The sequence below is a fragment of the Alosa alosa genome, chromosome 4, assembly GCF_017589495.1.
Source record: "Alosa alosa isolate M-15738 ecotype Scorff River chromosome 4, AALO_Geno_1.1, whole genome shotgun sequence".
NCBI lineage: Eukaryota > Metazoa > Chordata > Actinopteri > Clupeiformes > Clupeidae > Alosa > Alosa alosa.
In genome coordinates, this window is record NC_063192.1 from 8,095,062 (window position 1) to 8,239,240 (window position 144,179).

The 144,179-nt window shown below is 42.3% G+C and overlaps 3 protein-coding genes across 5 annotated transcripts in view; 2 read left to right on the forward strand and 1 right to left on the reverse strand.

Moving 5' to 3' along the window:
- Positions 1-4,475: 4,475 nt before the first annotated feature.
- dnmt3bb.1 (DNA (cytosine-5-)-methyltransferase 3 beta, duplicate b.1) lies at positions 4,476-74,777 on the reverse strand. Of its 3 annotated transcripts, none has more exons than XM_048241551.1 (22): positions 74,604-74,777; positions 70,126-70,230; positions 43,282-43,477; positions 41,025-41,107; positions 39,708-39,866; positions 36,300-36,467; positions 34,334-34,492; positions 33,971-34,078; positions 29,606-29,747; positions 26,403-26,525; positions 26,251-26,295; positions 26,068-26,147; positions 23,823-23,935; positions 23,294-23,477; positions 22,797-22,881; positions 22,102-22,247; positions 19,907-19,997; positions 19,522-19,670; positions 19,216-19,301; positions 18,930-18,999; positions 18,458-18,576; positions 4,476-7,049 (listed from the first exon to the last, which is right to left on the reverse strand). In XM_048241551.1, exons 2-22 carry the CDS (start codon positions 70,183-70,185, stop codon positions 6,908-6,910), a joined length of 2,508 nt encoding a protein of 835 aa, XP_048097508.1. In that variant the 5' UTR covers positions 70,186-70,230; positions 74,604-74,777; the 3' UTR covers positions 4,476-6,907. The 3 variants fall into 3 exon arrangements, with proteins under 3 accessions (XP_048097508.1, XP_048097507.1, XP_048097509.1); XM_048241550.1 differs by having other exon boundaries at positions 18,930-19,014; XM_048241552.1 differs by lacking the exons at positions 70,126-70,230; positions 74,604-74,777 and adding exons at positions 67,461-67,510; positions 68,366-68,404 and having other exon boundaries at positions 18,930-19,014.
- Positions 74,778-76,417: 1,640 nt separating this feature from the next.
- commd7 (COMM domain containing 7) lies at positions 76,418-83,131 on the forward strand. The gene is made up of 9 exons (XM_048242407.1): positions 76,418-76,582; positions 78,664-78,717; positions 79,911-80,013; positions 80,162-80,218; positions 80,315-80,352; positions 80,481-80,571; positions 80,963-81,012; positions 81,635-81,683; positions 82,803-83,131. Exons 1-9 carry the CDS (start codon positions 76,499-76,501, stop codon positions 82,877-82,879), a joined length of 603 nt encoding a protein of 200 aa, XP_048098364.1. The 5' UTR covers positions 76,418-76,498; the 3' UTR covers positions 82,880-83,131.
- Positions 83,132-102,517: 19,386 nt separating this feature from the next.
- The window catches only part of nol4lb (nucleolar protein 4-like b), a 93,962-nt gene continuing 52,300 nt past the window's right edge, over positions 102,518-144,179 (forward strand). The window contains 4 exon segments of the mRNA XM_048240624.1: positions 102,518-103,266; positions 123,270-123,425; positions 126,756-126,867; positions 129,340-129,449. Of these exon segments, the coding sequence (XP_048096581.1) occupies positions 102,931-103,266; positions 123,270-123,425; positions 126,756-126,867; positions 129,340-129,449 (714 nt within the window). The 5' untranslated portion in view covers positions 102,518-102,930.

A 144,179-nucleotide genomic window follows, 5' to 3' on the forward strand; every position in this document is an offset into this window, starting at 1 on the left:
TCCTGGATGAACAACGATTTTATGTTAGTGATATCAATTTTATATTGATACCACTAACCTAATAGGATATTTGAGTTAGCGACGCTATCTACAATTGGCAAATGTAGCCTCTTGATATACCATGAATCAAAGGTTACAGGACGACCTCTCATTAAAAGTATTCTAAGCTAAAACATTTTTTTTTCACATAGGCTACAGCAAATATCTCCTCGCGATATAGCTGCCTGTCCACTGTAAAAACTCTGTAGACATCCCAGGCTCCAAAAACAGCAATAGGACTACAACCGCCTGGGCTGTCTACAGGAGACATGCAGCTATCAGATTGCGAGATGTTTACTGTATGTGACTGTTTTAGCTTAGAAACCGCGTAGCCCAACATCGCTTGTAGCACCTTAAAATAGAAGAAAGTTCGAGTTTATGATAGCCTGCGTAAACGTCTTTCTAGCAATGTAATGGTTTACACTAATTTCTTCCCAATCTAAACACTCTCAGTGCAAAACCACTGTAATGGACAGCCTCAGTGCATTAACCTCGACTAGCCTACTGCATTAAATAATTTAAAACCGGTTTAAGTGTAACGAATTAATTCAACACGAACGTATCATTCGCCCGGCCTAATCGTCAAATAATCAGTTGGCTTTCTGGTAGACTACGCAGTTTGTGTACGGGTAGGCTAAATTGTAGCTCGGCCCTGTAGACCTAAAAAAAATTTCACCAAACCTTATAGAATGCAAAAGGTTTGCAAAATGGCCTTCTCCAAAAATTTCGCTAGGCTACATGCAAAAATCGAGTTGCATAGTCGTCACCAGCATGCTCGTTTATTGACTGTCTTCAACATCACACATTAGGCCTAACCCTAGCTTTTGTTAGGTAGCAGGCTACACACATTAAGTTGATAAGATTAGGCTATCACAAGTGAAAAGTGAAACAATTATTTTGATAGGTAAAGCAAACATGTGCATTTCAAATATATGAAATATTTTTGAATGCATTGCAACTCTGATACTTCACAAAACTTCAATTTCTGTATACCCTTAGCTATTGCAGAATGAAGACCAATATTTTACAGATATGAAGTTAAAATGACACAAACTCTCCACTTTGAGACCTGCACCTCACTTTTTGAAAGTTTAGTAAGCTATTTGTCTCAACAGAGAAACAGGGGTAGGTAACACTGTAGCAAAGAGAAAGAGCAGTCAGGCCTCAAACATGGGCCTAAAGGCTAGCACACCTGCAGCTTGACCAGAACACCAAAGAGCCAGGGCCATTGGTATGGTAGTCAGAGCACATAGTGATGGCATTCCATAAAACTTCAAGAAGTACACTCTAGTGCCTCACTAATCACTCCTCTCTGGGGACCGCTGTGTGAAACCCCCTATAGCACTAACATCTCTATATATTTTAAATTGTTATGGCCATAGGTAAGTGTTATGGTAAAATGTTGCCATAGGGCAACATGCAGTCTTTTATAATTTCATGACACCTTCCTTGATGTGTTATGAGAAGTTATTAAAAAATATACTTATCAATAAATGTTGCTCATATTTTATTCATGATGATTTACTAGAAGAAAACTGAAAAATGGATTTTTCGCAAAAAGAAAAATATGGCGTCGCCTTGCATTGGATAGCATTGGGGTTTCCACCCCTGATGAAGAGTTATCCAATCAAATAAGTATAAGTATATAAATGTAGAGACTACATTTCCCTCACAGGATCAAAAGAATATTTTTGGTCTGCATTTATCCCAATCCGTGAATTAGTGAAACACACTCAGCACACAGTGAACACACAGTTAAGTGAAGCACACACTAATCCTGACGCAGTGAGCTGCCTGCTACAGTGGCGCTCGGGGAGCAGTGAGGGGTTAGGTGCCTTGCTCAAGGGCACTTCAGCTGCTCCTTCTTCTGGTCGGGGTTGCAAGTCCGAAGCGCTAACCATTAGGCCACAGCTGCCCCACATGGATGCCATAAAAGGATCCATTCTGTTCAAACAAGCCAAATTAGGTTATTGCCTGGAAGCAACACCATACCACTGCCCAATAATGTTCTTGACATTTTAGCATCTCTTCATAAATAAAAAATATTTTTTCTTCTGGGACTTTTAAGCCAATCAGAAGGCTCAGTTCCTAAGATATTCACTCTAATGTTCGGTTGTGCCCTTGAAGAGTGCCAAATTTAAACATGGGCACTTGATAGAATCCCAGTGATACATGGAGAAATTAAATAAGTTAAATCGATAAGCATAAGAAAGATTAGACAGAGTGTGTAAAATGCACAGGGTGAAGATCACTGACAAAAAGGCTAAATAAGGAAAAAAGGTTCATCGTATACAAAAACGATGCTATATTCATGTTTCATCAGGTCCCTTGCTACAGGTGTATAAAATCAAGCATCATGCAGTCTACATTCATAAACTAGTTGCTTGATTGTATACACCTATGGTAAGGGACCTGCTCTTTCTCTTTGCTACAGTGTAACCTACCATGAACACTATACTAACCAGAATTGCATTACTAATATGCCTATTTGAACCAATATTTTGTGAGAGGAAGAATATGACGGCCTGCTGGTCTGGTCTGCTTCTATGTCTGTCTTGCAGTCACAAATTAAAGTGAAGAATATTTATGACTAATTTATGACTAGTGTAACCTACTCTATGTAGGTTATAGGTCTATATTCATGTTTATCTGATTACCTTTTCCGGGTTTTTCTTGCAGGATAAGTAAGCCTAAATGCTAAAGTGTGTCAGCATTAACAGCATTATTAACAGCAATAGTTAGGTCAATATGTGACTCCTTTCAACAGTATAATGGTAGTCGGATTGAACCAGTGGCTGGAGTATAGAATAAAGCAAGGACAACGTTGCAAATCCAACGATGGTAAGAGGAAAGTGTTTGACTTATATATTTCCAGACTGGCCAAAGTAAATATGACTGCAGGACTGTGAGTAAGTTTTTAAGCATATTCTTTACTCCTAAATGATTAATCGGTTATTTTAGCATCGTTCCAACTGGCTGGCTCAAAAACAAGACGTTGGACCCTTTGAATTTGTAGACTATTAAACAGATTTATGTTCAAATCGGTCACTCTTGCAGGCCAAACCAATCAGTATTCTTGCAGTGAGAAGATTAATCATTGGGACCATAACAGAAGCTCTGGAGTCATAACATGGAGTACCACTTCCATGTAACATAAAAAATCTTATTCATTGTTTTAATGCTAAACTCGGCATCACAATGAGCCAAAAGCTACCATAAAGTTCATGTGCTAGGCTACCTTTAGGCAAATGTCTGGTCATTTCCTACTTATGTTTGCATTATTTATTGGTATGATAACCTTAGAAGTGGAGTAGCTTAACAGTGGTTATCAACCATTCTCAATTTTTACCATACAAATCATACACAAAGAGGTCATTCTCCAAAGTTGCAAATGTCATTACTGTAAGTGTGTCAGATGATTTTGCAGTTGCAGAAGTGCCCTTTTTATAGTCTATGGGAGAGCCTGGCAGATAGAGAACCATTAATTTACTGGTGTTGGAGTTTAGAAGGGGCAATATAGAGAAAGATGGACGGATATGATATGTTGTCCATTAAAATATGTGAATAGAATGAAGATCCCATGGATAGAATAGTGTTGCAGAGATTGAGAGAACATTTATGAAAGACAAAATAAAGTGCTTGCAAAGCAAAACAAAAAATGAAATATACAAATACATTTTCAAATACATATTCAAAAGATATGTAATGTACGCTCAGACAGTGCTTTACATACAATTGAAGTGAGTTAACATAAATGTTGAGGACTGATTGACTGAGTTGATTTATTGAAAGCCTCAGATTACAAAAATTAGTTAGAATTAAAAAGTTTATCATAGACACAGGTCTGAGCAACTCTAAATCAGAGAACTGAAATGGAGAACTAATATTGAAGAGAGGCTCCTGTTGCATGCACAAATATAATGACTTGATAATAAACCACAAAAGTAATTCAAAGCTGCATGTTATAAACATAATAATGTGATAATTTCCCACAAACATTTCATTGTTGCCTACCACAAATGCAATACTGTAACCCATTTCCCACAAATCCATACACTATCTATTTTCAATTCAAGATGAAATGTAGGAAATTCTGTGGTTGGTTTTTCTTTGTATTATTTTAGCCATGAAATATGGTTTGTTTACCATCCTTGATGACCTTTTAGCCTGTCCCTTACTTGGTGGCCTGAAAAACAAAAGGACTTTCTAAAAGTGTGTTTCAGTGGACAGGGCTCTCTACATACTGTACATCCCTTTATCAAGAATCAGTTATATAATTACTGTCTTCTCTTGTCACTTATGTCTTCCAAGATAAAGATGTTGATCATTCGTTCTGGATCGTTGCAATGCTTGTGGTCCATTGTTGTATTAGCTTGTAATGCATGACCTTACAGCTGGATGTCAAAATACAATAAGATTCATAAACGAGCAAGGTGTAACATAACGTATTATCAGTTTTATTGACAGTGTTCAAGAATATCAAGTAAAACAGTATAAAAATAGAGTTGTGGGTGCTTTTATGTTAAAAGGAAAGTCTAGTTCTTGAATGTTTTATTCGCAGAATAAAACCATAGCTATGGTTAAAATAAAACAACTGGGTACTAATACAGGGCTGAGTATACCACAAACTATTCTTTCACAGAAGTTAAAAAACACAAATGTTTTTATATAACATAATATAAAATCAAAGACTACTCAAACCTATTTCAAAAGCTGTCCTTTCTTCTACTTTGTATCTTTAAACATAAAGGCTTTATGTATACATCAAGGTTTAAAGTATTAAAAACATGAGTAAAAAATAGTGGGTTAGGAATATGGTCATGGCAGAGAAGAATACCCATTAGCCAAGAGAAAGCGGTTGTCTTTTCAAGCATGTCAACGCGTAATTAGACCGGATTACACTTGAGAAAGTTCCATGTTTCAGTAACAGCAACTTAACAGAATCTTTCATTACATGCTGTGATCTATGAGGAAGTATTCACTTTATCCGTGCACCAACAGACTCCAGGAAATAACAAAAACATTTAAAAGTGAATCTTTTTGAAAGAATGAAAATAGTAATTGCAATAATGTGAATTCTTGTAGTGAGCACAAGATTTATAAATGTTTGTTTTTAGCTCTCTGTCCTGACAATTATCAAAATTCTGTAATATCCAGTTGGTATGTAGGCCATGAGAATACACCTTACATATAGAGAATATACTAGCAGTTGCTCAAAAGACATTGTATACATAAAGGTATGAGACAAAGATGCTAATTACAAAATGATTAACAGACAGTAAAAAGTTCTTCAATATAAAAAGCTACAGCAGAGTGCTCTCTTGTTAAGGCAAACCTAGCACCTTTCCATCTCTCCCACCTCTCATATGTGTCACAACCGAAACAAACAACAGGCTTATAGAACATTAAAAGTGTTCTTTGTATTCACCGAGGAACACCAACATTCTGTTGATTTGGACTTTGGACTTTCCATTTCTTAAGATCTTTACATTTTAAACGCAATGGTGAGTTGTAAACATTGGGTTTGTCAAAAGACCAGACACAGTACAGTACAAAATCTCAATAAAAGTGTTCAATGACTTGATTTGCCAAGACAATGTAGACATGTTTCCAAAAATCTTACAAACATGAAGATAATGCCCTCTTGTGGAGATGACATAAATGTCTTTTATACTTTATACTAGTTCTGTTTCAGTTTTTATTGGATAAAAACACACAAATTCTAAATCTGGCAAACACAAAATTTAACTTTTCCAGCCAGTTCTGGATATACAGTATATGTACTTTGAAAGGGGAAACTTTCTGATGTCATTTATATGATATTTATGCTAGTGATTTATATTTAGTTATATATAGCATTAAATCTTACATTTTAAAATATTGTACTTTTATGCATCATTCTCATGTATTCTTCAACCCTTCAAAGTGACATCAACACTATTCTATTTTTTCTTGGATAATATTCTATTTTTTTTTTTCAATTTTAAGACATTGCACAAATGTACAATTGCATTATTTTTGCAAAGAAAACACATTGTTCTCACAAAGGGGTATTCCACGCAATCTACATAAACTATAGTGCCGAAATACAGCCAAAAGTCAATTGGTGTGGTGCATCAAAAAACACCTTTTTGCATTGATTAGGATTTCAAGTATCTCTTTATAACTGGATATAAAAAAATCTTTCTAAAAATGTTCCCATTTATGATGAAAACCGTTCTTTATCATTCTGTTAAGTGTTTCTTACTGACATACATAAATGACATTTACTGATGGCAAATGACATCTATCAACAGCACAATGTCTCCAAACAAATACAAACGATGTCTTCTCTCTGATAATTCCAGCGTCTAAAAGGACATTTACGTATCTCACCCTGAGTTTGGGAGTGACACCGAGGCTGAACTTGAAGCCTGTCATGTAGTCACTTTACAGTAATGTGGCACCGGTTGTTCCAGGCTATTGAACTGAGCACCTTTGCCTTTCCCTGGCATTTAGGGGGAGCCCCTTGGACATGTCTGACAACAAATAGTTATCATGAATCAAACACTCTTCCTTTCTCTCTCTACTCCTCTCTCGCTCTCTCTCAAACACACACACAGACACACAATTTCATCCAGGGCCACCTTGCTTCATCTTTGCCAGGTATTTTCACACTGAGGATCCTGGTTGGTCTGTCCACCAATGAGGGAGTTATGTGGGCCTAGTTGTTATGAGATGACACTGTAAGCTCAGTGCTCATTGGAGCTCCCTATCGCCATCAGAGATAGACTCTGGTGACAGACCCCCGTTGTGTGTGTGTGTCTGTGTGTGTGTATGTGTGTGTGTGGTCGTGGAGGAAAAGCAGGGCTTGGTACCAAGAGGCTCATTATTCACAGGCAAAGTAGTCCTTCAGGGGGGCGAAGAGGTGACGGATCACTGGCACGCTCCAAGATCTACCCAGCAATTTCTGCCGAGCACCTCGGCCCATGTTGGACACGTCTGTGTAGTGAACAGGAAACCCAAAAATCCTGCGGAGGTGCACAAAGAAAGACTGAGTCAAGGAGACAAAAGCATAGACATGTTTTTGAACTCCAACATGTGCTGCAGTGCAAACCACAAATGAAAAGCTAATCATCACAATTATTTCTGTTTAAGGCGAGACACGGCAGGTGAAAACATTGTTCTTTTATGCACTGGTCAATTTCGAGATTTTGAGCTAGTCTGTTACCTTAGCACAGTGGTTCTCAAACTTTTTCTTTCATTCCCCACTTTGATCAAGGGGGCATTCTCGAGCCCCACCTGTCCCTCATCGCGTGGTAGGTCAAGCTTAAAATTGTCAAATTTATTGAAATAATGACAAGTTCTAAATATATCCTCTTCAACAGAGTTACAATCAGCTGGTGCTGCAGATATAATAATAAATAAATACATAACACACATATTTCTGTTTTCCAGCAACATATTAGGAAGCATAGGCCATTTTACAGCATTGTACAATATATTCAATGAAATACCAACATGCTGCATTAAATGGATCCATAATCCAGTCATACTGAGCACTGCTGGTTGGGAAATATTTTTGAAATAAACTTTGCAGGGATGTGATGTAGGCCTACTGTTTAATACATGGGATCACAAGAGTGCCTCCCAATCAGACGTTTCAGCGATTTGGCTCCAGAAATCTCAAAGGCATAATACTGTTGCGATCGAGGCCTGTCCCATACTCAAGTTTTTTGGTGAATGCAGTAATCTTATTTGCTAGGTGAGGTAGGTGCTTGTCTTTGCCTTGTAACTGGACATTTAACTAAGATATATCAAATATATCGCTAAGATAGGCCAGCCGTCAAGAAATGTTCATTAGTGAACGCTTGCAGATTTAAACATGCGCTCTTCCTCCAAGAAGAGGCTGACTCAGAGCTCAAACACGCCGACAGCACTTTACCTCGAAAGCCACCTTGCCTCGCTGTGAAACAGTACAGCCTCTTCGCAAAGTCGCGGAGAATAGACGATGCTTTTAAGGGCGGGGTTTGATGAAATTCACCACTCTCACAACAACGCTTCAAAATCTCATGTAGGTCGGGACTAACTAAGCTGCCTTGACACGCCTTAAACAGAATAACACAGTCGTCCATTAGCATCGGGTGCTACCTGGGCCCAGGCTACAGATAAAAAATTAATTAAAAAAAAATCCTGTTTTTCATGTCAGTTCGCGCCCCACCTGGTATGTCTCCGCAACCCACAGTTTGAGAAACGCTGCCTTAGCCTGTATTCTATCACACTACTACAACAAAAAAGTCAGATTTACACATTTAGGTGTTTATTTCATTATATTGTGTCTACTCGCGCCTGTATATTTATCCTAAATTCAGCGAAAGTTAGCATTCTAACCTTGCATGCACTCCCGCGACTGTGACCCAAAACTCTCTTTTTCCTGTATCACGCTATGTGATCCATATATGGACACTTCCTTTGTATTAGTAACCAATCGCGAAAGTTCAAAGACGAGTCTAGGCTGAGAACGGAATCTCATTGGCTGTCTTTCAAGGCTGTTTTCTCAAAACGAGTTTCCTCTCCCACTCTGAGCAAGGAAACTCCACTTCAGAAGCACTTACATACACCAATCTTTCTAGACTTATGCCTAAGATTTTTACAGAGGAGTTTGTTGATCTATTATTCCTAGCCTGACTTACATGACATTTTATGCCTAAAAACATGGCAAAAATCGATTTTTTAGGGCTATTGACATCATATTCTGATTTACAGGATAACTAAAGTAGATATTCATAAATCCCTCTGTAATTTTTTAACATTTATTATCTCAACACAATGAAAACTTAATTTTGAACCTGGCTGTATCCAATGCTCAGGTTTCTTGCTTTAAAATGTATGCAAATTAAGCATATTTAATTAGATAATGACTAATTTGCATATGTAAACATGATAAATTACAGAAATATGTAATACATTTTTTTTTCTCATATTAATGTAAGTAATCATAGTGATATCTGCTTGTTACAAATTTTACCCTATTCACCTGTAGTGTCTCGCCTTAATTGTGTAATCCTGTTGGCTGAGTTGAACAAAATGGCCAATGGACTTAACACAAGCACAGACATGTTTTTGAACTCCATATCATGTGCAAGTACATTAAAAGCTAATCATTATGATTATCTCTGTTTATAAAACGGATAGTTCCGGTCCTTGATTATGATTGGTTGAATCGCGTTCGATGCCGTTGTACATTTTCCGATATAGCGGCTGGAGACCATATTTCGTTCTATATTAATGCGTTTAAAATGCATGACGGTTAAAATTCAAAGTTGCTGAGCAACAATTCCGATAAGAACCTACTAGCGGTGGAACTATTCTATGGGGACTCCGCGGAAGAATGGACATTTGTAGATAAAATAGCTTTTAAATTTCATGATTATTTGTTTATTATCATATTTTTAATGTCTATATGTGGTAACCCGTTTATAAGCATAATGAGCGCAGAGGCCATTCTATATCGTGAATATAGCACAGCTGAGGGTTGTTTTAATGGCACCCAGCTTTTAGCCCGGCTGCTTTGTGCCTAACAACCCCCAGCTGTGCTATATTCGCGATATAGAGCGGCCTCGGGAGCTTATTGATTAATTAATTTCATAATCCTGTTGTCTGAGTTTAACAAAATGGCCCCGTCATTTCCCCAACTTAAAGATGACTGATGGGATATTTCTCAACGTCTTTCTCAACTTCCAACTTCTTAACTTCCTGTCATTTATGGTCCCAAAACCATACCAACGGAGTTTGAGGAAGTGGGTTTGAGCATTACATGCGAATTGGCAAATTAGAGTTTATTTTAATTCAGGAACAGAGACCCAAAATCCTCTTGGAGGTGGTGCGCAAAGAAAGACTGAGTCAAGGAGACAAAAAAGCATAGACATGTTTTTGAACTCCAACATGTGCTACCAGTGCAAACCACAAATGAAAAGCTAATCATCACAATTATTTCTGTTTAAAGGCCCGAGACCACGGCAGGTGAAAACATTGTTCTTTTATGCACTGGTCAATTTCAGAGATTTGCCCCGGGGCTAGTCACCGTACTACCTTAGCACAGTGGTTCTCAAACTTTTTTCTTTTCATTCCCCACGCTTTGATCAAGGGGCATTTCGAGCCCACCTGTCCCTCATCAGCGTGGTAGGTCAAGCTTAAAATTGTCAAATTTATTGAAATAATGACAAGTTCTAAATATATCCTCTTCAACAGAGTTACGAAATCAGCTGGTGCTGCAGATATAATAATAAATAAATACATAACACACATATTTCTGTTTCCAGCAACATATTAGGAAGCATAGGCCATTTTACAGCTTTTGTACAATATATTCAATGAAATACCAACATGCTGCATTAAATGGATCCATAATCAGTCATACTGAGCACTGCTGGTTAGGAAATATTTTGAAATAAACTTTGCGGATGTGATGTAGGCCTACTGTTTTAATACATGGGATCACAAAGAGTGCCTCCCAATCAGGCGTTTCAGCGATTTACCGGCTCGAAATCTCAAAAGGCATAATACTGTTCGTTGGTCCGGCCTGTCCCATACTCAAAGTTTTTTTTGGTGAAGATGCAGTAATCTTATTTGCTAGGTAGAGGTAGGTGCTTGTCTTTTGCCTTGTAACTGGACATTTAGCAGCAAGATATATCAAATATATAAGCTAAGATGAACCAACCGTCAAAGAAATGTTCATTAATTGTGAGCGGCTTGCAGATTTAAACATGCGCTCTTCCTCCAAGAAGAAGTAACTCAGGCTCAAAAACCGCAGCATAGCAGCACTTTACCTGGAAATACCTTACTCGCTTTGTGAAACGGTACAGCCTTTTGGTCAGCTACCATCTCTTAGCAAAGTCGCGAGGAGAATGAGCGATGCTTTTAAGGGCGGGTTTGATGAAATTCACCACTCTCACGTAGCGTTCAAAATCTCATGTAGGTCGGGACTAACTAAGCTGCCTTGACATGCGCCCTTCCGGCTGTGAATAACACCGAGATGCGTCCATTCGCGCTCCCGGGTGCTACCTGGGCCCAGGCTACAGATAAAAAATTAATTAAAAAATCCTGTTTTCATGTCGGATTCAGCGCCCACCCTGAGTATGTCTCCGCCAATACAGTTTGAAAGCGGCTGCCTTAGCCTGTATTCTATCACACTACTACAACAAAAAGTCAGATTTACACATTTAGGTGTTTATTTCATTATATTGTGTCTATAAAGCCTGTATATTTATCCTAAATTCAATGAGAAAGTTAGCATTCTAACCTTGCATGCACTCGACTGTGATAAAACTCTCTTTTTCCTGTATCACGCTATGTGATCCATATATGGACACTTCCTTTGTATTAGTAACCAATCGCGAGAAAGTTCAAAGTGAGTCTAGGCTGAATCTCATTGGCTGTCTTTCAAGGCTGTTTTCTCAAAGCGAGTTTCCTCTCCACTCTGAAGACGAAGGAAACTCCACTTCAGAAGCACTTACATACACCAATCTTTCTAGACTTATGCCTAAGATTTTTTACGAGGAGTTTGTTGATCTATTATTCCTAGCCTGACTTACATGACATTTTATGCCTAAAAACATGGCAAAATCGATTTTTTAGGGCTATTGACATCATATTCTGATTTACAGGATAACTAAAGTAGATATTCATAAATCCCTCTGTAATTTTTTTAACATTTATTATCTCAACACAATGAAAACTTAATTTTGAACCACCGAAACAGCATCCAATGCTCAGGTTTCTTGCTTTAAAATGTATGCAAATTAGTAGCATATTTAATTAGATAATGACTAATTTGCATATGTAAACTGATAAATTACAGAAAACCTGTAATACATTTTTTTTTCTCATATTAATGTAAGTAATCATAGTGATATCTGCTTGTTACAAATTTTACCCTATTCACCTGTAGTGTCTTGTAATTATTGTAAAATCCTGTTGGCTGAGTTGAACAAAATGGCCAATGGACTTAACACAAGCACAGACATGTTTTTGAACTCCATATCATGTGCAAATTGCATTAAAAGCTAATCATTATGATTATCTCTGTTTATAAAGCGGATAGTTCGGTCCTTGATTATGATTGGTTGAGTCGCGTTGATGCCCGTTGTACATTTTCGATATAGCGGCTGGGGCCGCTATTCGTTCTATATTAATGCGTTTAAAATGCATGGCCGGTTAAAATTCAAAGTTGCTGAGCAACAATTCCGATAAGAACCTACTGCTTGGTGGAACTATTCTATGGGGACTCCATGTGAGGAAGAATGGACATTGTAGATAAAATAGCTTTTTGAACAGGAAACCCAAAAATCCTCTTGGAGGTGCACAAAGAAAGACTGAGTCAAAGGAGACAAAAAGCATAGACATGTTTTTGAACTCCAACATGTGCTGCAGTGCAAACCACAAATGAAAAAAGCTAATCATCACAATTATTTCTGTTTAAAGCGAGAACCTGACAGGTGAAAACATTGTTCTTTATGCACTGGTCAATTTCGAGATTTTGAGCTAGTCTGTTACCTTAGCACAGTGGTTCTCAAACTTTTTCTTTCATTCCCCACTTTGATCAAGGGGGCATTCCTGAGCCCCACCTGTCCCTCATCGTCAGTGGTAGGTCAAGCTTAAAATTGTCAAATTTATTGAAATAATGACAAGTTCTAAATATATCCTCTTCAACAGAGTTAAAATCAGCTGGTGCTGCAGATATAATAATAAATAAATACATAACACACACATATTTCTGTTTTTCCAGCAACATATTAGGAAGCATAGGCCATTTACAGCATTGTACAATATATTCAATGAAATACCAACATGCTGCATTAAATGGATCCATAATCCAGTCATACTGAGCACTGCTGGTTCCGGGAAATATTTTTTGAAATAAACTTTGCAGGGATGTGATGTAGGCCTACTATTGTTTAATACATGGGATCACAAGAGTGCCTCCCAATCCAGGCGTTTCAGCGATTTGGCTCAGAAATCTCAAAGGCATAATACTGTTGCGATGGCCCTGTCCCATACTCAAAGTTTTTTTGGTGAATGCAGTAATCTTATTTGCTGGGTGAGGTAGGTGCTTGTCTTTTGCCTTGTAACTGGACATTTAAGCATTAAGATATATCAAATATATAAGCTAAGATAAGGCCAACCGTCAAAGAAAATGTTCATTAATTGAGCAGCTTGCAGATTTAAACATCGCTCTTCCTCCAAGAAGAGGCTGACTCAGAGCTCAAACAGCGACAGCACTTTACCTGGAAAGCCACCTTGCCTCGCTGTGAAACAGTACAGCCTCTTAGCAGAAGTCTTGGGAGAATAGGCGATGCTGGGGCAGGGTTTTGATGGGGAATTCACCACTCTCACAACAACGTTCAAAATCTCATGTAGGTGGGACTAACTAAGCTGCCTTGACAGCCTTAAGCTGTGAATAACACAGTCGTCCATTCTTGTCGGGTGCTACCTGGGCCCAGACTACAGATAAAAAATTAATTAAAAAAAATCCTGTTTTCATGTCAGTTCAGCCCACCTGGTATGTCTCCGCAACCCACAGTTTGAGCAGCTGCCTTAGCCTGTATTCTATCACACTACTACAACAAAAAAAAGTCAGATTTACACATTTTAGGTGTTTATTTCATTATATTGTGTCTACTTTCGCCTGTATATTTATCCCTAAATTCAGCCGAAGTTAGCATTCTAACCTTGCATGCACTCCATGACTGTGACCCAAAACTCTCTTTTTTCCTGTAATCCGCTATGTGATCCCATATATGGACACTTCCTTTGTATTAGTAACCAATCGCTTGAGAAGTTCAAAGGCAGGTCTAGGCTGAGAGCGGAATCTCATTGGCTGTCTTTCAAGGCTGTTTTCTCAAAAGCGAGTTTCCTCTCCCCACTCTGAGCAAAGGAAACTCCACTTCAAAAAACACTTACATACACCAATCTTTCTAGACTCCCATGCCTAAGATTTTTTACAGAGGAGTTTGTTGATCTATTATTCCTAGCCTGACTTACATGACATTTTATGCCTAAAAACATGGCAAAATCGATTTTTAGGGCTATTGACATCATATTCTGATTTACAGGATAACTAAAGTAGATATTCATAAAATCCTCTGTAATTTTTTTGCAACATTTATTATCTCAACACAATGAAAACTTAATTTTGAACCTGGCTGTATCCAATGCTCCGGGTTTCTTGCTTTAAAATGTATGCAAATTAGCCATATTTAATTAGATAATGACTAATTTGCATATGTAAAACGATAAATTACAAGAAAACCTGTAATATTACATTTTTTCTCCCATATTAATGTAAGTAATCATAGTGATATCTGCTTGTTACAAATTTTACCTATTCACCTGTAGTGTCTCGCCTTAATTGTGTAATCCTGTTGGCTGAGTTGAACAAAATGGCCAATGGACTTAACACAAGCACAGACATGTTTTGAACTCCATATCATGTGCAAGTACATTAAAAGCTAATCATTATGATTATCTCTGTTTATAAAAGCGGATAGTTCCGGTCCTTGATTATGATTGGTTGAATCGCGTTCGATGCCGTTGTACATTTTCCCGATATAGCACGGCTGAGACCATATTTAGTTCTATATTAATGCGTTTAAAATGCATGGCGGTTAAAATTCAAAGTTGCTGAGCAACAATTCCGATAAGAACCTACTAGCCCGATTGGAACTATTCTATGGGGACTCCAGCGGAAGAATGGACATTTGTAGATAAAATAGCTTTTAAATTTCATGATTATTTGTTTATTATCATATTTTTAATGTCCTATATGTGGTAGCCGTTTTATAAGCGCAATGAGCCCCTTGAGGCCATTCTATATAAAGTGAATATAGCACAGCTGAGGGGTTGTTTAATGGCACCCAGCTTTTGCTTCGCTTGCTTTGTGCCTAACAACACCCCCCAGCTGTGCTATATTCATGATATAGAACGGCCTCTCTCGGGTATTGATTGATTAATTTCATAATCCTGTTGTCTGAGTTTAACAAAATGGCCAATCATTTCCCCAACTTAAAGATGACTGATGGGATATTTCTCAACGTCTTTCTCAACTTCAACTTCTTAACTTCCTGTCATTTTATGGTCCCAAAACCATACCAGCAGGTTTGAGGAAGTGGGTTTGAGCATTACATCACCATTGGCAAATTTAGAGTTTATTTTAATTCAGGAACAGGAAAAAAAAAAATCCCTGGGAGGTGCACAAAAGAAAGACTGAGTCAAGGAGACAAAAGCATAGACATGTTTTTGAACTCCAACATGTGCTGCAGTGCAAACCACAAATGAAAAGCTAATCATCACAATTATTTCTGTTTAAGGCGAGACCACGACGGGTGAAAACATTGTTCTTTTTATGCACTGGTCAATTTCCGAGATTTTGAGCTAGTCTGTTACCTTAGCACAGTGGTTCTCAAACTTTTTTTTTCATTCCCCACTTTGATCAGGGGGCATTCTCGAGCCCACCTGTCCCTCATCGCGTGGTAGGTCAAACTTAAAATTGTCAAATTTATTGAAATAATGACAAGTTCTAAATATATCCTCTTCAACAGAGTTACAATCAGCTGGTGCTGCAGATATAATAATAAATAAATACATAACACACATATTTCTGTTTTTCCAAATACATATTAGGAAGCATAGGCCATTTTACAGCTTTGTACAATATATTCAATGAAATACCAACATGCTGCATTAAATGGATCCATAATCAGTCATACTGAGCACTGCTGGTTGGGAAATATTTTTGAAATAAACTTTGCAGGGGATGTGATGTAGGCCTACTGTTTAGCCACATGGGATCACAAGAGTGCCTCCCAATCAGAGCCGTTTCAGCGATTTGCTCAGAAATCTCAAAGGCATAATACTGTTGCGATCGAGCGCCCTGTCCCATACTCAAGTTTTTTAGTGAATGCAGTAATCTTATTTGCTAGGTGAGGTAGGTGCTTGTCTTTGCCTTGTAACTGGACATTTAAGCTAAGATATATCAAATATATAAGCTAAGATAGGCCAACTTAGTCAAGAAATGTTCATTAGTGAGCAGCGGCTTGCAGATTTAAACATGGGCTCTTCCTCCAAGAAGAGGCGACTCAAGAGGCTCAAACCGCAGCGCCAACAGCACTTTACCTCGGGGAAGCCACCTTGCCTCGCTGTGAAACAGTGCAGCCTTTTGGTCAGCTACCATCTCTTCGCAAAGTCTTTTGAATAGGCGATCTTTTTTTAGGGCGGGTTTTGATGAAATTCACCACTCTCACAACAGCGTTCAAAAAAATCTCATGTAGGTCGGGACTAACTAAGCTGCCTTGACAGCCTTAAGCTGTGAATAACACAGTCGTCCATTAGCATCGGGTGCTACCTGGGCCCAGGCTACAGATAAAAATTAATTAAAAAAAAAATCCTGTTTTTTTCATGTCAGTTCGCGCCCCTGGTATGTCTCCATAACCCACAGTTTGAGAAAGCATTGCCTTAGCCTGTGTTCTATCACACTACTACAACAAAAGTCAGATTTACACATTTAGGTGTTTATTTCATTATATTGTGTCTACTGTTCGGCCTGTATATTTTATCCTAAATTCAGCGAAATTAGCATTCTAACCTTGCATGCACTCGCCGACTGTGACCCAAAACTCTCTTTTTCCTGTATCAGCTATGTGATCCATATATGGACACTTCCTTTGTATTAGTAACCAATCGAGAGAAAGTTCAAGTCCTAGGCTGAGAGCGGAATCTCATTGGCTGTCTTTCAAGGCTGTTTTCTCAAAAGCGAGTTTCCTCTCCCACTCTGAGCAAGGAACTCCACTTCAGAGCTTACTTACATACACCAATCTTTCTAGACTTATGCCTAAGATTTTTACAGAGGTTTGTTGATCTATTATTCCTAGCCTGACTTTACATGACATTTTATGCCTAAAAACATGGCAAAAAAATCGATTTTAGGGCTGTTGACATCATATTCTGATTTACAGGATAACTAAAGTAGATATTCATAAATCCCTCTGTAAATTTTTTAACATTTATTATCTCAACACAATGAAAACATAATTTTGAACCTGGCTGTATCCAATGCTCAGGTTTCTTGCTTTAAAATGTATGCAAATTAGCGCATATTTAATTAGATAATGACTAATTTGCATATGTAAACATTAAATTACAGAAAACCTGTAATACATTTTTTTCTCATATTAATGTAAGTAATCATAGTGATATCTGCTTTTTACAAATTTTACCCTATTCACCTGTAGTGTCTCGCCTTAATTGTGTAATCCTGTTGGCTGAGTTGAACAAAATGGCCAATGGACTTAACACAAGCACAGACATGTTTTTGAACTCCATATCATGTGCAAGTACATTAAAAGCTAATCATTATGATTATCTCTGTTTATAAAACGGATAGTTCCGGTCCTTGATTATGATTGGTTGAATCGCGTTCGATGCCGTTGTACATTTTCCCGATATAGCACGGCTGAGACCATATTTCGTTCTATATTAATGCGTTTAAAATGCATGACGGTTAAAATTCAAAGTTGCTGAGCAACAATTCCGATAAGAACCTACTAGCGGTGGAACTATTCTATGGGGACTCCGCGGAAGAATGGACATTTGTAGATAAAATAGCTTTTAAATTTCATGATTATTTGTTTATTATCATATTTTTAATGTCCTATATGTGGTAGCCGTTTTATAAACGCAATGAGCCCCTTGAGGCCATTCTATATCGTGAATATAGCACAGCTGAGGGTTGTTTAATGGCACCCAGCTTTGCTTCGCTTGCTTTGTGCCTAACAACACCCCCCAGCTGTGCTATATTCATGATATAGAACGGCCTCTCGGGGCTTATTGATTAATTAATTTCATAATCCTGTTGTCTGAGTTTAACAAAATGGCCAATCATTTCCCAACTTAAAGATGACTGATGGGATATTTCTCAACGTCTTTCTCAACTTCAACTTCTTAACTTCCTGTCATTTATGGTCCCAAAACCATACCAGCAGGTTTGAGGAAGTGGGTTTGAGCATTACATGCGAATTGGCAAATTTACAGTTTATTTTAATTCTTGGTCCTGTATATTTGTCCAGAATAGCTACATTAAAGTGATTAAAAGCGAATCATGGGCTTGTTTAGTGAACAAGATTGAACAAACCAATAAAATAGAGGTAGAGTTGGTTCTTGCAGAATTTGTGTGTTAATTCACAACAGCACTTGTACCCGTAAGTTGTTACGAGCAGGAAGTTGCAAATGGAACGTCCCTTGAAGTCGTCTTCCTTCTTGTCAGCTTGTTAGAACCGTGAACCCGAGTTTGCATTTCCAAGATGGCTGCACTCATTACGTGTGTGTGCATGTGTGATGGCATGTGTGCTGGGCTGGTGTGTGTGTGCTGGCATGTGTGCCTCACCTTTCCAGCTCGGTACACCACAAGATGTCCTCCTTCCCGTTCATCAGGACAGGGAAATGCTGGTCCTTGCCTTGCTTGATGGAGTTAGAGCGGGTGGTGATGGTGCGCACCTTCCCAAACTACACAGAGGAGGGCAGAGAGAAGTGGTCAGATCCATAAGTCAACAACAAACAGAAACAAACAATGTACTCGCACAACTTCGCTTCCTGTAATTTTGTAGGTGGGATTTAAAAAAAAAAAAAAACCAGCTTCCTTAGTAAACGATTCAACGATTCCTTAGTAAATTTCTGACCTATAGCTGGCATTAATAGGCTGCTATTTTTGACGTATCTTTCAACATATCTTTTGACACATCTGCTGATACTGTTGTCTTTGCCCCTATCATTCCCCCATCTTGCATGTATATGCATGACAGCAGCCCAGCATTCGGGGGTTCTTGGCAGGGGCTGTTTTTTCTTTACCGGTCTTTTACCTTTGCAACTCTCCCGTGCTCCAGACAGTCTTGCAGCTCCAGTTTGTCCATGCCGGAGGCACAGCGGGGCCTGAACAATGGAAAACTTCATTGGGTTAATCTCTACGGTATGAATCTGCAGGGCACTCACTTGGGAGTTATTAGTTTGGGAGTTATTAGTTTTGGAATTATTATTATGTTTGGCATGATGAGTAGTCTAATCAGTCAAGGGGAGGGAGGATGGCTCTGGTGAAAAGCAGTCAGATGTCAGTGTCAAATGCAGTATGTATGACTGGGATCCACATACCTGTTCATGCCAGGTAGATTTCCCCAGAAGTAACGTGCCCTGTGAGCAGCAGACACCTCAATGGCATCAATCATCACTGGATTACACTGTAGACACAAACACAGACACACACACAGACACACACACAGACACACACACAGACAGACACACACAGACAGACACACACACATACACGGGAGAGGACATACAATGTATTGCAATTGCCTTGGTTAATTTTCCCACTTTGACCATAAAAAAAACAAGTAAATTTGGTTGGACAGAACACATCCAGTATACTCTGTTTATAAGTTAATGAGAGTGACAAACCTCTAAGAAGCGGGAGATGTCCCTCTTGTCGTTAACCCCCATGGCAACCACGTTCTCAAACATCCAGAAAAAGGGCCGGTCCTCGCCGTCTTTGGGCTTTGCTTCACTCAGGAGGCGGTAGAACTCAAAGAATAGCCGGCCAGTGCCCTCTGCAGAAGAACACCACACAATAGGAGAATTCTGTTTAAAACCAAAACCTCAGAGAATAACAGTGATTAATAAAAGAGTTTTTAAAAAGTCAAACATTTAAGGAATCTTTTTTTTCATGGATGCTAGAGGCAATTGAATAAGGTGCATTAATGGTAATTGCTAATAGAAAAATTTTCTCAGCAAATGAAGCCTTATTTGACACACTTTGACACAATAGTAGAGTCACAGCAATTACCGTAGAGGCCTTTTCTTGCTGGGTTGACAATGGAGAGGTCATTGCATGGACTTCCACCAATGACCAGGTCAAATGGGCCCCACTCGGCAATCTAGGGAACACAACAGTGCCATCTAGTGTCAGTTACAGTATACTGCGTGTTCTTGAATGTAGTTTGTTTAATGATTGAGCATAGTAGGAGTCCAGCTTTGAACAATGCTTAATGTCTTTTGACATTAATCACACCCCGCAGATATAGATGTTGTGCTTCACTGAGAATTCATGATGCATACAATAAGCACATAGCTACAGGTTAAACATACATACATACAGCATGCAGAATTATTGCACAATTACATGCCAATACACAAACTGTACACAAACATTCATACCGTCACTATGTCAGAGCCCAGTACGCGCGCGCGCACACACACACACACACACACACACACACACACAACCATCATCATTTCCACCTGTGCCCCTTCAGCCCCCCCATCCCATCCGCCCACAACAAAAGCTCCTTTTCCGCCTGAGGGGGAAGAAAGGAGAGGCACTGAGCTCCAGGCACCCCTGTGCTAGAACATCACATCACACCCCCCCCCCCACCCCACACACACACATCCAGCCCATCTCCCTCCCTTCCTCACTCTTCACAGCCCAGAAGGGGGTGGGGGGAGCAAATGGAGGACAGGGGTGTGTGTGTGTGTGTGTGTGTGTGTGTGTGTGTGTGTGTGTGTGTGTGTGTGTGTGTGTGTGCGCAGGGGCCTCTGATTTGAAGAGGTAGCTAGCATCCAAGCCCCCCTACCTCCAGCCCCTCTTTCTCAGTCCCCTTTCAGGCCCCACACAAAGGCTGAATGGCTGAGTGAGTCCTGGGGATTTACCCTACCCTAGCCTCCACCCCGTGCTCTAGCTCCTCAATATCGTCACTCGCCGACACTAAAGCAAACCTACAGCTGGAGATGGAGCACTGGGGTTGGGGCAGAGACTAATGTTGCCTGCCATTTGTACTTGTAAGTCGTTTTACCCAGATGTTTTTTCCCCAGTTAAGAGCAGGAAGTTGCAAATGGAATGTCCCCAGAAATCAGATTTCTTTTGTCAGCTCGTTTGAACCCCAAGTACCCTGAGTTTGAATATCTAAGATGGCTGCGTCCATTAACAGTAAATTAAATAACCATAAACTGTTTATGGTTATGGTTATGGAATTTAGCAGACGCTTTTGTCCAAAGTTTATTCGCAGCTCTGTCCTATTTGTGTCTCATTAAATCTGTGGCATAAACAATAATGTTCAACCTCTACCTGTTGCTATGATATATGTTTGTGTAAAACACAATGCTAATGCTCCTTTACAAACTGGTAGTCAGATTTTACTCAGATGTGACATTCTCAGTCCACAGTTACCATTTAATAGAATAGCAGCTGGAGCTGGAGCACTGGGAGTTGGGGTGGGGAGCTGGAGCACTGGGGGTTGGGGTGGGGAGCTGGAGCACTGGGGGTTGGGGTGGGGAGCTGGAGCACTGGGGGTTGGGGATGGTCTGGTGCTGGTGCATTAGGACGGTGAGTATATCTGCCAGTGGTGTGCACGCATGTAGATTCCAGGGCATATTGCGAGTGTGTCGAGGTGTGAGTTCCAGCACAAGTGTGTGTGTATGTGTGTGTGTGCGTGTCTGTGTGCATGAGCACTGGGGCACAGTTGCAAAAGGCTGGAGACCGTGAGGGCGACCTGAAGTATTCACTCTTATCATCGTCTGTATGAACAGCCTAAAGCACCGCTGAGTAAATACACTAGTCTGGCGCTCTCTCCCTGTCTGTGTGTCTGTTTCAATGTGTGTGTGTGTGTGTGTGTGTGTGTGTGTGTGTGTGTGTTTAAACAATGAGACGCCTGGGCAGACATATAGGCACCAGTCGTCACTGGATCCTCCACACCTGACATAATGATGGAGTGGTTCTGCACATGTTCTAATCAGACATTTGGAGAGTGATAATGATTTACCTGAGCTATGCTAAACACAAGCCCCATAACAGACGTACGGACAGCAGTGTGAGTATTTTGCTAATTGTGTATTAGATCCTTTTGTGTATTCCCTTTCTTGGCCTTTTCCCATTCAGCCCGTGCTCTGTCGTTGATGATCACACATAGAATCACAGATTCTATGCATTCTGCATTCTGCATAAGGATTCCATTATGCAGCTCAGTATTGTGGGGCCTCACTTACGTCCTTCCTGGAGATGTTGCGCACATCGTGGACATATTGGATCTTTCCTTCATGGCGCACGGCGCCCACGGATATAGAGTCTTCACAGACCTCAGAGGCTATGTACATGTCCACCTTGAAGCCCAGGTCTCTCAGCACCAAATAGCCTGTTATGACAATGCAAAGACAGGGAAAGGCTTACATGGTGATGAGTCAGAGGTTATGTTCACACATGCACTTCCCAGGCACTTTCTTTTATTTCCTCCTCTACCTCCTTCTTTCACCATTTTCTTCTTTGACTACACTTCGACTAGTACTTCTGCTCTCTCATCCTCTGGTAATAGTATTAACATATTAACCTACTTAAGGTCTCCTCTGCATTTTTCTTGTTATTCCTCATTTTTTTAGTCACTTTGGATGAAAGATAAAAGAACTTTGAAATTATGCTTTGATAGGAATGTTTTTCTTTGGGGGTTGGTGGTGGTGGTGGGGGGGGGCATGCGGGTGAAAGGGAGAGCCTGAGATTCACAATGGCAGATAAAGGAACAGGTGAAGCAGGATTAGAAAAAACAACTTTTGAAAATGGTAGGAAAATATGCAGTAGGTGCCGCGAATTCACTGAACATACGCACGCACGCACACAAACACATGCACACACACACACACACACACGCATACCCACACACTGTAAATACAAGCTCAGAAACCTCTCTTACCTGTGGCAATTCCGTCAAAAAGAGACAGCACACGGATGGGGCGCCTCTGTTCTGCTGGGACTGCTGGGTAGATTTTGGGACTTTCCTAGAGCACACACGCACACAAACACACACAACAAGACATCAGTCGGGTATTCCAGAAAGCGGGTTTACTGGCTTAACTGGGTATGTTAACCCAGAATAAGCAGTAAACCTGGGTTTTCAGTTCCAAAATGGTCAGGCTATTTAAGTCACTATGGTAATATAGGCTCTGAACTTAATCTGGTAAGGGGTAGGTTTTGTTCAGGTTATCAGGTTATGTTTGGGTATTTAAGTGCACGTTCTGCAAGGCCGCTGCTTTGACACTTGTCACACAATGGCATTTCTTTTTGAGGAAGGTCTGATTGATATAGAAGCACAAATGGTTATGGTTATGGCATTCAAGACAACTCGAAGCCTACATAAGCCCACATAGCCTCTTTTAACATGAAAAAACCTCAGTAAGGGTCAGTACTCACAAACTCCTGTCCGTTGTCATTGACGAAGAACTCCTGCAGCTTGAGGCTCCAGTCGTGGCGCCGCTTGAGAACGCCATACTGCTGCAGTGGCTGGCACATGTAGCAGCGCCATGGGTCCAGGTCCCGCGCACTGTTAGCTGCGCCCGCACCCACCAGCATGTCCAGGCAATCCACACAGAAACACCTGCGGCGGAACAGACACAATCAGTCTTACACAGGGTTATTACTATTTATTTATTTGGCTGACACTTTCATCCAGGGCCAGTCTCTCTGGAGCAATTTAGGGTTAAGTGCCTTGCTCAAACCCACAACATTTTTGTTTATCTACACTACTGATGCAAGGACTTTTTCCTGCACTAAATTCATGATGGGACTGCAGAGAAGTTGCTGGATCAGACTCCTGTTATTATATATGGTTACAATATTCAGTTCATCACATTTTTAGTACAGCACTCTCCCTAGACAAGAATGTTATTGTGGCGATAGAGCCGGGAAAACAGGTCCATGATTGGAGGGGAAGTGGCATCACCTGCAGCAGTTGGCGTTTCCACAGAGCAGAACCTCCCTGCCTCCGCAACACACTGTACAATAAGACTGATAGCCGTCGTCATCGTACATGTAGGACATCTCCAGGTACACATCCTGATAGCACACAAAACACAGCATGACAGAGATGAGGATGGACATTATAACCTAAATACTGTTTTATATATATACATATATATATATACGTATACTGTACATACGGTATACATACATACATAGTGGTCTAAATCAACAACAAAGAATTTAGACACAAAGAACAGAAATCTTTGAAAACAATCTACTGTAGAAATGGAAATAACCTATAGTTGTCAACTTGAGTCTAACAAATCCAGTACATCCAGCAGAAAGTCACACATTCCAGTAGAGATAAGTCATTGTGCATGCTGGCTGGAAGCTAAAGTTTCAAGCAACGTCCTCTGAGCTTTTTCACACAAAACCAAACACGGTGTCTCATTTTGCACACAGTAATAACTCAACTCAATGACAACCTGTGAAAAAAATGATGAAATTTTTGATCTGCCTGAATGTTGACATCATACAAATAGATCTCCAGAGAGGATGTGGTAATGTGCTAATGACTCCTCACAAGGCAGCAGGGCTTGAAAACGAAATTATTTTTCAAACGTTCCGTTCCGAACGGTTCAGGTAGGCCTATGTTTAACGTTTTCGTTCTTGCATGCGTTCCGCCACCAACATATCGGTCCTGAACCGGTTCGGAACGCAAAATATTGTTCGTTCTTAAAGTTCCGGCAGTGTTTGGCGGGCCTATCAAGTCTATTTTTGTGGACTTTACCTGAGAATAGACGTAGGCTACTCATTATTTCCCCTTGATTTAGCCTATACCGTAGCTATGCCCAAAAATAATAAATCACAGGCGGCATCCAAAAACATTCAGATGGGCTATCCATCCCATAGCTTATAGACTTACTGTAGGCCTAACCTATGCCTATAAATAATTTCTTATCAAAAATATTTCTGGATACGTGCTAAACTCCTTACCTGGTTATAGCCTAAGTTTTATCCATATGGAGATCTTCAAAGGCTTGTGCTATAATTCCAACCCTGTTTATAAACGAACCAGTCTGTTGCTGACAAGGCCTATCTCAAATTTCCCGTTTAACTCTTCTACATAGAATAGGCTATAATTGCGCAAACATTTCAAATCTCAACTTTAAAACGACAAGGCGGGACAGGCAAAATAGGCTATTCAATGCAGCATAGGCTACAAACAATTTCCAAATCAGTTTCAGTAGCCTACGCTACGAGCTGGCCTAAGATCCGGCGTGGCAGACGGATAGGTTACATTACAACAGCAAGACAAAATATACACATTTGGACCAAAGGTCCATTTATTCGCTTTTTTTTTTTTCAAACTGCAGAAATCAAATTATTAGGCTGTTATATAGAGAATCGAAAAAAAAAAAAAACGTTATTAACCGGTTTTGTGGATTTCAGAATAACGCTTTCTGTTCGGAACAGTTGAAGACCATTTTGTTTTCGTTTCCGTTTCTGCTCCTCGTAAAAATTCCGTAAAATTCCGTTCGTTTTCGGTTTTCGTTTTCGTTCCTTGAACCGGTTCGGAGCCCTGCAAGGCAGTCATGTTCAATCCTGCCCTAATGCAGAGTCATCCCTCCTTATAACACGTCACACTTCAGCTACATTAAACACACTACTCCAGAGATTATATATCTAATTGCAATATTTTTCACCCACAGCTGGTTTCTAAATTGTTCTAGATTGTTCTACTCTGGGCATAAAGGCCAGCGCCCACTGGCGGCAACATGTGCGTCTATGGATTTGACGCTTAAGAGATAAAACAATTTTCTAAACTTTGGTGTTGACGTGCGTCAGACGCCGCCAGTGAGTGTTGCACTTAACTGATCTGCCTTAAATGGAGACCCGTATTTGTCCACACTTAAGTGCTGATCCCAGCAGAATCATCTATGGTTATGGTCATGGTATTGGGCAGATGCCTTTATTAAAAGCAACTTACAGTATATGAACACTAAATTAGTAAAAAATAATAGTTTCCAATAAAGTTGAAAAGCCTACATTAAGCATAATAGTAATAACAATATTAACAACAATATCAAATAATAAATAATAAATTATAATAAATTCAGTAACAAGAAACATACAAATACAGACCATACCTCTGTAAGAGAATTAATTAATGAACTGTATCATCATTATTTGATTGAGAGCAGAGCAGGCTGCAGTGCCCTTACCTTGCATGCCTGGCACAGGCCTCCTTCAAAGAGCGGGTGAAAAGTTGCCACTCGCATTTTCCCACAGGACAGGCAAAAATCTGAGATGGAGGTAAATCGTTTTTTAATTGCTATCTCTGCACATGAGCACCAACAAAATGCTTAGAGATAATCACATGTTCGCACTTGATGCTCCTTACGTACCTTCGATGCTACCGGAATTCTTCAAGACTTCATGGACCATTTGCTCTGAAATGAAAACAGGAGGATAGGGTAAGCACATATGCACCTGAGAAAACACTTGAAAACCAATGACAACGGCACCGGCACTTCAGCAACTCGGATAACCTCCTGACCTCTGCTGTAGACGTCCTCCGTGCCCGTCTTGGTCTTGCACATGCTAATCCGTGGTCTCTTGGACGTGGGGAAGTAGTCGGACAGGCTGACGTCCAGCACATGAGAGGTGAGAGGACTGCTCTCTGGCTCAGATAGAGGAGAGAAGGGGAGAGAGTGAGAGACAGAGAGAGAGATTTGCAGCAAACTTGTGGGTGGTTTGTGGGAGACAAAGAGTTCACTAGAAAATATTGTCAGAAGTTTGCCAATGTTGGCTGCTAGAGGCAAACTTCCAGCAAAGTTCTGGCAACAATGAGAAGTTTGCCACTATGTGGCAAATGTGTTCGCCAGAAATTTGCCACCACATTTGCCAGTACACTTTCAGTGGATTTTTGGTAACAAACATAATTTGCATATGACATTGCTGCAAATTTGCTGCAACCTTGCCAAAAATTAACCGCAACTGTTTGCCTGAAACTTAATTTACATGTGAAAATATGACCTTGATGCAAATTTGCGGCAACTGTTTGCTACAAACCGGAAATTGCTGTAAGGGTACATTTCAGATGGCTTTAAAGATCCCAACTCCACAATCCCAGCAGTGATGACAGACTGTTTCCATTATGCTATATAAACCTTTTCAGAAGTTCAGCATTACGACCTACTTCAATACCCAAAATAGTAACTAACAAATAGCAGCAGACTACACATCTGTGAGGCACGTGCTGTGGTTTCACAGAATCACAGATCTCATAATTCAAAGATATGGGTTAGAGGTTAGAGAGTGATGACACTTTGCTATAATCTGCCTCTAACTTTCTGGTGGATCGTTGTGAAATAACTTAATATACTTATTAAGGTTTTAAATCAAAACAGGAACATTTTCCTGTACTTCATACAGATGTGCCTTGTCTTAGAGACAAGTACAGGGCCACCAAGGGAGAATGTGAGGACCAGTGGGGTATACTACGAAGCACGTTAGACATATCTAGGCTATCTAGACATATCGAGGCTTCACAAAGGGGTATAAGTTAAGTGATACTACGATAGCAATTATGTGATATATTTGTCAAACTAGGCTTTCAGCTCAGATCTGTGCGTGTTCTCGGTGTTGGGATGATGTTGGCCAATCGTGAAACGTGGAGATGCACAAGACCGCCTATATTAAAAAACAATTACTTCCGGATTTATGTGCGATAGCGTAATCTACACTGCGGTCATTTTTAGTGTCTAACCTATAACATCAAATAAATCGATTGTCATCAGTTTTTGAATGGTATGCACGTCCATAGTGGGATATTTGCACGCACAACACTATTAAAGGTGCCCTGCCACACAAAACCGTTTTTATTTGTATTTTTTGTTAACATGTTAGGTCCATATGTGTTTGTGCTATGTCGTGAATGTGAAAATAACAGCTACCTCCTCTGTCAGCTCTATCCACTGAAAAGAAATAAGCAGAGAAATTAAGCCAATTGCAAAAGCTCTTCAGATTGACGTGGAATTAATAAGCTCATTACTATTCATGAGCTCGCCCAGTTGAGACAGTTTTAGTAGGCCTATGCAAGGATGGCTTGTCAAGGGACTTGTGCGCTATGCAGGCTTGGAATTTCACCATTTTAGGGGCAAGGCCACTTGGCCTTCAGTTGGGCAAATTTGTGGGGGGCACAAAGGCCACATGTCAGGGCACCAAGGCCAAAGTTAACTATACAGTAGTAGGCTAAAAAAATGATCAAAATTGTATTTAGCCTATTCACAGCAGTAGACCTGCATCACTGTGTGAACCATTAAAAAAACATGAAACATGACATATTACATACAACTGTAAATCAGAGTTTCAGAACTTCAGACATTACCACAAAGTAATGAAATACGTGTGGCAGGGCATCTTTAAAGTGCATGCAATATCCAAAATGTTTGTAGAGGCGGAGCTCCACCTGTAAGATATATGACAGAATCCTACACGTGAGATAACTTCGTTTTTCAAGATAATTGATTGGTCAGTGGGCCGTAGCTTCACATGATTTGCGCTATAACTTAGCACATAACCTGCTCCCGACCAGGTTTGGCTGACAGCATAAGACACCATGGTGATTCAGCGTTGCTAAAACAGAGCCAATTTCGTGTTACAGCATACCCTGGCTTTGAGCGCAACAAACCTTGCTAACCCACTAATCGAGATTCATAGTATAGCCCACTGGTGACCCAGGAGCTATATTTGTTTTCACACCCACAGATGTTGGTGTGATGCCTGGTCTTGTAGAAATCACCATGGGGCAATGACATCCAATTACTAAAACATTCGGATGAGTTAATACATCATAAACTATTTTGCCTATTGAGAGAGAGAAAGGAAACTGAACTACCCTGGAGTTCAAGACAATTACTGAATGTAGCTTCTACCCGAAAGTGTTTGAGAATATAGTCTGTCAGCACTTGGCACTTGTCTTAGGATGGCTCGCTGGATGATTTGGCATTTACCTTTTGCTACCATTACCATTGCACCACCACATTCATTATCCTTCACTCCATCTGTCCTAATGCTGATGTCAAAGCAACTAAATTCAATAGCACATCAGTGTGAAGAGTCAGTAAGGCTATATCAGTTAGGCTATTTATGAACACTAAGGCGAGGATCACCAGCCGGCAGCAAGCGGCAGCAGCAAACGTAACGCAACGCTTAGACCATAATAAGTTTTATCTCGTTCCTAAGCAACACAAACGGTTTGTCAATTGAATACGCTCGCTTTGCGCTTTGAGAGTTAAACCAACTTCAATTACACCAGCGTTGCCACCGTTCCTCTGCTGAACCATAGAGAACAATAAGAAACCTGCCGCTTGCCGCTGGCTAATATGATCCCCGCCTAAAAGCCTCCGCCCAATGGTGCCGGCATCAGTGTGGCACACTCCACTTTGTTCGATTACATTAGATTGTATTGTTTTCAATTCAACCCCGCACACCAGAACTCTGCTTTTTTTTCTCTGCTTTTTTTTGTTGGTGCCTGTTAGGATAGGTTAGGTAGGGAAAGCACTGACTTATACGTACAAAATGTACACACACATGGCCTTTTCTAACCCTCAGCGCAGCAGTAAGTACTACTACATAGAATAGAATGACAGTTCAAGCGAAGTTAAGTCAAGGGAAGGAGAAGAGGGATCAACATCAGTTGTGCTTGTGACTTGTGACTTGTGCTTTGGTGACCCTGCTACTCTGACTCTGACTCACCAGAGTTTTCGGTGGGCTTGAGGCCCTCCAGGCCCTTGGGCAGGAAGCCCCCGTTGGCCCAGTCCAGCATAGGCTTCACCTGGTCCTCCGGGATGTCTGACTCACAGGGTGGGAAGGTCTTCTCTGCACGCGCGCTCGCCACCTGCCAGCCACAGTAGAGACAGACAGACGCAAACACACAAGGAAGGGGTGAGACACGATGAGATAAGACTGAGACAGTCTAGTGTGATAACAGAGTCTCAGCAACTGACAGGAAACAGACAACAGAATCTCAGTGACTGATAGGCATACAGACCACAGAATCTCACAGACTGACAGGCTTGGCTTCTAGACTGGCAGCTGAATGGTAAGTGAGACACTGGGAACTAACACAGGTTGAGAGAAGTAAAGTGCTGACCAGGTCTAAGCTATCAAACAAACACCTGCTAAGCTACAGGTGCTTCTCACATGATGAAAGCAAACAAGCAATATATGAACACATGAGACTGGGACAGAACCTTGAGGGTAAAACACTCAAGAACCAGGAAATGTGATGTGTCTGGGCATGGTTTTACCCCCCTGCAGTTGTCGTACAATTTGTACCGTTGGGGAATTCCTAGGACTCTCCCACGAAGTTCCTACTTACCAACTGTCACACGACACTCTCCCACAAGTCTCTCTCTCTCACACACACACATCTCTACTCATTCACAGACCATTTACCTGTTCATTCATTTACTCATAAACACACACACACACACATACACACACACACACACACACACACGCACACACACACACACACATACACACACACATATTCTCTCCCACATAAACATCAACTCATTTGCACACATACAAATTATCTCTCTCTCTCTCACACACACACACATATATGAAGCACCTGCTGCCAAGAGTAGCTATCTCATAACAGAGGACCTGCATTAGATCCCTGGGCAGGAGTGAGCAGTTGTTCTTGATTGCTTTTACCTGCTTAAGTAAACTAGTACCCACTTGGTCTTCATGACTACTTTCTTTGCACAGCAGAAGTCATCTCTTGCGAATGTGTTCACACATTTTCATTGGGTTCACACATTTCTCACACCCTTTTGCAAAACAGTTAACACAGGTGTCATTCAAAAGCCCCAAACTCTATTGGTTTTCCCATGCTAAACAAAGGGAAAACATCTTTTCACAGGTGGTATAGATTCCTTGCATAAGTCTGAATCTCTGATACACCTGTGTGAAACTGCTTTGCACAATTCTTCAATCAGCAATTATTCATTATACATAAGAGATGTCTGTTCTGTGTTGCTATTTGCAAGTATGGATCTAATGCACATTTAGACAAAGTACTGTATTGCCTATTTGGTGGAGAAAACAGTACAAAAGGTGTTTACTATAGGTCTATTTCGATGAAAATTGTAGTTCAATGAAATTTACAGTATCTTGCTAGGTGTTTGCTGTATGTCTTACATGTCAATGACAGTTACATTTTGGGAGGAATGAATACATTATTTTTTATTCAGTACATTTGGTCTTTTCACAGTTTTTTTTCTGAAACCAGAAAAATGAGAAAGTAATGGAACAGACTTCGCAAAAAAGCTCATTTTGAGAACTAGATTTTGCATTTTGTTGTCCAGTGTGTAATGATTGATTAAAGAGTGTTTTTGAATTGGCAACAAGTTGTAGTGTTTGAAGGCAAGATTTGCTTTTGCTGCATGTTTTAAGTGTTTTGAGAGAGTAACAGCCTTTTGCAAGCAAAATGTGTCATTTTGTCCAGAGTGCTTTTGTTCAGACACGGGTGTTAACTATTTTGAGAACGTGATGTCAGAGTTGACACAGGTATCACAACGATCGAGAAAAGCGTCATGTTTGTCTTGTGGTAATCACCAAACTTCCTCTGAAATACCAACAAACCTCTTCTCAGGAACTCTGGCATACACACACAGGGGCAGAGCTTGAGGGGGTGCGGGGGGTGTGGCATGCCCCCGGCCCGGGACCGGCTTGCTGTTTAAACCAGTGTTTCTCAAACTTTTTTTCTGGGGACCCACTCTTTAAAAATGACAGACTATCGCGACCCAACTCGTGACTGTGGTAGTTAACAAACTAAACTGAATGCGCCGCTCTGAACTTTCCTGCCAGGTTTATGACGCAAACCGCTACATCTCGGCTCTGGCATTGCCTAAACTCATCGTGTGGGAAATCAGGTTATCTGTCAATATTGGGTTTTGAAAGTAAGGGATATTTGCTCAGTAGGCTAATAGTAGGCTATATTTTGTAACATTTATAGAGAAACCGAGGGGAAGTTAAATTAGAAATTAGAATCGTTGGAAATTGAAAACACATACAAAAAAATATTCAGGGCTTTTAAAAAGAGATTCGGGGCTTGAGCCCCCGAAGCCACCCCCTCACTCCGCCAATGCAACCACCCAGCAGTAACTTCTGCATTCAGTGAGATTTGCACCGCCCTAATTTTACCGTCACCGTTGCAACCTCTGAGCGCTCATTCTCCAAGTTAAAGATCATTAAAAACCACTTGAGGAGCACAGTGGGACAGGAGACTGAGTGGACTTGCCATGTTGTCCATAGAGAATGAGAGAGCAAAGAAAATGGACATACACAGAGCATCGTGGACGAGTTCAGCGGGCTGGAGGCTCGTCGTATGCCCTTCAAATAGTGCTGCGTATTATTGTTGTTTTATTATTAGGGGTCATGTAGCCTAATGTTTTTGTTGTTGTTCTCTTGGTTACACATCATGTACGTTCGATGGACTTTGCTCTCCGTGGCGCTGACGCTTGTAAGGCCCGCTGTTGCGGGCATGTGTAGCCTTTTTTGGTCTAAAATTATGTTATGATGAGTTTAATAAAGGGCCCGGTCATGTGCCCCGCCCCCGCTCTGACTTGTTCCGCCACTGTACACACACACACATACACACACACATACACACACACACACACACACACACACACACACACACACACACACACACACACAAACACACACACAGGGCTCAAAATTAACTTTTTTTCTCAGTTTCCCGCAGCAGTCCCGCATTCTACTTGCTATGGACCCGCACTTAACCACCAGTTTCCCAAATTCAAGTTCTTGTTTTTTCCCCATTTTACATAATAAACATAGCATAATAATCAGTAGGATAACTTGCATCACTTAATTCACTCATTCTTGTCCACTATGTAAGTTCTGAACACTTACAGTAATTTATTAAACACTACTTTATGAACTGTAATCTCTCATCTGCTGTCTCTCCTACACAACTACGCTCATTTCCAGAGATTGCGCTATAGACTCATTGTCCATCATTTCTCTGAGGTTGCGCTAGACTTTCTTATTGTCCATCATTTTGATGGACAGGGTTGTAAACATTCCGTCAATAATCTATTTTCACGTGTCTTAAATTTCAATATCAGTTTACCATGATCTCATGACCACACATCTCAGTGAAAACAATCACCAGTATCTTAGGAAATTACCACGAAGCTGTCAGATACTCTCCGATATTCATTAGTTTTCTCAAGAATAGCCTATAGCTTAGAACTGCCACAGGGAAATTCTAATTTTGAGTTACCTTGCAACATTATCTTTTTGTCAAATCGCAGTTGCAGTATTTAGCTCAGCATGGCTTTGGTGACGTTTCGTCTGTCACTGACAGAAAAGAGAGGACTGCCATCTCGTTTTTTTTTAGAACACCAGTGTAACCTTACATCGTCAGTCAAAATTCACAATGTCATGAAAACAAATGTCATTTCCCAGCCTGCTTGCTAGTTAGGTAAGGAAAATCAGAAAGTGACCTATTACCGCCCATGCCCTATTTTCGCCCTTTTATGTGTAGGCCTGTGTCACATAATATTCATCGCTATAGAAACCAAGACAGCGGATTCCTATACTGTATTTGTACCAAAAACGACATTGTAGCCTACAGTGACTCGAAGAGCAGTAAACGGTGTTGCTGCGTGTAGGCTACAAAAGAGATCAGTTGGCTAATACTGCTTTTGCCAGCTTCCCGTTACGCAAGGTCAAACCTGTTGTATTTTCGCTGTTAATATTTTTTTTGTATTATTTTATTCAGACGAAAAAGAAACATTTAGATTCTCATGTGAACAGTTTAGGAAAAAAGTACCTATTTTGAATTTTGTTTTGACATTTTTTCTACTGTCCCACAGTTATCCCAGACATCTTTCTATTGTGTCCCGGGAGCAATTTTTATGGTCCCCAGGACATCGGGACACCGTTAATTTCTAGACCTGCACACACACACACACACAGACACACACACACACACACACAAACTCTGGTATCTCACACTGCCCATGACCTTGCACGCTACTAAATCAGCAGAGTAGTGGGAAGAGTATCCTCACTCACCTCGAGAGCCTGGAAGATGGCCCGGCGGTACGACGCCAGCTTGGTATAGGAGGATTGGTTGAAGTACTTGGGGAAAGCTGTGATGGCCTCAAGCTTATCAGCTGACACCTGAGAGGAACAGACAGCGATTAAGAGCCTCGTTTTATGTTCACTCTTCACTTATCTCGATGATTCAGGTGATAGGCCAAAAGAATACTTCAGTGTTATCCACCCCTTGACAACAACAGTAAAAGTTAATAAAAAATGGCTTGTGTTTTATTACCCATATTCTACCCATTATTGTTACATGTACAAAAATCTTTATACATCGCTGAATGGCAAAATAGAATTGCCAAAATGCTACTGTCTCTGATTTCACCTTACCTCTGAGAATTTGCCGTCCCCAAACCACTGCAGCCACCTCATGCCGTGGGTGGCCTGCCGTTTGCCTGTGGCACGCCAGGTCACCACAATGCCGGGCCACCAGGAGAAGCCTTTGATCTTCCCCCAGACAAGCTCCCCGATGCCAAAGCCTTTACTGTCCTGAGTGGGAGACAGGAGAGAACGAGGTGAAGGGGTGTCCAGACAGAGTGTGTTGGGTGGAAGGAAAGGCACAGCACGTCTCCTCCTGGCATCTTAGGGAGCCACACACAGCCAAGAGGACACTGAGAGGACACCCCACCAATAAAATCCATTGTTTACTGAATGCTTGTCAGCTGAAAATTTCAGTGCCGGTGAGCATGAGCAAGTGACAGAAAGTGTTGCCACACTCATTTCAGTGGCTATGTGCGGAGGCCTTCAGGGCTGGCTGGGTGGATGGAGCTTGCAGGAGCTTCTGGCTACCTGTGGATAGGGCTCTGTGTCTGGGGCTTGCAGCCAGGCTGCTCAGGGCCCAGGCGTGGAGAGGAAGCACAGACTTGTGTGACAGGAAGGGCTTGTGTTGCAGCTGCACTTGGAAGAGCAATGTCCAGGTGTTTGGTTTGGAATACTGTATGTTGCTCATATCCCATACTTATCCTTTTCTTCCTTCCTCTGGTAGTGAGTTCTGAAACTGCTCCTGGCACAGAGGACAGGCCAGCTGCCACCATGGCTAAGGTGTTGGGGGATTCTCAATTAGAATGTCGTGGACTGGATGTCATTGAAGTGCAGTGTGATGTGGTGTTTTGCAATTTCTATTTTCATGTCGCTGTCATTGTTCTGCTAAAAAGCACACTGAAAGGATCCAGTGTGGAAAGAGAATTCAATGCTACGTGACAATTGGATGCTTGCATGCAGTTAGTAGCCTCGTGAGACCATCCTGATCTCGCGAGCTTCAGGGTTTCACTCGCAGATCAGTCTGGCAACTTTACGTTAAAGAGAATTTGGAGCAGTTCACCAAACGAACGTCCAATCAGCGTTGGCTTTGAGGCGGGTTGAGGTGTGACGCAACGAACAACATGAGCATAGCTATCGCGCAAGTTTTATTCAAATTAGAAAGTATTCCTGGGTAAACTGTGAAGCTATGAGTCTCAGCCATGCAGCTGGAAGGAATGAACGACACAGACATCCTCCACGGCCGATTCCAGTTCATAATGGAGGAATATACTTTCTTCAGAAGTGTAGGGCCTACCGTGAAAACTTGATGGGAATTGTCGTTGATTAGGTTCATGTCACATACAAATGGTAAGTTAAAACATCTTAACGTTAGTTACGTTACCTAACTTAATTGTATGTTAAACAAAGGCATTAGAAGAACACTTTGTTTATCTAATTGGTTGATTTGGCCTGTCAATAACCAAAAAAGGTGGTGATAGACAGATGGTTTATCCAATCAGCTAACCAGTATTTCCGCCCCTTCCCAAAAGTTCTTCAATGACAAATTCCCAGATGGATATGCGGAGCAAATCCATCTGGCGGAGTCAGGTTATGCAGTTAGGACTGTGATGTAAAAGTTCCACCATGTGCTTCTACCTGTGGGCGTATCACAGGTGATATTCACTAATTAGCTGATCTATCTACCTGGAGAGTTGTGCTAAATAGAATCAGCTAATTTAAAGAATGGTTGGGGGGCGCTATGGTGCAACTGGCTACAGCTCCCATACCATATTTGGGTCGAAGTGCGTACGGGGAACAGGGTTCAAGTCTGACCCGGTTCCACCCAATCTCTCTCTCCTACTCACCTCCTGTCAGTCTCTCACTATCCTAGCACAATAAAGGCAAAAAGGCTCCAAAACACTTACACTACAAATTATTCTTTACATTTTATACTTTTACTTACTATACTTTTACTATAAATTCAACAATAGTTGGAAGAAATAAGTGGTAAGACTTCTACACCTGTGGTTAGGATGGGCTGTTAGGTGGTGGGTACCTTGTACTCGGGCTGGCTGGTGACTTCGGTGGAGCCCAGGGAGGGGGCGGCGGAGGTGGATGTGGCGCTGCTCTGGGCAGAGTCCTTAGAGTCCTGCTCCAGCAGCTCCAGTGAGGGGCTCTCAGGGACCCCTGACGGCACCACGGTGGGCTCACTGCAGGCAGATGTCTGTGTGCAAAAACAGAAAGAGGGCCCTAGTTTGAATGATGGGTAAAGTCTTCAGTCCAAGTGCAAAGTACAAAGTCTTAAGTTTAACTAAAGCCTTTTTAATAACTAGGCAAAATTAGTCCTCTAATTTAACACTATGGGCCCTATTTTGACCCAGCGCAAAGTGTATTCTTATCACGACGCAAAGCGTATTCTTATCCTACACTCGAATTTCTTGGCATGCACATCTCTTTTATTGAACAATGCGCTCAGGGGTGTGGCAATTAACAACCTAAGGTGTGGTCTGGCACTGCCACACCCCTGATTACGCCACTGACAGCTGAAGATGCACTGTCATGAGATGTAAGCAGCAACTCCTCTGTAGGATAAATGTCCTTAGGTTTTTTATTCAGTCATTCGAACATTATTGGAGTAAGTGTTGCTTTTTTTAGGTTATGTTTTCGATGGTAACACATTGTCAGCCAATAGTGAAAGTAATTAACTGTGTATAATTGTTTTGTCATTGACTATGACACCACAGTGAAGTTAGTTTCACTTTGCCTATAGGTTCAAATAATAGACGAGTGCAGATGCGTGTAGGCTATACTCTACTAGGTTTTAGTAAAACATGGTTTAGTAGAACACCTATTTCATACGGCGGTCTGCCCTGCAAGCAGATTCCTTCAAATACGCCGCTGATCAAAATACCGATGCGATTAAAATACTGATGTGCTGTTTGAAGTTGTGCTGCTTTCTGTTAAAAGGAATGACAGATGTCATTTTACTGGTTTAAAGGATGTTACGCACAAAACACACACTACCGTTTGCCTTGCCTTGGTTACATATTGGAACCGGGTTTCGGTGCCCAACCCTACTTTTGGGTGGCATTGTTTTGGCATTGTTGCACCACTTTTCATCACTGGGCCACCGTGTGAAAATTGGGATTAAAGAATGTGTGTAGGTGTAACAATTTGTACACGCATTTTTCCTGAGAAAGTCCTGAAAGTGACTAATCAAAACACTGAAACAAACCCTGGATCAATATAAAACAATTGCTCCAAGGGACAATACCACATTTTGGTGTAAATTTAATAAATCTAATAGCCTGATTTTGTCATACTCTGATACTGCTCCATTGGGCTGTGATTATGAGGTGTGTTTTAATCAAAACCAAACTTAGTACATGCACCTCTGAGCCCATCGGTAGGACGCTCAAGAAATTTGGTGATCTTTGACCTCTAGGGGGCTCTGTAATTGACAAAAATGCATTTTGGCCAGTAGTTGCTGATGTGCATTATTCTGCATTGGAAGTCAATGGCAGCCCATAGAACCGTCTGGTAAAAAGTTATACAATTTGGCACACTGATTGGGGACAGCCCAATAATTAATTTCACCAAGTTTCATGCCGGCTCCTCCAATGCTCTAGCGCCACCAACAGGCCAAAGTTGGACGTGTGTTCACGGACGTAATTTTTGACTCGTTGACCCGAATGTGAAAATCATTGGAATCCTTGGGCCAAGCCGAGTTCAAAACACCCTATGACGTCAATTTTTGACCTCTGTGTTTAAATCACAGCAAGTGTGATCATATCTCAGTCAATCTTTTATTTTTGATGTGAAACTGATGACAGCAAGTTCCATCCAGTTCATTCTAATGTGTGCGTGCAAGGGTGGGGCCCGAGGGGTGGGATGGGCAGGGGCCGATTCTTGGCCGGTGGGCTGGTTGGGGGAGGGCGGCGACACTCAACCCTGGTTCAGCCCACAAAAATCAGTTATGTTTTTGATGTGAAACTTGACCTTGTAACTCAGCCAATCTTGGGTTGTATGGCATGGAACTTGCTGTGACTGCTTAAGGCTATATGTCTGATGCAACGGCATTGACTTACATGGCAAATCTGGCCTGCTGAGCTGGCCTGCTTGGCCCCCTCATTGCTGCTTGCAGCTATATTTTGCATTGATATTTGTACTCGATGTGAATGTACAGGTTACGATAAATAATTATAAAAAATCTTGAGTTATTTGATTCACTTTTGCAATGACATGCTATCTGATATCGCCGGATTACAGCGACTACGCTAAGCTAAAGCTAACCGGGCCGTTTCTAGATTAGGACAATGGCTGTGTCGGCTGTAAAACGCTTTGGCTCACTCATCCAACTCTAGGGACTGCGGGGAGTGACCCAATTTCACCTAGGGGTGGCGTATTCCTTTAAATGTAATTTACAAAGACATCGTACCATACTGAAAGCTAATATTTTGTCACTAGCGCCCTACATCTGTCCTCAAACACCACTCTGGTTCGGGAACTTCCCGACCTCAAATGTTGTGGGCGGGGCTAAGTTCGGCTGGCATCCAGGCTGTAAATCTAATGTAATAAATCGACTTTGACAGCATATCTGTGAGCCACCTGAGACACAGGTGTGTGTGCAACTGCAAGTATAGTGTATGTTTAGTGTGTTTGTGCATTTCCTGTGTACATATACTGTATGTCTGTCTAAGCATTATGAGCATTAGCGAAAGAAAAGAGAAAGTGTAAAAAAAAACAAAAAAAGTATGTGTATGAGAGAGAGAGAGAGAGACTCCCGGTGTGTGTTGAGTCAGTGTCAGAGAGCTGTCAGAGGAGTCACAAGACCCTCCACCACTCAATCAGCACCACAAGCGAAACTGGAAACCACACACACACCCCTTAAAACACAGAGAAACACTACCAGCACCGTAATCAGCCCTCAAGCCTGAGCAGGCAAGCAGGTCAGTATAGGATGAGGGCTTATAGAGGTTCTGTTTGTTGTTTTGTTTCGAAAAACAACCACATTCCACATCTGTCCTGGTGTTAATCTCGTTGTGTGATTGACAACTCTCCAATCCCCAGCACCCTCTGCTGCAGCACCTCCAGGCTTGGAGACAGAGGAAGCCCTGTGGTAGCTATGTTAGGGAGAGCTTCCTCTCTGGAACTGGTTTAACTCTTAGGTTGCCATTAATTTAGCTAGACATTGCACAAGAATGATGATGTAAGTTAGCCAAGCATGCGTGAAAATTAGCAACCTCTTCATTATGATTATTATATGATGTTCATTATGATGATGGTCATTTAGCACATTTTTTTCCCCAACATCACACAACACAGTCCAAATTAGGATTAGTAAATGTACAACAATGTCTTTGGTGTGTGTGTGTGTGTGTGTGTGTGTGTGTGTGTGTGTGTGCTTGTCTGCTTGTGTATGTGTGCGTGTGTGGAGGTGATATTTCTCTGCGTGATGTCTCACCAGAGGGCTGCTGCGGTCAGCCTTGCTGGCCGGCTGGCGGCCTCTGTCTCTGCTGCGGGGCTTGCTGAGGGGCGTCAGGCCAGCCTGGAAGATGGTCCTGGGGGGTGGCCGCTGCCTCAGGCTGGACGCACAGCCTGGAAGCACACGTGCCTTCTCCTCCTAGGACCAGACAGGAGGGCACAGGAACATTACAAATGTGCATACACACCACTGGAACAAATGCACATACACACCACTGGAACAAATGCGCATACACACCACTGGAACAAATGCACATACACACCACTGGAACAAATGCACATACACACCACTCATACCTACATATACACACCACACATACATACCGCAGATACACGTACACACCACAAATACACACACCACATATTCAAATACACATCACAAATATACATACACATCCACACCACAAACACAAATACACACCGTAAATACTCATACACACTGCACAGATACATACACACCACACATACACACCACAAATCCACACCGCAAATACATATACACCACAAATACACATAGACACACATACACACCACAATTACACACCGCAAATACATAGACACCACACATACACAGATACATATACACCACAAATACACATAGACACACATACACAGCACAAATACACATCCACACCACACACACACATACACAACACAAATACACATACATACCACAGATACATGTACACACTGCATATACACACACACACCACACATACACATACACTGCAAATACACACACACCTTTTCTGACAAAGCTAGAATGACTGATACATTACTGTTACAGGCCAGGAAAATGGGATTTTAAAGTTAACTGCCAGAAACAACATCATGACTACAAGTTATTCACAAACAACCTCAATTGGACAAACAAAAGCACCAGACAATGATAGACCCAATCTGTGTATTCAAAGCCATGTACCAATTACAGACCCTGAACCTGTTTGTCTGACCACCTTGATACAGGCACTCATTCATTGTGTGGCATTGCCTGGATTTGTAGCTAAAGAACTACAACTATGGCTGCAATGGCAGCGAGTCAAGTTTCTGCTTATGTAATCTAAGACCTGGTGTTCAGAGACAGAGATTTCAAGACATGCCCTACCATCCAGTAACCTCCTCTGGCATTGTCGACCTTTCCTGCATGCCCCACAGTATCTGCTGCGTCTAATGGTACTGGCTACATCTAATTGCATAAGCTCCATGTCCCTTTTCTCTCCATTATTTAACCTGTTGTGGTTTCGGGTGGGGGCTCTGGGAAGACCACCACCCAGAGGGTATGCAGAGATTGCTGTACCTCGCTACAGGAGGACTCGTCTTCTGATACGGAGCGCTTGCGGATTCTCTTCCTACTGGCTGACAGCTGGTTCACGTCTGCGTCTGTGTAGGGGGGGAGGAAGTCCATGAGATTATGAGAGACAGGGAGGCACAGGTGACAGGTGGGATTAGATAACAGAGACCTTGACCGTGTCCAAGATGGTGTGTGTGTACATGTGTGTCTGTAACTTATTCTGTGTATGTGTGTGCGTTCATGTGTGTGTGTTTGTGTGTGTGTGTGTGTGTGTTTGTGTGTGTGTGTTTGTGTATGCCTCTGTGTGTAAGTATGTGAGTGCATTTGTGTTTGTCTATGTCTCTGTGTGTATGTGTGTGTGTGTGTGTGTGTGTGTGTGTGTGTGTGTGTGTGTGTGTGAGGGTGTGTGTGTGTGTGTGTGTACTAGTCTGTGGGTAGAGAGAAGAACTGAATCTGCTGCAGTTCAGCTCAAGCATGAATGAGGTCTGGCATTCTAGGGAGAGACTGAGTGTGCACATGTGGATATGTGGATGCTTGTTTGAGCCGTCGCATAAACCCAGATGGGTTCAGAAAGTATTTTTGTTAGCGTGCGTTGCTGTCAGTGTGTGTGAGTGTGTGTGTATGTGTGCGCGCGTCTGTGTGTGTGTGTGTGTGTGTGTATGCATCTGTGTGTGTGTGTGTGTGTGTGTGTGTGTGTGTGTGTGTGTGTGTGTGTGTGTGTGTGTGTAGGAGCACATGTGCCTCATGCAGAAACCCATAAAACTACATTTGAAAGCAATATAATTTTAGACCACTGCACGCGAATGTACTTAACAGAATGGCAAGAGCATTTTCCATCAAACCAACCATGCATGCACAACAGAACTCATATTCTACAAAATGATTTGAACCCTGAAACCCCGAACCCTGCTTATAACTTAGAAACATAACTGTAAGTAAATCTGTAGTACATCTGTAACTTTCTTGATTTCCTTCAGTGTGGTACAATGGTCAGAGTGTGTCCAAAGACCAAACATGTTTTTCAGCCTGACTGTTCTGCAGGGAGAGTATGGTTGTGTAAAAGTGAGGTTGTGTGAGAAAGGAGACGCCAGGCCTTGTAGCAGGCAGTGAAGAGACTGACGATCTGGCTGAGGGGGTGTCTGGTGGCAGCCTTGAGGATGGAGGAGAGATTAGAAAATGCTGAAAGGGAATGAACGTGAGGGCTCCCAGCTCTGCAGAGCGCCTCCCTAAAATACTGAAGCCCACAGCAATAACACTCTGAATCAAAGTGACCTCTGTCCAGCTGCAATGCTTTCACATAATCCAGCATTGACCAACATTAACCTACAGGCCTCCTAATTATATAGTGAGGACCATACATATATGTGTTTTCTAAATTAATTTACTTTAGAAACACTATGGCAGTGAACACTGGCAGAGCCTCAGGTGAAGTAACCAATGGTGCTGCAGTTGAAGGCTAAGTCAGTTAAATGTTTCCAATGAACAGATCTGATATTCCCTTTATTTTTCAATTTAACATCATTGAAAATATCCACAATCTTTTACCTTTTCACATTCATTTTACATATAATGTTGCTTTCAGGTGCATACCTAGCAGAACGGTTAAATTAAAATGCAAATGGAGATGGAAAAGCTGAAATAAGGAGTCTCCACTTTTCGCCTTCGCCTATTTTGCAGACTTCAAGTTACAAAAGTGAATAACTAGCCATTGAAATAGCCTAATAATACAAGCAGAAGCTTGTGTTACTTTGTACATTTGCAGTGCCGTCTGTATGTTTGCTTTCATTTCAGTGACCAAACCCTTTCTTAAGCATACAGGTTGTCTCAAGTGTCTTTAAGTCTTAAGCAAATTAGTGAACCATGTAAACACAGTAATCTGATATGAGCCACTTTGAAGTTTCAGCGATTAAAAAGTGAAAATTACAACAGCAAATTAACACAAGTGACAACAGTGGTATAAGCAGGACACTGGATTCATATTGATTTTTAAACTATTACATTGGTCTTTAATGTCATTACATTGGTGGTGTGTAGGTGTAGTTGATTGCCTCTCACTTTAAAGAAGCACTATGCAGGTCTGGTTATTCCTTCGCTGTTACTGGGTTTTTGCCGGATTTGGGCTCGCATTTTTCACTACACAGCTCCCCCTGCAGCTTCGGAATACGTGCTAACTAGCAGAGGTCAGGGCATTGCATTAGTGCTATTATGTTCAGCCGGACATAGAGAGAGTGTGTGTATGTGTGTGTGTCGGTGTGCAGGTTACCCGCAGGTGAGGCAGCGCCTCCGTTCTGCTTTGGGCTGAAGGGCGAGGGGGGTTCTGCGCCTCCGTTCTGCTTTGGGCTGAAGGGCGAGGGGGGTTCTGCGGCCGTCAGAGGACTGCTCTCGCTTGTCATCTTCAGGCCGCTGTCATTCTCCGTGGACAGTCCATCCACAGCCAGTGCGTCTCCATTCACCGCAGCCTGAGGGACACAGAGTCTTTCAGTGAAAGTCTTTCTGTAATGCGTAGCTTATAACCTAGGACCTAAATGCACGATAGTTAGGCAAACAAGGTAAACTTTGAAACAAACAGGAATCTTAATGTACAAACTAGGATTACAAGAACAAGAAACAAGCAACATCATAGCATGTGGACACGACCACAAGAACAAGCAAACACAACAGGTGGACACAAAGCCAAAACCAAAACAGTAAACCTCAAACCGTGGTACGCAATGAGCCATCCCATTGGTCACGGCACAGTGGAGGCCACTGTAAGAAATCCAAAAATGGCTTCATCAAATGATCCAGCACAAACAATGAGCAATAATACAAAATGCTATTGGCCAACATTACACCTTCATTCCACGTGGTTTGATCTGAACAGGCTGCTGCAGGTATCTGAGGGACATGCAACATTAGTGCTGCATCAAGAGTGGCATTCCATCGGTCATCGCTGCTAGTAGCTGCCTCATCTCTTCTTTCCACTTAAAAAAAGAATATTTATTGTACAGTACTGTGGAAAAGTGTTAGGCACCTATAGGATTTGTTGTTTTAGCAATGCTATGAAGACCATATATGCTTATTTTTCATTGTCTTGAAGACAGACAGAATAAAAAAAGCACTAGAAAATTTCTGATTCAGGCTCTAGTCTTTTGCATCTATTTAACTGGTTATTTTTTGCAGTGTTATAATGACCAATCTCACGGGAAGCTGAATCCAGTTGGTACTGATACTGGTACTGGTGCTGGCTCTGACACATCGGTATCAGAAGTATGAAGGAGATGACGACACTTTGACAGATCAAAGATCTCATTGAAAAGCTACAGCTGGAAGGGTTCATTGCTCATCTAAAGTGGAAAAGGCAAGGCCAAAGATTTCTAAAGAGCCTTGGTGAGGCAGGCTGACACTGTATTCCCACCTGAGAGGTCACTAGAGATGTCAGCAGCTGATCTTGAGACCCCCATCATAGCTGGATCTACCAGCAGCTTCTGGCAGGCCAGGCATGCCCGTCAGTGCTAGAGTGACCTGGGTAGGGAATGACAGCTCAAGTCAAGAGCTTCCCCCTTGGGTAACTGGTCATTATAACACTGCTAAAACAAAAAATTCAATGGCAGCTTGAGATTGAAATTGGACTGGTATCAGAACAAAACGAAATGTTGTGTATTAAATACTGTGTACATATTTCCTGTGTTCTCTTGTCATATTCTAATTAAGAGTGAGAGTGAGAAATAAACAATATGGTCCTTATGGCATTACTGAAGTAAAACATGTAAGGTGCCTAAGACTTTTGCACAGTACATGTATGGCAAGGTTACAGGCCATCTGTCAGCAAGCATGATAACTGCATGCCTGTTCGCTTTAGGGATCGACCGATATGGTTTTTTCAGGGCCGATACCGATATCAATTATTACCAAAACAGGAGGCCGATAACTGATATGTAAAACCGATATGTCCGTTGTCAAAAAGGGGGGTAGATAGTAAAGGCTATATGCTGCAAAAATTTAATTAAAAATCATTTAATTATGCAAACTTTTCCTTCTTCTTTTGATACACAATTGTCTATCAACTTGCATCACCTTGCAAGTGTAAATCCTGTGTATCATGTTAATCCAAGAGCTGAGTGATAGCAATTATTTTCATAGAGTAGGCCTGCACAATGGGCTATGTGCTTGTTAAGGGACCTGTCACAAAGAGGATGCTTTGCCATCGTGTGTGTGAGTGCACGAGAGAGGGAGAGGGAGGGGAAGAGATGCATGCGTGATGGCAAGTGTTACGGTTGAATAGTTTAACAAAACAGTTTTAAAATAGTTCTTAGGCTATTTAAGCATGCAATTTGTATCCATGTGTAGGCTATAAGCTGCACTTTTGAGAGCCTAAAAGGCACGTTAATAGCCAGCTCATGACGCGATTTTGTTCAGGTCGGATTAAATTACGGTTGGCTCTGGGTGCATGTAGACTTTTCTGACAGTCCGTTTCAAAAAGCAGCAATTAGACTTTTTGACATTCGCTATCGCATAATTTAGGACTTGTCTGTACTATGTCCGCCGAGGTGTCGCGTTATTCACAATTAACGAACGAGGTGGAGGCAGAGAACTACCGACGCGCAGCACCCGAGTTTGTAGGCTAACTAGTAAACAGCATACCATTAACGTGCATCAATCGGGAATTCGCTAAATGAAGGAAGTGGGTGCTTTACTTATTGATGCGGATCAAAGAGACAATAGCTTACAAAGTGGTGTTTTTGTAACTTCAGTGTAGATGATTGTGATTCACTGCAACTTCAGCAATGTAGGCTACCTTTCTTACCTTCGAAAAATAGCTCCGTAGGCTACAGCTGAAGCCCAGTTTGCCTCAGTGAGAATCCTAAACTTTGTCTGTGTTCAGTCTTCGATCCTGATTGGCTGCATTCATGCTAACTAACAAATCAGACGGTGTAGTGGGCAGGACAATGCTCTTGACCACAGAGTAGCAAATGCAGGGGAGTGAGAGGCGGCTTTACAGACAAAATAGCGCGTTTCATTTCAATATCGGCTTATCGGGTGGAAAAAATGACCGATACCGATTATTATAAAAATGCTAAATATCGGCCCTAATAATCAGCCAGGCCGATAATTGGTCGACCCCTAGTTCGCTTAAAGGATGAAGCTTAGGGTTGGGTATCGTTTGGGTTTTATCCGATACCGGTGCTAAATTGATACTTTTAAAACGGTGCCGGTGCCAAAACGGTTCCTGAACCGGTACTTTGTTTTTACAATAAAATGGTCTAAAGCATGAATTGCTTTTTTTGTTATTGATAAGACAAATTTGAACATGAAATTGAACTGTTTTATTCAATTTACTATCAATATCCCATTGCTTCTACGCATAATATGTTTAAATGTTAAAACAGCTTGCCATGGATGCACACACAATGCTCTGCTTTCAAGTTTATCCAGTGTAGGCGGCTTGCCATAAGGTATGTTAAAACCGCTTGCCATGGAACTGCCAGGTCATGGACAACGCCATTTGCAAGCAACCTAATCTAATGTCAGGGACTCTGTCTCTGCTTTCAAGTTCATTCAGTGTGTTCCCAAATGCTTCAAGAAATTTGATGTCTTCCCCCATAACACGCAATAGTTTTAAACATGTTATATATGCAGGTGTTGAAGTGTTTAGATTCCCAGCACTAGTAGGCATTTTAACAGCAACTAGCCTATGCACTAACAGGCCTGTCAGCTGAGCAGCTTAATTAGTGATAACGTACGGAGATGGTTCGTTGACAGCTCAGTGTTATCAATGCAGAGGTATGTAACCTACATATTTATGTTTTTGCCAGCTAACTTTTAGCATGATCTTCATATTCATTGTGATGCTATATGGGTCTCATGCACATGAAAGATTAATGTCATGTCATTATGTTCCGAACGCATAATGAAATAAATTAAATAAAGTTCTGAAATAAAGTTTTCACATTACAACTTTGCTGATAACATTTCAAATAAATGTCAGTTAGCACATTAGCAAGGTTATTGTGTAAAGTATACTGTTGATGTTGTTTCTTAGCCTTTTGCTTGTGTGTAGGCCTAGTTAGCTCGTGATATTGCTTTAAAGTAAACTACTTGGGCTCATGCAAACTGTCAAACACTGTCCACTAGCCTATGTGGTGCACCCCTCTGGTTTAAGCTTATACATCTAGTGTTATTTTAGCTAACTGTATCTGAATGTTGCTATCAGAGCAAGACGTTAGACGTGCGGTGATGCCTCGTATTAAAACAAAAAAATTACTTAAGTGGCACCGAAATGAGGCACCGAAATCCACGTTGTTAATCGGTGTAGTTACTAACGTTTGCGTCGGCACCGGTGCCTTATTAGAACCGTGTTTCGGTGCCCAACCCTAATGAAGCTATACATTTTTTTTCTGATTTTAACATGTAAATGAAGCATTCTGGTGTACTCTGAGGAATTTAAGTAGGGCTGTATCTTTACAGATTAAAATTACCGTATTTTCCGGACTATAAATTGCACCGGAGTATAAATTGCATCAGTCAAAAAATGTGTCATTAAGAGGAAAAAAACATATATATAAATATATATATATATGTTGCACCTGAGTCGCAGGACCAGCCAAACTATGAAAAAAGTGTGATTTATAATCCGGAAAATATGGTACATAGGCCTAACAGCTGTTTTGAGTTAAGGCTATGTTTAGCCTAATTGAAAAACTTGATGATGGAGAAGACATTTTCAGACCTGCCAACCTTGAAGAAATTTCTGGAGTACCACCTCAAGCCTCATTTTGTTTAAAAGCCTAATCATGGTCTGTGAAAAACACTGGTGTTGATGGAGGGACTGTGGATATGTTGTCCATTTTCATATATTTGGTCTCTATTCTATCATGTCTGGTTTATTATTACCTCTTTTTAATCCATTATTATTTGATATTTCTTTTGTGAAGAAATACATCTATCCTTCATTATGGTGATAATAACATAAAGTAGGCCAGACCAGTGGTGGAATGTAACGAAGTACAAATACTTCGTTACTGTACTTAAGTAAATATTCCACGTATTTGTACTTTACTTAAGTAGAATTTATAGTGCATACTTTTGACTTTTACTTCGTTACATTTTACAGCAATTATCTGTACTTTTACTCCGCTACATTTTTACAACACCATCGTTCCTTTTTACGATACATTTTATGATCAGATTTTTTTTCTCTCTGACAAACACGTTTGTTTTACCAGGGGGCGGGGTTGCTACCACAGGTTCTGGGCTTCGTGCCCAGCTTCTAAATCTTTGAAACATAAGCTTCTAGTCTAGACCAGGCAAAGCGTGAGCTTGTAGCCATCTGCATTCGGTAGGCTATATTCACCAGACCCATGGCTACACTGGACATGCAACTGTGTTCTGTGCCTTTCTCTGTCTGTTATCTGCAGCGTTAGGGCCTCCTCTCCGATGAGATTGCTCTCCGAGGATCAGCGAAGTTACAGGCTATGCCCATGCTTCTGTCACCACGTCTGATCATTTGCGGCACAAATGAATGGTGGACTATTATAGAACCGCTGGCGGAAAAAAAAGCGTAGCATTTTCCAGATTAGAAAATATTTCAATGTCTATGTCGTCTCGCGCAAGTGAAACTGAACCTAATCATAAAGACACCTTTCTCAGCAACTTTTCTGTTCAATCAGCAGAATTGGCATTACGATCCACCTGGCGTTTCCCTGGTCTACCCGTTAAACTTCAGGCTCTCGTGTTTTGCTGAATGATATACTCATCAGATCACCCTAGTAGATAACCAAATTACAGTCTCTAGAATTGTAGGTCAGAATGTAAACTGGGCCACAGATGGTAAGCACAATTGCATTAGCTTAAAACTATCTAGTCGAATATAGCCTAACCTAAAACTAGCTTAATTAAAATGCCACAGCCCATACTATTTTTTTTTTTTTAGAATATAGATATTAAGAGAATAAATCATTATGCAAATACTTTTACTTTTTAATACTTAAAGTACATTTAAAAGCAGGTACTTTTTTACTTTTACTTAAGTAGGGTTGTCATTGTGGTACTTTTACTTTTACTAAAGTAAATATTTCTCTGTGTATTTGTACTTTTACTTAAGTACTGAGATTCAGTACTTCCTCCACCACTGGGCCAGACCAAAGTTTTCTAGAAAAGGAACGTTTTTCTCGCGTATTGATAAGCAGTTTGCTTTTCCGATGATTGGAGCAATTATTGAGAATAGATCATCTTTATTTGTTTTATTTAAAAACTGAAACTAACGCTGTAATCATGGTGCAGTGCTTCGCTCCTGAATGCAATCATGTTTCGATCTGTAGTTATTTTCCCCTCTTGAAATGGATTTATTCTCGTTTTCAAAGAAAACGCCGGTTCTCCCCTACTCTTGCATTGTATAACACAAATGGAATGTTGAAACATTGCACTCCCCAACACACAGGCGAAAGGTCGGGTTTGCTTCATCTTTTGATGATAAGTTTAGAAGTTTTGTTAAGAAAACCTTGAATCCATGTCATAAGATGGTCCCTCACATAACACATCACAACATTACACACTATGTGCACACACATGTGCAGGCCAGTGTTTCACAGATTTTTTTATTTTTATTTTTTGTGGTGATGGCGGTGACAAGCTCAAACCCGCGGTAGGCGTCACATGACCACGGTATTCCGCTAATGTGGTTTCCGTCCCAGCCCTATCTGACATGAATCCTAAGAGGGACAGTCTCGGCTGGCTTTAGTACAGGGACTTACCCCAAGGCTTCAGACTACCCAGAACACTCATGGTCACAACATCCTTAACCAATAACAAGACTGTTCCAAGCAAAACAATGTCATTAAGTACCACTCAAAACAGTGTGTTAATGTGTGTTATTGACTTGAATGGGAAATGGGAAACAATAATGACCGCTGTCAATGGCAACAGAGTTTGTGCTTCTAATTCAGGTCTTTCATATCACTCCGCAACTACTGGAACTTCATTCAAAAGTGAAAAGCGATCAGCTGTGTTCAAGAATGTTTGATTCAAGTTCAGTGTGTGTTGTAGCGAACTATTTGTTTCTTAGCAAAAGCCACGATGAACGGTAACAAATAGGCTATAGCCCAGGCTATTTAGGCTAAATAGTCGTATTGTGGGGAGTTTATTGGTTTCGTTTTGGCAAGTAGCCATGTAATAAGCGGGATAATGTATAGAAAGGCAGTCATTATTGGGAAAATAAGTCCCTTCAGGGCGGAACAAGACCCCTCCGCTGCGCTGCACATCCATCAGATTATGATTCCTGCGAGCATAAATATGGTGTAATGTGTCATGTGGAATCTATTCTGAATAGGTACAGAATTTGTCTATATTCTGTGGGTCATTCCACGTCAGTTCAACCAGGGCCCACGCACTTAGGTCTCAATTCAGACTTGTGAGGTCTGCTGTTCAGACCCTGAAGGGATTTATTTTCTGTTTATTGCTTTTTGTGAGAGTGTTTCTACTTATCTCAGTAAGGAAAATAAATCAAGAGCCTATGTTGAGTACAAATATGTCTTCTTAAGGCTTAAACAGAGCCCAGCCAAAAACTCCAATAACATTTGTATCAACTTTGAGGGACAGCTATGACCATGCAGGATTATCCAGACCAAATGTGATGATTTTGCTACATACTATTCCTATTTATGTACCAGCATGCAAAATTTGAGCCTCCTACATGGTTTAGTTCTCTTGCTGTGGGCTTGTGAACTTTGACAAAAAAAAAAAAGGCCGAACAAAATCGACACCCCCTCCCCTGTGAAACTGGCTGTATCTTGGAAAGTATTGATCTTACATAAGAGTAATTTTACAGTGTGTCTCCTGGGTAACATAGGTACACCTGGTAATTTTTTCAGAATTTTTTGAGACCTAAGTGCGTGGGCCCTGGTTGAATTGACGTGGAATGACCCGTGTTGATTTTGAGAGTCCGCTCTCACCAACTAGGCCTTCCTATTTAAGCTAAACTGCAACAGTTTGGCAACAAATTGCACTATTTTGGAACAATAAGCTGATAACTAATTATACCAGTATGATCATTAGGAGCCGACACAAGTCTCAACATGCATGGCACAGCATGGCTTTTATTTGCACTGTATTCCAGTGCCTGGCAACGTCTAGGAAAGCATAACAGCCTGTCTCCTATGCTGCGTGAATGAATTAGTTCATTGCACAGACAAGTATGAGCAGCAGTCTCGCCCTCACCCCTCTGCTCTCTAACTTCCTGAAGAGTCTCATAGAATCAGGTGACGATTTACATGTACATCACTGAAGACAGGTCTGAATAAACACTGTGACAAAGCTGCTGAAGAAACACCTGCTGCCCTTTGTGGGAATCACAAAGAAGAGCCATTAGTGGGGAGTTAAAAGCCAGCTGGATTTGCTTTTGTGTGTGGTAAATATTGTGATATAACCTCACTGGGCCTGGTGGGTTTAGAAAGACAGGCAATGAATATATATGAAAAACACGATAGGTTTTGGCAAGGAGATTCCTCAACACATATTTAATTACCACTCCCTATCTCATCCCCCTTCTCTCTCTCTGTCTGTCTGTCTCTCTCTCTCTCTCTCTCTCTCTCTGCCTTTGCCTGGCTGCTGAGAGACCACAGGGATGAATGCCTTGCCAGCATCGACCATGTTACAACATGATGAACAACAGTACAAAATGTTAACATTTTGTAGCATTCAGCAAACAAATTCTGCTCTACTACAGCAGACAAGTGGTTGGCCAATCCGCTGTTCTCACTGCAGCCCGAGGGGCTTGAACACACCAAGACCATCTCACTATTCAAATCACATGCTACGGCGTCGCGTCCAGAAGTTTGTTGTGCCAGCCAGGTTTAATCTGTATTCAGTACCCCCGGCACTACTTTGTGCAAAGGCACAGGGGTGCAAGTTGCGGCATGCAATGTGAAAGTAGCTGCGGAGGTGTGACGAGTGTCTCCACACATTTGTGGTGCAGCAGGCAGGACGGGAGGGATGATAGGCTAGAGGAGTGAGAGTGGTGTGAGGGGTGATGGGCAAGATGGATCCCAGGCCAGCCGGCAGAGCGCGGTGCCGAGAGAAGGGGGCTCATTCTTGGGAAACAATGCAGGCCGCTGTCACATGGACCGGGAATCTTCCGCTGGAATGCCAGACATCATTCACGCCGCAGCTGTGCTGCAGCTACACGGTCAGTCAGCACTGCCAGAGTAGACCGATGCATGAGCATACACACACACACACACACAGATACACACTCTTTCACCATCACAGGCACGCTCGCACACACACAAACACACACGCACACACACACACACACACACACACTCATTCACTTACACTATGGAGTCCCCGTTCTTGTTAGTACAGGCATGAAGACAGACAAATAAGTCATTTTAATAGAAATAAATAAATATATAAATATTTAAATAATAAATAATTAAATGTTGTACAAGTGCTTTTCCCTTCAAGATTATGACTGCTATTGGTAGGGAGCACTCTTTGTTTAAGCCTACTCTTCCTCTGACTGTCATTGTTTCTGCATGCATTCCCTTAGTTTCACAAGACTCTGAAGACATGCCGCTCTTAACCACATCGGCAACAGGGAGCGCAAGCCAGTATGGTCAAACGAGACAGAAAAAGAGAGAGACGGAGAGAAAAATGATAGAGCAGGAGGGAAAGAGTGAGAGAACAACAGGGCGGAGTGGGGGGCAGGGTTGGAGGGGAGCATAGCAGAGCAGCAGCCGAAAGAGAGAACTCTGATGAAAGAATGAAAGAAAAGAAAAGACTTGGCCTGAGGGAGGGGTGAGTACGCCCCCCTCATTAGAAAGACCTGAGCGAACCCCATCATCCACCCTCTGCTACCCCAACCCCTGCACTCGCCACAATCCCCCTCAGCCACAACCCCTGCACTGCCCCCAAGCCCCATTCCCTCTCCCTCATAGCCTAGACAGGCACACCGCTGCGCTCACAGCCCTCATGCCCCTCCCTGCCCACACATCGGCGTGGACTCAGTCACCCCGCAGCCCAGCCCAGCCCAGCCATCCTGTCCCTCAGAGTGGCCGGGGTGGTTGGAGATGTGGGTGGGGGCCATGTGGATGTCTGGTCCCAGGCCCCTTTACCGAGCCCCTCCACTTACCACAGGACCCTGCACACCTCCCAACACACTTACCACAGGACCCTGCACACCTCCCAACACACTTACAACAGGACCCTGCACACCTCCCAACACACTTACAACAGGACCCTGCACACCTCCCATTTTTTATCAGCTCCTCACGACCGCTAGCTGTCCATTCCATAAGTACAGTGTAAAAAAACTGGTCTCTGTAGGCAGCCCAGGCTCTGAAAACTGGAAATAAACAAAGTGTGGGCAGCCTGTCCCCCAAAAAAAACCATGTGTGGAGCTTCACTGATACTGACGGGAGGGTTGAGCTACCACTCACTGGTGTGTTTCGTTTGGTCCTTGGTTTAAATATAATGTACGTTGTTTTGGACAAAAGCGCCTGCTAATGAATTGAAATATAATCATTGTTAAGACACATGGTCTACACAGAGGCATGAAACTAAATAAAATATGTTGTGCGGGACAATACATTCTGGAAGCACATTAGTGCCAAATTACATAACGTGGAAGCACCTCCAACTAATCTTAAATCCATACTTTTACAGCAAACAGAACATAAACTTTGCATTCACTGTATTCTGCTGCAGAATTCTGCACTAAATACTTTCCTTGAACATCTGAATAATGCTACTATATTGGTTAGACTACAAAATGTATTTTCCAAGAACTTGTACCACAGCTACAGGTGAATGAGGTTCATGGTAAGGCTATACAACCAACTTAATGCGGTTTAAAGCTGTTTTAAGAGGTTATATTTCTTCATTCAGCTGAGGTTAACAGTGGTGGTCTTTTGATAAATGAGTCATTAAACCGGTTTGGCAGAGAGATTATATCATGGTTGATGTCGCATGCCTAATCGGAAAACAAACCACTGGTGAAATGTCTCCGAATGCACACACAAGTAAAAAACAGAAAGACAGGCATACAGATCTATAGTGTCACTTCAACTTTACATCTCAAGCTCTGGGGAGAGAGAATCCAGTTACAGGTACAGTACTGTAGGTGTTCATAGATGGGAAGTTTCTGATCAAAAGTGTCTAACACACTAAACGATCAGAGTGCTTTTCAGCGAAAGCATTTTTTAAATTATGATTGCACTCCTTCACTCTTCATCTAAAACATTCTTTAGTACACATTCCCTCTTCACGCCCCCACACACACGTGCACCCCCTCTAGTTGGGGTGTGTGTGGTGTGGGGGTGTGTGTGTGAGTGGGCGAGGACGTGCCACTAATGTACAGAACAGGGGTGAACCAGTTTAGAGGGTCATTCAGTCCTGCTCCTCGCCTTTGTCCCTCCCCCCAAACCCCCCCTTGTCCTCTCCTCTCTCCTCCTCATGCAGCTCACTGCGAGCAGGGCCGAGGGGCCCCATAAGATTCCTCTGAGGGCGGCTTTTGTGAGATTGAGGGACGGAAGAAAGGGAAGTCAGGAGAAACAGAGGCAAAGGCCCAGGTGGCTGAAAATCCCCTCAGCATCACCGCTGTGTGCATACCGTTACACAACACACATATTTTCGCTCTCACACCTTTACATTTACACACACAAATGGTATGCACACACACACACACACACACACACACACACACACACCATATACCATATATGCTTGTATGGGTGATAAATGCAAGCTTCTACTTACATACTCAAATTGCCACAATGCCTTTTAAAGATAAAACACAAAACATGCATAGCATACATAGCAAAAATACAAACACATGCTTGCACAGTCACGCACACTGTACAGAAATATATGCTCCGAGAAATGTCTTTAGAGAATAAATCAATGATGCCTAATCCTCTGCAGTGACCACTGCAAATGTGGAATTGGGATCTGTGCCCAGGCATATCCATGCTAAGGTTACAACTGACACGCATCAGCCACCTCTGCACATACACACACTCATAACTGACAGACACACATACACTCACACTCACACACAGACACACAAATACACACACACACACACACACACACACACACACACACACACACAAACAAATACACACACACACACACACACACACACACACACACAAAACCATTAACCCCTGTAAGTACACATCTGCAGTAAAGAATTAAATCCTCTGCTGCTACCATGTGACAGTTTCATTGCCTAGCAGACACGTTGTGTCCAGGCAGGCGTGAGGGAGTGGCCCTGGGCCAGAGGGAGGGAAACCGACTCCATCTCCTGTCTCAAGGCACTCTGGGAATGCTGATCAGATAAGGGGTAGATTTCTCGAGCTGACATGTGATGTGACGTGACAAACGCCGACAGGAGCCAAAAGAGGAAGTGTGCATCCTTACATCCAAAACAAAGCCTACCACTAACACACCAATAGCATAATCAATTTTGTACAAACCCAAGTTTCAGAAACTGTGTTTTTGGAGTGACAGACAGAAAGAGTGAGAGTGAGAGCGATAGATAGCACAAGAGCGAGATAGGGACAGAGTGAGAGACAGAGGGATAGAGAAAAAGAGTGAGAGAGGGATAGGGAGATAGAAAGAGAGAGAGAGAGAGAGAAAGAAAGAGAGGGAGGAAACTCCCCTCTGCTCGGTCGTTCCCCTTCCACTGCCTGAACCCTCCTCCACTCTGTTGAGTCATCCACAAACACAGCCACCGCAGAGCTGCGCACCTGGGCTCTGAGGTGTGAGTGACTCAGAACAACCAGGCAGTGGTCTCCAGGTGAAGGAGTCTGAACTCTGTTGTGCTGCTCAGCAAATGTGTTGTGTGGTGACAGATCAAAGTAAGGGGGGAAAAGCTTAACGTAAGTCCTTAACCTTTGCAGGAGAGTTCATTGTCTTTTGTGGCCTCTTCACTAACTACTCCTAAAGATACATTCATATACTGTACTTTTGTGAAATTGAACCTATTGACGAGTCAGCAGCGTCAACAAAGCTAGGCAGTTATGAGATGCAGTGTTTCCCACAGAATTGGATTCAATTTGTGGCGGTAGTGTATAGGTCTAATTGAGTGCCTGTCACTTTAAGACGTTTGAGGGAACCCTTGCAATTGTAACACAGTTGAAAGGCTGCTGATGTCAGTGTTGCCAATTTAGCGACTTTGTCGCTAGATTTAGCGACTTTTGTCCGTCTCTGGCGACTAAAAAGTATATCTAGCGACTGATAACAAATCTGGAGAATTTTTCGTGTGTCTGGCGACTTTTGTTTTCTCTATGCATTATCCTTCGGTTTGCCCAGGCTGACTGCAGCAGCAGCTTAAAGCGTGAGAAAAATCTTCTCGCAAAGATGCCAAACTCTGTTTCGTTGTTGAAACGTCAGAAAAACTCCCCTCTCATGCCTGTTTCGTTAGTGAATTATATCGCGAATTTGCCCAAAGCGTTGCCCCATGATTATAAAAGCAATGACTGGCCTATATAGTATCAACCCATTTTATTACAAGGAAGTAGATGTTCTATAGATCTAAGCTCAGACAATGCTCATTGGAAGGTGCAGCAACTTCGGCTGAAATTAAACTTCGGCTACAGAAAGTAAAGTGTAGCCTATCAATAAATATACAAGTATATTAAATCAAATATATTTAAACTAGGCTCTTAAAGCTGCCTATATGAGTAGGAGAGTAAAAGGGAATTGAAGGGCCATTACCGTTTGTTTTTGTTTTGGGGGGAAAAAAAAGACGTGCTGACGTAATTAATATGCAAATTAGCGTGTGACGTCATCTAGCGACATTTAGCGACTTTTGGAGCTGGCTTTAGCTACTTTTCATTCGAAATAAATGTTAAATGTTAATTCATATTAACTGACATGAACCCTACATGAAACATAACTGTCTAGCCGCGAGAGAGCGCTCTCAAATGCACAAGTTCTGTGCACTTTCAGTCAGAGATTAGGTAGGCTATGCCTGAAGCACATGTGCATACCTAAAGCCTCAAATTATGGCCGGGATTCTATTTATAGCCGGGTCTCAGATTCGGACCAATAAAGGCCAGTAATAATTTTGTTTCAATTTAACTCATAAAAGAGCTCTTCTTAATATTTTATATTTTTGGTTGGTTTAATATTGTTGCCAATGAAAAGTCATTGTCTTACACCACGAGTCTCCAACACGTTGCTCTCAAGCTACCAGTTGCATGCCGCCCCCTTCTGAGCTTGCCAGAGGCTGAAGCAGTAACCTACATTTAAACACAATTGTTGCTGCCAGGCATCAGCCTACGAATTTTATAAAAAAGTAAACCATGCAGAAATAAAAAAATAACTAAATTTAGGCTATCGTAGACCTCTTTGGTTATACGGAATAAGGTTTCCATGTCAGCACAACACACTTCCATTAATTTAAATGAAAGCGGATGCCTTATCTCGCAATAAGCGGATGGAAACCCTTTCATGAACCATCAAATACCCCACAGATTTCAGTGGTCATCAGTCCCGATATTTAGCAATATCAAACAGTACAAGCCATGCCCCAAATAAAGGTGCTGTGCTTTGCGCAGCCTAATTAAAATACCCATAATTTGAGAATTTACGATAGTCTGTCTCCTAAACATTCCTCAGTCGTTATCTAGACATGCATGAAAACATTTTAAAACAAAACTCACTGCCATGTAGGCTAATACTTGATCACTGTTTTGCTACTAATTATCTTTCACATAATGAATATGCACACTAGAAAGTGAAAGTAGGCCTACAATGCGCTCCGTGTCTGTATCTGTCTGTTTACGTCCGCAATCGATTATAACGTTCCTCAAATGGAGAGCACATCCATGTTCTCTCGCGTTATAGGCTGTCATGCTTCTGTGTTCGCAATATTCCTGACGGTTCCTGATTCCTGACGATGCTCTGACAGACCTCTGAAGTTTGCCTACAAAAAAGCTACCATCTATGCCAGGGGTGGCCAACCAGTCCAGCATGAAGAGCCAAAAAAAAAATTCAACACAACTCAAAAGAGCCGCAAAGATATCTGACACATCACAAATTCCCCATCACTGAATGACCTATTACCATGAGAAATGCTCCGATGTAACAACTGATAAGATGCCAATGTGACCGTCAAATGTTCCGTTGAGTGACTCCGTTGAGTGCTTCTCTGACTGACGTCTATGTACCCTACCTTTACCTTGTACTTGGAAAGGTCAGTGCCTTTGGGAAATGTTCAGGTTTGAAGCTTTATGCATCAGTTAAGTCTGGTATACCAAGTGCCAAACTAACGTGTTAAACACGTTTTTAACGGTGTTATTTTGGTTATGTTGAAATATCAACCAGAAGGGTTATGCTAGCCTACAAAAAAGATTAATCCTCCCTTTGAATGTCCGTGTTCCTCTTTCTATTTAGCCTACTCTTAGCATCAGGGGTTTCCTGATTGCAACAGTAGCATTACACCTGGCTAAAGAAACAAACGTTTCTGCTTCTTTATGGGCTAGATTTATATCCATAACACGACAGTAAAATTATTGTAATTTAAACATTGCAGCCTAACTATTGCCAGTACTATCAACTTATGAAAAGCATTTTCATTTACTAGAAAAATAGGCTATTTCAAAGAATAAAAAACTATGAATCCAAGGAGAAGTGAGAACATCAGTTGAGCAGCCGCGAGCCGCACGAGAGGAGGCAAAGAGCCCATATAAGGAGATCACCTGTTAAATTCTCGTGCAGGCCAGGGAGACGACGAATTGGGAGATGCAGACGTTTTCCTGAACGCACTTTTGTCTTCAACCTTCGAGTAGATATTATAATGTTACGTGAAGGCAGCACAATTAGATTTTTGCTACCCCAGAGCTAACTTGCGACTTGTTAGCAAGTTAGAGAAATCAAGTTAGACTCCAGAGGTCTATGATGGTCGGACGTGACAAACTCGCGTGCAGAAGACTCCTAGCTCCTACCAGAAAATGCAGTCTAGATTTGGCGCCCAGTGAAACCAAGTGAAACGTTGTGTGGGTATGAAGGATTGTGCCACCACGAAAACCCAGAGAAGGTACATTAACATTTTGGTAATTTGCTAACGTTCTTGCATATTTTTAGACTCAATATATCATTGAACAATCTGACGAAGCAGCACATAAAGTTAGCTAGCTAGTTAATGTTAGCTACTTGTAAGTTACATCACTGGCTGTGCCGCTTGTCTAGAAAGCTAACGTTAGACAATTAGCCTGGGTGTTCCCATGCTGCCTTGCGCGCGATTTGATTCACGCTGCTAAGGCAGCCTGGAGACCATGGAGCAAATTTTCGCCTGAGATAGGGAACCAATCACAGAACAGGGGGAAAGCAAGGCGATGATGAGCTATGCACAGGCGCATTTGATAGACATCCGTGGCACCCAATAAACGGATCTGGGCATTTTTTTCAAATACGAGAAAATGAACGTTTGGTTCCCAGACCACGTCTCATTGAGAAGTGGTGGCGCTAGCCAGGCTATTAGACAATTTAACGTTGCTAGCTTACTTTGCCTTATACAGCTTTAGTCTGTATGTTTTGAATGGTGTTAAGCCATGCTGTAGCCAAAATGCACGGAATTTTAAAATGTCTTTGGGATGTCAGTCAAGATGACGAAGCTAACGTTATTGCCACTGGTTTAAACTGGTTCCAGCTCAATGCCACTGAAAAGAGGCTGGTAGCTTCTTAAAAAATTGGAAGACTACGCTAGACCATCAGATCAAATTTCTGAACAAACAGCGTACCAAAATGGTAAGTATATTTTTCCCCACAATATGTTCTCACTTTTGTTTAAATTACAGCATATTGTAACAGGAGTGAAAGGGCATTCTTGTAACCCAGGTAAACTAGGAAGTAGCGTTGCTGCTGTCGAGGGATCGAGAAATAGGCAAGTCAGCATCTGCAGTCATGCAGTCAATAGCATCTGCAGTCATGCAGTCATGCAGTCAATAACTTACCAGTCAACATTTCTTTTGCAATTAATAGAATCTGTAGCATGCAAATCAAACCAGCTATTAGCCTAACTGAAATAAAACCATGATATATCTAGGTATGGTGAAGGGTATGTGATGTGGGGCTATCTATCTATCTTTTAATTACAAAGGCCAAGGGAACTTTATCAGGATGCATAGTCCATTCAATAACTGGCCTTTAAAAATAAAAATCTGCCTGCCTCTATGGGATTTTAACATAGGGGGTTCCTTACTTATGCCTCCTGTATTTTAAGGAATAACATTTATTAATTCTACGATACCTGGTTCATTCACAAAGAATATTGGTGTGTTTAAAGGTTGGATTTTTTCCTCATTTTTAATTGAGGCATTAAGATCAATTTCAACAGATGATTTATTGTATTCCTCTTTTAGTCATTTCAGCCTGGTTGTCTTACCTTATGCACAGTTGATGGTTTTATAAAAGACACCCCTACACCAATAAATAGTTCATGTAGACTGTCACACAATGGTAAGTGGAACATTGGCCACAGCTTGTAACAACTTCATTTTTACCATTCTTTGCGTGGGGATGTGTACACAAGGATGTGTAACCTTGTGTAAGGTTAACTTGGGAATTACAACAGAAAGCAACACGTTTCAGCGAATCAAAATCAATGACTGGAACTGTCAGTTTCAGAGCTATTATTACCACACTGATAGATTGATTTTTGCTTTTTATTTGCAGCCCTACGTTATGCACTGTGGAACGCTCTGCGGATGGACAGCTGTGGAATCCATAAAGGTCAAAGAAGGCTTTTATTCACGAGGGCTGGAGGTTCCAAAACATCCATGAACCTGGGGTAATTTTCTCTTATTTTAAATTATTTCCAATTGTGGTGAGCATTATTGGTGGGCTTTTTTATAAAGTGTAGGCCTCTATTGCACCAAATAATTCAGCCTTTATACAGTTAACGTCAAACTGTGTAGCTACGAAAGCTACAAAATCACATTGTCATAGAAATGATAGAGGCAAATTTCCACTAGGTTTTATGAAGATATTTTACAGATGGGCTGAACATACATCAAAAGTTAAAAAAAAAAGACATGGCCAAAATGATTAACTCACCAACAATATTTGTTGTATGGTGTATACTGTATTTTCTGTATTTTGTTTTTGTTCTTGACAATTGTCAGTGTCTCTTGAGTGATCAGAGCTAAATGTTTTGGGCTAATTTAGATGTGATATTGAGTCATTGTCTTTGATTTACCGGATTGACCCTAAAGCACTCCTACTTGTTTACAAATCACTTAAAGGACAAATCCGGTATTAATTGATCCATAGCTCTGGTTGGAAATCACTGCTGTTCATAGGAAAAAGAAAATGTGGCACAGCCAATTCTGAGTTATGGACAGGGAAGTATAGCCCAGAGCCGTATAGAAGTGCTTTTGGTATTCCTGACCTAATGCAGGGTAGCCGCGGGGTCTTAAAAGTCTTTAAACGGTCTTAAATGTTATGTTCCTTCATTAAGGTCTGAAAAAGTCTTAAATTCTGTTGCCGAAGTCTTAATTTTTTAAACGAAGGTCTGCAAGCAAGGTGAAATGGGGGAAAAACAACTACAATGTGAAAATTCAACAGGGGTTTGCATAACATCAGAGATCATCTAATTTAGTGTTGCACGGTGCACCGATACTACAAAAGTGTCGCAATAGCTATTAGCAGTTGTCACAATACCTAATTTTATTAGTATCAATACTTTTAAGAATGACCGTGTTCTTGTTCGTGTGCACAAGGCATGCTTCTAGTGCCTCCTCCCCAAGCCTGTGGCTGTGCGTCTTTTCTCCTCACATGCGCAGCTGTCGTGCCATAAACAGCGAGACATGGCTGCTAGTTTAGCTTAAGTGATTCTCTTGGTAACACATAATAATAGGCTAATATCAAGTTGATTTGCTCACCTGCACCTCTCAACTTTGTGTTGCTAACCTACCTAGGCTATGAGATGTACGTAGGTCTACTATTGGGTTTAATGTCATTTAGAAATAGGCAGCGCAAACTTTTATACATCTGGAGAGAGCTCCTTGCTAACTAATTCTGCTAGCTCAGGTCATGTGTGTGTGTCATTCGTCATTAGTGCTAAAATCATTATTGAACATGATCCCTTCTATGAACTTGATAGTTTTTTATTTACATTTACTTTATCTAATGACAGACAACAATGAATTGCATCCCACATATCCTTATACATTATGTGCAACTATTATTCACTAGCCTAAAACCGTGAGACTGAAGGCTACAGTAATTACTCACGTATTTCTTAAAGTGACAAGCACTCAATTACACCTAGGCCTACACACCACATTAAAATTTGCCTAGGTGTAATAGTTTAAAAATAAATATTAAGTATTCAAATGACTAAATATGTTTAGCAATTAAGCAGATTAATAGTAATTATGCAGATTAAAAACTACTATACATTAACTGTACACTTTATATGAATTCGAAGGTATATGAAATAGAAACATATGAAATAAGCCATAATTTTCTGTGTGTGTGGAAAGAGTCAAGCAGAATCTAGGATGCCCACTGGTGTGAATGATAACACTATATTCAATATTACTGATGATGTCAAGGTGGTCTGGGCCCCCAAATCAAATACATTTTTTAAGAAGTATCGAAATCACTATTCTTGATGTGGTATCGGTATCGAAACAATAATTTTGGTATCGTGACAACTACACTAGTCTAATTTCTTGGAAAATGTGCAAACAATACTTTGGATTTTCGCACCGGCAGCAATGAATCAACATAATCAGTCGAAAGGAAAGGACAGCACATCATGGGGAAGTGTTGTATTAATTGTCATTATGGATTTGATCTGATGTTTTACAACCGCATAATGGGTGTGATGTACAGTAGGTCTTAATTTTCATGTAAGTGGTCTTAAAAAGGTCTAGTCTTATTTGGGGTGGTCAAACCTGGGGAAACCCTGTAATGGAAAGAAGATACCGAAGGCTTTTTTGCCATATTGAGTCAGCTTTATTTTCTTGTCCATAACTTGTCTAGGTTATGACACATTTTATTGTTCTTTGTCCTTTGGACAGTGCCTGGTGAGCTCGAACAACAAGGCTTTGAATCAGTTTACACCAGATTTGCCCTTCAATGAGACTGTGTAACATGTTCCAGCAATACTCATCACTTAAACCTCACTGATCACAGGAGAAATGTTCCTGTTGAAACCCACTATCAGAACTAAACAAGGCAACGCTGCATTTAGTTGTTATGCGTTCTGACTATGGAGCCAGCTCCCAGATGACCCAAATTACTTTTTTGACATCAGGACTCTGAACTAAACTTTTTTCAGATGCCCATTTTTTTTTTACACTGAATAGGCTTAGTCCAACCAAAACAAGGTTTTGCCTAGCGGTAAGCTGGATAGGGGTTAATCCTAGCCTGACAATACAGTTTACTCACTAGATGAGGTGAGGGAATTCAACAAACTTGTTTAAGCTTGACAAATATATCAATAAAATCTGTTTTTCAATTGGGAAACATATAGCAAATGTGAGTGGTAGCTATCACATCCCCCATTCTGTGTTTAAGTGATTAATAAGGTGTGTCTGATCTTTGTGCTGTATCAAAATTCCCACAGTTATGAAAGCAGACGGTCAAACAAATGTCTTACTTTGTATTTTTGAGTGGCTCACAAACTATCAATGTTCTATTTTCTGCTCTTCTCTCCCTCCTCCCTTTGGTTGGTTCCACCACCAGGATAAAAGACGCAGATTGACCAGCCCACGCTTTCATCCACCATTGTACACAGTATGGCACGCTTTGGCACAAGTTCAGTTTGTTTATGTTATTGTTTATTAGTTCATTTATCCATGTTGTATGAATTATAGATAGTCTCTTATAGATTGTCATTGTGCAGTTGGTCCGTACAATGCAATTTGCTTGTGCAGCTTTTAAAAATAATACTCACATACACACTCACACACAAAAAATAAATAAGAATACACATTATAAAAAGAACATATCAAGGCATTAACATGGTTCCATTGCTTGAAGTCCATTTTAAAGTGCATCTGTGCAAGCCCCTATTGCTTAAAGTCCATTTTTAAAGTACAACTGTTTTGCTTTGTTTTATAAAATAAAAGTTTGAAATGCTTTGGAGTGCCCTATTTGTTGACCCTCAAACTGATATCTCAATTGTAACTCCTACTTCTCAACAGTTTCTCATTGCAATGTCTCCTCATTTGCTCTATTATTTCTCCTAAGGAGAAACAAGTTGTAAATGAGACTACACTCAAACATATAAGAGATCTCCTGTATTTCTGCTAAGGAGAAACAAGTTGTAAGTGAGACTACACTCAAACATATAAGAGATCTCCCGTATTTCTCCTGCTTTTTAAACTAATATCTCTTATGTGACTCCATCTGCTCTATTATTTCTCCTAAGGAGAAACAAGTTGTAAATGAGACTACACTCAAACATATAAGAGGTCTCCCGTATTTCTCCTGCATCTCAAACTAATATCTCTTATGTGACTCCTACTTGTCTTATTGCTATGTGTCTCATCTTTTGCTTGTTTTATTTCTCCTAAGGCAAAATTAGGAGAAATAATTGTGACAAAAGTAATACTTAAATGATCCTTAAAAGAGAATCACCATTTTGCCTCTTTAGCAACAGAAGGGATACAAACGAGAAGCAAAAGTTTCCTCTGGGAGCACCTAGGCTATAATTTGACTTCAGCGGTGAGAGAGGAAGAGAGAGAGAGGCACCCGCAAAGTGGTCCTGCGCGCTCGTGTGTGTGTGCATGGGGTTCAATTGAAGTCAGAGTTGGTCCGTCCAGTCAATAATCACGCATTTTCATGTACCACATCAGCATTTTTGTTCGGTGAATCTTTTGTAAATTGCTTTACAATTAGCGCGGGCACTCGTCAGCAGCCTTCGGCTTGCCTCTTGCCGCTATTCACTCCTTCGTCTTCATTAACATTCTCAATATTTTTGGCCTCTATGTATCCAGTCACATCTGTCTGTTCTTGGTCTTGGATTTTGTGAAATAAATTTCTAAATATCACCTGCTTGCTGCAGCTTTGGTCTGCACGTCCTATTGGTCTGTGCACTTCTTTTTAAAACCGCATCTTTTTCTCTCTCGTGGGCATTTAATCTGCTGCCGGCTTCTCACTCCACATCGCCCAAAATGCTTGATTGAATTGCATTCTCTACATTTGTAGCTAAATTATTCATGTACCACATCAACATTTTTGTTCAGTGAATCTTTTGTAAATTGCTTTACAATTACCTTCGGGCCTATAGGTCTAAGCCTGCTTCGTTCACGTCCTTTTAAAACCATCTTTTTCTCTCTCATGAACATTTAATCTGCTGCCAGCTTGTGACTCCACATTGGCCAAAATGCTTGATTGCATTGTATTCTCCACATTTTAGCTAAATTTTGGTGTACCACATGGCATTTTATTTCAGTGAATCTTTTGCTTTACAATTAGACCTTCCGGCCCTCCTCTTGGCTGCCTTCACTCCTTCGTCTTCATTAACATTAATCTTTTTGGCCTCAATAGTCCAGTTACATAGTCTCTGTTTTTGGTTTTTGATTTTGTGAAATACATTTCTAAATAAATGCGACTTATAGTCCAGTGCGACATATATATGTTGTTTTCCTGTTCATGACGCATTTTTTGACTAATGCGACTTATACTCCGGAGCGACTTATAGTCCGGAAAATACGGTAGGCTAAGCATGCTAAATTCGACATCCAAACAGTATTCTAACGTTAGCTTTGAGATACTGCTTGATTTCATAACTTAACTTAGTTTAGTCTCTTCAATGTAGCCTACTATGTTGTGATAAGACCTTAGCAGAGTTCACTTCAATGCAGCAGTTTTGAACAAATTTGTCACAATGCTAAGCGGATTTAATAGCAATTTAGCCAGACGTCTTCTATGCAATGCTTCTATGTGGCAACAACAATCCTTCAACAATCGTGAATATTTTGTTAAATGCACATGCAGAGGAGTGGCAGCAGGCTACGAGAGAGAGAGAGAGAGCGGGGCGGGGCAAGGAAAGGCTGCGTGCGTAAAAAGCGCAGCTCAATGGCAATGCAAGGATTTGACCTTATATTTAATTTAAATTAAATTAAACATAGAATATTAATCTGTGGCGGCCGATTTTTATTTTGTGGCGCCCCGCCACAGATTAGTCAATGTATGGGAAACACTGTGATGAATGCTTGTTGGAGACCGTTAGAGTTAATACAGCCTCATCTATGTGTAGATTTAAGTAGTGATAATTCCAATCCCAGTTAACAAGCCTTAAGCAGTTAGTATTACGTCAATAATATCACACTTGAAGAAGACATTTCTGTTTTATTCGCAGAATTACATAATTTCTTTGAGCTGGTGAAGTAACATATGCGCTGTTTAACAAGTTCTGCATGTAATATAGTTTTCCGTGCCACTGTGTAGCAGTGCTACTGTTAAAGCCTCTGGGTGGGGGGTACAGTATCCTGACAAATGATAAACTTGCTGTATTCTATTGGCTGAACTTCTAGGATGTTCTTCAGGCAAAGTTCAGTAGCAGTAGTTCAGTTCAGCAGTCTAACTTACTAGCACTAATTATAAGGGATGCACGATATATCGGTGGCCGATATATTATTGGCCAATAAGTGAAGAAATGAAAATATTATTATCGTTCCGATAACAGAACTCAAGCCGATAATTTGAGGCAATAGTTTTTTAAGCTCTAATTTCCCGACTAGGCGTACATTAAGGCCCGTCTGGCTACACTGAGCTACTTGAGCTTGGTTGGCTATACTTCTTCCTCAAAATAATGTCAGCGATGTGGATGTATTTCATCATTCTAACAAGATCTGTGGATCTGCGTTGAATCTGTGCATCCCAAAATCCTCTCGTGAATGATCCTCCGTTTAACTTTAGCAGAGCAAAGCTCAGCCTACTTAGAGTCGTCTTGTGCTGGTGTGTTTGCACTTTACCACGCTAGTCGGGAAAACAAATAGACAAACTCTTTGTTGGGATGAGTAGATAAGTAGGCCTAGTTCTAAGTTGTATTTTAGTATTACATTTGCATTTCGTTAGGTAAAATTACTGCAATTAAATAATGCTTATTAAATGCTGTCCCCAATTCACTTTTCACAATTATTTTTCAAGAGTAATATTATCGGTTATCATATCGGTATCGGCCACAACAAACCAATAAATATCGGTTATCGTTATCGCCCCTAAAATTCCATATTGGTGCAACTCTACTAATTTTAGCCTTGTACACTGCCAGCATGTTAACCTGTAGAGCAGGTGTTCTTGGTAAGGCCTGGTAAGTCACAGAGAATCACCACACATAGCTTGCCTACTCTGTAGCCAAAAGCCAATTTCCTCCTCTTCTTAAAGGGAATGGAAGGGAAGGGAAAACTTCACCATAACTTAATTATGTTACAAAATGCTAAACAATTAGCCTGACGAGCCAGACCCATTAAAATGTAGGGTCTGGGCACTCACCGTTCGCAGTGCTCAGTCCGAGGGGCGGGATAATCGGTTGTCTCTTCCCTCTGCACGCAATAGGACAGCGCTATGAGTCACATGTGTTTTCCCACCAGCGGAGCTATGGCTAGTTCAAACTTTTGCCAACTTAAAAAAAAAGCTTAACTCGTGTCACACTGTTCGCTAACAGCAACATCCATCTTCTTTGTTTTCAAGTAGCAGGGAATTCGAGCCAAACCGTTGCAACTCTGCCATCAATCATTATATTAAGCACGCCTAATGTCTCTATACACGATTTGATTGGCTTGATAGAAGTTTAATTTTTCCAGCTCACAAGCCAACGAAGAGTTGCTAGACTAGCCCTGGCAACAAATGTAATTTGCTGCCGCTAGGGTGCGTCTAGATTTCTAGGCTACTAAAACATGAAATTAATCTAAGAATAATTATACTTGGTTTTAAACTAAAAGCATTCAGGAACTGAGACTACTCAAACTTCTCATTTGTCAGCAAAAGCGACTACTAAAACTTTTCATCTAACTTCAATGGGAAATTCCAAAATAATAAGGAAGTAAAAAAGCAAACTACAGATAAAAAAGTAACTGACCACACTCACAGATTAATCCTTAATAGAATACGTAGATATATACCCTGTAGTATCACAGAGAAAATCCCAAGTCACTGTTATGGACGTGCAAATAAGAAAAGTGTCTTCTTTGTCATCCAAAAAGCATAGTGAAAAAACAAAACACTGATACACTCAAACAAGATAAAGCTTCCTATAAAAATCCCTTGAACTGATGGCAAAGATATTGTAAATATTTTCTCCAAGGCTATATCATAGAAAGGGAAAACCCCACCGTAACTTCTGTGACAAGTTACAAAAAGCCAACAAAAATGTAACCCTTTCAGCTGGCCATGTTTACCTCCAACTAAACTGAATATCACTTGTGACTCTCCATATCCAAGAACTGCAGCTAAACGGCTACCGCTAACAGACTATGGAGACTCTCCTCCTTCCAAGCGGTCTTCCCCAGTCACATAATGAGGCCACTGTGGCATGGCTCAGTGCCCCCCTCTTTTTCTTCCCTCTCGGGCTGCAGCTGCCTGTGGTCTGCCAAGGGATGCCCTGGCCAGATGTCCGGCTCTAGTCCGGCGCCAGTTTACTCTGCGAGCCCAATGGATTGTGCACGTCGGTCGGGGACTGGAGGCCTGACAACTGGCCAGTACGGAGACGGGAAGGAAGGGAGGGATAGAGGGAGTGGGGTGGGGTAGGTGGACGAAAAAGGATGGACAAAAGGATGGTAATGCAGAGTCAGGAGCCTACAAACACACTCTACAAAGAGACATCTATGAAAGTGAGAGGGAACAACAACAGGAGTAATGGGAAGTTAAGGACAACACATTTTATCACTATCCTCCGGAAACACTGTGTGCAGACAGAATATCAGAGAGAACCATGAGCTTACTATGTGCACAGGGCTTAACTGGACATGTATCAGAGGCTGGAAGCACTGCAACCTCCACTACACCCACCAACTTTGACAACCTAAGAAATTACTCAGTGATTTACTGGAGAATGAAAGAACTGCCTACTCAAGAGGACAGGCTTCCAAGTGTGAATCGGGACCTCATCTGGGGTGCTGATGCAACAGTTGTGTAACTCCAAGCCAAGCCAAATCAAACTCTGAGGAGAAGACATTCCTGGGATGACAGCATTATTGTCTCTCCTGCACACAACCAAACTCCCTTTAATTGAAAACTGTGAAATGTGTTTTTTTCTAACCGACCAGCCTTCAAGTGTTGAAAGTGGGCTTGAAATATAACAATGCCGTGGATAAATTCAAAATTGTGATTTTGATTAAAACTCGTTTAATTGTGTATCCCTAGTGTCTTCACTGTAAGTTGTTCATTAGTGCTTTCCATGTTTCAAACCGCACTCACTGTCAGTATGATGCTCTCATTATATGAACATGACAATGTTGCTGCTACGTTTACGTTAAAACAGCTAACTTTTCTGCTTTAAATTATGAAACAAAATGGAGTGAAGGCTGGTATTCATACCCACTCTCTTTCAGAAAATTGTGACTGTCAGAAAACTGTGGCGAACCAGGCTACAGCGTCCGTACCACCTTGGGTCCAGGTGCCCACAGGGACATGTCCCGAACGCACCCTGTCTCTCGCTCCCACTTGCTTCCTGTCACTCTTCACTGTCCTCTATCAATAAAAGACAAAAGGCCCCCAGAAAAATTCTGCGCTCATCATTTCACCTTTGGTCCACGCATGAACCATTTACGTGATGATGTGGGTAACAGTGAGTAATCTGAAACTCCTGCTTAAAAAAACATTCTGCACACTACCATGCAAATGAGTGTTCTCTGTACTACTGTGGCTGTGACCATAGGTGGGACGTGACTGGAGCCATCCACATTCCTGCATTTATCTCCCTCTCAGCTGTATACTTTTAAAACAGTTTGAAAAGTACAGAAAAGTACAGTATTTGACTAGTACTTACAATGTCAGCACTCTTATCCTCTAGTAATAGTGTAGTAGTAATTCCTAGCTATGCTAATTCCTAGCTATGGTCTCCTCTGCACTGTAGATTGAATGTTATTCTCTTACTGTAAGTTGCTTTCAATAAAAGTGTTTGCTAAATGAATACACGTAAAAAGTAATGTCCTCTTACCGTGGCGGCAATCTTGCTACTTTCCTCCATGATGGCAGAGGAGTACTTGTTGGATGGCATTACTTTGGAGCTGTGCTTTCCTCGTTCCTTTGCTGGTTTGGCAATCTGTGTGGGCAATCAGACAATAATACACATTTAAAATTAAAATGACTAAGACGTTCAACATTGAATAAAACACAACACCGACAGTACAATAAAAGGATAACAGGAAATTCTTGTTCAGCTTTCATTGGAAGTTCCAGATAGATTATATAATATGATCTACAGCCTAAAACTTGATCGCAATCTACACCAAAAGGTGTAAGCCCCATAAAACAGAGCTACTCTGTACTAACATTAGCCCCCTTCAAACTGTCGAGCCAAAGCCGAGCTAGCCAGGTCGTACCGGGCCTAATTACTTTCACACTTTCAGGTGCGGGTGCTAACTGGTGCCACTTGGGTCCTATATTGGTGCTACTGACCCCTGATTTCGAGCCCAACCACTTGGGCCACTTGGGTGGGGTCAACCTGTTGTTGTGTGTGGAGTCGATAAACATTTAATGTCTATGAAAGCACAGCAGTAAGTTTGCTAACACACCGAGTTTAGAGATAGCGGTTACGTCCGTGTTCAAGATGTTTGCCTGTCAGTAGGCTAACTCTGTCTAGAGGTCGCCATGTAGCACAGTAAAAAGTGAACTTATGAGTTAACTAACATAGACAAGCGTCCCACTAAATTACTCCTGCCAGTGTGTTTTATGCTATATATCCATAGTGTGGAATAGAGTGGAGAACTATCGTAAAAGCACCAATTTCCACCCCTTTTGGAAATTCTAAAATAAAGATGTTGTTGTAAAGATGTTTTAATACTTCAAAATAACATTTGATAAATGAACATTTTCCAGTAGCCATAGGTGTGTAGATTTGAACAAAGTCTGGTTTGGTTCTTAGCAGGAGCATCTACTGTCTTCAAAATCCTATTTTCTTTACTGTGCGCTCGGAATTTGGTGCTGGGCTGGTGAATGCCCACTCACGCGGCACATCATTGCGAAATCTAAATTCCACTGGAGCTCCAAGCGGATTTGTACACGCAGCCATACAACACTGTTTACAGCTCTTCAAGTCATGGTAAAATGTAATTTTTGGTACATAGCTCATTTAAATACACGTATGTTGTGTGTGCTTGTGTTTCTTCGCTGTCTTGGTTTTTATAGAAATTAATATAAAGTGACATACACGTAAAAGGGCGGAAATAGGTGACTGACTTCGATAGCATACAGGATAGGATAAAGATACGCAACTTTCTGCTTAAACTATTTGAAAATGGGTGGTATTGGTGACGTTTTCACAAGCGGGGGCGTGTTGAGGTGTAATCCGGAGAGGCTAGCCTGACAGTCTGAACATGGGATATGATCTCCGGGATATGAGGCTTGTAGACCTGGCCAACTATCACCAGGTGGCCCCAAATAATCCTAGCCTGGCCTGGCTCGACGGTCTGAAGGGGGCTATTGAGGTCAAAGGTCTGGCCAGTGCCACTGCAGCTAGTTCTGCAGCATTTGAAGAACCACACCAGACCAGACTTGTCAGCATGGCTCTGGGGTGAACACCCACTGGGCAACCCATGGAGGGATTAGAGGTCACGTCATCATGCTCCCTCAGGAGACAAACAGATTTCAATTTAAACCTTTCATTTCTGACCTTTGCCAAACTAATTTACAAGCGTAAAGGAAAGACAATAGCCAGGTGAGCATGGGGGTCAACCTTTCATCATGGCCTGCTGCAGTTACGATACCATCTCATTACTCAAAGCTACAGAAAGTCAACTATAAAATGGTTTTACCAAGTCATACTTGGTGATTACATTGAAATATTAATAGATATGGTTGAAGACATTAACCAAAACAATGCTTTAAAAAGATAGATGAGACACTGTTGCTGCAATTCATTAAGGTATGTGTAACCTGGACAATAAACCAAACCAAGGTTGTAACTGATCAGGTTCAGTGCATGTGTTTTCAAATTTCAGCTTAAGAAAAAATATATAGTTGCAGGAGTGCAGTTATTGGAAGTTTCACTCTAAGCTCTGCCCTAAGTAGAGAAACTCCAGACACTCCCGTGCTCCACAGTCACCAGAAACAATCTGAGTAAAGATTAAATTCCATAGGAGCAAAGACACGTCAGACAAAACACAGCAAAGCAGAGCTAAGTTAACCCATCCCGCACTAATGGGCTCCATCGCCCGAGGGAGTTATGTTGACACAAGAAGTTATGGCCAATTGTGTGTGACTGAAAAGCCCCCCTCGTGTCTTTCCTGAGCTGCCTTCTCCATCTTAAGAGGCTGAACCCCGTGACCGCGGTACACTCGAACCCCATTAACACCACACTGCTGCCGCAGGAGGCAGAGCAGCCAGATGCATCCTGACAATTATGGCAACCCTCACTGACAAAACGATACAGTAGTCACACTCATGCATGCATACAGTCCAATAACACACACACACACACACAAACATATGCAGGTTTGGACACATACCTTACACACAGACACACACACACACACACACACACACACAAATCCAACCACTGCATGTGGAGAAACCCATCGAGAGAACAAAGCGTGTAGTTTTCCTCTGACCTGATGAATGTGTGTGAGTATGAATGCACCTGCTTTTACCCAAAGTGTGCGCCTATAGCCAAAGCTCTGCACCATTGTTAAGACAGGAGGGCTGGTGAAGCTGAGAAGGAAGAGCACAATAGGAGGCCACATCAAAGTTCTGCCTGAGTGTTGGGAGGGATAAAGCCGGGGCCAGGGAGTTTGCCCTGAAGGACATGTTCATAGGGAGGGGTCACCTGCCATTTTGCCACACTGGGGATCTCAAGGGGTTGAAAGGGTACCTGAACCTGATCAAATGCATTACATAGCTGAAATTAAACACGTGTATTATAACGTGTATTATAAAAAGAAACACACCTGTAATGGTCATGGTAAATAACATGTAGAATAACAGATTGTGTTGAATAATTTTAATACTATGAATCAAAGCCTTAAGGGATATTCCATCTTCCGTGGTTTCACGTATGGTCAGCAGCAGCGCCCACGTCATTACACAACTTTCTACACCTCATTTTGTAAAAAAAAAAAAAAAAAAATCAAGGGCTACGTTAGACACACACACACATACACACAATACACTAGCGCGCACTCACACATGTTTAGGAGATATATCCAAAATTATATTGATACAAAACAGTGTCCAAAATTATATTGATACAAACCAGTGTCCACGTGTAGGCTAACCATGGGTTATCGTTTGACAAAGAGCCTTGGCTTTGTCAAAAGCGACACATTCCTCGGAGAGGCCCAAGAACGAACCCGCACGCAAAGACGCAACGTCGAGAGCTAATTGTCGCATTACTCACTGCAGTTCATTGATCCCCATAAATCCTGATTGCCTCCCATTACTCCCATTCTCAGTAAAGGGAAAACTATCACGGACTACACTTCACTGTGGTATTCGGTGGTCTTAAACTGGCTATGCATTGCCAAAGACGAATGGCTTGTCAAGTGAGGGAAAGTTTCATAGGGAAGAGAATAAATCTAGGCTAGCTCCTGTGACGTTACCTTTATCTGTAGCAAGTGATTGCTTGTGATACACCAAATAGTCCGAACTGTAGGCTACTTGCACACTTTCAGTTGATTTTGATATAACTTTTTATCTGGCGACTGCCAGGTGAATCGCAGACATCTTTGCATAATTTGGTCAATAATGTCAAATGACGAACATCAGCTTTTACAAAGTAGCAATTAAAGTTTTGTTTTTGGGCATGCGCTTGCTTGCACAGAAAACTTGCACGCTATTTTGTAACCGAAGTTGTACGAGCGCAGGCTTTGAGCACGCTTCACTTAGGTCTAGTTCAAGTTCGTGGACACAACCTTAAATAAGGTTATAATTTCAAGTAAAATTAAATTCCATATATACTTCATTCTTGCAACCTTTTAGCAAAAATAAGCATCTTCGTGACCAGAAAAAATCTCAAAAATGAAACTTCCAATTATACAGCAGCAGAAACATCTGGATAACGTCTTCCAAAGGCATGTCCAGACAACGCTGAGTTTAATTGTTTAACACTAAACTAATCCTTTGTTGAGACAGAATTTATCTATCTACATTCGCAAAGTGGAAACGGTTTACGTCGAAAGTTATAGTCAAGTTTGGTGAATCCCTTTCCTTACCTTACATAATCTTCAGCGTCCACCTTAATGCATTATGCAGAATTAATTACGGGTTTCTTAAAAATGCACCAGTTATAAAAAGAGCAATACTTTGCCTTCATCTAACTAGGTTGCAAAAGCGAAAGTTGGTTGTTTGTAAAACCTTTAACTCAGGTATAGCCTACTGTTCCTTGGGTTGCCCGCAGCCATGCTGGTTCAACTCTCAACGAATACGCACAGCGTGTACAGTAGAAGCTGGTCAAGGCAACCCGGAGTTCGAAGAATTTACCTGTTGCTGCAGTCTTCGTCTGATTTTGAAAAAAGTTTTAAGATTGATTGATCCCTCCTGGTGTTGAGCAGTTGCCAAGGTGTCACGGCTTGTCACTATCCACTTATCCTTTCTTCCGTGCGCTTTTTGTACCTCGAGGGTGAGGAGGCTATGTAAATGGGTATCAAGATTCTTTACGAAGTCCGCTCTCTGCCTCACTTGTCAGGCGTGACTTTTCCCGGGTAATACTGTCTCGACTCTCGAATCGTACTTTCAGAATAAAAACTGAATTTACCTTGAAAGAAAATAAAGTCTGGGAATAATCATGTTCCCCTGATTTCTGTATACGAAATTGTCTTTCTAACATTATTATTGGACACACATTCTCATTTTACTAACATTTTGCATTTACCATTATTAGACCAAAAGAAGTCCACCTGTTGATAAAAAAAACACCACATTATTTCATAATAGATAGATAGATAGATAGATACTTTATAGATCCCCAGGGGAAATTCAAGATATGTGAGATCAAAATGCAAACATAAACCCTGTGGAAAGGAACACAGTGTAGCCTACAGTAGCCTACACACATCAGTGATTTAAACAAATGTGAACTTTAACCTATCTTTGATTATACACCAGGAGACAGGACGGAAACTATGGAATAAACAGAGGCATTTGTCTTGTGTAGCCTAGTATAAAGGCACATGCTGATAATTTAAATACATGTTTGTCTACCTTGATTTTTCTTATGGTTTCTCAGACTCATACTAGGCTATTTCACCCAGAACCAATGATGCATAACACTAATCACACATTAATGATCAACTGTGGTTTGAGTAGTACTGGAAAAAAATGTTGAAAAAAACATTTTGTTGATTTGTTTGCTGTTGTATGGCAAAACTGGTTACACCTGCATTGACTTGACACATATGTATTATGCTGGACTAGGCCTACAACATCTCAGCGCAGAAGTATTTTGTTATGTTGTGAAGTTACAGTTAAAAATAGCCCTCTGCCCCAGCATGTGTGGTGAGTAGAAAGTGGTCACCATTGTTATGTTGTTGTCACAAACTAATCAATAACGCAGGCCTAACTGCATTATAACTTGCCCAACAAATTGTTTATAGCAGACTATGCATTAATTGCACATGGACCTTAATTATTTATTCATTATGCTACTGGAATCTGCAGATATCCCTTCCTTTTTCCGTCTTCACTCATGGAAGATTCTGAAGACTGAACAACACCATTTATATACATGGCACCACATGGACCAACATTACCAAATTTGATGTAAGGGGCACAGCAAAGGAAGGTAGGATTCTATAAACTATGGACCCTTTCAAGAGAGTTCCATTATCAGCATCATAGTTGGCCCCACAAGACTTCCTTTTTAACATTCCATATGTTATCTTAATGCAGAGGAAGTAGATTGGGGCCCAAATAGAACGTTCAAGCATTGTTTTTGTTTTTATTGTTGAAAGGGTCTATAACATTGCACTTCTATGCTAGCTGAAAGGAGTTTGTAATTATATATTGTTTAACACTTTTGTTCAACGCTACTTGCATAACATTATAACAAAAAATAGATTATCAACTGGCAGAAATATAGCCTTGTACAAGACACACATGATGACCCTGCAAGGGGACATGGATTCGAACATCTAATGAATATTAATTTAGGTTACTTTCAGTTCACAATAGCCTACCCTTACACTTTATACAAAACTTTATACCTACTCATTCCCTGATGATGGGGCGAATGAACAGATTAAGAAAAATAGCTGCACTCTGTGTTGAAAGTGCGAAAGCCAAACCAGAGGATACAATTGTTACGGGACCGCCGTACACCGGAAATCAGTCGTCAGATGTTGGATGATACTGTACTGTGATACTGTGTGGATGAAAGAATGTTGCCGTTACAGTTTACAAAAGATCCTTTGACAGAAGCGGTGACTACTGACTTTCAGAATTTGAACAAATTTAGTGAGCAGGTAAATTAATATGATTTCTCTAAGAGCTTTACTGAGATGTGGGACTGTCTGAGGCAGAGCAGTAGCTAATCTAAGTGATATTTCGGTAACGTTAGCCAGCGTTAGGTGTTTACTAGCGATTTGGAACATACAATGACTTGTCATAAAGCCTAGACACTAGAGGCTATTCAGTAAATATTAACACTGCACTGTGTTCTTACTTGACAGACGGACCGACCTAGGCTACTTTAATATCTTCCTATAGTTCACACACACACACACACTATCACACGCTTCATATGCGGCACCGTACCACTTGCCATTTCAATAGCATGGATAAATGCAGTGGTTGTAAAGTCCTTTGCAGTAGAAGGGTTGTAACTCGCTTATCAATGAATATGCGTTTATGCAGACTATTGGGTTATCTGAGATAGCGACACTTGAGTAGTAGGCTATGCAGATGTCACATGTCTTGTGTCACAAGATGCATCTCGTTAAAGCACTTTCGTACGATATTGACAGACGTGAAGACATTGGTTGGGGCTGCAAATTGAAGTTAATCCCTTTCACCCATAGCAGTTGTTAATGGATCTCTTGGCCATCATATGATGATGTTAGGCTACTCTCACAAGGGCTCAAATGTCATGCTATTTGTCGCCATAGAATCTTCCCACTCAGCGTGAGGCGAAATGCTTGTTAATGACAGTGGCGTCGTCCATCTCATTAACATGTAAAATAGATTACCTTTGGAGATATTGAGTAGACGCAGACTTAATTGTAATATAGTTGTGGTGTGGCGCTTAATTTATGTAAGTGGACCTTGTAAAACATGTATGTCTGTGCAACAAACCGTATCCTGGTACTGCACCCCACACTCCAACCAAATCCACACACAAAAAAAAAAGAATCTCAGTTAGAGCTAGTTAGCCTGTGTTGTGTTTGGGTATGGGTGTTGCACACATATGGCTGTTCATCTGTTTTAGCACGTTCCTACTGTGTCTGCTGGTGTCCAGAGGCGGACAGAGTACACAGCTTCATTACTTGAGTAAAAGTACAGATACCCTTTGCTAAATTTTACTCAAGTACAAGTAAAAGTACAACAGTCAGATGTCTACTTAAGTAAAAGTACTGAAGTACTTGTTTTTAAAAGTACTTGAGTATCAAGAGGACAAGAGTAGCCTACATTTTTTAAATATTGCATTACTACTGCCACAGTGCTTACATTTATGTACAGAAACGTCCTACATGGAGTTGTGAAAAATGTTAATGTTAATACCTTGGAGAATGTAAAAGGAATTGAAAGTAAAATCAAGTCATTTTTATCTTTTTACCATGTTGCCAGGGATGGGCAGTCTATTAGCAGTTCTAATACATGTATATAAAATACATATTTCAAATACAAAATACTATTTTGTAATTTAAACACTTAAAGCGAAAACTATCATTAACTTGTTCAGAAAATTGAAATAGTCTGGCGAGGTGGGGCCACAGGTTGGCACATTCCCGGGATGGACCTGCTGCGTCTTCATCCATTGTTTCGTCCATGGTTTCGTCTCTTATTTAAATCTGACCATGGAATTGACTTTGGCGGAAAGCTGAAGGTGATTGCTGATAGGCTGTCCCAATCAGTGGCGCCTGCACAATCCAATCATGTTTGAGAGGGAAACAACAAATTGAGGGTTTCCGAGATTTTTCTTTTTTCCTTTTTTTTAGAAGAAGTAACGGGTACTCACGGCTATGGATAGAAATGTAGTGGAGTAAAGAGTACAATATTTGCCTCTCAAATGTACTTGAGTAAAGTCATGAGTACTCCCCCAAAATGATACTCGCGTAAAGTACAGATCCCTCAAAATTGTACTCAAGTACTGTACTCAAGTAAATGTACTCCGTTACTGTCCGGCTCTGCTGGTGTCATTTTAAACCTCGGACCATCAAATTAAACAGGTTTTGATGAGGAGCTGTTCGATAATAATGGGTTTTGGTTTTGTCTTTGCATTTAAGGCCACAAGGTTTTTAGTTTCATGCAAAAATGCTAAAAAAAACAACAACATTCCAAGGATTGGACAGTAGGCACTGAAGTTACATTTCCCCTTTCTCTACAGCAATTTGCCAGCCTGACAGAAATCTTATACCAGTTTCTACTGGAGCCAAAGGAGGTAAACCACAGACTAAGCTATGCATGATTTTATAAGTTGTTGCTGATAAGATGTAGCCTGAAAAGGCTTGTTTGTTACCCACTGAGCTATGTTTTGTCTTAGGGATGCAACGATTGTGAAATTTTGGGCTGATGTTGATACTGATGTATGAAATAACAATGTGTCTGATAACTAATATCGATTATTTTTTGCTTAGTTTTTGTTGTTAAATTTATCCTTTAGTAGAGTGGAAATGAAAATATTTATAAAAAATGTAACCATTTTCAAGTCTTTTAGGCCTTCATAATACCATCTCAATGTCCTGGTCTCCACATAACACATCATTTCCTCAGTGCAGAATTGATGACACATGATAGATAAACACCAGCCACTGCCATCAGTAAAAGCCATTTGCTGATAGCTGACATCAGTCAACAAGACTGATATATCGGTGCATCTTTAGTTTTTTTTCTTCTAATTGAGTGCTGTGAACTTAAATTTTTGGGAATGGCAAAACAGATGTTTACAATTTAATTCTATAAACTATTTTTTAGTGTGGTGGGCTTTCCCTCAAAAGAACACACCAACATTTTAGGAAATTAGCTTATTCGCCATCTCCCCCAGGGTTAGATAAGATGATACATACCCTTCTTGTCTCTGAGCGTGCAGTTACTCCCCCACTGTTAGCCTAGTATACATGCTTAACAAATCGCTGTGTCTCATTTTTACATAGGTGTTTGTACATGTTATGTATACAAGTCACAACATGTAAATAGGAAAATCTTGGAGTTTTTTTTGTCTCTTTTGGAAGCTGTTAACTAGTTGGTTCTGACCACCTCAATGAACTATGCTAAGTTAGGCATGGTGGGCAACAGTGGGTGCGTCAGACTGCGTTACTGCATGCACAGAGACAAGAAGGGCATGTAGCATCTTATCTAGCACAACAAAAAAGTAGTTTATACAGTTAAATGGTTTAAACATCTGTTTTGCCATCCCCCTCAAAATATTGGCGTGTTTCTTTGAGTGTTGAAGTGATTTATGGCTTATTTGCTTGTCATATCCTAAAAGTGCAAATCCTCTTCTCACAGAGGATTCAGTCAAATTCAAGCCAAGTTTTAACACACACACACACACACACACACACACACACACACACACACACACACACACTGTTCTGGCCATAATTTTTCTTTTTTTTCTAAAATGGGAAACAGACAGACAAGTTTCTCACACAGCTGAATAAGTTTGCTGGGGAAAATGGCATGAGTGCTGGTCCTCTGAGGAGTTTGATGAAGAGTGTGCTCCTCCTTCCTCATGGTAAGGATCCATTCTCTCCTGAGACAGCAGACAGACTGATACCGTCTTTCAAATAGTCATACAGTATGTTTGTCCAGAGGAGTGGTCAGGATACCCCCCCAGTGGGAGAGGCCTATTGTTTTAGTTTCTTTTTCTTTTTTGTAACTAGGTGCTCTGAAAAAAAATCTTACTGCTGAACAAGTAAAAGAAGACCTCCTTAATCTTGGTATGGGATACATTTAGTAATTATTTTGATATATTTGTGTTGGTTTGTGCCATTCAATCTAATGTATGCCTTGTGTTTGATTTTCCCTGGTTGTAGGAGTCGATGAAGATAAGGCTGTGCATTTCTCAAATCAGGTACATCACAGGAATCTTTCACATTTGGCTATGAAAGTAGGTAGTGTTGCTTTGGTGGCTGACCTCTTTACAAATTTAGAAAACACATTAAAACATTTTACTTTTTTTGGCACATGTACCTTTTGCAGTGGAAAGTCCACTATGCTGTGCTCTCCCGAGTGGCTGTAGGACAGACTTTGATGGTCAACCAGCTGGTGGACATGGAGTGGAAATTTGGTGGTTAGTATAAAGGCCTCTGCACATAGGCGCCGACATGAGTGACGCACACTCCGCTTTCAATGTTTGATTGGATTCGATTGTTCCCAATACAACCCCGCACACCACCGCCAAGCCCTTTCGCCTCATAGATTACAATTCAGTTACATTTTTGTCAGCGTCACTCAATAAAATCCATTGCTTATCGAATGCTCATAAGCTGACAGTTTTGACGCTGGTGTTATGTGGGCAAGGGACAGAAAGTGTCTGCACACTTATATCGATGGCTATGTGCGGGGGCCTTAAATCAACATCTCATTTGCTTAACATATAAAAACCACATGGAGATTCCAGCTGTGTGCCCTGACATGGTGCACTATGAGTGTGGTGAATGATGCCTGCATTTTGTCTGCAGTAACTGTAGGGACCAGTGAGATTCAGAAGACTGGGAACATCTTTCTACAGGTAAGGACATAAAATTGCATGATGTTCTGATTCTGTCTGTGGGCTTTTTACACATTATTCATAATTGAAATGGGGATCTGTCAGTCTATGTAGTGTTAGTGCTAAGTGATGGGTCTATACATGTCCATCTAGGCAACTAACAGGCTTTTTTATGTGAAGAAAGTATGAATGCCCAGACATAGTGGTCGATTTTCTTTTCTTTTTTTTTTCAGGTATAGTGATGAAAGACATCAAAAAGCCAAAGACACAGTTGACAGGCTGTTAGACTTAGATTAGCAGTGTCATGCTACTGTAGTTGTTTCTGCAGCTGTTTCATTTATCGCCACAATGACATACAAGTCATCCATGCGTTTGCCTTTGGTGTCCTTTTGCTTTGCAGAGCTACTGTGTGGTAGAGTGTGTCTCAGTCTCAATTGCTCCCACCCCACACACTGATTTGTTTTCTTTTCTCATTCCATCAATGTCCTCTTTAACAGTCTGTTTCGTAGCAGACTTAGAAAATTCCCACTCACTTAAGGCACTTACTTAAAATATTTGGCTGACAATTGATTTTTAAACCAGCACTCTCTGACTTAAAAACGACCATGTTCTCTGTGACGTTTTTCTCCTTGTCCATTCTCAGCTCAAGCTTATCATCAGAAAAGGGAACTCCACAGAAAACATCTACATGGGTGTGTCCTCTTTTTATTCGTCCACTTTTAATACACTTTAATTGTTTATTATACGGCTCTTCACAATGCAAGTAGAACGCTCCATTGACTTAAATGGGATTTCCCAAAGTTCTACCGGTCATTATGTAAGGGATAATGTATAGAACGCCGGTCATTATTGGGAAAATAAGTCCCGACAGGGCGAACCGGACCCCGACGCGCAGCGGAGGGGTCTTGTTCCGCCCTGAAGGGACTTATTTTCACAATAATGACCGGGCCCCTATACATTATCCCGCTTTATTATACTGACTACTTGCCAAAACGAAATAATAAACTCCCCACGATATGACTTTAGCCTACATAACCTAGCCTATTTGTTACCGTTCATCGTGGCATTTGCTGAGAAACAAATAGTTCGCAACAACACATGCTGCTGAACTTGAATCAAACATTCTTTAGAACACAACTGATCAACCGTCTGCTTTCACGTTTCAATGAAGTTCCAGTCCTTGCGTAGTGATATGAAAGACGTATCAGAAGCACAAAACCCGTTGCCATTGACAGCGGTAATTATATGTTTGCAGCAGTAATTACATGAATTTATTTACCGCTAGAACTTTGGGAAATCCCATTCAAGTCAATGGAGCGTTCTACTAGCATTGTGAAGAGCCGTATAATAATTTCATCTAAGGACCTCTAAATAATGGCCGCTGCCAGCGGCAACGGATTTTCATTCAAAAGTGAAGGCAGACGGTTGATCAGCTGTGTTCTAAAGAACGTTTGATTCAAGTTCAGCGTGTGTTGCGAACTATTTGTTTCTCAGCAAAAGCCATAACGAAACGGTAACAAATAAATGTAAAGAGACATATCGTGGAGTTTATTTCTTCATTTTGGCAAGTAGCCATATAATAAGCGGGATAATGTATAGAACACCAGTCATTATTGGGAAAATAAGTCCCTTCAGGGCGAAGCAAGACCCCTCCACTGGCGTGTCGGGGTCCAGTTCGCCCTGTCGGGACTTATTTTCCCAATAGTGACCGGCGTTCTATACATTATCCCTTACATATTGATCATTACTGACCACTGTTTTGGTCACTGGAGGTATTCTTCATGTTGCTTCATCCTTTTTGTGTTTTACAGAGCTGACACTACCGCAGTTCTATAACTTTCTCCATGAAATGGAGCGAGCAAAGGCTGCTATGGACTGTTTCAGCTGAGCTGCAGTGTCGGCCTGGGGCTCAGCACACCTCTGTATCCGCATTTTGCCCTTGTGTGTGTGTGTGTGTGTGTGTGTGTGTGTGTGTGTGTGTGTGTCGTTACCCAGCCTACACCACATATTAACTTCTGATTATTTTTTCATGTTTGTAAAGAAACTGGTCCTCATGTAAGTAATGATGTGTTATATGAGAAACATTCTCTGATTGTACATTAACTTTCAATAAATAAATATTTCCAATACGCCTTGTAAACTTTAGTTCAGTGAATGGCTGAAGGAATAAAATGGTACCTGCTCTAGGCCTAGCTTGGGAACTAGACGGACCTTGGAGCTCATTGTTTCTGCCCAGGCAGATCCATCTGGACACAACTGTATTTAGAAACTTTGTTTACAAGAAAGCTATTTGTATAGTACTTGGGGAAGAATTGGGTAAGAGTTTAATGTTCAATTTTATAACTATATAAATAACTGGTAGGCTTCAGGGTGGTGTTAGCCCGGCTACTCCAGGCCCTTTTTTCTTTAAAAAATTGTTGTTGCTTTTTTGTGATCAACTGTTTATTGAGTTTATTGTGTTATATGAAATTTGCCCGATATACATTTTTTTCTCTTAAAAATATTGTTAATTTATTCTGACTATCATGAGGCTCCATGACTGTCAACAGAGGGCATCTGAACACATAAAACAAATGTTGATCATTTTGGGTGTTTTATTTAACTTTAATACACCCATGTGTATTCCTGATAAAAAAAAATGAGAAAATTCCGGTGAGAAAATGGTCGGTGTATACAATTGAGTCCAGGCGCATACCTATTGATCAGATCACCCTCTTGGCTTCTATGCCAGCCCCCACTGGAACCTTTCCCCAATAGTATCTTCCCCTTTCTGACTTGCATGAGCTCAGGGGGGTATTCCAAGTATGTGGTTTAGTGGTCAATGGGGCCTGTAGGCCATAAATAGCAAATGGAATTTCACAACTGATAATATCCAATATACCTCAAGTTGATACAAAGGTCTATCACAACATTAGATTATAATGCATTTGTTACTATGGATTTATAACAAGTTATAATGCAGCCACCATTTTTGACCTGGAACACAAAACTGGTAAACATGCAACGAACACAACAGGAGTGATAACATGACGGCTTTGAAAATCATTTTGATGGAACACTGACTAGTGTAGGGATATAACGGTACACAAAAATCATGTTTCAGAACGTACCTCAGTGTTGAAGTCACGGTTTGGTTAATTTTTGGCACAGTGAGCCTACAAGTACTACTAGATTGCTGTACAATCCTGTAAATGTCCTGTACCTAAATGATTTGGTATGAATACATGTACCTTTACACCCCTAGTCTAATTCTGAGGGGGAAAAAAATCTACTGGAGTGACGATTGTGGTTACTTCTCTTACTCTATCCATCAAAATTCCACAGTGTGATACCTGGCATTCTGGGCATGCACGATTCTGAATAATAAAATAAAGATTTTGTTTTGCTTTGCAACTGTAGTTAAGCTTCCATGAGAAATCTGTAATATAAAACCTTGGAGGGAGGAGGACCTTAGACTCCCAGGTGTTCTAGTTGAGACCTCCACTGGCAGACTGAATGCAGCAGGAGATAAGGATTTCATTAGACGGTGACTGATTGTGTACCACCTGCAGATGAATGCTTTCCAGCACGCTTTAGTTCAACCAGCATTACAGGTACTTAGATTTGAAAGATTGGGAAATGAGTCGTGCGGAGGGATGACTAAAACCGAGAACCCCTTATTATGTACAGTTCTGATCCAGTGGAAGTTCTGCAACACTGCTATATGAAGATAGCATTATGTAGATAAAAATGTAATTATGTAGAATGAATTACTGGAAAATGGACATGAATCATTGAACATTATGACAAATACAATAGGCCAACTTTTTCCCTTTTGTATGCACTATGGATGGTAATGATGTGAAGCAGTTGGCCCACAGAGTTTGTTATCATGTTCCATGGAACTGGGGGCTCAAGAATAGGAAGTCATATATAATGAAGATAACAGTACGTATGGCTTTCCCCTGTCATCCAGATCAGCCAACTTTTATGCTCATACATCATCAGAAAAAAAGTCCCTCAAAAGCCAGTGACCACCTGGTGTGTGTGTGTGTGTGTGCGTGTGCGTCTGCGTCTGCGTGCGCGTGTGCGTGTGCGTGTGTATAAGTGTAAAATAAGAAAGAATTGAATCCACGAGAAACCAGATTATTGTTCACAGAGGTTATTCAAGTAGAACAAGGCAATTGATTTCGACAGAAGATTAAAATAAATAGTAAATTAGTGTAGCGGTTTTTCTGATTATGCAGAGGATATGGCTGTTGATAAATTGTACCATGTGAAATCACATGATACATCTTTTACAGTAAATCTGAAGTTTTAGTATCAGTGTAATTATGAGTAGTAGAGTGTAACATGACATTTAGCAGTATGAAAAGCACCAGAGTGGATGAATTATTCTTGGCAGACTCTTGCCCCAGTCCTGTTTCTGCTTTATTGATGGTATCTGTGCCACTTGTCCCCCAACTACATTTGTAAATATGTCAGAATCCACCATAATTAACATGTTTGTCTCCCTATTCCTGAGGGCATGCATTTCTTGTGTGTGTGTGTGTGTGTGTGTGTGTGTGTGTGTGCGTGTGTGTGTGCATGTGTGTGTGCGCTAGTTTCTCTTCAAAGCCTGCTGTGAATTAAGTCAGACTTCAGTAGTGAGCGAGCAAATATTTGTCCCAGGTGCTGTACCCTCCTTCTTGTTTTCTCCCTCCTCAAGAATGCATAACACAAAAGAGAAAGGCACAGACGGAAGACAGCCAGATAAATTGACAGACGCAGACAGACAGACAACAGCCAGATCAAGTAGACAATACTGTCCTTTTGAAAGGCCTGAATGAGACAACGGCGGCCAGGGAGGGGACTCATTAAGAAGGCAACAAAAGAGATGGGAGCTCCAAAAACAAACATTCCATCATGCCGTTAATGCCCCCCCCACCACATCTAGAGAGAACATCTGCGTTGACTTGGGCTGGGTTGGACCGGACAACTCGTCTCTCTACCACTGCTAGAAGCAGGCGTGCCTGTGCTCGCCCCCTCTGTAAAGGTAACAGTGGCAGCTCCGGGACCCCCCACCCCCGAGGCAGAGAGAGTGCCTCTCCCTGAGGCTGACAAGATAAGGACTGAGACCGATGGGCCTGCCTCCTACCGAGCCTCTCATCTCTGGGTTTTTTTTTTACTACAAAGCACAAATCCTAACAGAACATGACAGTTATAGAACCATGTGCAACAGCTCCCTTATGATTCACAGCTTGTCTGATATATCTAATAGTACATCTACTCCTGTGAGCTGTGGCTTTGTAGATTTATGTGTATTGCTTAGGCGTTTATCCAAAATGTTGTTCTCAAAACGGCACGTCAGCCCAGCACAGCCTCCCTAAACCAAGACAGTCAAACTATTATATATGCTCTCAGTGTGATTGTGATCCTACTAAAACTGATTTGACTGAAGACAAGTTCTTTATTGTTGGTATTTGTCCACCTCCACAGACAAAGCCACTACCACACCACTCTCACCACCGCCATGTTTCTTCTTCTATTAACCGGCATCTGGTCTGTCCATGTTATCCGAAAGCAGAAGTAGGTTTTGTGCAATCATTCATTTACCCTGTTGCCCCCCACCTCCCTACCACCACCCTCATACATTGTCACCCCCGCCAAAAAACCCTCACCACCCCACCCTTTAGAGCAAACCCAAACATGTGAAACCTGTCCAAATTGAGAGAGCTCATGGTGGTCTCTCCTTCAGTAAGGAGCATCTTTCTGCAGCCATGCTGCCACCCCAGTGTGGACTGAGACAGCAGGACGCCGGAGGGGGGAGCCATGGCAACCATACGGACTAGGCTTGTCTCCGTGGTCACCAGGGAAACATGCGAGCTGAGCCTGCCGTGTGCGATGCTATAGGTTAACACGTTCCTCGGCTGCCATTCCGCCCGCGGTGTGAGAGGGTGGTGTTTACGTGCTGTGTTCTCTCCACACCATGGGAATCCAGAGAACATGATCTGAGTGGCACGTCAGTCGGGTGCCATGCAGTACGCAGGAAAGGGGCCACCAGAAGCAGCAGAGATGTGGAAATCTGTTGCGTGAGAGTGTGACAGTGAGAGATGGACGGGATGTGTGAGAATTCATGAATACAGCATGTGAATTTTGGAACGACATCAAGTGTATTTGCAGAGAGTGCTCACAAATTAAAAATGCATATAAATACTGTATGCTATGTACATATGAGAGACCAGGAGGGGAGAGAACATGTGTCTTGAATGTCTGTGGTGTGAGAATGTTTGCTGTCTTTTCTCTTTTCTTTGGCCTTGCCGCTCCACGAGATAACTACTTCCCTCCTTTCTGTCTCAACAGCGCAGTTTCAGACAGGAAGTCAAGTCAGCACCCTTTAGTTTCCCTCTTACAAACGATGTTGTCTGTCCAGTCCACAGCTCTTTTGTTACCTGGCTGAAGGGATTTCTTTAGGTAATTCTCCATTACTTTCATATGATCCATCTGTTGCGTAAATTTGACTCAAATTTGAATTCTTGTCTGCATCTCCTCTGGTATACTCTGTTCATTTGTAAACACACACACACATACACACACACACACACACACACACACACACACACACACACACACACACACACACACACACACACACACAGAAACATACATGAACAGAACTGCATACACCACACATGGGGCTTGGTACAGGCACAAACACAGACAGTCACTCATAGCCTTGAGCATATGAATAGCCTGTCTCTTTTTTTCCCTCCTCCGTCTTGTTCTCTCACAAACACATATAGTTCCCCTAGTGCAGTGTGCAGTGGGGGGATAATTGATGTCTTCCTGCCCTACGTGTGGGAGCCCTGGCTCCAGTGGAGCACAGACCACAAGCCCAACGGTGCCGTTGGGGGCCTGTCACACACCGGCTGCAGGGGGACTTCCGGCTGTATTTCAGCAGGCTGTGGGCGCTCTATCTGGGCAGGCCACACACTGCCAGGCTCCCTGGAGGAAAGGGGGCCTCTCCCAGTCCCTGCCCCAGGCCTCACCGGACAGTTGGCCTCCCACTCAAACTGAAACTGGGGGGAGAGAAAAAGGCAGACGGCTTTGACGGCTTGAGTTTTTGTTTTTAATTTAGTGTGTAGAGTATCTGTTGCTCTTTTTTGTCACTCTTTCTTTCTCTCTCTCTCTCTCTCTCTTTCTCTCTCTCAGAATCACACACACATGCACACAAATAGTCAGTGCTAGTGAGAGGGTTATCTTCCTGTCACACATCAAAATGTGACAGCCTGGTATTATCAGCTGCAGGCTGTGGGTTGTCCTGTGTCCCATAAAGCCATGATCTTCTGATATACTTGCAAGCACACACACACACACACACACACAAAGACACTGCATGCATTAGCAGCCCTTGTGAACAATACATGTAGAACAGACATGCATAAGACATATTTGTATATTGAAACGCATAAGAACAATCTGACTCAACATGTATCCATCCACAAGCCATGCTGATGTGTACAACTTTGTACTGTGGGCGACATGAATCAACACATGGAGCTTTTGGTGGTCTCAGTTTCTCAGGGCACAAATGCAGAGCGGGTGTGTCGGTGTAAATTATCCCAGACTGCAGGTAGAGCTCCTCTGTTGTTTGCTCTCGTTACCTAGATACAAGAAGCTGTGGCTGCCTCAGCCAACTGTGTTGCCTTGGCAACCATGCCCATCCCATTGTCTCATCAGTGCTTGTGGGAGACTGCGGGTGTAGCGCAGGCCCGTCCCAAGGCTTCTCCCCACCCTCAGCTCTCGTTTCCCATCCCCTCTTGTCCATTCATCTGTGGCCTCGACACTGAGAAGGGCACCAGGATGATGGTCCCACCCCACCCCACTCCACACCTCCACCCACCTCCAGCTCACACAAACAGGCATCTGCACTGCAACTGCAGTCAGTTACCAAATAGACAGGCTTTTGTTAATGCAATCAGCAGCTGTGGGTGCAGTCAAACCCCCCAACCCCCCAGCCCCAATGCAAATGCAGCAGGGGAGGATTGCAGTACCCAGCATTTATGTATGCTAATTACACAGGCTGCCGGACCACATGAGAAAAAGAAAGAAAGGGTGAGGAGAGGCTATGACTGCTCAATTTCAAATCGGGGAAAGCAGGAACCACCCCCCTCCCCCCCGCCTTTTGTTTGTTTACTCTCTGGAAGGCATCTTTCTGAAATGTGCAACTTAAGCTCTATGGGGACGGGCACTATATAGAATCCCAGTGAATGTAAGGAACCTACCAGGGCTAATCCTATTACTCAGTTTTTCTCAGTTGCTTTGGTGCTTTTCTCACATCACTATTAACATTTGCACAACAGTTAGTGCATTTCTCAAAACAATTAGTGCAAACTGCAAAACCTAGTGGATAAACTGCACAACTTGAATTTGAAAACTACAGTAAAGTTACAAATTGTTGTAGTTAGGGGAGTAAGTGAGTACAAGACATTGAATATGTACATTTCACAGTTTTACTGTATATGCTCTTTGCAATTCTACAGCATTGTGACAGAATTTGATAACTAGTTTACCAATTTTGTAATGACTCAAGCAATGAAATGAAGACTATTAGTTTTATTGGGAACGACTATTCAGCATCCATAAGTAGTTCATTTTGACTGACATGACAAAGCAACTGATACATGTTCAAAAGCATTTGCAATTTGTTCAGAGGAAGGAGAAATTGCTACTATGATGTGCACAAATGACTAAATGTTGTGGAGGTTGAACTAATAGTTATGAGAATTTTCATTCTGATCTGAGAAAAGCACCAAAGCGACTGAGAAAAACTGTACTCAGGGTCAGGTTCTCAGATAATGAATATTTCTTGATTCACTCTTGACAGATACACCTACAGTCTATCTATCGTTAACACCAACAGTAGTTTTAACAATAATTTCAATTTCAATTTAATATCACTTATAGAGCGCCAAAACATTACACATGTCTCATGGCGCTTTACAGAGTGTTAAACAATCAGAGAAGTGTGCAGTCAAATGTGTGTTCATATATCAGACAGACAGACAGACAGACAGACAGACAGACAGACAGATAGATAGATAGATAGATAGATAGATAGATAGATAGATAGATAGATAGATAGATAGATAGATAGATACATAGATAGATAGATAGATCTGTGATTTAAAATAGATACCACAAGGGGGCAGCATTACATAATTTCAGACATGTCTCTATAGAATGCAAGCTGCACCTGCCCTACAAACTTTGGAGGATCCTATAAAACCTTTTCCACACCATCATGCACATCATCTCCACCTAAATTAGGTTTATACATTGTACATATACGTAGTACACAATTTCAAAAAATCCTATTTTGTGATATGCAATGACTTAAACTGTGACTAGTGCCATTAAATTTGATTCTGATGAGATCAGTAACTGAAAGGACAGCTTTGCCTCAAATGCATCTTGACAACTTGCATAGCATGTAAGAGTAGTTTTGTAGTAGTGAACTGTCAGTAGCAGTGTTGCAGTCAGGGCTACTAATGTAGGGGTCACAACATTGTTAACACTAATTGGAACGAGACTAGAAGTTGTCAGACTGACTGATCAAGGAACAAGGTACTAATAATACATACAGGTTTGCTTCTGAGGGATCATATGTTCTTAATGAGAATGTATCTTGAAACTGTAAATTGTATTGGATAATTCAGCGTGAAATGAATAAAAATGATGTCATCCTTGCGTTGACATAAAGTCAGCTTGTGCTAAGGTTGCAAAATCTTTGCAAATTATTTAAGCGCCATGGTTTGGTTCAAAGTCATGTCCATAAGACACTGTATCTGTGGTATTTCCTGCTTGCTTGTTCTGTCAGTAGCAGTTGCTTAATTGTGATGTGGGGTGGGGTGGGGAGGGAGGCAGGGAGGGAGGGAGAGAGAGGGGAGGGATGGGGGAGCTCATAAAGTACACACCTTTGGGCTGTGTGCTTAGAGAGATCTCTGTAGACCTGTGGATGGTGGCTTTTAGATGAATTGAGTTTGATGTCTCTCGTGGCTGAGTTCAACACACCCCATATGTCAGGAATCCCTCTCTGGTGAATTTCATCCTGTTTCTTCTTTGTTCTGGAGAAACAGGGATGTCTAGAACCCTCTGGTGAGAGGGATGCCTCGTACCTCGCCTGGCTTTGTGCCTCACACAGGTGAACGCTGAAAATGTTTCCCTGTATGGGTCACGCGCACTGAAAACGCACTCCTGTCACCACAACAGATGGTGCCACCCCTCTCTCTCCTGGGGATGTTCCCATTCATTGTCTGCCCATAAGGCAACCAGGCTGAACATGCGTAGATCTGTTTAGCCCTGCAAGTGAACGGCTGTGAAGATGGACTCGGTAAAAGTAGGAAAATGTCATGTTTTTGAATTGGTGTATATTGTTGTATAAAGTCCATTCTGCGCACTATACATCAGTGTATGTAGACCTGAATAGAATCTCCCAGAGATTCTTTATATTATTTATGAGATGGATAACAGAGAGAGAGAGAGAGAGAGTGTTGGAGGGGGAGAGATAGAGAGAGATAATGAAAGGTAAATAGAATGAAAGTGGATTGGTAACTGAACTCAAACAAAATAAAGAGAGAAATGGCACATTGAGAGAGGAATTGAAAGACGGATGGTATGCACAGAGTTGGCTATGCTATGCAGTGGAGAAACAGGAATGGAAACATGTTTAATCTGAGGCTTGAAAGGAAGACTGGCCACGCTAGGTGAGCCCCAAGGCATAGCTGCTGGTGAATAGCACATACAGGATCACACAAAAGAGGAGTCAGACAGGAGAGAGGTATAGAAATAGACACAGAATTAACCTCTCAGTATTTTCACAAGCATTCATAAAGAGAAGGATGTCAGTGCGTTGTGGCAAGTACAACCTCAAGTATACGAATCTCACAAATTGCTAACAAAAATCTTATTTACCACTGAGCTATGCTGCCTGATACCCCCCCTCCCAAAAAAAAAATAGTGATAGAACATGAAGAAATGCAAATGCCTTTCCTGTAGTTTAGCTGTGTGTGTGTGTGTGTGTGTGTGTGGGGTGGGGGTTCATTTGCTTTGTGTTTTAATTAGGGCTGTCAATCGATTAAAAAAATAATCTAATTAATTACATACTCTGTGATTAATTAATCTAAATTAATCGCATATATAATTTTTGCTGTAAAAGTATTTTAAATATTTAAATTCAAGTTGAATCATTGAATAATCAGCATTAGTGACATTAAAGTTCAAAAACTCTTATTATTATTTTCACTGTTCAAATAACGGCCATAATAATCTATGATATGACCTAATATGCTGAGGAAATAAATTCAAAACTGCTTCGGGAAGAAGTTTTTTCTTCACATACAAGGCATTTCAGGCCACAGATATAACCTAGAGGACACAATGAAAATAAATTAACACTCCCCTCAATGTGAACACTTATTCCTTTGCATTGATGTGCGACTATAGAGTTGATGATCTCCGGTGAGGTGCAAATTCCTTGCTGCAGACATTGCAAAGGACTTTATTTTCAACACTTTGTTTTTATCAACACCATCAGGGCGTTTTTTAAAAGTAAATGTTCCAATCAATGATCCAGGCAGCACGTTTTCTTCTCTCTCCTTCATTTTACAGTTTAATTTTTACTGACTAGAACGGCTTGGGTCAAAGGTCATAAGGAATCGATTAATCTGCACTAATTTTTTTAATCAGTTATTTTTTCTCAAATTAATTAATCGAAATTAATCAGTTATTTTGACAGCCCTAGTTTTAATCATTTCCAATGAAACTAATGGCCTTTTGTTTCAAATGTGAGAGATGGTGAGAGATCCCAATCCTCAAATCAAAGTACTGTCTTTGCTCATAACTTTTCGATGTTGTTGAAATACACACTGGCACAGATATTTTACCTTGTCAGAAAATGAGCCTCAGATCACCAACAATTCTCCATTCACGCTTCAGACCTACAGTGAGTGAAATTCATTCCTCTGCCGCTTCTCTGCCTGAGGGACCCAGAAGACGACTGTGTTTGTCAGGATTGATGGCAGGGAGAGAGTAGAAACAAAAAATGTTGATTGTAGCTTGAAAGAACGACAGGGATTTTACCTTGGGCAATCTGCTGTTGTTGGTACATGAGATGGCAGGAAAGAAACAAACTGCTGACAACAATTTGTTGGAAATCACACAGAATTTCCCAATGAATTGAATTGACTCGATGTACAGAGAACAGGGAAGGGGGGTACAATGTTGTTTGTACAACCTCACTTTAGAAACCTCACTTCTGCTTAATTCTGTGATCCTGCAGCTGGTGTCTGTGAGATGGAGGCTCTTCTTTCGCCCTTCCCCCAGTAACACCCCCCCCCACACACACACACACACACACCCTCCCCATGCGGGGCAGGTAGGGGAGCAAACGAGATTAGGCACAGTCCCAGAGGGGGGCACCTGCCAGTGCACACCTGCTGCTATCACTCGCTGTTTGCACAAACCATGGGGCACTTCTCAACGGACCCACTCCTGTGTGTGGGGAGGTGAGATGAGGTTTGGTGTGTGGTGAGAAGAGTGTGTGTGTGTGTGTGTGTGCGCGTGCGTGCATGCATGTGTGTGTGTGTGTGTGCGTGCGTGCATGCGTGTGTGTGTCTGTATGTCTGGGGGTGTATGTCTGTGTGTGTGTTTGTGTGTGTGTGCACGTGTTTATGTGTGTGTGTGTTTATGTGTGTGTGTGTGTGTGTGTGTGTGTGTGTGTGTGTGTGTGTGTATGTGTGTGTGAACATCAAATAGTGCTGTGCTTCCTTTTGTTTAAAGTACCCTTTCTTAATTGGTGCCTGATTATTAGGCTTAGGTGCAAGTTCCCATTTTGTTGTAAAGACTAAACCTTTACATATACATAAATGTGGTGACATTTACCACAGTCTGTGTATATTGTGGGCTAGCACTGCACCATTTTTACTGGCTACAATTATATACTAAAAACAAAATCTCTGCCTGGGCCATAGATAGATAGATAGATAGATACTTTATTGATCCCCAGGGGAAATTCAAGACTGTGAACTGTTTTTTTGTGAATAGTTTTAGTACAACTGGGTGTTCTGATCTGTTGTATAGTCATCTTATGGGAGTTGTATGTAAACAAAATCTTATTTTCCAGCTTTCAGAGCACCAAATCCCTCTGTTCCTCATCAATAGTGAGCGCAAAGCTCAGATTGTTCGGAGAGGAGAATCGGGTGTCTCGATCTTGACTGAGCAGGTGGGTTGGTGGCCATTCCCCCATACACAAAGCTGCAGAGGCAGAGAAGGTAGAGGTGTAGAGAGAGGGATGACGGGATGAGGGCGGCCGCAGAAAGGAGGAGGGGAGACTGGAAACCCTTTTCAGGGGAGCTCTCAGGCTTGCCCTTTTAATTATGGCTGAATTGCCATGGCCAGAATTGAGAAGGTGGGTCTTCTCGCACCTCATTCACACACACACACACACACACACACTCAGGCAGCTGCGACATAGGCACACGCTAGCCCTGACCTGGGGCAAAGCCTGATAGGGTGGTGGGGTCAGGGGTCAGATGAGTCAATAGGTCTGACAAATCTCTGAGACAGATGGACTCAATACACACTGACATCATTACTGTGTGTGTGTGTGTGTGTGTGTGTGTGTGTGTGTGTGTGTGTGTGTGTGTGTGTTTTTTAATGCATCTGCTAGTGTTGGTTCCTTCTAGTCTTAACAGTAATAAACGATAATAGTGGTCAAGTCAAATCTGGGAAGGTAATTCTCTGCTGAGACATCCTTTGGCTGTACAAATCTCAACACCTCTTGAGAGCTTTGGACACTAACAACCACACAAACACGGGGAAACACATGGTGCAGATACGCATGATGCACATACACAAAGCATCTCTCTCTCTCTCTCTCTCTCTCCCCCCCCTCCCCCACACACACACACAAACCGAAAGTGCCAGTCACCACACTTCCAAATTTCGAAAGGTCATGTTGCCTTAACCTGCTCCCTCGCCTTCTTGCCCTGTGTGTGGTGTCTCTTCCCCTGAAGCAGGAGGCTCTGCTCCAGCCGACACGGCAGCGTGGTGCTGCCTCCTCAGCCGGTGGGGACGGACAGGCTCTGCCAGCCCCTGGCAGATTAGCACATTTTCAGTGGGACTGAGGTTTCAAGGCTAGGCACAGCTCTTCTGAGGGGGATGGGATGGCATGGCTGCGTGTTCTGAGCTCTCACAAGAGAGGGATAGAGAAATGTAAAGGAAAAAAACAGAAACAGAAAGCTAGGTCTCATAAGAGCAACGCATAGAGACAAGCAGAAAAAAACAGATATGCTTAAGATTTATTACTGGGAGCATAGATAGTAAACACAGACATAATGTTCAGGTGAAGGAGTCAACAGACCCAGCACAAGAGGGTTGGTGGGCGGTAAATCTGAATGCAGCTCCCTGGTTCTCCCTGTGTGCTGAACGGGTCTCTGATCTACTTCACTGAAGTCCAGCTGGCCGAGAATGAGAGAACCACACTGTCTGTCCACACTGCTGCATACACACATTTTATGCATTCATCGCTCATCCCTCTAAGGCAATGCAATTCAGTGTTACTGAAGCACGGTCCCTAGCCATCATCAAACCCTGAATGTCTCAGGTATCATTTCTCTCTCTCTCTCTGACTGTTTCTCTCTCTATCTCCAGCTCTCTCTCTCTCTCATACACACACCTCCTTCTGTCTCCCCCAGCAATAAAGTTTGTGTGTTGTAGGCTACATATATGTACATCTATTTGTAATAGACTGCTGACTGATGACTGTGATGACTGTCAACCAAAGATTTTTGGTTGAAATCTTGGTTAGTTAATAACATCTCATGGCATTGGAATTTTTTTGTGTAAATGTTCACATTCTGAACCCTAACAACTATTCTAAATGACACACTTCAATATTATTAATATATTTACCTGGAGATCAGGCAGGAAATTGCAAATATGTGCAAAATGAGTGGATTTTAATTATTAAATTGTAGATCACCTCATCTAACATGATGAGTATATTCTTTCCTTAGTCACAAATAAGTTGCCTCTCTGACATTCAGAAACCATTCATTTTGGAACCTCAAACACTGAAATCCATCTACAGCAGAGGTGAATGTTGCACGGTCCTTTTTAAAAAATGATCTTTATTAGGTAGGCTTCCAAAAAGATGGATAGAGGATCGTTAAATAGCTATTATGGCGTGTGAGCAGTCTGTGGACGCCGTAATAATTAGATACGGCATTATGGATCGGTGGGAGTTAGGTTATTTGGTGTTTGAGCCAGAGTGCTGCTGGCCTACTTTCTACCTGTGGGAAAGATAAATGAGCTGGGGGAGACAATTGCCTTTTCATTGTAAATCCAAAATCTAACTAGTACCTTCTTCAAGCTGAGAGAGCTGTGTCTGTGTGTCTACACAATGCCTAACAAATTCTTGCCGTCCCATGCTGAAGTGAAACTGGTGTCGGTGTGTTCTTAAGTTCCAGGACATTGCTCAATGTTTACACAACATGGCGACAAATCTGCTTGGTTGATCTGGTGCTCCCTGCACACTGCAGGCAGAGAGGGGGCCCCACTGCTGGTTGAGGTTTGCTATCTCCTGTTTAGTACCTCTCAGGCAGTCCTATCTCCACTCGTGTTAGAAGCGGATCCATCTTGCAGAGGTCATCTTGCAGAGGTGTTGTTCAGCACTCTGAGTTCAGTCCTGTGCGAGAGTGCATGGGGCAGTCTAAAAGATATGGATCGTTTTTTTTCTCTTCAAGACTTCCTGTTGGTATGATCTCGAGATGCAAAATGCAACTGCCTAAAATAGGGCTGCCTTTAGTTTAGACTGACTGAAGTGTTAAACCCCCATACACACCTCTGGCACCAGAAAGTGACTATATGCCCTTCACCCCCCCATACACTGCTGGGATAGATGAGAGGACATGGCCATCATGCACTGCTTTGAAAAGATCTCCATGGCTTATATGCACCTTTTTCACATTTGCAAAGCAAGCATGGTCTTTTATGATAAGGTCAGTGAAATGGATTTGCCTTGACCTCTATCTCTGAGAGTGTATAGAATCTCTCTCTCCCTGCATGTGTGTGTGTGTGTCTGTGTAAGTAAGATTCAAAGAAATATGTCAGTATCTGTATGTGCGTGAATGTGTGTGTGTATTCATACATGTATACATGTGTGTGTGTGTGTGTGAGTGCATGTGCATGCAGCTAAGGATGTTGCCTCACTAGTAGAGCAGACAGACCTAAGCTGAACCACCGCATCACACGCCCACAGTCCAACTGGCGTCATAGCTACAGATAGACTAAACTAACCCAGTGCAGTTCTGCATGGAACTGGACCACGGTGAACAGTCCTGCTCCCGCAACTCTACACACAAACACACACACACACACACACAAGCACAGAACCAAACACAAACCACACATCATACACAATGCTATGTTGTGATAAATGTATGCATACCTCTTTGGAGAAGAATGATGATTAATACAAAGTGATAGTTTTCTTTATTTATGTGGTGGTATTTGCTGGTCACTAAGGCCAGGTGAAAAGGGAATGTATGGTTTCTATATGGTCTGCAAATTGTTGGGTCATGCCTAATTGGATAGGCATTGTTGACATAGGTCTGATTTAAGCCACACCGATAATTCTCCACACACAACATATTTTTTTGTTTGCTTTAGGGCATAACATTCAATACATAAGGTTACACACACACAAATCTAAGTTGAGTTTTGTATCTGTATTTTACACTGTAGATGGTGCCTGTGACACAATTATACTTTATGAATGGAATTTTACAAATGAAAATAGTTCAGTGAAAAAGGTTCCAATGAGTATAATTGGCTTAGCTGTGGTTGAAACTCTGGGCACACCATCGATAAATTAGGAAACCAACCCCTCTATCTGACTCTTAGGCAGGTTCCTGTTTTCTGGTGGGACAGTTTGACTTACACATGCTTTGTCAGCACTGAATCAATCAAGGGAAGTTCAAATGTCAATTTGAACTGAAAAAATCCACATCAAGAGAGTGCGAGCATTGTATCTCAGAAACTAACCTTTGTGTATGGATGCATGCATGTCCCCAAGTACTTGTATAACACATTGGGATTTTTTATTGTTACTCTGACACAAGATCTACTTCTGAAAGTGACAACTCTATGATACATCAGTGACACACCAATTTGCAACTTCTTTGACAATTCTCATAATCCTGACACATTAAAAAGTTATGTAAAAAATTGTGTTCTATCTAACCGAATCCTCTAAATTAAGAAACATTTAAAAAATAAGGACTGTAGTTCCAAAACTCCTTTGGTCTGGTGTCCCCCAAGCCGAGCGGTTGGGATTTCGACAGAGAGGGCCTCCAGTGTATTTTTGTGCAGAGGGGAAAACAAAACAAAAAAAAACGGGTGGGTTAACCGCAGATGACTGTCCAGTTTTCTGTCCAACCAGCCCACTGCAAACCTCCTGCGCCGTGGACAGAAAGGGGAAAGGGAGGAAGAGTGAGCTCTGGGAGGTTTTGTAACAGACTTTCACTTCCCATTGTATGGGACTATTTTGACATTTGTCTTGGGGCTCTAACTCCGGCTCCGGGGAGAGGGAGGGAGGGCAAGAAGAGAGGGGTGGAGGGGTGAGTGGGGTTGTGTAGGATGGGAGGATATTGATTAGAACCCCCACAGGCCCAGGGTATAATACAGATGCTACTATCTTAATGTGCTGCTGTGCAGTATGATATTTCCTCTCTCTCTCTCTCTCACACACACACACACACACACACACACACACAGACATGCACACACAAGCATGACCAGTTGTACTCTTGGTGTCAAGGGACTGTGAGAGGGCTTGTTTTAAACAATCAGGACAGGTGTCATCTCAACCGTTCATGTGCACCAAACTGCCTGGAGGTGGGCCAAGAGAGAGGGTCTGTTTTTCACACACACACACACACACACACACACACACACAAACAAACTCAGGGAACTGTTCCCTCAAGAATAATAACAGCAACTTTTGCCTGGATAGAGCATCTGTGAGGAATCATTATTAACAACTAAAGATAGATGTCCTCCGTACTGCACAGAACAGGTTGTCATGTTATTTTCCTGAGCTGTGCGGGAACTACATCAGCTCTATTAGTGCTGATGTCGTCTAGACTAGGAGGGATCCTGTTGTGGGAGTCCTGTAGACTAACCCAGGCATAGTGCACCACGCTTACCCAAACACAGCCATTTGGGAACGGCATGTTCAAGCAGCGACTCCAGCTCTTTCAAGGTTGTTTTAAATTCTAGCTCCTCTTATTCCCTTTGACTGACCAAGTGAAATTCTCATCTACTGTGCACTGAAATTGTACAATTCCAGTTGTGGTGGGTAAACGCTCAGATTTATGATCATTATGAATGCAGAAGACACAGAGAAATAGAAACATAAACAACTGTAGAAAAATTTAGTTCCTCAGTTCCTTAGGTAAAACCTGGAGTATTTCAGATTGGGTGATTATTACTAACATTCTGAAATAAGTTTATGCAGAGACAATAGATGTAAGCGCTTTGGAGTGAACCTATCAATCTTAATTTCTGTGGCTCTGGTTGTCTAATGAATATGTCCACAACAGTAATGTTGACTACTAGTAATCTAGTAGTAGTCCTTTGGTTCAATTTTAATTTGCACTCAGACAATCGTTTTCACTCGTTTCACTCCCAATTAAAGGTGTTTAAGTCGTGATTCACTCGGATCTTTCACCCGTGTCTTTAAATTAACCCATGAGTCGCGAGTCTCTAGTATCATTAACTCGGATCAGTTGAGTCCTACTACAATTCAATCTAAAACGATAAACAGCGCCACACACAAACCTCTTGCAACATTAGCTAGCCTCCTAGCCCTAGCCATCGTAGCTGCCAAAAATGTAACAATTTCGTAGGCAACCACAAATTAACTCAAGCGACTGAGTGAGCAGGCAGTCCGAGATAACTGGTTAACTTCCCGCAGAGCCGGAAACATTGCAGACTCACAGACCATGAGACTCATTGGAGCCGCTGAGTAGCAATCCGGTTAGTCGGATCAGCCGGGCCGGGTTAGGCTACGTTGAGTACGAAGTCAGTCGAATCAGCCGGCTCGTTGTCATGAGTGGATCTCGCAGAGCAGTAGCTCCTCCTCGAGGTGAAAAGCAATTCCACAACAAAAGCCATTTTTCCACTTCTGAAATAACATTCAATGTTCTGCATGTAGCCTAGACATAATTAGATTTGGTGTATAGATGTAGCATATTAAAATGCAATTAGGTCGCGTGCAGACAGTCCGAACTGCACGCCATGGAGCTGCTTGAGTATCTACCTGGGTCAGTCGAATCAGCCGGGCGGGTCGGTTACGTTGTTATGAGTGCGAGTCAGCCTAATCAGCCGGCTGCCACGTTGTCATGAGTGGATCTTTAGAGCAGCGGTAGCCTAACTCCTCGTCCAAAGTGAAAAACAAATCCACAACAAAAGCCATGCTTTCACTTATGAAATAACATATGTTCTGCACGATAGCCTACTATAAAATGCAATTAGGTCGCCAAAGACAGTCCGAAACATTGCAAGCTCTGTATGGAGTTGCTTGAGTAGGCTAGCCTACCTGGGTCTTTTGGATCAGCCGGGCGGACCGGTTACGTTATGTTGTTATGAGTGCGAGTCAGTCGAATCAGCTGGCTACATGAGTGGATCTGTAGACGAGCGAGTAGCCTAGTTTCTACTCGTGTCAAGGTGATAATAATAATAGGCCTAATGAGAATAGTAGTAGTAGTAGAAATAATAATAATAATAATAACAATAATTTATTCACTGCAGGGCATTTCTACGTTCCTGTATCTATGTCTACATTGAAAGTCAATTGCTTAGGCTAGGTTAAGACAATAAATAAAACAGTCTGGCTCAAACTGCTTTCTTTCCGTGAGTGGGTGGAGGTTTGATGCTATTATATTAGGCTATTTTATATTATATTATATTATATTATATTATATTATATTATATTAGGCTACCTAACAGTATAGCCATGATTAATAGTAATATTAGTTGCCTAGTATTAGCAGCCTATAATACTTATTAGAATAGATTCCTAGTAGCCTACTAATAGTAGTAGTGGGAATAAACATTGTAGCAGAGTAGCATTAGACCTAGGCAAACTTTTCTATTGTCTAACAACAACAAATAATTAATTATTATAATATAGGCTACCCTCTCTGTCAATAAGATCAAAGTTTCTGAACATGAGCACCAAAAAGATGAACAATGTGTGGATGCACTTTGACCAGGAGAGGAAAACTCTAAAGGCTAAAGGATCCACATCCAACATGAGAAGGCACTTAACGAAATGAAGCACCCCACGGCACTGCTTGAACGTAGGACTGAATTTCTTTGCGATTTAGCAATACTGACTCAAGTGACTCAAGTGACTCGTTCAACCCGGATCAGTTTAGTGAGTGAATCAGAATAACCCGGATCCTTAAAAGGAATCGAGTTTGACAGGCCTACTCCCAATGTCCATCATTGCAACTCATGACACACAATCAATATGAATATGTAGGCTATGATCCAATGAATGAAATCAATCTTGTCTTAACTAACTTAATTTCAAAGGCACGTTAGGTTAGATTGTGGCATAACAACAAGCTCTATTTGCCTGTTTTGCTTGAGTGATTTCGAGATCATATCTGGCGCATAGATGGGACCACAACAGCAACTAACAACAGAGAGCAAAATGACTTAAACGGACAGAGAGAGCCTCAACGAGCGGCACTAGCAAAGACAAAAAATGTCACTTCCCAAAAAAACACGCACGCGAACGAAGCCAGGCTTATTTTGAATGGCTATTCGCTTCGTAATTCATGTTCATCATTTTCTAACAAAACACAAAATGTTTTATTTGCCTTTTCGGATATGAGTGTCGATTAAATTTCGTTTTATACGGTGAACTCTTTTTTTTATATGTCAGTGGCGCTCAAGTTCAAATTGAACGATTTTTTTTTAGAAATAGGAACGTGTCTCACAGTGAAAGGTGTTCTTCGCCTCCTGGGACAGCCACGTTGCTTCGTTTTCATTTTAGGCTGCTGCTGAGTGATAGCGTACAGACTACTTCCTGTATCGTGCGCACCCAGTCCCAGCAACGCAGGGTGCGCTTTACGGGTGGAACAAACCACAAACCGTCCCCAAATCACGTTGCTCCGTATCCTTGTTTGAGTCATACCCAAAATGTATTCGATAACTGGTCAGGGTAGCTTCATGCCCTTTACAGAGAGAGAATAAGCGATTCGGGGCAGTCGGCGTATCCGTCCGATTCTAACAGGTGGTGTACTAGTGGACTAGGCTATCAGGTGGTGGAGTTGAAAGAGAGGGGGTGTAGCCTATACGCAGGTTATTCAGCACAGTTCATGGTGCTTTATTAGCTGGCGTTTGCACCACGCTCAACAGCCCGACGAATATACATATTTCATTTTATTCAATTGTACGACACATTTATCCGTTGTTAGTGGTTTGATATCCGTGATTTGGTATCCGTTATTTTTCTTTACCAAAGCGTAGCCATTACCTTCATATTTCCAAAAAAGACAAAAAAACGACCTAATTAGCCAGAGGACCAACAAGACACAGGTGGGAGATACCCGTTTCGTAGGACAGCCCCTTCTCTCAGTTCCTCAGTGGAGGGTAGGCTCGTGGGTCTGACATTTGTTTGTCATCCTTTGGGACAGGAGACCAAACGATTCCGCAAACAGGTGTGCGTGCTCACAAATCTTCATAGATTGGAAACCATTTCTTTTTTGTTCAAATAAGGATGACTAGTAGCTTGATATATTCTCAGAGAATACTTTAGTTCATTACGGAAAGCAGAGAGTGGTTTACACAGAAATATATAGCTCTTTCAGTTTGGAGGGCTGGGGTTTTCGTACGGAAAAAGCGATGTCAACCAAAAGAACGAGCGTGGTGTCAACGAAACGTAGCCAGAGCCCCGTTGTGTGGGAAGGAGAGATGTTCAGTGAATTTCAGGACTGGTGTCTCCGGACTTATGGTGACTCGGGTAAAACAAAGACAGTCACCCGACGAAAATACAACAAAATTCTCCAGACCCTCATGCAAGGCGACGACTCCGACGGCGTCTACCTCGAGAGCAACCATATCAACGCCAAATTTAAATTCTGGGTGAAATCCAAGGGGTTTCAGGTCGGGAGCGCTGAGGACGAAAATGCGAACGAGGGCTCTGGCAGACCTGTCCTGTACGTCCCCATCAAGGCAACGGTTAGTGTAAGTGTCTTTTCTTTTGACACAATAGCATACATACAAGGCGACGCGCAGCCTGTCTTATTTGGTTATATGCAAATTCAGAGGGGGTTTTCTCCCCGCGGGGCCACCATGCAACTGGTAAATTGCCAACAACTTTCGGTTCTCAATTTTATCCCTATGTGTCACACACACTTGATATTACTACTCATTGAAAGTGTCCTGTAGTTGCTCATGCCCCGTCATTCCCACCGTGGGCACGACCAGTGCCACCCCAAATAATGAAAGTCATATGGCATATGCCTGTTCCCTTGTGTTGCATACTAAAACAAATGTAAGCTTGTCTTGTAAATACACGATTAATTTAACACATCACTTGTTAGTGTTTAATCATCAGTTGAATTATGTGCGTGCCGTGAGCCTGCGTGTCTGCCCAGTGCCAATGAGATGGAGAGGTGTGTCATGTTCGAAGCATCACGGGCGACGAGTGCTTTTTGACGCCTTTTACGCGCGCGATCGTAGGCTACGTAGCCATTCCAGATTTAACATGTTGAGCTATTTTTTTTTTAGCAAATAACAATGCACCTTTATGGAATAGTTATTTCGCGTAATATATATACATATTTCGTAAGTAGGCTGTAGCCTTTTCCAGAAGTGTCCTGCTGTGCCGTGTGGGTACTGCCAAGCGCCAGCCTAACCCCATGTTCCAAAGCGGAGGTTTGTCTCTGACGGGTCGGTCACAGAGAGGTCGTGATCTGGCCATTGGCTGTTGCTGTTTTATCGTCCAACTCCGCCATCAAACTATTTGAGATTTCTCTTAAACATTCGTGTAATTTCGGTATACAGTAGAGATACTTAGGCCATAGCCAATAAATAACATGTCTGATTACTAAATTATAATCATCTTTTGTTTTAGTATTGAAGCTACTTACAGAAAAATTTACTTTATCCAAATGAAAACCAAGACCCTTAAGTGTAAGGCATGCAAATAAGTATGAGCAAGGATCCTTTGTGTCTGGGGTCCATAGAGCTTACCAATCCATTTGCTTCTACCTGAGATGCCACCCCCTGTCCAGGAGCGCTTCCCCATATGAGCTCCATAGCAAATGGAGACTATGAAATGCTTTGCCCATGTCAGCCAAATGTCTTTTGTGTGACATAGTCAGCGTTATTGTGCCGTGTTGCCTAATGATCAGACCAGAATACTAGTGTAAAGGTTGCAGTTACTTCAGTGTTGTGGAGTAGGGAGTAGGATAAAAAAGGAAGATGGAGATTTTTCTCACTTTATGCTAATTCTTTCACAAAATTCCTGGTGTAGATTTTTAAAATGTTTTCTAAAAATCTCTTAATTTTCCCACCCCTATTTTAGCTTTCCTATCCACTCACAGCATTATTGATTTTAATTAAGCTTTTTTAATAGTGAATGGGTCTTTCTGTCTCTCTCTCTCTCTCTCTCTCTCTCTCTCGCTCTCACACACACACTCACACACACACACACACACACACACACACACACACACACACACACACACACACAGGTTCAGCAAACTGGTTGAGTCTGGTTGTGTTTGAAACAGTTCACCAAACACACAGTGTGTGTTAATGGGGGTTTGGTAGTGTAATGTGTTGGTGATGTGTTGATTTCATATGTGGTTTCTCCTCATCTGTTGATTTAAGAATAAAAGAGCTTCAGATTAGGCTAGTTGTAGTTGGTTCTAGTTTACATTTACATGTATATTTGTTTCTTTAGCAGACACTATTATCCAGAGTTATTTACAAAATGAGGATTAACATTGAAGATACATTGCAAAGAAGACCTTAGGTAACATTAAATACTACCTTACAAACACCATGAGACTACCAGAGGATGAGAGTGCAAAAGTTAGAGTACTGGTCAAAGTGCAGTTGAATGAGATGGTGATGGAGAGAGAAGGAAGTAGAAGGGAAGACAGGAAGTGTATGGTAAGTGTGTTGGATTGTTAGATGTGTTAGGAGAAGAGGTACTCAGAAGAGTTGGCTATACAAGAGCTTCTTGAAGTTGTGTTGGATATGCTTGTGTTGATATATCTTTGGACATATCCGCACAAGTACATATCCAAAGATAATATTTGATATGGTTTTGTTGTGGAAATGAAATGTCCATCCATATACTGTGTCCATCCATGTATGGAGTGTTAATGGAGAGACTATTGTAGTCGATGAATGAGGCCATTTATGGTCCAACCACCAGACTGTCCCATGCTAGAACCGTGTATTTGTGTGTGTGTGTGTGTGTGTGTGTGTGTGTGTGTGTGTGTGTGTGTAATGAGAGAGAGAGAGAGAGAGAGAGAAACAAAGAGACAGAGAGAATGTGTGTGTGACTGTCTGTGTCTGTAACACTCACTTCTTTTTATGTTAACATTATTCATGAGTCATTGGGTCTTACATTTTGTCTACCAATTTTTTTGTACTATTCATTCCCCTGTTGGGTGAGACCAGACATTTTCAGATTATTACTTGTTATCTCCTCTGAAGTGCAGACAGGTGTCTTCAGGGAGTAGCATTCTCTCAGGAAATACAAGAGCCAAACACAGCTACACACAACAGTGGAGATAGCAATATCTCTTCAAGACATATGTTAAATGTTTTTGCCATTATTTAAAGAATAGTGTGCTTCCAAAGTCTATGAACACTTCATCCAAGTCAGAATTATTGCACAGAACATTCCACTTAAAAAAGAGAGGCAGAGCAGCACTCCAAGGAGGGCAGAGTGAGTCGTCATCTGGCGTGACCTTTAGAGACCTTTAGCAGGGGAAAATAACAGTGCAATGATGGTGGTGCTGGATATGGATGATAAAGAACCAGCGGAGAACAGAGAGTTGATGGGGTCGGAAGAGTGCAAAAAACAACACATCTGAGTGCATGGAGATAAATAGGAAGTATTTGCTACAGAGGGATTGTGAGAAAGGAGGGAGAAAGACAGGGAAGGAGGGAGTGGACAGCAAAGGCCACAAGAGGCAATGGTAAGTATAGTGAATGGGACGGCAATACAGATGGAGAGAGAGAGAGAGAGAGAGAGAGAGAAAAGATGAGAAAAAGAGGCTAAAGGAATCATTGGGACCCTAAAGAGGAAGCTATGGTGGAAGAAAGACAGTTGTGATAAAGAAATGTGTAGAGAAAGAGAGAGAGAGAGAGAGAGAGAGATTGGAGGGGGAGAGAGGGGGGGTAGAGATGGAGAGAGAAAGAGAGAGGGATAGAAGGGGTAGAGCTGATGCAGCAGGCAGTGTGCGGGGTGCAGGGGGTGTGGGGGGGTGGGGGCGGATTTCAGCATGAGCGGGGGACATGCAGGAGGAAGCAGACGGCCAGTTCAGCCATCACATGCAGTTGACACCAGCGTCTCAGCGGACACTATTAATAGCCCCTCAACGTTTGCCTCTTTCCTTCTCTGGACGGGGTGCTCAGAGACAGGCAGGCAGGCACGCACACAGTCTGAATGGCCACTGTGTGTATGTGTGTGTGTGTGTGCGTGTGTCTGCTTGCGCATATGTGTGTGGATGTGTATATGCATTTGTTTGTGCTCATGTGTGTCTGTCTATATGTGTATTTTTTTTTGTGTGTGTAGGTGGAAGAGCAAAGTTAACAACTCTCCCATCAACTGTTGCTTCCTCCCTCCTCATTCAGAGCTTCATATGGAGGCTGCCAGTCTGGCGGGCCCACAGTCCACCTGTCTGCTGCAGCCAGACAGCATGACAGGCATAGCCAAAAGAGCCAGCCAACAGACAGAGAGATGGGGAGAGCTGGGGAAAGCATAGTGAGTCAGGGAACAAAAGGACAAGAAAGAGAGAAAAGAGAGGGAAATAAGGAAGAGACAAAGAGAAAGAAACAAAGAAAAAAATAAATTTGCTAAGAGGAAAAGCTGGGTCATTTTGTTAGCTATTTTTTTAATCCATTTCCTTGAGCATTGGCTGCAGGCAGTGTCGGCACCAGACGCCCATCAGAAACGCTCGCCCACGGAGCACACAGCGGGAGGGGGGCTTCCACTCTGCTCCCTCCCTCTCCGGGCCGACGACACTCGCGCTTGCGCCCCCCGTCTCAGCTGGTGGCGCTTGTCCCGGCCCGTCCCGGCCGCCCTGCAGGTCACATGAGCGTCTGCCGTACTGCTGTGCCTGGGCCTCTGTGTCTTGTTCCTGTCACATGAGCATCAATCACCAGTGACATCAGTACCGCCCCCTCCACCCCCTGCATGAGCCTGCACAGGGGAAGGACAATTAGCATGAGAACAGGCCAGGGAGTAGTTAGGTGTCGGCAAGTGCTTGTGTTTATGAACATGAGATTGTGTGTGTGTGTGAGTCCGGGTATCTTCTGGCTTTGGTTTGGTTGGCAGTGATGTATCGGCGGTTTAGGATGTAATGTGGGCCTGCAGGGGTAACTTAATTGACGACCCCCCCCTTCACCCAGCCACTGCCCCTATCAGCTCTGGGATCTCTGTAATCTCAAAGGCTGCCCCCTCCTGCTGAAATAAATATGCTAAATTGACGTGAATTGGCAGGACCCTCATAGGGCTGCCCCCAACCCCCTGCTCCCAGCCTACACACTTCTGCTCAGCTGCTGAGAGGGCTGCTGGCCCGGGGTGAGCCAGGGGACACCAGCTCCAAGATGGAGGGCTGGTGTAATGGTGGTCAAGTGTGTTTGTATGTGTCTGTGTGCATGTCTCTCTCTCTTCAGGTGAGAGGAGAATGTTAGTTCAATGGTTTGGTATTTTCCTGTGCATTTTGTTTGCATGTGTATCTCTCTCCTCTGCTTTCATACCTGTTGACATCTGTGTGTAAAGATTGTGTGTATCTATGTTTGTGTGCATTTAACGCTTGTTGACAGTTGGGTTGTGTGTTTCTGTGTTTGTTTGCATGTGTTTTATGTTCTTGCATGTATCTGTAGACACTAACGTTGATTAGTCAGGTGATCTGAGTTATACTCCAGGTGCAGCGCTGACTGCAGCTGGTTGGGGTGAACAGATATTCCCTCCTCCCCCCTTTCCTGTACTCTCGCCTCTCTCTCCTCTCCTCCCCTCCCCTCCTCACCTCTCTCCTCTCCTCTCCCCCCTGTCCTGTCTTTTGCTTGTCTCTCCTCTCTCCTCTCCTGTACTCTTGCATCTCTCTCCTCTCCTCTCCTCTCCTCCCCTCTTCCCTCCTCTCTCTCCTGTCCTCTCTTCTCTCTCTCTTCTCCCTTGTACTCAGGCCCTATTGACACCCAACCTGCCGGCCACCCCCACACCTCCCCGTCCCCCTCACACTCCCTCTGTTCCTCTCAGTGGCTCGGAGTACAGAGTGATTATGAGTGCGGGACAGCTTGTCATTGTCCCTGGTATTCTAGACTTGTGTGTGTGTGTGTGTGTGTGTGTGTGTGTGCATGTCCATGTGTGTGTATGTGTGTTTGTAGCCTCCCTCCAACCCCTATGGTCTCCTCTAGCTCTGGCCTTGTCACAGACACCTCACTCTGCCTCCCCCTCAAAAACACACACACACACACACACACACACACACACACGCGTACACACGCACGCGCGCACACACGCACGCGCGCACACACACACACACACATGCGCGCACACACACACACAGTTGCACCCCACACCCCTACCCCTCTGGTGCTGGCTTTGTGGCATTGCCTGGAGAGTTTCAAATGTCACAGAGCAGGATGCAGGCGTTGAGTTCAACCCCAACACAGTCAAACACGTACACGTGTACATACACACAAACACACTCACACACATATGCACACACAGTTAGTGATGGGCAAGCTACTATCTTAAAAGTAGCTTAAATAAAGCTTAAAGGAGAAATCCGTAGAGGAGAAGGTGAATGCTGAAGAGACTGGGGGGGGGGGGGCTATAGTGCTGAATGAGGGTCCACCTCCCTGTGTCTGTGTTTGTGTTATTGTGCCTTGTGTGGACAGGGGGATGCACTTATTACATTCAAAGTCAACAAAAATTCAAATGTTGTCTAATAAGCAGCATGTAATATATGACTTGTTTATTCTCATTGTCCTGCAGCAGCCTGAAATCAATTGTTTTTCTGCAGAAAAGATCTAAGTTGAGTAAAGGCAATAATGTGCAGCAGCCTGAAATCAATTGTTTTTCTGCAGAAAAGATCTAAGTTGAGTAAAGGCAATAATGTGTATGGAAGACCGGGCCATATTAACACATCATGTTGGCAGTCAGAGGGATAGGCCCTACTCCAGAAACACACAGACATACCCAATGCCATCCCCTAACACACCACCCCTGACCCCATTTTTGTGTGTGTGCGCGTGTGTATGTGTGCAGACCGGTGTGGTATCTGCTTTCTGTGAGGTTGTAAATCCTTCGCTGGCAGTAATTGTGTTACTGGGAGTCCTGTGCCAGTGTGACTGTGAGGGGAAAACAGAGGGAGGCACTGGGAGACAAGAGGAGGGGGGAAGAAAGGATAGAAGGACAGCAGAGAGAGAGGGAGGACATGAGTGAGAGGAGAAGAACAAAGGAGAGATGCAGAAAAGAAAGGTGGAAGAAGAGCAGAGATAAAAGAAAGGAGGTTTGGAAAGGGTAATGTGGTGGTGTGAAATAACACATGATTGTAACATGAAGGGATTCTTTTAGTAATTATATTGGTTTATCTTTGTCTCTATAATTGTCGTTTCACCAAATCAATATTGATAGTGTTTTAGTATGGTGTTCAACAATACAATCAGTACTGTCCCCAAAGTGGTTATATTTTCATCGATGATTTTGGTTGAAGGCCATGGGGATGAGGATTACCTTTGACACAGGTATGCCTCCTGAGTTTAAACCATTACTGCAAACCCACACTTGCACTCGCACGCAAGCACAGCCTCACTTCACCTCCACTCCAAACACACACACACACACACACACACACACCCTCCAGCACACTCCCATGTCACTGAATCCACTTCATTTGGAGGAGCGTCCGTGAAGAAAAGGGACAGTGTGCCCCTAGGACATTCAGCTGTTCCAACAACCAATTTGACCCACACATGACTACATATGAGTGCATGTGTGTACGTGTGTAGGGCCAATAAGCTAGTTAAGAGTGTGTGTGTGTGTGTGTTTGAAGTGATGGTTTTGTGTGTGTGTTTGAAGTGATGGTTGGGGGTGTGTGTCTGTTTGCAGTGATGGTTGTGTGTGTATGTGTTTGCAGTGATGGTTTTGTGTGGATGTGTTTGCTGTGTGTGTGTGTGTGTGTGTTTGCAGTGATGGTTTTGTGTGTGTATTTGGGGGGCAGGACAGTCACAAACTTGCATTGAAGATTTACATTCAAGATCCATTTCCCTTTGCTGAATAAGGTGGCTGATTTGCTCAGAGAGCAAGAATTGGTCACCATTTTATCATGCATCTCTCTGTGTGTGTGTGTTTGTGTATGTGTGTGTGTTATTTCTATATGTGTATGTGCTTGCCTTGAGTGGGCTTGTAGGAGTGTGTGTGTGTGTGTGTGCGTGTGTGCGTGTGTGTGCGCGCGCGCATTATCTTCAGTCATGTATGTGTTGGGAGATGGCACAGGTTGTTTGGATGGGTCGCATCTGGGAGAGCCTTGGACTTGAAGTGTTTGGTGTCTGTGGGAGTGCACTGGGTAATTGGATAACAAGACATTTTTGTGCACTCTGTCTGTAAATTGAGCCGTGTGTGTCTGTGTGTCTGTGTGTTTGTTTCTTTAAACTCGACATGTTCAGGGTCACTCGCTTAAAGATGCTCTCTATCTTTTTCATTCCTGTTGAACCTTCATAAGATGAGGCTTTGTGTGTGTGCAAACCCCATTCCAGTTGCTGGTAGTTATTAGGTTACCAGGACACTCTCTATGAAAGAAGAAACATCCAGTGCTCAAACAGTCTACTGTCCCAGGTGGCACCTCTACTGGCTTTTAACTGGTGCTATGTTATTAACTTGGAAGCATTCTTATTTTTACCCATTTGTGAGGACTAGCCTAGATAAGTCATTCTCAGCTTCTCTGGAAATGGCATTCTGTAGAAACCCTGTGTGGACGCACACTGAATGCTTGAGTTTCTACAAGGGTTGATCTCGACCAGGGAAATTCCTAATTTCAAATTGGTTGGTTGAGTAGGTGGATGTGTCAAGCTTGGTGAAGATTCCCTATACGTGCTGTACTATCCCTGTACTCACTCATGTCTATGAGTGTGTGCTGGACTAATTGTAAAGGTTCTCTATGGCAATGGCATGCGATGGCTATAAAGGTGATGATACATGCGGTGATGTTTTGAGCAATGTTGCCAGGCAATCACTGCACCTGTTCTTAACATTCTGATTGGATGATCTTGACAAGATGCCTGCTGATTAATTAAAGTCTTCAGATAGCAAACAATGTTGCCCAATATTAATGGTTAAGTGCCCAAATAAAAATACTCAGGAACATTGCCCAGCAACATTGCCTGCCCTGCAAGTTGCCCTGTGTATTGGGGCTGTTCTTAGGCTGTGCAAGTGTTTAACACCCTGCTGGGGATGTGACAAAGAGGAGCTCAACCACTTAGCAGCCACATACACACATCACCCCAGAGGAGCCTAGAGTAAAGCAAATGGGCACCTGACAGCTCCCATCGTTAGTGATGGCCACCAGAAAAAAGAGCACGAAAGACCAATTGAAAAGAGGAGAAAGAGATGGTGCTAAAATCCAATGCCAATGACTCCTGGTCCACCACCAGGTTGCAGCAATGAATGAAATAGAGAGAGAGATAGATGGTATATAGTTTTTCTTTTACATCTCGGATGCCAGTACAGAGGTAGCCAGGTCGATCGAGCTAGGTCGATGCTAACTCAACAATTTTGTTATTGGTAATTGCCCCTAACCACCCATTCACCTGTCAGTGTTTGTTGAGTGTGTACAGAGGGCATAATGGTCCCACTACCCACTAACAGACCCAACATATACTGTTGTGAGAATAAGTTTACACACCCATGGTAAAGTTGACTAAAAAGAGGAATAAAAATGCCTTAAAAATGCCTTAATGCCTTAAAAAATGGGGAAATATTCTTTGTGATGCTATGCATTCTGAAAAAGTTCTCTTAGCCTTCACCGTACCTAGATTGGTATGGTTTTATTTCAGTTAGCCTAATAACTGGTTTGATTTGCATTCAGAGATGATCTTATGGAAAGTACTCCATGCCATTGTCTAGGTAGGGTGAAGGGTATGTGATTATGTGGGGCTATTTTAATTTCAAAGGCCAAGGGAATTTTGTCAGGATGCATAGTATTCTGGATCCATGAAATAACTGGCCTTTAAAAATAAAAATCTGCCCAGCCTGATTATATGGGAATTTAACATATGCGTGTGTATACTCATGCCCCCTGTATTTTAAGGAAAAACACATTGTTTATTTACGATACATTATTCATTCACAAAGAAAATTGGTGTCCTTAAAGGTTGGCTTGGATGTGTAAACTTTGTAATGTGAAGTTTCATTAGTTACAACAAACAATACAAAATGTCTTGGACTTTTCCGACTGGAATGAGGGCGTTGTTTTTTTTCTTCTGAGTCCTAGATACCTTTCCAGAAATTGCCTAAAGCAATGTTCATCAGTGTAAAATATTAAGCAGTTATAACTAAGTACTGCTCTTAGAGCAGTCTGATTCCATCTGCAGAAAGTGCCTGCTTGGAGTGTAGCATTTGGGGTAGTCATTATAGAACTGCATATGTAGACTGAAACCCACACGGGGAGAATGTGTGTGTGTGAGTGATTTGCACTGGTCCTTTTGTCTAGCATACTTTTACAGTTATTTTACTTGTCTTTTATGTATATTTTACTTGTCTGTTTATGTTTATATATATTTTTTGGGTAGGCCCTTGATATCTTTGTGTATGAGAAATGTCATGTTGCCTGTGTTGTCTCTAAGGTACTTGAAAACCAAACACAAACCATTATGCAGACACACACATATTGCACAAAACCACAAAAACCACAGTGAACTCCAACTCCTATTACCAAACAGGGCTAGAGGTTGTGATTTATTGATCTGCTTAACTGATTCTGTGGAACAGAAACAGAATAGAAACTTTGTGTTATTACCAGTATTCATGTGTTTTGTTTTGTTTCCTAATGGTATGAGTTAGGCAGCTTTGCTGTGGCTATACAGATAAAAGCCCGACCTAATGTCCCAGAATGCTCTGGGGGAGGCCGGGGGTGAACGCCTTCCCCTCCCGTGGCCAAAGTACGCCTTGCTTTTCTTCATCCATCTGGTTGCCATGGAGATGAGCGATCTATTTATGCAGTCCTTTTTATGGAGAAATTAACACAGTTTTTTTAATTGAGTGTGTAGATGTGATTTGAGACACCTACACCAGCCCCCACCCTAATGCAGAAGGTGCACAGAGTGAAGACAGACAACACATACGCACACATTCTTTCTTTCTCTCTTTCTCGTTCTCTCACACACACACACACACACACACACACACACACACACACACACACACACACACACACACACAGACTCACACACTCCAATACCCATGTTGTCTCTGTTCAGGCTAGGCTCAGTGTGGTTTTAACAGCTGTTTAATTCAGGTTTGAGTCCTCTTGCACCTACACACTTTAGTTTTCACCATATGGTTATTGAATGTCTCCTGCATAATTTTGTGACATATTTGTGGTATTCAGCATTTGCACAGAGGATGTGTGTGTGTGAGAAAGAGAGAGACAGAGAGAGAGAGAGAAAACAAGAGAGAACAAGAGGGAGAAGAGAGTGTATGTGATGCTGAATCCATGGTCAACAACCCCTGGCTCTCAGCTTTCCTTAACCATCTCTGGGGAGGATGCTGCAGTGGGACAAAAGACCACCTAGTCCCAGCCCCCCCACTCCTGACACACACACACACACACATACATACACACACACACACAAACACCCCCTCCCCTGCTGCATGCAGTGTGTTGTCAACGCAGTCAGATAATTAGCTGAGCTTTGCTTCTCACCAGGGCATTGCTCCATCCATGCACATAATAATAATTGATGATGGTAATAATTGATGATATTTGGTAGATTAACTGATTTATTGATCTGTTGAATGATGAAACTTGTACATAGACATTTATACCTGTACACATGTATGCATATTGCATATAACATACACATGTTATTATTATAATTATTAGTCATGTTTGGAATGCTGATATGGTGATGTGGGTGATATGAAGTTTATGGTGGTAGTCATGATGATGTTTGTTTAGCACGTGAGTTCATTTGGTGTTGTGTTGGCAGCTGAGGGAGGAGAGTACAGACTCAAACAGGATATTAACTCAGGCACACAGTGCTGTGATTATCTGGTATAGTAATCTGCCACCAGGAGAAGCACTGCATGGGTAGGTAGGCTCTGTCGCATTAACCAAGTCAAATAGGAGACACTGAAATAATATAATAGTAAAGAGAATAAAAGAGAGATTTAAGAAAATACATTTGCTCTAAAGTGAATGTCTCTCGAGTACTTATTTTTCTATTGAAGAGAGAGATTGTGGCAGTAGTGCTGGGTCTGACTGAAAGAAGGCAAGGGAAGTTTCAAGGTCACTTTGAATAGGCGTAGCAGTGGGAGAAAGGCGAAGGAGAGGAGAATGGAGCAGAGATGTGGACTAATGGAAGAGAATGGGGAGAAAGAGGAGTAAAGGACAGAAGGGAAAAAGAAAGAAGAGCCGATGAGAGAGAAGGAGAGAGAGGAGGAGGGAGAGAGAGGGAGAGTGTTAGGCTCTGGAGCAGATGTGGGCTAGCCGTCCCTCGGCCACCTCTGTCAGGCGAGCCTGCTGCCGCCTGGCCACTGAGGCTCCATCATTTGCCCATCAGTTTGTTTATGGACGCAGCCATTCGGCAAGATCGGCCCATAAAATGTGACCGCCTGTCACATTTACAACAGATATTCAGGGCTGCGAACACAGCCGACATCCCCCCCAAACACACACACACACACACACCAAGCCCCTGCCCAGCACCTCTCTGGCACCTCTTCTTTTGTCTTCCACTATCCCCTCTGTTCATCTTGTCCCATACCTTCTCTCACACCTTCACTTTCTTTCTTTTTCTCTTCCTTCCTTTCTTTCTTTCTATCTACCTACATTTCTATTTCTGTCAGCCTCCTGCGTTTCTCTCTGCTGTAAGAGTGCCGTTGGAGAAGTGATGACGGAGCCCTGATAGAGCTCTGACCTGTCTGGCCTCTCTGGGATAGTGTGCGACCGCGAGGAGGTGGCTGGCTCTATTTAGTGTCGCCAATCTCCTTTTTGCGCCCGCCTGCGGCCTGCCTGCCACTGGTTGATCTCTCTCTGCTTCCTCCACTCCATGTGCCAGAGAGGTGGTTTGCTAATGATAATGCCAAAGAGACACATGCAGAGAGAGAGACAGAGATAGAGAGAGAGATGGGAGGAGAGAGAGAGAAAGAGGGAGTAAGACGGAGAGAGGGAACATGGAGTTTTTTCGCCCACGTCGTGTAGCTGACCCGATGCATGTGTATCTGTCACCAGGGCTGTCGTTATTTTCGCACCAGCTGGAGCAGCGGTATTTTAAGCACTCCGTCTCTTACCTCGGTGCATTTTCAGTGGCAGGTGCGGGCGAGAACGCTGGGTTCTTTTGCTTGTTTGTGTCAGAGTGTGTGTGTGTTGAGAGAGAGAGAGAGAGAGAGAGAGAGAGAGAGAGAGAGAGAGAAAGAAAATATGCATTGCCTGTTTGCATTCACACAGGCATGGCAGGTATTCTGGCTGGACTCGTTTGTCTGAAGGGCTTCTCGCCTCTTCCGCCATCCCTCCATCCTGAGCGGTGGATTGCTGAGAGTGCTGGGGGAAGGAGGGAAGGGTTGGGGATGTGGCAGGGCAAGGGGCCGCCAGCCGTTTACTGAATCGACCCCTCGCGTCTCCTAGCAACTGCGCTGTTTGGAACGGGACGGGGGAGTGCGAGAACGAAAGAGAGGGAGAGGGGGAGAGTGAGACAGAAATGGGAGAGAAAACCCAAGAAGTGAGTGCTGAGAGAGAGAGAGAGAAAAGAGAGAGAGAAAGGGGGGGGGGAGTGAGAGATGGGGGGAGTGCAGAAAAAAGAGGCAAATTGAGAGAAGCGAAGGAGGCTATAATTATTCTGTGCTGTTGGAGAGCCACGGCCTGGAGGTGCAGGGCAGAGGGAGAGGTGGCGAGAGAGACAGAGGTGGAGAGAGGGAGGAAGAGGTGGAGAGCGAGAGGAAGAGACTGAGCAAGAGAGTGGGAGGGTGAAAAGGGAGAGGATAGCACAGAGGGATAATCAGAGCGTACCGCAGCAGGAGTGGTTTTGTTTGTGCATGTTGGTGTGAGACGGAGGGTGAGGGAGAGGGGCAGGAGGCGAGAGATAGGGAGAGATGGAGACACAGAGGTGAGGTTAGAGTGGGTGATATGGAGGGAAAGAATGGAGGAGCAGATGTTTAATGCGTTTAATTAGAGCTGTCCCCACTCTCTTACTCTCTGATATTCTCATCATATATTTCCTTAGGTGCCATTAGGTGTCCACATACCCTCCCACCCTGGGTGTCTGTGTGTGTAGATTTGAGCATTAATGAAGCACATAGGGCCTAAGCTGGATAGCAATACAAACCGATAGACTGGGTTTGTGTGCAGGTATTTAATCTTGTCCAGGACTCCAGCTGGGTTTAAAGGAAGAGTATTTCTCTGGGCCCATGGTCTCTGGGACTGACTCTTTTTCTGTGTGTGTTTGTGTGTTTCCACAGTGGGCTGCTGAGCTTGTTCATATATGTGGAAGCAACCTTCATATGTGTTCGCGTGACTGAGCTGTACAGCTGTAGGAATGCAAATATGTGCATGTGTGCTATGAGTGTATGTATGACTGTCTGCTGTGTGTGTGTGTGTGTGTGTGTGGCTGCAAACTCACGGTCAGGCAACCCTTTGCGCTGCCCTTTCTGGATGCTGTGACTTTGACCCCTGCTCGGCCAAGAGAGGGCAGGGGGTAGGGGAGAGATAGACCGTGTGTGAGTGTGTCTATATGTGTATGTGTGTGTGTGCGCGTGTGTTTGTGTGTGAGGGGGGTGGGGGTGTGTGCAGGCACCCTCTGTCCTGCCTGCTCTGCCTTAAGGTGCATCCATCCCCCTCCCCTCCCCTCCCCCGCCGTGCCCCACATAGATCCATGCGGCGGGGGCTTCTGCTGTCGTACCCACTATCGTCCCGGGCCACTGATGTGCCCCACAACCATGGGGGGAGGGGGCATCGGCAGGGAGGCCGCGGAGGGGAGGGGAGCCATGAGGGTGGAGGGCAGGAGCAGGGGGATGGGGATTGGGTGGGGGAGACAGGATGGGAGGAAGAGGAGGCGGAGGAGGAGGGGCAGCGGCAGCATCATGCCCAGGCAGGGTGAGTCCTTGGGGCTGAGCTGCACACACGTGTCCCGTCTCCTGTAGGCTAAAGCAGTGGAGAGAAGAGGGACAGGGAGGAGAGGAGTGGAAGGCCCTGATTCCCCCCATGTGTTTGTGCCAACAGAGCCGCTAAGATGGTGGATGTTGTGTGGCCATCAGTACCCACCAATAAGTGTTAATGCCCACTGCTTTCGTAATTCTCCACCTACAGCAGATTGCGAAGACTGACTGACATGAGTGTTTGCCCCATCGGTATTTAACTGCAAAGGGGGCCCCAAAATGATGTCACCATTGTTTTTCTGCATCTGTTGGCGCTTAGTATTTGAGGTGGGCATCATCATCATTATCACCATCACCATCATCAGCAGTATCATCATCGCTCTGCTGGAATGGAATTAACGATGCTGCGTGTAGATTAAGAAGCTGCCAATTCTCCACGCCGCTCTGTGCTGTCATGGCAACGTGCATTTACCTGGCACTGGAGCGGGATGCTCGTGGTGGTGCGGGGCGGGGAAAGGAGTGGGGGGGGGGGGGTGATGGAGCGAAGAAAAACACAAAAATGTGTCTGGATAGAGTTTGAGGAGGCAAGAGACACAGAGAGAGGGAACGTGAATAAAAGAAAAGGAAAAGGATGAATGAAAGGACGGGTGGAGATTAACCCTGAGCAGCGTTAATATATGAGAGCAGAGAGGTGGAGTGCAGGCGGCCAGGTGGAGTGTGCAGAGCAGAGGGTTTAGTGGAGGAGCAGGAGCAAAAGATGGAGGGACAAAGGGAGAAGGACAAAGAGAGAGAAGGACAGAGAGGGAGAGAGAGGGAGGAATGGGTGTAGAGATGTCATACAAGAAGTAAAAGAAGAGAGAAAATATAGGGTGTTTTTTTGTGTCTTTCCCCTGACTCCAACTGCTCCTTATTATACCAAAAAAACAAACTCAATTAACCCTTTGCAGATGGCCCATTCTAATTTCGGTACCCCAGTACCGATGACGTTCAGTCTAATAACTCCGCCATACCCCAACCAATTTATCTCACTGAAAACTTCCTCAAAAAGCGCCACATCATAGGCTTTCTGTGATATGATTGGTTAAAGGATTTTGTGGCGAATTTGTTTTTTTACTACGTGAAGGAAAAAAATCAAGAGTTGGCGTCTCCCTCCACTAGAGAAAAAACAGCAGGAAGCACTATGCATCGTTGACCTTGACGTCGTCTAAAGGAGAAACTACTGGATCATCTGAGGTAAAACAAGTCTTTTTATGTTATTATTACTTGTTATCCATGTTATTACTTCAAAATAGTTTTTTAAAGTTATTTTTTGCTGGTAATTACACCTTGTATGCATGGCAGTAACATAATGCGTGTGTGTGTTCACTTCAGCTGATGACAGCTGGTATTTTAGCACACCGTAATCTTTTAGTAAACTCATCATTTTCAGTCATTTTTTGGGGGCTACTATATGTCAACCAAGATTACAGACCTACTAAGACTGAAACTTTAACGATTTGTTCTATTTTGAACGATGTTTGCTTGCTTGTCATCTGATAGAAAACTAGCTAAGTTAGGTAACGTTAGCATCAGGAGAGGCTGCAACATGTCGTAACGCTGCGTGGCGATAAAGTTCACTCCGTGCTTCATGACTACCAACTTTATGTCAAGTAGACCTAATTGGTATTTTATTGTCAAATAAACCTTTCATTCCTTAAATTAATATGTATAGCACAATTTACAGTTGTTTGTAGCCAAGTTGCTTAGATGAAACATCTGACATGAATGACAACGTTAATGTTGCGTTACCGAGCGTGAAGACTGTGTTGATCACCCGATGGTGTAACGTGGGATTTTATTCATTGACTGCTGTTTTCATGAATACATGACTGAAGATTTGTTATAAATGTGTTTTAGTATGGTTTAGCTTTTTAGGCTGTAAGGTTGGCTGCTACGATTATGAGGTTTTGGGTGGCTAACTATGATGGGGCTCATACACCCAAGCCTGCCTAGTCAACACATTATTTTTTCCTAGGGGTGTTTTGTCTTTTCACGCAACTGCAGTAGCCTATGCCGCGGTGTGTATGTGTATGCATATGCTGTTTAGATGTTTTCTGTCATATCTCCGACTCATGTTAATAAATCAATTTTTTGCTTTGTAAGCTGGTATGCTATGTATGGTTTAGCCAAGAGCAATAACACTTACTGTAGTGAGCTCTGAGACTAATGTTACCTCTCAAGCAATATTGGGTCCTCCAGTGAAACAATAATACTTTTAGTGAAAAGAGTCATGGTTGGTGGTGATTTGCCAAGATTATGTGGGGAAGTAATGTAAAAATAAACTAAACAACCTATTCACTATCAGACCTGTGATTTGTTATTTTAGATGGAGGGAGAAATCGTGCAACTGGGGTGAAAGCTTAGCCGACTGCTGATGGCAAATATGACCCCAAGGACCACGATGGCATGGACATGGGACATGGATGGGTAGCTTCTGGATGAAGAAAGAAGACAATGATGTGCTACAGGAGGAGATAATCTTCCATCATCCTCAGCTGGGTAGCATGTTTACATTTGTGTGTGTGGTGTGTCGTCCATCTGGCAAGCACATTTCTGTTGTTGTGATAAGAGTGTTGCTTATAACAATAATGAAAGGGATTATAGTGATAATAGTTTGGTTAGATTTGTAATTCAATTTCTATATTTCTTATCTGACAATTTCTTTATTTTGAGTTTGGTCAAAGCATACACTTTGCCTATCCTTCCAACACAGACAGAGACACCAACTCCAATAGCATTTACACCCCATCGTCTGCTAGGCTTAGATTGACACACACACGCATGCACACACACACACACACACACACACACACACACACAACCATGCCACAGCTGTGACAATGCACACACCATGGATCTGGTGTGAATGTGGCGTTAGTGTATCACCTTATGTGTGGGGCAAATTATATGGATAATTATATATTGTATCGAATTATATGCTGTATGGTTGTTAAATGTCTTGAATTTCTTCTAACGTTTTAATTGTTTATAAATATGTGTGTGAATATTAGTATGAATTGATGTTTGCTTCATCATGTAAGATTTGTTGATCTTTGTTATACTGTTGTCTTGTCATTCTTGTAGTTCTAATAGTTACTGCATCTTTGTAAACATATGTTTGTTATTTACCTGAAGTTGTTGTTCCTGGTTATTTAATCACATTGTTTAAGACTTTTCTAAATAAAATGATTTATTTCCCCTTTCGTAAACCTAACACATGTGCCAGTGTCTCTATATTCTTGTTTTCATAGTAGAATGAAGCACACAGAGAAGCAGTTACAATCAGCTAGTCTGTCTTTCAGCCTTTATCTGTCCTCCCCACAATTGATTTAGCCTCTTCAGAGTACAGTAGGACATCCCATATTGAGCTTGTTTTGATGGTAAAACAGCTTATTTTTTTACATGACCATTATATCTGTATTTTTAGATCAGATGCCAAACCGGGAAATGAAAACATTCTACTCCTTTAAAAATTCTACTTGCTACTGTTATGAGTAAATTAATCATAACTTCTGAACCAAAGGTGATAAATTGATTCTGTTTTTTTTTCACTGAGGAGAACACAACACTGGCTATCCTTTGCACACTATATCTACAACAGACATTAGGTGAAAAGAAAAGATTCATCTTGACATTGATATTTTCAGGTTTTTTTGATGTTGAATTTTTTGAAGGTTTTGTTTAAAACAATGTGTTTACCCTCAAACTTATTAACTATGATATGTACCATTTTAAAGAGCTAGTTCTCCCTGATTACAATGGTGGGTATATCTTATCTCTGTCATGTAGCATGGCCACACAATAAACCTTTTTTGTCTCACAAGGGGCATCAAGTATGAAAAAAAGCGGAATGTTTTGCCGTCTGCAAAGGTCTAATAAATTTATCATAACTTTTGAACAAAAGGTGACACATTCTGTTTTTATCACTGAGTAGAGGACAAAATTGTGAATCTCCCATACACTCTGTTTTTCTCTATCTACAATAGAAATTGGGAGAAAAAATTAGATTAATCTTGACAAACTGATATTTTAAGTGTTTTTTTGGGGTTGAATTTTAAAGATATTTTTTAAAAATTATGTATGCTCTCCTCAAACTTATTAATTATATTTTATACCATTTGAAAGGGCTATTTCTCCTGATTAGAGTGGTGGGTATATTGTATCTTTGTCATGTAGCATAATCATACAATAAGCCTTTTTGTGCCATAAGGCCATCGAGTATGAAAAAATGGAATGTTCGGCACCGTCTGCAAAGGGTTAATCTGGAATCATGTGTGTGTGTGTGTGTGTGGTGTGTGTCTTGGTTTTGTTTGGGGTGTGGGTAGACAGAAATCCCCAGACTGCAGTTGTCAGGACCATTGTGGCTGTTCAGGTTTGACTACTGGAGGTGCATCCTCATGTCACATGACCCTCTGCCCTGCTCACCTGCCTGAGAGGTCTGTGGTGGTTGCCAAGGTAACATGGTCTGCCTTATGGCAAGCAGCAGACAGAAAATAGGAAGTATGATTTTTTAAAGTGCCAAATTGTTGTACTTCAATTTTTAATAACAAGGAAACATGCCACAGCTGTTATGGCTTCTAGCTTTTGTTCTCGACAGACACACACACATAATATCCCGGGAGAAGAGTGAATGAGCCTGTAATCATTTCTAAGCAGGAAAAGCATTTGTATGTGCACCCCGGGAGACATTCATTCCTGTAAAAAAGTGTGATCATTATCACCAGACAAAGTGAGGAACTGCTCTATGTCTGGTGCAAAAATGGTCTCACAAAGGCTGAAAATGCCCAATGAATCTGAACACGCTGCGCAGGAACATCCTTTTTTCACTCAAAATTTGACGTAATCATTTGATTCCAGTAGCGCTGCTGCTGACTGGTGCAGTGCAGAGAGCCAGGTGCCCAGGAGAACATGCTGGAATGCAGAAACAAAAGCACACAGACCGAGACTCAAAAAGTGTGTGTCTGTGCGTGTGCGTTTTGTGGCACCACCTGCTGTGCTTATCCGTGGCTACGTTTCCCCTTTCAGGTGAACTCCCGTACCTCTACCTCCCCCTGCCACCCCCTACTTCCAACCCACGTACCCCTCACTCCTGCTGGGTGGGTTCTGCCCCCTGCACTGCTGGGTGTGTGGGTGTCCTCCTTGACCAGCTTGAACTAGTGCCAGCTCTCCGTGGGACACCCCCACCCTCCCAAAGCATACATGAACATACACACACACACACACACACTCACACACACTCCACCACTGAGATGGTGAGGGCAAAGAGCAGCTGAGGCAAACACAAAGGTACACACACACACACACACACACACATCCCTCCTCCCTCTCATCCCACAGAAACAGTCATCATTTCCTCCTGCGCTCTGTGTCCATTTATGATTATTTACTCCTAGGCACCCCGCCACGCGTCCACACGCTTCCACAATGAAGCAGAAAGGAGCAGGTTAAAAAGCCACCTGTGGTCTCCTGTAGAATGGACATAATAAGCTGTGTTTTTTTTAGCTGTGTGTGAGCGTGTGTGTGTCGGTGTGCGCATGCACCCACATGTGTGTGTCTGTCTGCGTGTGTCTGTGTGTGTGTGTGTTTGCTGAGCCTCTACTCTGCTTTTAAGTGCTGCCCTCTTGTCCCCTGTGTGCAGTGTGTGGACAGCAGCTCTGGGCAGGACGGCGCGTCCCTGAAGAGGGTGGCGGTGGTGGAGGACTTCTTCGACATCATCTACGCTATGCACGTGGAGATCAGCTCCGACCCCGGCAGAGCCCCAAAACACGCTGGCCAGAAGAAGACCTACAAAGCGGTGAGCTAACCGCTGCAATCACTGTCCTTTCTTCTCTCATTTGTCTGTGATCCTTTGTTTCTACGTGTATTTATTCATCACTCTCACCCTTTAGTGTGTTTCTGCTTTACTTTTACATTTGTTTTCTTTAGTCCTGTTACTGCAAATTGTATTAAAAACTTTACAAACATCCAATTACGGTTTTGTAATTTAAACAGAAATGGGGCAAGAGAGCAGGCCCACTACTACATTAAAGCCTGGTCTTTCATTACATGCTTTAATTTCATATGAATTCATTTTAGACTTTCACACATTTTGAAATAAGGTTTGCAATACATTTAACAAGGCAGAAATGGTATCCTCTTAAAGCATGGACCACAGGTACAAGCATGCAGTGCAAAACACTAACATACAAATATGCATAAATACATGTTTTCCCAACCTTACTTGAACTCATATGAATAAAGAAAGAGGGAAAATAAGCACTGCCCTTTTCCCACCCTTATTATAAGCACCATAAAAACAGTATAGAAGAATTTGCTGAGGTGTATTTTCCCCACTCATCCCATGCATGTGAAAGAAACATTCAACTCTTTTCATTAAGGGAAATACAGGAGGATATTAGACTTGAGCTGCACTTTGACCTGCTGATCATGGGCACAGAAAAATGTTCATGTCCACTCAGGCTTTCTCTCCGTTTCGCCCTCTTTTTTCTTTCTCCTGCTGTCCGCACAAAGCAGGAGGGCAGAAGTGGGGTCATATGTGTCCAGTGGGTGCTGGAGGCCCATATAGCCCTCACATACACCTCTGGCACCTATAGAACCAGAGCCGAGTTGGACCTTGCTGCCGCTGTGGAAATGTGTCCTTAAAGTGCATAAAGTGAAAAGGGAAAGCCGAGAGACTTCCACTGACTTGGGACTCTGAATGGGCATTTAGCTCCCTACTGGCTGCAGTTCTCGTGCCCTGCCTCTACTGCCCTCTTTTGATGAGTCACTGGCATTGCAATGCTGTGCGACTCCCAACTCTCGCCATGAGGCTAAATTGCTCTGATTTTAATAAGAGGCTCTATTCATGTCTTGTGTGATTGACTCTGAATACATATTTCAAAGCTAAAAAGCTGAGGCGTGGACATGCATGCACACACACACACACACACAAATATATATACACACACAAACACAAATACATTATATACACACACACTCTCACACTTTCAAACAAGCACTGCGGGACACAAAGGACTTGTTGGCCCTGTTAGTGCTTGTCAGTTGTGCCTGACCCACCGCCGCTGCACTGTTTCCTCCAGTGCGGCTCTGCTGTTTTTTGTTGTGGAGCTCGGCTGCAGCGTCAGAGGCCCTGAGCAGCGCTTGTGCTCCCCACGGAGCTGGTCTCGCGCCGGGCCCCGCGGGCTCAAAGCTCACCCCTGCACACCCTGCTCCTTTCTGGAGCTGGTGCGCTGTGTGAGCTGCATTGTAAAAAGACAAAACGACAAAACACCATTCTTTCGGCCTTGGAATGGTCCACTGCGAGGGTGGGGGACTCGAGGTGGACGAAAGAGTAACAAATCAACAGAATCCTGATTTGAGACTCAGTGGTGCTTTTGTACTCTGTGAGCTTTAGGCTGTGTGTGTGTGTGTGGTTGCTGTATTTTGTGAGCAAATGCATTGTCTGTGTGTTTCTGATGTGCTGTGTATATTTATTTGTGTCTATATGTGTGTGCGCGCATTTGATGTGTGTAGTGTTGTTTATTTACTCCATCTTTGTGAATGCCATTTCAGGCACTTGGAATTGAAAAACAAAAGTCCTAACTAAAAGAGACTTGCCAAAGGCTGAAGGAGTGGTGAGTAGAGAGAAGACTAAGGGGAGAGAGAGAGAGAGAGAGCGAGAGCGAGAGAGCAGCAGGAAAGAGCAGAGGGAGAGTATGAATTGGAAATGGGGAGTGTGAAGAGAGAGAGAGAGAGAGAGAGAGTGTGTGTGTAAAAACAGAAGGAGCTGTGGGGGTGGAGGTTGGGCGTGCTGGTGGCAGTAGCAGTGGCAGTGTGATGGAGAGACAAAGAGAGATGGAGGAGGCAGGGCACGGGTGGAGGTAGCAGATGAAGGTCAGGGGGGCGGAGGGAAGAGAGAGAGGAGGGCTGCTTCACAGGTCCCTATCCGTGTTATCGCCTTGCCTTGGTTTGCATGAAGGGGGGTTGTGTGTGTGTGTGTGTGTGTGTGTGTGTGTGTGTGTGTGTATTTGGGAGGCAGAGGTACCGATGAGGGATTTCAGCTCACATACCACAGAGAAGTCTCATGTCCTCGGGCTATGCCAACGGGAGCTCTGTGTTGGCCATGGAGCCTGATTTACCATTTATTTTGGCTTCTGTTTTAATGCACCAAATTGGAATTCTGTGGGTGGTCCCACACTTCTCTCTTAGCAAGGTCTGCCTTTGTTTGCTAGTATTTTTCGCTATATCCACAGGTGCGATTGTCTGTGTTTGTGCATGTGAGCGAGTGAGAGAGAAGGAGAGAGGGTAAGAGAGAGAATATGTTTTTGTGAACACGCATCTGTGATTGTGTGTTTAACTTTCAACTCCGGAGACGGTGGTCTTTGTTCCAGGTTACATATTGTTGCCTGCGCAGTGTGCAGCAGATTGACAGCAACTTTGAATGAGCTGTCACCAAAGGCTGGAGCTGACATTTGTTAGGCCTCTCCACTCTGGCATCGCCCCTTCTCTGTCTGTCTGTCTCAATCACTGTCCAACATCTCCACCTGATCATCATCCATTTCTTCATCTCCCTCCATATCATTGCTCTGGATGTTGTTTTGCCTGGGAAACGGATTTTGAGAGAGAGAGAGAGATAGAGAGAGAGAGAGAGAGAGAGAGAGAGAGAGAGAGAGAGAGAGAGAGAGAGAGAGAGAGAGAGAGAGAGAGAGAGAGAGAGAGAGAGAGAGAGAGAGAGAGAGAGAGAGAGAGAGAGAGAGAGAGAGAGAGACATAAGGACTGCATGCTCTAGTGCATTTCTCAGGGCAAGGTCAGTGCTCTCCTCCAGGAGGATGATGATAATAGGTTAGTTCCAATGACTGCTGTAGAGCCTTTCTATGCCCTGTGCCAGCAGCATTTCTAACCAATGTTTATTCCGTTTCCATCTCGATCCTGTCTCAAAGATCCTAAAATAAATAAGTGTGTTCCTGAGTTGTTTCTTCTCTCCATTAGATGTTTGGTCGCCGCACAATCACTGTCAGCACTGTCCCAGTCCTTTGTTTCTTTTTTGGAATGTCCTCTCTTTCAACCCACATTGACATGCAAATGCTAAAACAACCCCTCAACCTCTTTCCCTCTCTCTTTCTCTTTTTCCGTTTCTCTCCCCCAGATTGCAGAGACGTATGCCTTCCTACCCAGAGAGGCGGTCACCCGGTTTCTGATGAGCTGTGGCGAGTGTCAGAAACGGATGCACATTAGCCCCAGCAGCGCCGACTTCAAAGGTACCTGCCCGCTCTCCCGCCACAGCCCTGGCCCGTTTTGACTCCATGCGGACCAGTCCGACAGAACCATACCATTTGATCACGTATACCTTCAGAAACCTTCACAGTTAGAACTCAATTAGGGCTGCTCAATTAATTGAATTTTAATCGAATTCGCAATGCCAATTCATGCCATCATCCTTGTGTGGCAGACAATGTAGCTCACTTAGCCGGGATGCCGTGCTTCTCATGCACTAGGCCTGCTCACCAATCAGAAATTGAAGGGACATTTGGAATATTGAATTGAAGCTTGTCTTTCTGACAGAAAAATCACAATTAGATATTTTCCCCAAATTGTGCCACCATAAAGGCCTTAAAAAAAAAAAAAACAACCAGACCTTTGTGTTCATTATGGCCCCATTCTGCGTCGTTTAGGCAGTTCTACCACCGTCCCCCACCACTCCCTGCTGCTGCCAGGCTGAAGCCAGCACCCCACCACCACCACCATCAGCACTGCCAGCTCCACAGACCTCCCCCCACTCCCACCCCTCTTCCAGTGTCTCATTAGAGTGGGAGTCATTTTGAGTGTCCTGCCTTCTCCCCAACACACTGCAATTAGCCCAATTAGGGGGCTTTTAACAAAGAGCTGGAAATGAGCTAATTTCTACAGTAAAGTGAGAGAGAAATAGGGAAATGGAGAATGAGAGCAGGGAGGAGGGGGGTAATCCACAGGAGAGAACAAGAGAGGGGATGGAGGAGTTTTGGGAGATCAACGCATTGAATAGGACCAAAGGAGCAGCAATGAGAAGAAGGCTCACTGATTTCACTGCAGTGCTCGGCACCTTTAGGGCTGATGGGGGGGGGGTGGTATGTAAAGCTGTCATGTCTTCAGATCCAATGCCGCACGTGTCAGATGGAGAATTGAGCAGAAAATAAGTTGATTATACCAAATCCCTGTCATAACCATCCTGTGCACATTCTTGTACAAAACACACCCACACACTCACACACACTCACACACATAGACACACACACACACACACACACACACACACACACACACACACACACACACACACACACACACACACACACATAGAGAACCTTCAAGGCCCAAGCTGTCAGAGCGTTGTGTCAATGCTGAGCCAACACTGGGTGTCGCTCATAAAGAGAGCAGCTAATTGGCTTTCTGCCCCATGGGCGGGGGGGTGTGGGGGCAACCCACCCCCCATCCCCCCGACAACCCTGCCACCGCCATCACTGCTCCCCCATCCTGCCTCTCCCGCCTGCCTGCCTAAGCCGCCCACACGAAAGTTCAGAGCTGAATTATTAAACGCAATTAATTACTGTACACCAGGGCTATTTTTAATTGACATGACTTGTCGTCAGTGGAGGGTCTTTCATCAGCGCTCCTGTCTTCACCTGCGGTGCACACTCATGATGCCTTGAGACGAGCTGTGTACATGGAGAATGAAAACAAATTACGTTTTCTGTAACCCACTGAGGGCAGAATTTTTATATCTAATGATGAATATGAACCTTTTTGCAGTTATAACATATCCACTGAGAGCATTCTACAACAAGGAAGTGCATTTTGTTTTCAGCACGTGACTTAAACACATTAGTTGTCCTTCTTTGTTAGTAGTTGCACACCAGTGAAGGTAGAGACAACATTCCTGTCATTGGCGCACACAAGAATGTTCCCCTTGCATAAAGGTTGACAAATACAGTTGTGCACAAAAACTCGTCATGAGCAGCAGAGTCAGTGCGTCAGGGCTGCTGTGGAGGAGATCACTCGAAAAGCTGAGGTGCTCAAAGCGAGCCTCACAGACGCCGTTCCCTTTGAAAGAAGCCACAGACAAAGACTGAAAACTGCGCTCTTTGTGCTGGCAAAAAAGGAGGAACACACACACACACACACACACACATACTCTCTCTCTCTTTCATACACACTCACATTTATATACACAGACACAAACAAACATTCAGCACACGCATACACACTAATTAACAGTTAGTTATGGGGACAGTGTTCATCGAACTGTCACGGTCATGATCATTCTTTTTTGCCTATTCACCATCTAATATGATTGGGACTGAGAACATGTGGACAATCATGACTGCAAAAAGGTGTTTTGTCAATTTATCAATAGATTATTGATATTATCTATTGCCTCTGGCAGGAATGTTAATATTTATAGAGTAACAACACAGGGTTCTAAGTATCCACAAAGCCCAGATCTCAAGGTTCTTTGACATTGTCCAGGTTGGCCACCTAGTGGTCAGTCATGACACATTGTGGTGAATCTGGTGATTTTAACCAGAAGTCATAAGTATCAGTGACTGATGATTTTGTATTGTGGTATTACTCAGAATGATGAAGTGATTTTTTTTTGTACATATAAGGAATTCATGAAGACTCATAACTGAGAGTTGTTAAAGACTGAGGCAAAAACATTCATGGAATTTACACTCTTTCTTGTGTTTTCTCAGAAAATGACCGACCACCCTCTCTGACACCAGGACTCATTGACTACAACATGCCACTGACCACCACCTATCTGAAACAGATGAAGCTTCAGTGCATGAATAACAATGAGCAGGTAAGATGAGACCTCAGCTTTTACATTAACATTTAGTAATTTAGCCAATGCTTTTATTCAAATGGGACTCCCAGTCAAGCAAAAACAAATATTTTAACTTTAGTATATGTGTGCATTGTGGGAATTGAAACGACTCAGTATTGCTAACAACTCAACGATTTGAGTTACATTTTCTAAATGGTTTGTGCTGTTAGCAGAGGGCATTATTTTCTCTTCATCTCTAACCCTTAGTGACTGCAGAATCACACCTGTCATCAGTATAATTGCATGAATTTATTTCTGGCTACTGGCTATGAAACATCACCCTGTTCACCTCTGCAGATGTCCCTGCAACAAGGGATCACACTTATGCCACAGAGAAAACTATGCAGCCTAATTACTCATTCAGTACTTGCTTACTTGATAATATGAGGTATTGTATTTCTGAGTGAAACTGTTTTGCTTATGAGTTTGGTAGCCATGTGGTGGCTTTCCTTGTTTAATGATCAACTAAGCGCAGCAGGTTTCATGCTCATTTCGGCCTTCTGTGTGGTTATTTATGTCCCACAGATGACACATTGTCAAAATGGAGTGCCTGTATATCCCCCCGTCCCCATAGGTCAGAAAATGTTTCTGATCTCTGTTAACTGATAATATGGCTCGGCTACAGCTGTATGTGCATATGTGCATATTTGTCTTGTTTGTGAGAAACAGATATGCTTTGTGTGTGTATGGCTGCATTTGTGTGGCGGTGTGTGGGTGGATGACCGTGTGTCTTCTGTGTAGGGCATGATTACCAGGAAGGGAATACGGTTTTGCTTCATTCCAATTAACAGACCCTCTAAGCAGCAGACTAATTAGCAGAGGTGTGAGAGAACTAGTGGAGTGCCAATTTACGGAAGAATGCCAGTGTGGCCTAACAGGGAGATTCTGATTCTGCCATTCCATTACTGACAGACTGGAAAGAGTAGAGGACAAGCCGGAAAAAAGTTCCAATCCTACAGCACTTTCAGTTTGTTTCCTAATTAAAAATAAATAAATAAATAAAACGCTAATGAAAATGTGTGCCTTTAAAAATGTGATGCTTAAATAAATTAATAAATGCATGTATTATTAATTTAATTAGTGTGACAAGACAACAAACAATAACCACACACACATATATATATATATATATATATATATATATACTGTACACACACACCTCTTACTCATCACCCTTGAAAATGAAAGCAGGTGACTGTTTGGTTTCTAGTGTTTGTTTTCCTATGGTTTCCAAGGCTGGTTGGGGCTTTGCTAGGAGTGACCAGACAGGAAGCGAGAAACAATGACCCACATACAAACAGGGGGCTGAGCGCAGGGTTCAGTGGGTTTAGGGTGGGTGATGGAGGGCATGTCAAAAGGATGCCTGTTCCATGCTTGAAGTCAGGAGTTCTAACGTTTTTTTTCCATGCCTGTGATCTTGAGTGTATATAGAGAGAATATATATATATATATATATATATATATATATATATATATATAGAGAGGGAGAGAGATGGAGGGTATGGGAGGGGGAAGGGGGGAGAAGGATATGGTGGAGTGGCCGGACAACCCTGCAGGACGTGTGTGTCCAGAACAATTCAATAATGGAGGAAATTAGCAAGCATCCTTCCTGCTGGCTGGAGAGGAGGGGCGGAGGCTCCTCTCACTGTGTGGGTGCACACAGAGTGTGGGGAGAGGAGGAGTAAGGAAGAGGGGAGAATGGAAAGAATTAAAGGTGGAGAGAGGGTTCATTATCATTTATGGGGCCGTTTCCCATTTACTCAATTTTCTCGACAGGAGTCATCTAATTTTCTAACCTCATTATTTTTTTTTTAGTTGGGCTGAATAATTTGAGGTCACATGAGACAAGATAAAATAATGGTTTTAAGTACCATAAGGCATTTGAATGTGATGCCTACTGGACTTTTGCAAAAGTCCAGCATACATCACGTTAAGTCAGATCTGCACAGCGCTGCATTAAGTTGAATGAGTCTATACATAATCAGAAAAAGAAAACACATCTGTTAAATAATTAAACAAACTAATAAAACAACAAAATATTTTCACAAACAGTTCCTCAAAATCGACAGATATTGACTGCCATCATGACACATAGTTAATACAGTTATTGATATTGTGTAGCCTGAATACTCTCCCAATGTATCCGATCACCCCATGTTAAGGGGAAGGCTGCCATACATGCTATAACCTCTAGATGGCAGTTTTACCATACTATTACTGACTGGCCATTTGACAAAGCATCTGTTGACTGTATTTTTAAGACAAACAATGTTAACACTGGTTTGCATTAATTTACTTGTTAGTGTGCCCCTGAGGTCTATGGGAAAATATCACATGTTCTTCTATTTCCACTTGTGACAATTCATGTTGTTGTCTAAGCAGAAATTTCTGTCACATCTGGGAAACAGTTACAGTAGACTATCTCAGCAAGTGGTGCTTGTTGCAGAGCCACCTAGGTCCAGCGAGGAGGAGCCGCTAGGTCAAGGTCTACCTCTCCAGACCTCGACTGGTGACTATCTCAGAGGCAATATTGAGTAGTTCATCTTACAGTTCCTGACAGATATGAAGATGTTAAAAACTGTTCTTATTGGCAGTAATTGATGATTTTATGAAGGTGTGACATCAAGATCGATTCTGTGGGTATCATGTGTGTTGCCTCAGGGTGTCAACATGTAGGCCTTCAATAGAACTCAGGTGTCAAGATTAAATCCTTAATTTGTGATATAGACCTGTGTATCTTTTGCATATTACCTGTGTTTTGCCACAGGCCTTAATGCTGAAGATCCTCCATTGACTGATGAACTAACACAAAAACTGTATTATTTAAAAGGTTCTTCTAAACTCACTCCAGGCCTGACTTGGCACTGCATTAAACATTAGGCACAGGCAGATATCCTAATCAGTTAGCCTAAGCATATGACCACTGGCTGTTTAGGTTCTTTGAGCTGAGAAATAGTTTTACAATTTCTGAACTCTACAATGGCATTTGTAGACCTACCTTGGATAGAGGCACATACAACTGTCAAGAACACACATAGACTGAATGTTAAAAGTTACATTAAGTGGAAAAGAGGCACAGTGATTCACAGAGGAAGGAATGAACTGTGTTATTTTTTTAGCTGTCAGTCATAAAAATGGGCTCTGTTGATTTGTAGGTAGGCTAGGCTACTGTATTGCACTTTACTGTGTTTAGCATGAGGCGTGACGTCATCCGCCACTGCCCCGCCTCCGTCTTTAGGCTGGTTGCCCAGCGCGAGCCACAGCGAGGGTCCTGTCTCTCTCTCTCTAGTAGCTCGATATTGTTAAAATATTAAATCGCGTGACATAGGGGTAAGCAGAAGAGCTATCGAAGAGGGAGATACCACGCACATTTAAAATATCACGGAAAGAAAATAAGGTAATTCTTTTACCTGCTTTTTTTGCTATTGCTTTTATTTATTTTCTTCCTGATAGACTGGAGATGGATAGGATAACCAATGCGTTTCAGATATTCTCCTCAGTTGTACAGTTAACGTTAGGTCTATTTTAGTGGTAGGCTTATGCCCTTGTCTATACATGTAACAATTTAAATTATATTAAATGAACATTTCTGTAGAATTAATTATGTCTTGGTAATATTCCAGGGCATAAAGTATTTCTCACGTAGCCAATTGAAGGACAAATATGATTATTAATGCGGTGGTTTTAGAGTAGCCTACCTTACAGTAGCCTGTCACATCATGACTATTAGTCTTTTAAAGGAAGTGTCTGCCGCAATTCAAATGTTAGTAGCATAAGCTATGCGGGGCACAGGTTAACGACAAGCGTTTTCCAGGAATATTTATTCTAAGCAGATAGTCCTGCTGCCATCGTTAATGCATGACAATACTTCGGCTACAGTAAAACACGCTATCCGGCCGGCAATGTTTTGCTGTCTGCACGCCTTTCACTCAAAGTCTTAAAATTATTTAAGCATAAACGGTCAGGTCAGAACGTTTCCTCAAATTCGTAACAGTCCTACCGACACATGTTATTGCATATTAAGTGCTGTTTAATATGCGTTTTTTACCTTTTAATCTGGTAATGTTGATTGGCAATCGTAATTTCTTCTTTGGCGTGAGATCTAAATTCGACCATTATGATGTTTAACACTTTAATGTTTTTTTATGTGATCTCTGTGAGTTATTTCACACCCTAACAGCGCCAGCACACTAGTCGGTTTTCGAATAATGCCATTGCGAATTATGCCCACGTTCTCAGTAGGCCTAAGCAGATGAGAAGCAACCTGCAACCAAAAGTTGTCAAAATTTAAGTGATGGAAATGATTGTTATACAGTCATGACATACCTACCAGTGTGTGTGTGTGTGTGTCTTTGTGTGAGTTTGAGGCTTCCTCATCACCAAAAGACTATGGTAAATGTCTGACACATTTTTGTCAGCCATCATATGATAGCCTAACAGTTACACTGTTGCTAAGGCTAATATAAGCAAATAGAAATAGTAACTTTACTAAAAAAACAGACATTTATTTTTCAAAAATAATTGTTTACATTTTTAGTGCTGACACCGATGCAAGATTGTGTTGCCTTTAACTACCAGGATTTAAGTGCAATGGTGCTCCTGTTCATGCATGAATTATCAAAAAACATGGTATTAGTTATTTTAGTTCAGTCTGTTTGTCTATTAAGTGTTAGACCAGTATATCTAATCCATTTCGTCTACATGCCCTATACCTTAGCCTATAGACTTGCCTCTTTTGGAGTGAGAATTTTGTTGTTAGTGTATGGCAATACCCCACCCCCTGTTATTATTACTCCGACACACACACACACACACACACACACACACACACACACACACACACACACACACACAATCATGAGCAAACTTATCCTAAGAAGCCATACAGACCCTCATGTAATTCACATCAACCAGCACCACCAGGGCTATACCTTGGATTCTGACAGCAATCGGTTTTGAAAGAGCGTCACTCTTCTGTCATGTTGGAAGTGGGCTGAGGTAATTGCAGCTGACATTTCAGAAAGGACGTAGTGGGAGCAGAGAGGACTGTTGGCACATGAAGGGTTAATAGCTTTAAAACCGTCTTTATTATCAGCTGCCTTCTGCCACAGCCTCACATGAATAAAGCCCTCCTAAAAAAATCACTTTTCCTGACCCCTGTGAGTCACTCTGCCAGTTGGAGGGAGGCAGTCCGAGCAGTAATCCCTTCCTTGATCTGAGCTGTGTGGTAGTGAGGATCTCCCTCTTCGGTGCCGTCCCCTCTCTCGCCCTGTCTCTGCCTCACCCCATTCCCTCTCCCTCTCTGCCCTTTGCCTTGGCCCTCCACAATGTGTTTGTCAATCTATCACACTCCACTTTGCTCAAGTGGAGATACACCTGATCCTTCTCTTAATTTCATTTAGAGCCACTGCACATACAGATCACATGGTGAGCAGAACCTCGTTGTTTGGAAACTGTCCAGCCAAGAATTTGTAATTCACAGAACGAGAGAGGTGAAACATTCTGCTTTCAGGGATCTGATGACAAAAAGAAAACTACAACAACTAATAAGCCTGAAAAATAATAGACCTAATCATAATGAAATTATCATTATCAAAGTCATTTTTATTGTATTTGGTAACTAATTATTAGTGGTGACTTCTTTTTTCTGAAATTAAATTATAATGGCTGACCTTGTTTAAAAGTCCTTAGGCTTTTCTTTTTAATGGACAGGGAAAAGAAAAGCACTCTAGTTAAAAACTACTTTGTCAAATGGCAGTAAATTACTAGAATGTGAGGAAGCAGAAATTTATTTTACATTTTTACTCCTCTGCTCCATAAAGGACAGTGTAAACCGTGACTCTAGAATGATGTAGTATTCAGTGACCAGAATTGTGTTTAACATTGTGTTTAACTTTATGTCACTGTTTAGGTAATTATTTTTTATCATACTTGCTTATTTTTTCTAGTTAACCATGTTTATTGTATGTTTTTTTTTGTTAATTGTTTCTTTTTTTGGTAAACAATTTGCCAGGACAAAATATCAGTTCCTTAAACATTACAATAAAATGTATAGCTAAGGGCATTCCATTTAAAATGCCCTTGTTGTTGCCTACTCATTACATCATTACATGATAGGAGACTTTTTTCCCTTGAACATCTCTAAATTACTCTGATATCTTAATACTAAAGCTGTAATGTCGACCTCTCTTCGTAATGGGCATTTGTAGAAAACAAATTGAACAGTAATTGCTGTATCAGCATGTCTCTGCAGTCAGATATTAATGGGAACTTTTTGGTGTTTGGTTATAAAGCAAAGTTTTGTCTGCTCATGCTTTTTGTAGGGCTCATCTAAAATGTTCCTGATGTGTTTGTTCGTGTTAATGGCTTCCGCACAACAATAACATGGGTGAACAGCTAGTTTAATGCTGTGATCCAGTTGTCCATTTAAAAGTGGTAAGTTGTCTGAAAAAAAAAACAGAAGTTACGCAAAATTACACAACGACATGCCCATTTCAAGTTGTCTTGTACAAACCAGAGGACCCCCAAGTTTGGTGTAGAATTCTTACGACTTGAAAACAAAGATGGCTGCGCCCTGTGTTTGTAGTAGCTGTGCTATTTTACTCTTCTTTTTACTGCTTAGCAAATGTGAATGTCCATTTCAATAACTCATACACATGCCAATGCGTCAAAGGTATGTGTTATGTTGTCTTGTTGTTTGTGGAATATCATGGAATGTGTTGTTTATCTGTTGGTGTTGGTAAAAGTGGCTAGTAATGTTGCTGTGTTGCTAAAAGCAAACGCTGGACAACGCTATGTTACTCGAGGTGCTCTCTGACTCATGTTGTGATGAACGTAAATGCAAACCGGAACGCCGGGATTACCCCATAAGTAGTGACCTTGAACTTGTTGAGTTCAGTTTGATGGATTTAGTCACAAGTTGGTCTCCAGCATGTGACAACAGGAGAGGAGAACCACTGGGTGGTGCGTCCGTGACTTGACGTTGTGTAGCGGTGTGTCCCCACTGTGTAATTTCCTGGCTCTTCACGGCTTGTTTCCTCTCAGCCAGAGTGAGGCAGACCATGCAGAGAATGAGTGGAGCTTTGGGGGTAAGGGGTGTGGGGGCTCGGGGACTCTCTTGCTGCCGCTGCGCAACCCCCCTCCCCCACCTTTACTCATAACCCCTGGGTCCCTGCTGGTAGATCTGTGCGCGGCTGGTGATGCCTATGTGGGGAGGTGTTTGCTGTGTGTAAGGCTCAGCCACTGGAACGGCTCCTTCGCAGAGAGGTGCTTAGCGGTATTCCTCCTAGCCAGTAGCGTTCCTGAGGCCGTTTTAAGCTGAGGAGTGCAGCTTAAGCAGCCTAAGCAGTTTTGGTATACTGCTGCAGATCAACGTCACGACCCACAATGATACATCCTGACCCTGTATTTGTCAGATCAGTTCCAGAAGAGAAGAGGGTTAACGGCGCTTTTGAGATAGATTTGTGGCTGACTGGATTAAAGTGGAATGGGTGTGTAGGACTATGTGGTAATCTGGGTTGTAGATGGTGGGTCTTCAACCCGGTTATTGCAAACCTCATTCTGATAGGTTATATAGACCAGCCTTTCTCAAACTTCTTTGAGGACTATTCCCCTCTCAAAATGAGATGGCTCGTCGACTGTTGCTTGGTTCACAACAAATTGTATGAGAAATACTATGAAAAGTAACCCTTTGTGGTAGCATTCCTGTCAGGTTTCTTGATCAACTGGCTCTTTCATTATGGATCTCCATGTTTAGCTATTTTGATTTTCCACCAGTTTCAATACTCGTGTCTGTCACCATTGCAGTGGTGAAAATGAAGAAGGCCATAGTGTGATCAAAACCAATGGTCCTTTTTTTTTAAGTTGAGTGGGGGCCTAAAAACCATGTATTGGTTGTTTATCCAATCGCGGTAGCAGTTTACAACCCGGGTTGAGTGGGGAGTTCAAATTGATGATGGTGGTATTTTTAGGGGGCCTTGAGGACTATGGCAAAATGGAAGTGACAAATACTATGGTAACCCTTTGTGGTAGCATTCCTGTCAGAGGTCACTAATCTCGAGACACTTCTCCCTTTGTTGCTCCATATGTTGACCTAGAATAAATAAATCACCTTGTGCCCTGTCACTTTTCTGAGGAAGCGAGCTCAGTGTGTCACAGTGATGGAATTGAAGGCCACAGGGGAACTCTGCATTGAAGCTGGATGGGAGTCACAGCCATTAGTGACTACTATATCTAAACCAACTCGGGAAAAAGTCCAACGAGAGATGCAACATTTTGACTTAAGCCAGTATGGTTAGCCTAGGATGAAACAGCATAGTTGTTCTGTTCTTCTAATCTGTATTTTGACAGTGTGTTGGATTTATGTGACTGACAGAACACACTCCACACACTATGTGGAAATGCACTGTTATCCTCTGTAGTTTATTTGATCACATCATTGTTTGGTGACACAGCCTCTCTGCGATTCTGTGTGATTTGCTAACTCTATGGCCATTCCTCACCACACAAACTTCCGTGGCACATGAGAAAGCAGTAAGGTGATCTGTAGACCTGGACGGATTGACACCTTTTTATTTAATTTTGGAATTCTAAACAAGCATTTGTTGAGGGAGGTGAGTGCAGGCTTTCTCAGACAGACACAGCCCATGTGTCACTCATCCATCCTAAGTAGACTCGAGGTGAGCCATTTCTCAACAGGATGTGGAGGGTTTGCGGCTTACAGATTGTGTGTAAGGTTGCTGCCTGTCATTCGGGTATCTTCCTCATGTTTCTTTTGTATTGACTAAAACCTAGCATAGCCTTCATGCATTTGCACTCGTCTATTATTTGAACTCATTGGCAAAGTGAACTTCACCAAGGAGTCAGTCAACGACAAGACAGTTATATGCAGTTACTTTCACTATTGACTGACAATGGGTTACCACCGAAAACATAGGCTGGAAAAAGCACTTACCCTAATGTTGCTCAAATGACTGAATAAAACAACATTTATCCTGCAGAGGAGTTGCTTATATTTACGTGACACTGCGTCTTCAGCTGTGCTCCATAATCGTCTCCTCGCCTCTCCCTAATCACTTTTAACCGTCATTACCAATTTGCAAATGATGGTGAATAACTACTCATCATGAGATGTACAGTATTTAAGTAATATCTTTATTCTAATTATGTTTCCCATTGTAATCGTGCAATTTGTAATGCTTTGCATGGGCGTCGCGCTTGGTGTCGCGTTCATGAATGATAGAAGGATGATGCGTGCACCTGCCAATATGACTGTTGACATAAGCTATTAAAATAGCATATGAACAATTAGCCATTGACTTCTGACCAGGTTTAGGTGGTGTATGATAGTGATTTTTTTTAGACAACAGCGCCAGGCCCCTCCCTAGGTTGTTAATTGCCACACCCTGGGGCAATGCTTAAAAAAAAATAAACGTGCAAAATACCAAATTAAACTTTCCACGGGTGAAAAGCGAGTTTTTTTCGCCATGCGCTGGAGCCCAAAATACAGCCCTTAAAAGTAATTCACGAAGCATTTTTAGACCTAAAAGTAGCACCTAAGTCTGGGACAGCTTAAAAGAAGTCGAGAGGACTCCTAACTCACTAAGACCTATTCACAAACAGCTTTTTGTGGCATTTCATGTTAGATTTTTTGAAATCGCGTGTCTCGGCTACAGGAGCTTCCAATGCATTGAGGGAACAAGCTTTTCGCATTCTCAGACCTGTCACCTGTCACTCATCATCGTAAGGGAGGTGTTCCCGCGTTACAATCATCAGCCAATCAATGTGGCCACTTCAGTCAAGCTCGTGCATGAGTAATGACGTCATCATAGCAACGAAGACTCACTCCTAGTTTAGGAGTTGTCATTTTTCCTTACTAAGAGTAGGTCTGAAAGGCTTTGTGAATAACTTTTAAGAGAAAACTCCTAGCTAAAATCTTTTAGTGAGATTTAGGAGTACTCCTAGTGGTAAGATAAAAGGCTTTGTGAATACAGCCCCTGAACTGAGCTACTATAGTATTTCGGATATTCCTTTTTTTTTTTTTTTAGCAGCAATTGGACTTTGATCTCATTCATTGCATCAAGCCAATTGAATACCCTCTCTCCTGTCAAACAACAGATAGGTTAGGTATTCAGAAGATGGGAACAGTGTGAGCATCTACAGTATAGGAAAGAAAAAGGCTTTATGCCTTTGCCATTATCAACCCATTATGTCACCTATATACAAAGAGCTTTTTCTACTTTGCTACCCCGCTCTATATTGTTGACACCCATCATTTATAGCTGCCTTGACATACCTTGGCATTATCCTTACAGGCATTTGAAATGAAACATAATGGACTTTTGCATTCTTCACTAGATATGATGTACATTGTAGGTTTAAATGGTGTACCAGCTAAACCATCAGCCAGACCTTCTTGAAGAGTTTCCTCCATAGGGTCTTCCTGTGTGAATACAAAATCTTTTCAGGGAGCATGTAGCCTATTTATAAAGAATTTCACCTAGGTGGCATTTAACATTGATGTACAGTATATTGGTGCGTCAAAGCCAAAAGTTTGCCATATCAAGCAAGGCAACTTTCAAAAATGTAACCCTTCACGGTGAAATCTAGAATTTTTTTTTTTAGATGGAGGCATTGCAGGATACTAAAAACCTATATTTTTAAATCATAAAAATAGCACATTTTGTGATATCGGCAAATATACTGAATCTTTGCGTTATGAAAGTTTATGCTAGACTCTACTTTAAAATATTTTTTAATACTGCTTATGTTTCAGCTAGCAGAGTTGATGATGAATCATCAGCAGCTTTCCAAAGGGGCACCATTTGCATCTATTTCCTATCGCCAATTTAATCACGCCCATCGCTTGGGCGTGTCTCGATTCAAGGAGCCACTGTAGACCCCTCAGAACCAGTGTGATCCAGGCGAATGGAGAGGCAATGAAATGAATGGCTAATCGCAAGCATCCCACCATTCCACTCTGTCTCCATTTGGCACTGAGCACCGGGTGCCGTATCCATCACTGTAATTAATAGGCTGACGAGCCATGAGATTTATGAACGACTGTGTTCTCACCCCCTCCCCCCCACATCCACCCCTCCCCATCAGCCCGACTCTTGGTTCCTGTAGCCCCCTCCACACACACACATACACATTGTGGAAGTATCTTGGAAGCCAGGTGTTCTCTACTAATAGATTTAGCCGTCGCTGACACATGTAGATGGGGTCTAATTGGGGAGGGCACGAGATCCTACCACCCTTTACATGCCACCAATTTCAAGGGTAGTTGTGGTTGTTGTTGGCTGGAGCACGATGCAGAAACAGGAGAGGCAGCTTGCTCCCAACGCCCCTTTGTCCATTTCCTTTTTTACCTTTTGTTCTTGGGCTGTCAGACAACACTGTATAAGGTAACATGCAGCGGCAGTGTAATTGACTGCAGGGATAGCATTTCAGATGCATTCTCATTCACTCCAGCCCCCCTGTTCCCAACCTCTCGCCCCCTCCACATACACACACACAAACACACACACACCCTCCCTCAAAGCCCTCCAGAGTTTCTGATCAGATTGGGCTGTGTGATTCTCCCCTCTGTTAGCCATGTGACAGAAACACATCATCTGGATTCCAACAGCCACAGAAATAGCTGCCCGGGCTTGCTGGGCTAATCAATGAAGGTCAGCTGGAATCATTGATTAAAGTCCGTCTTCATGTAATAGAATGCTTTTCTTTTTTTATACAGTGGTGTAGTGTCACCAGCAGGCACTGAAATTAATTTGCGTGTTCATCCTTTTGGAGGCTCCTTCACCAGCACCCCTGTTTACAAATGATTATTAGCTTTTTCTTTGATGGCATTACTGTGTACGAGTCTGTTAATGCATATGTGCATCTATGTGTGACGTGTGTGGTTTGTGTGTTTGTGTGTGTGTGTGTGTGTGTGTGTGTGTGTGTTATTTCTTGTGTCTGTGTGAGTGTCTGTGTATGTCAGTACCGGTATTTTCCCCTCTTCATGGCTGGTTTTCTGCACGATCAATACTCTGCAGTGGAGGCTCACAGTCTGCACCATGTTAATCCTCGCAGGGTTGCGTGGTGTGTGGATTCGCATTGCGCCTTGACCAACCAACGGCACTCTTATCAATACCCTCACCTTTGCGACGAAGAATGATACACTCTGCCAGCCGCGCTCCCAGTTTGCCATTGATTGCCGAGGAGGGAAGAGAGGGAAGCACAACTAACAGGCGCTGGGTGTCTCAGGACTGTGGGAGATAATGAATGATTGGCACTTGTCATTATGCCCCTTTTAATCTCAAGTCCTTTGTGAAGGCTTTCAGGAAAGCTGTACATTGGTACCTGACAAATAAAATATCCTACCCTTCCTGTCTTCAGGTACAAATTTCTCAAATGATTTGATTGAAGAACAAGATACGTTTTTTTTTTTCATCAATTGGCTTGAAGGTTTCTTATTATCACGGACAACGGCACTCGGTAAGAGCTTTGGTAGGCATTTCGACCAACCTACCCTTCAGCATAAATGATTTTGTGAAGCATGCAGCCCTTCTGAATGTAATAAAGGGGTGTTATTCTGGTAAAATATGATCTCCTGGATACAGGACGCTGAGTAGCAGCCATAATTTACTTATTGGGTTTGGGTCCAACATTAGGTTCCACTTCAGTTTCCATGGCAGCCAGTAAACATACCATGGTCTCTCCCTATTTTTAGAGGACTAGGTTCTGCCGCAGTGTAGGCATCTCTCAGGTCTTCACAATGAGAGAGGGGAAGAGGAGGAGGAGGAGGGGAAGGAGGGAGAGCCAGAGAGCAGAGCGAGAGAGGGAGGGGGGAAGGGAAGGGAACAGGTGGAGGAATGCTTGTGTGCCTGCTGCGGAGGAGCAGGGGTCTCTGCCTCCCTGAATGCAGGCTTTCACACAAAGAGGCAGAAGGGCCTGAGTGAGTGAGCGAGCGTGGATGAGGAAACAAAAGAAACAGCCAGCAGGAAGGGGGATGCTGGATAACTGGATTAGCTTCAAATGACTCCAGCCCGGTTCCGGCTTCTGCTAAAAAGCTGCTCTCGTGACAGTCCCCATGGTGCACATGCTTATCTCCTTATAGCATAGATGCAGAAGGAGAGAAGCATTGTCGCTTTGAATCTTTTCTGAATTTTCTTTAAGTTCATAAATCGATTTTGAGGAGGGAAAAAGAACAGAAACGGTATTAGCTTGAACCTTCCGTGATGTTCCCAAGCACTAGCAAAGTTGTGTGTGTAAATGAAACTATAGCAGCCCTCTATATGTCAAAGCTTTCCATGTGGAATAACAGCCAAAGTCTTTCTTGGAGGATCATCAGTCATTTAGTTTGTGGTAAGCATATATTTATGAGCCTAGATGTCGTGTTTCAGTTCAAGGAACTGTCATGAAGCAACGTTTCAGTTTCCTTCATCTAGGCCCAACGAAACTTCAGCGCCAAAGTCCAGCCTGCTTCTGACAGACACGGCTGTAAGCTCTCTCTCCAGTGTTAAAAATAGAAGCACACCCAAGTTAATGATTTTTTAAACAGCCCAGGCCCCTTTCTCTTAATTCGAAATGCCATAACCGCCCTGCATTCTAGGATGTGGTATGTGTACCCAGCATAAAAGAACCTGCTAAATGCATAGTCTTTTTTCAGCACATGGGGTGATGTTTGAATTTTTAGGAATGCCAGAAGGCATCTCAAAACGACAGCAGCTGTGAAGGTGTAAGCTCTCAACCATTTTGCCTGCTTTTTCAGTTGCCCCCCATAATCAAGCAGCACTCAGGATCTTGGAGGTGCTGGCATTATGAGAGAGCCTATCATTTATCTGGGGAAGTAAACGAGCAGTTTGGCTCAGCAGATGAGACGGCTGCTGAGGCAGAGTTGAGGATGGGGTGTCGGTGTGTTGAGGCTCTCTTCAGTGCAGCCTCTCCCAATGAGAGACAACTCTTTTGTGCGTTTGTAGCTGTCAGCCAAAGACAAAAGATGGATTCTGAACTGTTATTTCAACTCACATTATCTATTCACCAGCTTGATAATCTCCATAGACCAAGGATGCTCTCTGTAAAGTTATATCAGCTGAGCTGGTCTTTTTTGTTTTGTTTTTCATCTTTTGATATTTAGTTTGCTGAAAGAAAGAAAGTCATGCTGACTTAGCAGGCCCTTGTGTTTCATTCTCTGCAGGCAGTGATTTGTTTTGGGTGGGTGGAGGGTTGTTGTCATCTGCATATAGATGAGGGGAATGCATTAGTGGAATCATTAATGAACAATAAAAAACTAAAAAAGGGGGGCAGGCACTGCAAGATTGAGACACCGGGCTAAAAATTATAGCAAGTAGATTTGGTAACCCCACCATTGTTTCCAAATTGGATTTTTATCTGTGCCACACACGCACAAGGCATAGCCAGTTAAACATGATTTTTAAATGTAACATAATTGAAAAAGAGTTTACCCTTTGAAAAATTGCTAAACTTCCAATTAAATGAAAGTCCTTTTCAATCACTCAACCTGAGGTGTGACAGTACAGTTATAGTCCTTTAACAACAGTAGCTGGTCCACTGAAAGTCTATAGCTCGCTGTCAGACTGCTACTGTACACTTCATCTAGTGATTACAATTAAGTGAAGAGGTAAAGCACTTCATAGAACACAGTTCTCCCCACTGTCCTCACCCTGTACTTGTTGACGAGTTGAGTGAGTAGAGGCTGAT

What these genes read in the sequence shown, in the direction of transcription:
- dnmt3bb.1 (XM_048241550.1), bottom strand. Translation starts at nt 70,185, where the DNA reads ATGCCATCCAACAAGTACTCCTCTGCCATCATGGAGGAAAGTAGCAAG. An exon ending in GGGACGGCAAATTCTCAGAG is followed by an intron (nt 34,079 to 34,333) that starts GTAAGGTGAAAT and finishes TGTTCCTCTCAG; the next exon opens with GTGTCAGCTGATAAGCTTGA. An exon ending in AGCACGGGAGAGTTGCAAAG is followed by an intron (nt 18,577 to 18,929) that starts GTAAAAGACCGG and finishes TCCTCTGTGTAG; the next exon opens with TTTGGGAAGGTGCGCACCAT.
- commd7 (XM_048242407.1), top strand. Translation starts at nt 76,499, where the DNA reads ATGTTGCCGTTACAGTTTACAAAAGATCCTTTGACAGAAGCGGTGACT. An exon ending in TTCTACTGGAGCCAAAGGAG is followed by an intron (nt 78,718 to 79,910) that starts GTAAACCACAGA and finishes AATGGGAAACAG; the next exon opens with ACAGACAAGTTTCTCACACA. An exon ending in CATGGAGTGGAAATTTGGTG is followed by an intron (nt 80,572 to 80,962) that starts GTTAGTATAAAG and finishes TTTTGTCTGCAG; the next exon opens with TAACTGTAGGGACCAGTGAG.